This window comes from Schistocerca cancellata, chromosome 4 (assembly GCF_023864275.1).
Source record: "Schistocerca cancellata isolate TAMUIC-IGC-003103 chromosome 4, iqSchCanc2.1, whole genome shotgun sequence".
Lineage (NCBI taxonomy): Eukaryota > Metazoa > Arthropoda > Insecta > Orthoptera > Acrididae > Schistocerca > Schistocerca cancellata.
Window position 1 is genome coordinate 694840421 of NC_064629.1, and position 108358 is coordinate 694948778.

Genomic DNA, 108358 nt, shown 5'->3' on the forward strand with positions numbered 1-108358 from the left:
GATAAGGGATCTTTCTTTCTATGTATTCACAGCACATTACAGTTGTCTACATTGAGATTCAATTGCCATTCCCTGGACCATGCGTCAATTTGCTGCAGATCCTCCTGCATTTCAGTACAATTTTCCATTGTTACGACCTCTCGATATACCACAGCAGCATCCGCAAAAAGCCTCAGTGAACTTCCGGTGTTATCCACAAGGTCATTTATGTATACTGTGAATAGCAATGGTCCTACGACACTCCCCTGCGGCACACCTGAAATCACTCTTACTTCGGAAGACTTCTCTCCATTGAGAATGACATGCTGCGTTCTGTTATCTAGGAACTCTTCAATCCAATCACACAATTGGTCTGATAGTCCATATGCTCTTACTTTGTTCATTAAACGACTGTGAGGAACTGTATTGAACTCAATGCGGAAGTCAAGAAACACGGCATCTACCTGTGAACCCGTGTCTATGGCCCTCTGAGTCTCGTGGACGAATAGCGCGAGCTGGGTTTCACACGATCATCTTTTCCGAAACCCATGCTGATTCCTACAGAGTAGATTTCTAGTCTCCAGAAAAGTCATTATACTCGAACATAATACATGTTCCAAAATTCTAGAACTGATCGACGTTAGAGATATAGGTCTATAGTTCTGCACATCTGTTCGACGTCCCTTCTTGAAAACGGAGATGACCTGTGCCCTTTTCCAATCTTTTGGAATGCTATGCTCTTCTAGAGACCTACGGTACACCGCTACAAGAAGGGGGGCAAGTTCCTTCATGTACTCTGTGTAAAATCGAACTGGTATCCCATCAGGTCCAGCGGCCTCTCCTCTTTTGAGCAATTTTAATTATTCTCTATCCCTCTGTCGTCTACTTCGATATCTACCATGTCATGTCATGTGTTTCCCTCAGCCTGCACACAGGTACCTGCACCCTCCCATCCCCACCCCACACCACCCCATTGGTGGGAAGTTTCAATTTTTGAGGGAATTTCTTTGTCCCCCACCCACCACCCAGGAATTGGCGAGAAATTAAAAATGATGATATCCTTTCTGGGACTCAACTTTGATCCTTCTGTATGGAAAGCCCAAGTGCACCTCCCAACACATAGAAACTGCCCAGATGCAAGAGAAGAAGATTATGTTACCATACTTCATTTATTTATTTATTTTGGTTGGTAAGCTGAAGTTAGGGTTGGTCCCAATTACACAACTATACACATAGCACCGAAGAAAGACTGCAATACTGCTCAAAAATTGATGATGCCAAAGAACTGGTGTTACACCGCTGGGAAAGAATTTCACAATATGACTCGAAACTAATGGCAGATGCACTCAAATTCTAACCTACACCTACAAGCTGGCAGGAAAAATGATTGCATGTCAGGTACTATCTACTTTTTTCAACTGATGAGATGCTGGTGTTGGACACAGAGGAGTTTAGTAAGTGTATTACCTGTCATCATACAGCTGAGGACTGTATCTATCACTATTTGATGTCAGAGTTCACTACAGGTGCCTGCTCTACAATCACAGCTCAGGTAACTGAAGCCAGTACATGCTACCACAAATGATGGAAGATGCATCACTGTTCTAATCACACATCAGAAGTTGTTGTGAAGAAAACCGCCCTCGTAATCAATGGGTCATAATGCAACACGTACTGGGCATTGGGAAAAAATCATCGAAATACAAAACTACCACAAAACATGACCCCAGAAGATTGCAGAGTGGCAGCAGTTGCAGCTGTGTCCTCCTTGATGGGCACTCACGAACTAACCAACTTGTAAGTAGTCTAACCACCCCCCTCTTTCAGCACTCATCCATCCCACTGCTCACCATAGGTAGATATATAGGCCTGTTCTACCTTGCTGCTGGTGGGCCACAAAGAGATCCTTCTGGTGGCATTGATATACTGTCTCCAGTCAGCAGAAATCAGTCACAGACAGAGAAAAGACAAGAACAAGATGCTACATGCAATCTATCAATGTATTTCTGGGAAAGACTGGATGCTCCTGGAACAACAACTAAATTCCAGAGAACTCTCCAGATCGTTTTTTCTAACATCCGCTGCTTGGGAAACAGGAAGCCCTCTGACTAAAGTGACTGCAGACCCCGGAGCAGTCATCCATTGCCCTGGTTGCAGAGTTTTCAATACCATGTGTCCCTCGTGAGCACGTAGCTAGGTGGTCACCATTATGAACGCTGACAAAAGCTACACATACAATAGAGCATGATGCTGACATCCCTCAGAACAAAACTAAGATAAATTAGGGCTATCCTGACCACAGTTTTTTTGCCTAAAAGGACAGCCGAAATTGTCTATGGAACTCTGCCATCACGCTTCTAGCAGACCAGCCAGCAAGCACACAACGTTCTGAGGGGGAAAAACACTGCACTACAACATTTGTATTTATCATCAATGCATCTCTTATAATGAAACATCTATTAAAAGCGAAAACACAATTGTGACAACATTGAATGTCCTCTTTACACAAAAATAGGTGCAGTCCATTTTCTTTTAGTTTTATGAGAAAAATCAGTATAGTTTTTATGGTCAACTGTAGGAGGCAATTCGCATCTCATTCTTTTGCGACATCCAAATAAGTGCACCACCGCCAATTACAGATGACCAAACTGCAGAGACATGTTCATCCTGCATAAAATGGGGAAAAAAAACTTCCACTATTTTGCTTCGAAAGCTAGCAATTGCAGCAAAATGTTCTTTATTTCAAAACCACCATTGGAGTAAAAGAAAGGTGAGAATTTAAACTCTGAAGAAAAAAAATCTATGTTAAGCAATGTCTTTCAGCCCAATGGACAAATTACACAATCTGAGAGTGACTCTCGTTTTGAAATCAGTGCCTGTAAATAAATTCTGATGCAAGTGTGTATAACAATCATTTCAGACACATGAAATATCATTACAGGTTACAACCTTTCACGCCTTTGCTTACATGTTGAAAAAAAAACACAATCATTATAAATTCGACAAGAAGCTATAATTCGAGATGACATTGCTTTTTCGTACACTATGGCAGGTCTCACTTTGTTAATGCGATGCTTTATTATGCTGGCATTTATGAAACAAATCGTGATTAGTATGTCCTGTAATAGAACCCCATATAAGATTTTACCACATCTCTCCCCCTCTCCCCTCCTCCTCCCCGTCCCCCATTACATTGAAACCAATTACTGTCACAATGCTAACATTAGATATTTTTGCTACATAATTCCATTTACTGACATGTCTGTAAAGTTTCTGTCATATAGCAGATTCTTGCCTTGCAGTTTTGTAAGCAGTTTGATCATCGCAGCATGTTTCACGCAGTCTACTCGGATGTCGGGGAAAAAACACTATTATTTCTAGGTTCCACAGCGATCTATAATTCTGCTTTATAATTAGAGATTATGAAGTACAAAGTAATATAGGGCTTGCAGTGACACTTATTCCTTAAACAGAGATGATGATGATAAAAACAGTCACAAATCCATGAGAATAGATACAGCCGATTTCTATTAGTTTTATGAGCAAAATCATTGTGGTTTTGAGAGAACTATCTGCACCCAGAATTAAACCGGTGATACCTCTTCTTGTAGTAGAGCCTCCTATAACATTATACTGTGTTTCTCTCTTCTGATATATCAAAAAACAAATACTGTCTGCATGTTTACATTGAGCATTTTACATATACTTGTCTCGCTCAACTGGAGCATGTGGCTAGTGCTCGAAGTTGCCTGCACAGACCTGAGTAAAGTTTTGTTGAAAGTACTGGAGGAAGACCATATCCAATGGACTATCAATCACAAGAGTGAGTTCCTGTATTGGTCCTTCATAAGCAGTTTAATACATTGTTTTTTCAACTGTAACACATCCAAGCACTGTACGACTACAGCTTTGCACACTGCCATACTCTTTCCTTTTCTACCATGACTTCAAGGTCTGTATCAGGTGCTAAATCAACATTAACACATTTTGATCCTTTGGCTCTCACAGAAAACTGAACATCTCATGGTGTGAACTATGCAGCTCCCACGACACACACAGTTGGTAGAAATAACACAGAAGCGATGTTACTCATCAACAAAAATGTGGAAGACATTGCACGATATGGAAACTGGAAGAGTTTGCAGCATTGTAGAGCATTTCCAATAGCTGTCAGAAGATGATGACCTATATAGTTAATCTCATCTTCCACAGTGACAGGGTAGTAGATGTTTCGGTGTTCCATTACCAAGAGCATTGTTTCCTCAATTTTCAGTTGTGTACGTGATTACTGTTCAGATGCTGACCATCACCGGAATGGGCCTTTCACAACATGTTTGAGGTAGTAGAAATGAAAAGAGGTACTGTTATGTTATTGGTGAAAATAAAATTAAAAAAAAGTAAAAACATCTGGAGGGCATTGCAGCGTATGGCACTATAACATGTCTGCAGCATTGACTAATGCTTCCAAACAACTGTCTGAAGGTGATGAGATATACAGTTAATCCCATGCTTCACCGTGACAAGTAGCAGATATCAAGAGTTCTGCCGAGGCTCCTTCCAGCTCATCCAAGTCGTGTCAGTCAATCATTATGCAGTAGTCAACAGCATACCAGTGGACAGGCAGGATGTGAGACTGTTGATATGGGGCGATGTACGGTAATACACACCGCAGTTGATGGCACAATCAATTTTAGAAATTTAACCAGTTGTTCCATAATTTCAATGCCAGCCAATGACACAGCAGATTGCTTCCCAGTTTCCATATCATTGCTAAATCACCCACCCACTACTTTGCATACACCATATACTAGATTGCGAATGCAGATAAGACATCTGCAGTACATACATTCGGCCATATACATGAAAGTATTCCAGATAGTGTCTTATACCAATGCAGTTAGGTTATCTAGATATTTCCAGCACTCTGATCATGGTGTTCAGTTTCTGACAGGAATTACTCATCTTTCCCTGCATGGGTGGGCATCACAGTAATCTCACAAAGTCGGAGATTGACAGATCCCACATTGTCCTTGACCAATCCTTCCAGCAACACCCATCTTACCCAAAGCACCCATCCAAAAGTGCAAGATCTCTCCAGATGCATGTGCCTGTCAAGGAGGGTAGCACCACTTATTGGTATATTGTAGATGTGAGTGTTGCAGTGATAGAACAGATGGTTAAGAAGAAACATTGGTTTATGATGATGGAGCTCCAGACTGATGGAGTCTGAAACATTTCATATAAATCAACCATGCTATCAGGTCTAAAGCATTATTCCACTGTCTGGAGTCAGTACCAGGAAGGTACCGGCATGAGAGAAATGATCGTAGAGCATAAACACAAGCTACGATGGTTACACGGTTCTGCAATTAAAAATGGTTTATTGTTAAAGCCATATGGTTTCTGAAGTATTAATAATGTAGAATGCAATGCTCTTCATACTCTAATGTAGGATATATTTGTCCAACATTAGAGATACAATAGCCCCACAAGTTTCCTGCCCCAATCACTATGGTGACAAACTTCAAAATGATACAACTACTTTCTTCTGCACTATCCTGGTGTCCTAGGAAGGCATCGTCAGTGTATATCGTCTGTTCGAGCTTCTTAGAAACCAATGAGAATGAAGTCTGGAGACTGCTGCTCTGTCTCTTTGGAAATTAATGGATTTTGTACGTCTTTTTAAGTTGGAAATGTACATACGCTCAATCACACTTCCCGTAGTAGTAGTAGCAGCAGCAGCAGCAGCAGCAGTAGTAGTAGTAGTAGTAGGAGTATCAGTTTTGACAGATGCGGCTATGTCTCACTAGGAAACAGAACGAAGAAAAACCGACATTAATATTTTTGATAGCTGATACACTGAGGTACATTCCACACCTTGCTGTTCGAAAATGCACACAAAGAAACAGCAACTTATGAGGAAGTAAGCACCACGATCAGTAGCCGAAGGAGATGTAACAGTCTTATTGCTGTTCACAGTACCATCACAACATCTCTGGTAGCATTCCTCTTGCACAGAGATGTCCTGGTCTGTTGTTAGGTGCTTTTGCTCATGAGTAGGATGATATAACAATTTCACGTCTCTCGAGTGTACCGTCCTCACATTATTAAAGGTGATAAATGTGACATCAGTCTGCAGCTCATAGTCTTGTGGTAGCGTTCTCGCTTCCCGTGCACGGGGCACCAGGTTTGATTCCCGGCGGGGTCAGCAATTTTCCCTGCCTCAAGATGACTTGATGTTGTGTTGTCTTCATCATCATCAACATTCATCTCCTTTACGGTCGGAGGAAGGCAATGGCAAACCACCTCCGTTAGGACCTTGCCTAGTCTGCGGTATGGGTCTCCCGCATCGTCCCCTACGCTCCTTGAAATATGGGACCTCATCATCATCATCATCATCATCATCATCATCATCATGTGTCATTGGCTCTCTCTCCTACTGAATACTATAGGGAATGACTTACATCTGATAAACGCATTGATTCTTCTACTTAATACGTAAAGAATAACATTGTTTATGAGAACCAGCCATAATTTGGTAATATCTATATTCTACTGCGGTGTGTGAGAGCACAGTTATGAATTGGGATAGATATGTGTTGCCTGCTTAAATATGGTGCGTCTGTGTAATACTTGTCGCCTTTATTGAAGTATGTGTTACAAAAACCCATGCGGTTTACAGGGAGATCGAGAGGGTTAAAAATGAATGCAGCCAGAACATAATTTTTAATCTTTTCTCGCTTTTGAGTGTCCAGGTACCCCCAACCCACCTCAATTCCCCCCTTTCATGTTACTTTTTCTCCAATTTTATGTATTCTCAGTCACTTTAAGTAATTTTACAAGATTGTTCACGATTTTACATATTTCATCATATTTCCACCAATTGCACACATTTCCCATGAATTTGGCTTAATTATACTTGATTTTTACCAATTTTATGTCATTTTTTCATATTTTTTTGTATCTTTCGGTGTGTATACGGTTATATTGCATACCCATGCATTGTTTGATTTTACACGAGGATATTTGCGTTTCCCATACACCAGCCTACTAAAAAATCAAAAGAATTCCCCTCTTCCTGATGATCTACATGCATGCATTTTCAATAGGAAGATCATAAAAAATATAGTAACTCTCACCTTGTACCTAGATGAGACTCAACGAGTGGTGTAGATAGGAATCTCACAGTCTGGAGACAAATCCATGTACTGTCATGACACATCAGAGAGCTTGTCTGCAGACTTGTGTAGCAACACACTTGATGGAAACTCAAAGCATGGCACAGTTCTACACATTCATCTGACTTCCACTCTACAGTGTAGGGATCTGCAACAAGGAGTTGACATGTGTACAGAGTTGACATGTGTACAGAGTTGATTTCTGCTGTTGCTCTCTTTTTATTTTCCCCCCATAAGTATATGCTCTTATTGTTTACCAGATGAGCTTCACTTTTTTTGTTTACATCTTCCAACTCTGATATGTCCCCACAACCTTGTCAGAACATCTACAGACTATAGATATTGGATATTTTTTTTATCCTAGTAATAAGTTATTCATTAGTTGACAGTGTGCCACTGCAGTTAGCATCGTGGACCGTGAGCATTTCCCCTCCATGTACCTGCAGAGTGTGCACCCTGGCAACGTAACTTATAGATGAGCGGTTAGCAAGTTATGCGTTTGAACCACAACCGTCCATCACTGACAGCTCTACACACATACATACAGAGACTATGCAAGCATATTACCAATCGCAAAGTCTAGATTTCAACCACTTGTATATTATTTTTGACAGTACTACAGCCCAGAAAATAGTGAGAAACTCTTCACAAGACGATTCTGTAGGGGATGTAAGGACATTTAAATTCACCCTGCTAAAGATCATAACATCTTCGATGCAAATAATATTACGGATATTTTGTAACAATATTGTCTAGATTCTCCAGCAATAACAAACCATGTCATCGAACTGTGTCTATCATGCCTTCTTTTATACTCTTAAAGATGCATGATGACAGCACATACGAGGTGCGACAATAAAGTAATGAGACTGATGTGGAAAAAAAATGTTGCTTACTGTTTTAGTCAAGTTTAGTGTTGTCTCCTTCAAAGTAGTTCCCTTCTGATTGCACACACTTTTTCCAGTGCTTCTGCCATTGATGGTAACATTTCTGGAACTCATCGTCATCCTCCAAGACCTTCATCACAGCTTTTTGGACATCTTGTGTTGTTTGAAAATGGTGTCCCTTGACCGCCGTTTTGACTCTTGGAAATAGAAAAAAGTTGCATGGAGCAATATCTGGTGAATAAGGTGGCTGTAGCACTGAAATTTGTTTTGAGGTTAAAAATTGCTGTACTGACAGAGCAGTATGGGATGGCCCATTATTGTGATGCAGAATCCAATTATCACAGCAATATTGGCATGGACGAGAAGAACTCTTTTACGAAGTCTTTCTAAAATTTCTTTGTAGTAATATTGGTTAACTGTTTGTCCAGGAGGCACTCACTCTTAACGAACAATTCCCTTGGAATCAAAGAAGCACCCAAGCATGCATTTCACTTTTGACTCTGACATGCGAGTTTTTTTTTGGTGTGGGTGAGCACTTTGAGCACCATTGCGAACTTTGGCGTTTTGTCTCTGGATCTTACTGAAAAAAAAATCAACTTTCATCACAGTGATAACACAGCTCAGCAATTCTGGATTGATTTCCATTTGTTCTAACAGATCGGCTGCCACATTTTTCGTGTGTCTCGCTGTTGTGGTTGGAGATTTTTGGGGACCATTTTTGCACAAATCTTTCTCATACCAAGATCTTCAGTTATTATTAGATGAACCATTTCTCGATTGATGTCCAGTTCTTCTGCAATCATTTTCATGGATAATCTTTGATCAGATCATACGAGTTCACGCACCCTGGCCTAGTTCACATCCATCCGTGAGGTTGATGGTCATCCACTGTGGTCTTCATCTTCAATATTCATTCTGCCTTCACTAAACATTTTATGCCAATGAAAAACTTGATCTCTTGAGATAATCTCCACTCCAAAAGCCTTCTGAAGCTTACCAATAGTTGTAGTTGATTTTTCACCCAATTTAACGCAAAAAGAAACGGCATATCATTGCGCAATATCGTGCAGTTCGGTAATGAGAGACACAAATACCTGTTAGCTTATTACAGCACAACTCATGAATGAGCAGTTGCAGCGATGTGCTGCTTGGACTAGAAGCAGATTATAGACCAAGGTCAAAGATATTGTGTCTACGCAAGCCTGCAGGGTTGCCACATCTTGCAAAGAAAATCAGTCTTATTACTTTATTGTCGCACCTTGTAATCATACCAATTTCGCTATTTTGTGTGCTAGATGTCCATCAGAAGGATGGAGACAGCTCTTTGTGAGTATTATTCTTACATTTGTTACAGAACAGCACAATAGTCAGATGGTATAGAAAAGTACTCGAATGCATCAGTCACTCACAGCTCAATATTCTACAGATGCAATGCATTTGTTCTATTTGTCTGTATGTCTATGTCTATGTGTGTGTTGCAGATGAGTCCAATAAATCCGATCCAATTCTGCTGCTGGTGGATCTATCGCGCACTGTATCCAGAATGGTGTCTAGAGGATGATCAGCAATGCAGTACATCCGGGATAGGGTTTGAAGGTGGATGATTATGTGCTGTCATCTTTGAGAGTGTAGAAGAAGGCATAATAGATGCAGTAGGATGACATGGTTTGTTATTGCTCAAGAATCTAGACACTATTGCTATGAAATATCAGTAATATTACTCGCATCAAAGTCGTTATGCTCTTTAGCAGGGTGAATTTAAAGGTGCTTACATCCCCTACAGAATCGTTTTGCAAAGAATTTCTTGCTATTTTTGAGGCTGTAGCACTGTCAAAAATAACATACATGTGGTTGAAATTGAGACTTGGCAATTGTTAATATGCATACATAGACTCTGTATGTATGTGTGTAGAGCTGTCAGTGATGGATGGTTGCAGTTCGAATGCGTAACTTGCTAACTGACCATCTATAAATTACGTTGTTGGGGTGCACACTCAGCAGGCACATGAAGGGGAAGCTCTCATGGTCCAGGATACTAACTGCAGTCATACAATGTCAACTAACGAATAACTTATTACTAGGAAAAGAAAAAACCAAAATCTACAGTTTGTAGGTGTCCTGACAAGGTTGTGAGGATGTATCAGAGTTGGAAGGTGTAAACAAAAGTAGCGAAGCTCATCTGGTAAGCAGTAAGAGCATATACTTTTGGGGGATATAGGTATGAAAATTACAAAATGTTTCAAGCAAATGTTCTTTAGCCATCAGGGGGACATCAGTCAGCATGATTGCCTTTGTTGTAGCTTTGTTTTTTATAAAGATATGACCGGCAGTATGACTTTTTAAATGGCACCCTGTATTTTCATTCTGTAATTCATTTACTCTCCTAAAGACCTATTCAGAAATGTATCACAGTGTACCATTCACTGAAACACAATGTTATTAATTACATAACACAACATTGATGCTGATGCTCCCAGTGCTTAGTGCAGGTACTCGCGTTAATGGAACACATCCACGTGCTGATGTTGACAGAGGACAAATGTAAACATAAGTAGAATGCACACCCGTCATTCCATCAACCATCATCAGTTGAAGAGTTGTATGAGTAGAATGTACACCAACAACGAGAAGGTAGAAATACTACTTGTCTATGGGGAATTTAAGTTCGCAGAACAGTAATTGCAATACTGTTTCTTATGTACGGGTACATTTAGTACAGTAGTTTAGTCCTTTTAAATACTGTTGTGTAGAGCAGGCATACAGTAAAGGCTGTCCTTCCTACAAACTGCATCGACATAACATTTCTTTTATTGTTGTTGCTGAAGGTAGGCGAAATGCTACGCAAGCAGCGGAACTATACAGTGAGTGATATCCTGACAAGACCCCACCTTCCCGATGGATGTTTTCTCATCTTGTTGTGACACTTCAGGAAATGGGAAGTTTCAGCCCACGACAATGCAATCATCATAGCAATCGCCCAGACGAAGCTACCGAAGTTACTGTTCTTGCTTCCATTGCTATCAATCCACATGTGAGCACGTGACAGCTTGAAAACAAGATTGGCATTCCCAAAACCAGTGTACACCATATTCTTACACGTTACTGGTTCCATTCTTACCATGTACACCTACATCAAGAATTGCATGGGTATGCTTTCCAGAGGACATGCAGGAACATATCGTACTTGCTTGTAATTCCCTTCAGCAGGCAACATTGGAAGCAGTAAATAATTCTTTCATTCAATGAGTGCACCAGTGTATCGGTGCCCAGGGTCACCACTTTGAACACATTTGAATGTCCTACTCCTGGGCAATGGAACAGGAGAGTCAAAGTCAATTTTGTGTTATGTTTTTACTTGGTTTTCATTTGTTTTCTGAGAACTTCAGCAAGTGGATGAGTTTGTGATCCTGGGTTCAAAGTCAATGTTGTTTTATGTGATTAATAACATTGTGTTTCAGTGAATGGTACACTGTGATACATTTTTGAATAGGTCTTTAGGAGAGGAAATGAATTACTGAATAAAAAATATAGGGTGCCATTTAAAAAAGTCATACTGCTGTTCGTACCTTTGTAAAAAAACAAAGCTACAATGAAGGCAATCATGCTGATTGATGTCCCCCTGACGGCTAAACAACATTTGCTTGAAACATTTTGTAATTTGCATCTGGACAAACAGTTATTTAGGGTGATCAAGATAAATGAGACACCCTGTATATAAAAGATAACAACAGCAGAAATCAACTCTTTACATATGTCAACTCCCTGTTGCAGATCCATAAACAGTAGAGTGGAAGACAGACAAATATGTAGTACTGTGCCATGCTTTGAGTTTCCATCAAGAGTGCCACTACATGAGTCTTCAGACAAGCTCTCTAATGTGCCATAACTCCATCTGTCTGGACCTTCATCATGTATAAACCAACATTTCTTCTTAAATGTCTGTTATATCACCACAATATTCTCATGTCTACTATATACCGATAAGAGGGGCTACCCTCCTCGACATGCGTGCATCTCGAAAGATCTTGCACCTTTGGATGGGTGCCATGGGTAAGACTGGTGTTGCAGGGAGGATTGGTCAAAGACAGTGTGGGAGGGATCTGTCAATATCTGACCGACTGTATTGCTTTCGGTGTAATAGGGGGGGTGGGGGTGCGGAGGGGGGGGGGGGGGGGGGGAGCACTGATTTCAACACGAGAGCTGCTTTCATGTCGTGTAATTTTTCCATTGGGCTGAAAGACATTGCTTAACATAGATTTTTTTCTTCAGAGTTTAAATTCTCACCTTTCTTTTACTCCAATGATGGTTTTGAAATAAATAACATTTTGCTGCAATTGCTAGTTTTCGAAGCAAAATAGTGGAAGTTTTTTTTCCCCATTTTATGCAGGATGAACACGTCTCTGCAGTTTGGTCATCTGTAATCGGCGGGGGTGCACTTATTTGGATGTCGCAAAAGAATGAGATGCGATTTGCCTCCTACAGTTGACCATAAAAACTATACTGATTTTTCTCATAAAACTAAAAGAAAATGGACTGCACCTATTTTTGTGTAAAGAGGACATTCATTGTTGTCACAATTGTGTTTTCGCTTTTAATAGATGTTTCATTATAAGAGATGCATTCATGATAAATACAAATGTTATAGTGCAGTGTTTTTCCCCCTCAGAACATTTTGTGCTTGCTGGCTGGTCTACTAGAAGCGTGATGGCAGAGTTCCATAGAAGATCTCAGCTGTCCTTTTAGACAAAAAAACTGTGGTCAGGATAGCCCTAATTTATCTTAGTTTTGTTCTGAGTGATGTCAGCATCATGCTCTATTGTATGTGTAGCTTTTGTCAGCGTTCATAATGGTGACCACCTAGCTACGTGCTCACGAGGGACACATGGTATTGAAAACTCTGCAACCAGGGCAATGGATGACTGCTCCGGGGTCTGCAGTCACTTTAGTCAGAGGGCTTCCTGTTTCCCAAGCAGCGGACGTTAGAAAAAACGATCTGGAGAGTTCTCTGGAATTTAGTTGTTGTTCCAGGAGCATCCAGTCTTTCCCAGAAATACATTGATAGATTGCATGAAGCATCTTGTTCTTGTCTTTTCTCTGTCTGTGACTGATTTCTGCTGACTGGAGACAGTATATCAATGCCACCAGAAGGATCTCTTTGTGGCCCATCAGCAGCAAGGTAGAACAGGCCTATATATCTACCTATGGTGAGCAGAGGGAGGGATGAGTGCTGAAAGAGGGGGGTGGTTAGACTACCTACAAGTTGGTTAGTTCGTGAGTGCCCATCAAGGAGGACACAGCTGCAACTGCTGCCAATCTGCAATCTTCTGGGGTCATGTTTTGCGGTAGTTTTGTTATTTCGATGATTTTTTCCCAATTCCCAGTACGTGTTGCATTATGACCCATTGATTACAAGGGTGTTTTTTTCCACAACAACTTTGATGTGTAATTAGAACAGTGATGCATTTTCCATCAGTTGTTGTAATGTGTACTGGTTTCAATTACCTGAGCTGTAGGGTGATTGCAGAGCAGGCATCTTTAGTGAACTCTGACAACAAATAGTGATAGATACAGTCCTCAACTGTATGATGACATGTAATACACTTACTAAACTCCTCTGTTTCCAACACCAGCATCTCGTCAGTTGAAAAAAGTAGATAGTACCTGACATGCAACCCTTTTTCCTGCCAGCTTGTAGGTGTAGGGTAGAATTTGAGTGCATCTGCCACTAGTTTCGAGTCATATTGTGAAATTTTTTTCCCATCAGTATAACACCGGTTGTTTGGCATCATCAATTTTTGAGCAGTATTGCTATTTTAGGCAGTCCTTATTTAGTGCTATGCTTGTAGTTGTGTAATTAGGAGTGACCCTTACTTCAGCTTCCCATAGAAAATAAATAAATTATGTTAACCTAATCTCCTTCATTGGGCCAGTTGTGTGTGTGTGTGTGTGTGTGTGTGTGTGTGTGTGTGTGTGTGTGTGTGTGTGTGTGTGTGTGGAAAGGGGGTTGGGGCTGGGGTGCACTTGAGCTTTCCATCCAGAAGGATCAGATTTAAGTCTCTGAAAGGGTAGTGCCATTTTTAATTTTTCACCAATCCCCATGTGTGGGTTGAGATGGGATGTCAGTACAGCCCTGGGACAAAGAAATTTGAGCCAAAATTCCTATCAAACATAGTAACTCCTGCCAAAATTTTAAATTCCTGCCAATAGGGTAGGTGTGAGATGGTGGGGAGGGTAGAGGGTGTGGGGACCCATGTGCAGGCTGAGGAAAACACATTATGTCATCTGGGAGGTGATGGTGGTGGGGGTGGGCATGATTGGGGGGGAGGTGATTATTTGATCAATTTAACTAATTTTCATATCAGTTTCATATAAAAATTCCACCCATGCCCCCATCTCCCTATTAGTAGGAGTGTCTGATCATTAATCCACTTACTAGGCACATAATTTTCCAGACCACGATTTTCAGTGTGCTTAAACATTGCCCTTAATTCCCCTGTGTGCATCTTACTGGAACCGAGTGATGAAAATTAATGTCTTAGTGAGATGTTTATTTGCTCTTTCTTGAAAAAGTACTCTCCTAGCCTTCTTAATTTATTTTGTAATCATAGTTGCATGACATGATTGCGTTGTCTATACCAGCCTGTTTGTAGTATAAGGTCTAAGATATTTCCATTGTGTGTGAGCTGCCAAACTAGCTGCTCGAAATAGTTTTCAGAAAATTTCTTCAACAGTATTTCACATGACTGTCTGTCTGTACCTCCCACAATGAATCCATAGGCATACCAGTCTATAATGGTATATATAGTCTATCAAGATCTGAGTATTTACGCGCTGCTGACCATCCCCTACTGATGGTCCCTTCTTAGGGGCCCTGTGACTGTAATGATAGATGCCTTGTCTAATTTCCCATATGTAGCCAAAGTGTTTTCTGTTTTGGTGTAAGTTGTCGCCACTTGCTCAGTCTCGCATTCTCACCCACTACGTCAGTCAGTCTCTCAGTTGCTAGCTCAATCACTAGCTCAGCCGTTTAGTCACTGCACACTAACTTGCACTCCAAGCTGGCATCTGTCAGTACAATGTGACCAGATTAGAGTACATAGCAGGGCTAGATTAGTTGTAACATCAAGATACCAATATCATCTGCAAGAGGAATATTACAGAAGAGCTTGTACCAGAACTCATGGATGCTCTTAAAGGTAAGTAGCTTCCTGTTCATGTAAATAAAGATCCCTGTCAATATATGTGCGCTGTTGTTGTAGAAAGAGGATACCAGCCACCAAACAGCATCCTCTCCCTTCATTCCTATGGTACAGGACTCAACATTCTGCATGATGACACACGCTACAATTCAGGACTTAGCTGCCATTTACACTATCAAAGGTGCACCATGCTTTGTTGTCTTGGACTGGAATGAATGTGTGCCTTCAGGACGTCTGTTTAGTAGTAGATGGTGATACAGCTGTGTCAAATGAACCTTTCTATCTCAGTCACGCTGTAGTGATGTTTCTTTGTAATTGCAGTACTTATTTTTATTATGGAGGTTTTTGGGACTATTTTTGAAGATTCCCATGTTGGAGACATTCCAACAAGAACACATGAATATCCAAAACAAAACATGTTTTATTCATAAGTTTCAGCTCTGAATGCTTGTGTCTCAAATTGGTAAGAAAAAGTGTATCACTGCACCAAAAGCAAACAAGGTCAAAATGCAATTGACAAAAGTTCCTCTTCTCGAAATTTGTAAAAAATACAAAATAGTCTCTTCCAGTTATAGCAGTTAATTAATTCTTGGATCAATATTTTGAATACAAATCACTGTCCAATGGGCAGTCTATTAGTAAAGACATCCAATGAAAAAAATTAAGTACATTCAACAAAGAATTACCTTCCTTGGCATGTAAGGAGAAGTCAGAATTACACTGGCAAAAACTAAAGCCTGCCCTTAGTATCTTCGTAAACTTAAAGTTCACTTTGATAGCCTGAGAGACGTCTGCTGATCAGTTCTACTAAAGTCAGACACTGGTGAGATACCGCATTTCAATCCAAATGGTGCCCTGGCAGATGAGACTGACGAGGACTGAGTGGCACAGCATCTGGTGGTGATCGGCTGTATAGTCAGTGGATATCAGGAAGCTGAGTGTGATGAAGCTGCTTGCAGAGGTGCCAGCACAGCCGTAAATAGGCTGGCGGTGGATGCGTACAGGATTCTAATTGGCGGTGCAATGTATTTGTGGAAGCATTATGTAATGCGGCATTCTCAGTCAATGAAGCCAGTGGTGTGCACGTGTCCTCACCGTGTGTCCTCTGCACTGAAGGGGCCATCTGGCACTGACCGCTGAACTTGTCGAACACTCACTTGCAGCTGCCGGCCTGCCGCAGGAGTCAAGTGGTAGACCACCGTCCTTGCTGTGTCAGCAGTGTGGTGTCAGCGCATAGTCGCAACATGACAGTTGTGATGTTTGGCAATTATTATTTCAAATTTCATTTATCACATTATGTGTTTACCATTATATTTTTTAAAACCATTTTTGTCAGTTTCGTTTATTTTGCTAGTTATCAGCAGGTAAGCTTACTTTTGGCAATACACAAGTTATTAAAAATCCATTATAGAAATTGTACTTCAGCTTATTTAATCATTCATTCTTTGCAAACTATGTTTGTATTCTAAACAATATTTCCTATATAAAGGTTGTTGCAGTCTTACTTCAATATCATCTAACAAACTCTTTGTGCTGTTGAAATGTAACATCTTTGTTTACTTTATAATGGTTGGTGGCAGTTGGAGGGAGCCTGTGTGAAGTGATGGAGGGGATCAGGTAGGGGGAGCCAAGTCAGGGATTTGGTTCTATGGTAGTATGTAAAATGTACTTATTGAAATTCTGCAGTGTGTAGTGACATTTATATTCGAGAATTGTTTAGTGTGTGTTCAAGGTGAAAGATATGAAAATTGGATCTTACAAAGCATTTATTTGAAAATATTACAGGTTTATCTATTTTCATTTTTATGTAACAGAACAGTTTCATTATTGACAGAACTAATGTCATGAATTCTTTATGACAAACCACCATTACCAGGTAATGAGACTTCAAGATGAGTATTATTTTGAGTTCTGTTTACTGCAGCAAACAACATGGGTGCTGCTGATCTACAACTCTCTTTCCCAAAAGTAATACTGTACATTTCTACACCTGACCTGAGAGAAATGTCAAAAAACTAACTTTGTGCTCAGTTAATTACCTTATTGCGTAATGAATTTGGGAGCTGGGTTTGCTAAAAGACATTGGTCGTCAGTTCGTGTCAGGGGGAATTTGAAACATTCTGTCACCGAATGGAATTCAGCATCTGACCACCATGCATCGCATCCCGCATCAAACACAGTTGATGAGGATATTCAAATCACATGTAAGGAAAACAGTCTTGAGCTGATGCCTTGTCCATTTTTTTTTTTTCATTACTGTGCAATTCCAGTCTACAGGCATAGTCTGACTGAGGTGCTGCATGGCTGTCAGCCATGCGGTCTCTTTGATCTACTGCATGCAGCACCACATGCATCTGACCCCAGGACCATGTGATGCTATTGGGAAGGTTCTGCTGTCTGGGTGGGCTTTTTCATGAAGACACTAGGATGGATGCAATTCATCATGGTGGAATATAAGGGGCAACAACTTTACAGTTGCAGTAGGTCAAACTGAGCAACAGATGCTGCAAATCATACATACAGGAGACATTTGCACAGACAGGATGGACTAACCAACCCTCTCTCAAAGCATTGAGCAATACCTTCAGAAGTTCCAACTCCCTCAACTCCCTGTGTCTTCGGCTTACCATATAATTTATGCCCTCACCTGCAGAAAACCTCCACCCAGGAGAATTTTTTGTTTGGGGCAGGGGGGGGGAGATCTGATGAAGGTGGTGTACCTCCGTGCATCATTGTCACCTCAACAAACAGAAGTGCCCCCCCTCCCCCCTCCCTCCATCTTCATCAGTTTTCAACCATCAGTCTCTGATGTAGCGTCAGCCTGTCACCAACCAAAAGGTCACCCATGACTTGCTGGTGGGAGGTGCCCACCTGGAACTGCTGGTGCTGAACCTAGTCAACCCTTGTCCCATGACTCAGTGACTCTGGCAAACGCCTGGGCATTTTCAGCCCCATGTGCTTCTTAGAAGGGGAAGGGATTTGATACCCCCACCAGACTCTCATGTCAGATGAAGAGTTGTTTGAGATCCAGAGTGCTAGTGATACCTGACCCCATCGTAAGTAGCATGTGTGTTGCATACATTGGGCAGTGCCTCTTGAGTTGTAGCTTTCCTGTTTCAACCACACAGTCTCTGAAGTCTGTCGCATGCTAGGGTGAACCTGGATCTTGTTTAGTCAGCATGCACTCACTTTACTTAAGTGTTAAGTTCTTCATGCTGTCACACTCTGACATATTCCAGATTTGTCTCTGACCATCTCTTTTGACTCACTGCTCACTGGTTAGGCTGACACCTGGTTATTTGTGGGGTGCTATGCATCGCAGTATTTGCACTCATCCTGAGCATTTTTTTGTGGATACTATCAATCCACTATGCAAAATATAACACCGACTTTTCTTGTGAATAGGGAAAGTAATGCCAAGAAGAATGAGGCTGCAAAAAAGTACGGATGGAGCTACGTTACATTCTCTTGGCACACTGAAATTTCTAACTTAAAGAAAAAGTTAATGTTTCGTTGGAATAGTTCTGGTGCATATGATACATTATAAATATAATAGAGAATTTGAAGTCATTGATTATGTGAATGCTAGAAAATTTAAACTAGAAAAACTGTGCAAGGTATCATAGTTTAGGAGAATGTGTATTCAGGGGGCAGCAGTTCGAATTCTGCTCTGGCCATCCATATTTTTTTCTTCCATGATTTCCCTGAATTGTTTAAGGTCAGTGCCTTGGTTGTTCCTCTGAAAGTCCATTGCCAATTTCCTTCCCCAAACAGTACTTGTCTTTTGTACCTAATGACCTTGTTGTTGAAAGGATGTAAAATTTAATCTTCATTCCTTCTTTTCTTCCTTTTAAACAAGAAAAAAGGAATAGTGGGTTTGCAAAAATGTTTAGGTTCAGTTACTTCCACCACAATAATGACTGAGAACATTTTGTGATCTAGAAATCTGTAAGTTATTGTGTTTCACATATTGTTATTCATTGATGTGCTCTGGGATCATATAGGCTGTTTCTGTTCTGCCCCCAGAAGGTATGGGTGCCTGTGAGAGCCCACAGCTAGCCCACCAGTCAGGTAGATGATGAAGGCCACACCCATCTTCAAGCCTTGTTCTGTTGGATGCACACAGCCTTTCTCACTGGTATTATGAGACATTTAAATTAATTAAATATGATGCTTTAAGGAAAGGAACTACCAGTTACTTGTGTCTCTGGTAAAATTAATGCATTCAGAGACAAATGGGATCTGTTTGGAGGGCAACTTAGTACAAAAAAAGTAACTTTTTTGACCAGCTTTCATTTATACAGTTATCCTCAGACACATTACATGGTGTATCAACAAAACATTGTGCAACTTCATCAGATGTCTGAGACGAGTCAAGAGAAGTGTAGCCTATAAAAAGAACTGAAATTATTTTGCACTAGATTTTCAGTTACACCAGCTTTTGGAAAAGCAATCTGAAGTGATTTATTTACAACACTGAACTCTGCTCATGGGGAGGTATTACAGCAGTGTGAATTTTTGTATGATGGTACCATGACATACACATAGAGCAGTGTCCCAAGTTGCACAGAAATGTACTGAACACCATGTCTGTTTATGGGTGTGCCTTTTATTGTGAACAATTTTTTTCTGGGATGAAAAAAGAAATAAAAACTGCAGAAAGGTGCCGCCTTCACGATCCAACACTGAAGTTCAGTCTGTATCATGCTGTAATATTTTGTCAGTTGTGAATAAAAATAAATGTCATGGTCCACAAATGTAATAAAATGTTAATATTTTGTACTTAGATTAAATTTTTGTTTTGAACACATCCTGTTACAATCATATTTGCTTTGTCACTTCACTAGTGGATATTGTTGTGTGCAAAATGTTGACGGCTTTCACAACAGCCCTTTGCCCAGCCCTTGGCTCACAGGTGCCCATTTGCTCACACCCAAACACTCAAGCTGCAATAGTCTGGAATAATCATTGGTTTGGTATCTGCACCTGCCAATAATGCCATGGCAATGAGGATGTAGACCCAACTATGTTTGCAACAAGTGAACTGGTCACAGCGGCCACCAACAGGGCACCCCTATGCTGTGTCTGTTGGAAAGAGCCTCTGGTGACTGAGGCAAGAAAGAAAGGCAGCTGCAGACTCAATTCACTTGTGATCTTACCAGTTCATAAGCCAGACTTGCTAATTCTGCCACACATAGACAGTTGCTTGTTTGGGGTCTCTCTCTCTCTCTCTCTCTCTCTCTCTCTCTCTCTCTCTCTCTCTCTCTCTCTCTCATAGTAAAAATTGGTGTTACTCTTTATTAAAATGTATTGTACAAAAGAAATTTATTATTACTGTATGGTGTTCACACACAGACATTTTTCTTAATTTGTTCAGGAAAGGGAATATTAACTGCAGTGTCATGGCATATTTATCTACAAGTGAAACATGCTGATAATACTCATTTTTAATTTGGGAGTGACAGAGATATTTACAGCTGCAATAGCTAAAGAAAATTGTCTGTGGTGCTTTCAAGTGCTTCAAACTTTGACACAGAAAGAAAGGAAATATGCAGATGGAGGAGACCCGAGAGCTGATCAGTTCCAGTCATTCCACCAGGAATGAGGTACACGGCTCGTGTTGTCTGTAGTTCAAACATGCCTAGACAGTCAATACCGCAGTTCAATCACATCCGCATTGTTACTTTGCACCAGGAAGGGCCCTAAACAAGGGTAGTGTCCAGGCATCTCAGAGAGAACTAAAGTGATGTTGTTTGGACATGGAGGAGATACAGAGAGACAGCGACTGTCGATAACATGCCTCACTCAGTCCGCCCAAGGGTTACTACTGCAGTTGATGACTGCTACCTACGGATTAAGACAGCAACGCCACCATATTGAATAATGCTTTTTGTGCAGCCACAGGACGTCTTGTTATGACTCAAACTGTGCGCAATAGGCTGCACGATGCACAACTTCACTCCCGACGTCCATGGTGATGTCCATCTTTGCAACCACGACATCATGCAGTGTGGTACAGATGGACCCAACAACATGCCAAATGGACTGCTCAGGACTGGCATTATGTTCTCTTCACTGATGAGTATCGCATATGCCTTCAACCAGACAATCTTCCGAGATGTCTTTGGAGGCAACCCAGTCTGGCTGAACTCTTAGACACACTGACCAGTGAGTGCAGAAAAGTGGAGGTTCCCTGCTATTTTGGGGTGGCATCATGTGGGGCCAATGTATGCCGCTGGTGGTCATGGAAGGCATCGTAATGGCTGTACAATACGTGAAAGCCATCCTTTGATCGATAGTGCAACCATATCAGCAGCATATTGTCGAGGCATTTGTCTTCATGAACGACAATTTGTGTCCTCCATCGTGCACATTTTGTGAATGACTTCCTACAGGATAATGACAGCACTTGACTAGAGTGGCTAGCATGTTCTCCAGGCATGAACCCTATCAAACATGCCTGGGATAGAATTGAAGGGCTGTTTATAGATGACGTGACCCACCAACCACTCTGAGGGATCCATGCCAAATCGCCATTGAGGAGTGGGACAATCTGGACCAACAGTGCCTTGATGACCTTGCGGATAGTATTCCATGATGAATATAGGCATGCATCAATGCAAGAGGCCATGCTACTGGGTATTGTAGGTATTGGTGAGTACACCAATCTGGACCACAACCTCTTAAGGTTTTGCTGTGTGGTAGTACAAGAAGGAATGTGTGGTTTTCATGAGCAGTAGAAAGGTCAGAAATTATTTTTATGTTGATCTCTATTCCAATTTTCTGTATAGGTTCCGGAACTCTCAAAAACAAGGTGATGCAAAACTGTTTTTTATTTGTGTACATAATCAATTATAAAAATGTTTGTGACCATGCTCTGCGCAGTTCTGTCCCTTTCTGTGCAGTTCTGTCCCTTGTCTTCAGTCCTGAATGGCTCAATGTGGCCTGTACTGTTTTGCAGAGAAGTTATTTAATAATCTATAAAGCTAACACTACACTGTTCATTCATTTCTCACTCCCAGTTACTGCATACACAATACACACACTATTTTGTAATGTAACACTACACATACTATCAGTTGACATCAAGGCCATAGTGACAATGTTTGGTTTCCATTCTGTCTACCTCAACTTTCCATTGGCCAGCCTGAAAAACTGAGTCAGCATCTTTCTCTATAGTGAGATACTGAGATGGGGAAGAGGATAACGTGCCAGTTATTATTATTATTATTATTATTATTATTATTATTAATGTTGCTGTTGTTAAATTTTTTACTGAACTCCTCTGTGTTATTGAAGTAATCCTTGCTGTATAGAATGTATTGCTTAACAGGTACTTTTTAAATGCCTTCTAAAGAAGTTCATTTTAGTACCCTCTTTAATATCCTTGGGAAATTTATTGTATGGTTTTATTCCTTGGTAGAAAATGCTGTTTTGTGTCATATTTACTTTGTGTTGGTGAATGTACATTCCATCTAGATCTTGAGGGTGTGTCCTTGGGTGATGACGGTGACGGTGATAGCGATGGTGGGCCCAGGTCCACTGGGTTGGTGAGCGGAGACAACGGGGGCAAGGGCGCATCATCCATTGCTCCCCCTGGAGTGCCATAGTGGCACCAGCGGGTGGCTGCAAAGGCTGCACAGTCCTGTGAGGCTGCGAATTTGGGGGAAGAAAAACAACAAATCACAGGGAAAATGACATGCGCTAATTTGGCTATGCTGGTGGTGCTGCAAACCATCAGGATCTGCAAGCAAATACATAGAAGAGCCAATGCATTCCTGGATTACACCTCTTTTCCAGTGCCCATGTTTGCCATGAACCCTGAAAAGAATAAGATTGCTTTGTACAAAGCGATACTTGTGGACCACTGGTGGTGCCGGATGATGCGGTGGGTGTAGCAAGTGTAGCAGCATCCAATAGCGGCAGCCGTGCAGAAGTTCCATTGGTGATGGTCCAGCTCATGGGTGGGAGTGATAGGAGGCGAGAAAGAGCTGCAGCGCCTGTTCCCATGTATGAGTGGTGCAAAGTTTGGCGATCTGTTGCTTAAAAGTGCATATGAAGCATTCTGCTTTTCTGCTGGACTGTGAGTGAAATGGAGCACTTGTTAGACGACGAATTCTTTTGCATGCACAAAACTGTTCAAAGTCACATGAAGTGAACTGTGGTCTGCTGTTCAACACAAGTGCTTCTGGCAAACCTTCTATGCAAAATATGGAGGACAACGCTTGTATAGTTCTGTGTGATGTGGTAGAGTTCATAGGTGCTGTAAATGGAAATTTGCTAAAAGAGTCTACCACTATGATCCAACGAGTGTCCCAAAATGGTCCTCCAAAGTCAATGTGCACTCATTGCCATTGTAACCAAATCTCAGGCCAAGCTGAGAATGTCTGTGGTAGAGCTTATTGGTTTTTCACGCATGCATGACTCTGTGACATCATCTGTTCAATATGGGCATCCATGCCCTGCCAAGTACAGTGCTGCCGCACTAACTGTTTGGTGTGAACAGTTCCTCAATGTCCTTGGTGGAGCAATCACAACACATCCTTTTGTAACACTTTGAGAATAAGCACACGTGATTGCCCACTGTCATTTTGAACTAGAATCAAACCTTGTTGTACCGAAAGGTTAAGCTGATGAGCAAAGTATCGGCACACAACTGAGTTCTGGATACTGTTCAATGAACGAGGCCAAAGTGTGCAAATGTAATGCAACAAAATCTAGAGATCTGGGTCTGCATCTGTGGCCCATGCTATTTTTCTGTAGTGCAATGGAAACAATTCCAGCAATTCAGAGTTCTGCACATCTATTTGACAACAAGATGTGGCAGACGTATCAAAATCAGAGTCGGACCCAGTTGGAAAGTGAGATAGGACGTCTGCATTGCCATGCTTTGCTGTAGGTCTGTACACAGTTTCATACTGGTACTGCAAAAGCAACAAAGCTCAACATCACAATTTATTGGCAGTGTGTGTAGGAACCTCCTTTGATGTATGAAACAAGGACTGCAAAGGTTTGTGACCTGTCACTAAATAGAACTTGCAACCATGCAAATAAAGCTGGAATTTGGCCACATCACAGACAATAGTGAGAGCCTGTTTATCTATTTGAGAATAATTGCACAGAGTTTGAGTGAGCAACTTTGAGGCAAAAGCAATAGGTCCGGAAGCACAGTGCTGATTCCGTAGGAAGAAGTGTTGACATGCAAAACTACTGGCTTGGCAGGGTCAAAATGCACTAATCATCTGTCACTAAGCAAGGCATTTTTGAGTTTCTGAAATGCATCGTGACAGTCTTTAATCCCCACAAAAGGTACATTTTGTGACACAAGCGATGTAATGGAACCGCGATCTGAGCAGCACTCGGTATGATCCGAATGTAGTATGTAATATTGCCTAATACTGACTGCAATTCAAACACATTGTGAGGTACAGGCAGGTCATGGATTGCAAGCAAATGAGATTGGAGGGGGTGCACACCCTGACTGATTATCACATGACCTAAGTAGAGTAGTTCAGTTTGAAAAAAAGTCAAACTTTTCCAGACAACACTTGACTCCTGTTTCGGACATCACTTAAAAAAGAGAACACAAATTGGCAATGTGTTCCTCTGGTGTATGACCTGAGATGACAATATTGTCAAGGTAGTTTGAACAAAATCACACTTTTGCAGTAAGCTGTTCCAAGTAACGTTGACAAATGGTAGGTGTGGAAGCACTGCCGAAGGACAAACACAAATACTAAGTGTGTATTTACAACAAACACTTTCTGTGACTCTTCATCCAATGCAATTTGCAAGTAGGCAAATCTATTTTAGAAAAGTAACATCCTGCACTGGGAGCAATTACACCATTATCTTGCTATTCCTTCAATTCACTGGCTACTTTGTCTCTTAAAGCAATTGGATCAGGAAGGGCCCTGAAAAACTTAGGCTGCGCATTGTCTTTCAATGTGACATGTGCTATGAAGTTATTAGCTTTTCTATTCCTTCTGAAAATAGTTCAGAAAATTCTATAAGCAAGCTAGTGACACTGGCTTTTGGTGTGAATGTAGAGACTGGCAGTACATTGTTGTGGATGCTAAGGCCAAACAAATCAAAGGCATCTAAACCAAAAATGTTCTCACTGTCTCTTGATTTCAACACATAAAATTCTCTGTCCTGCTGTGAGATTCGTAAGTGGCAGGCAAACTGCACTGTCCAAGCTGGAATTGCCTGTACATTGCAAGCAGTGAGGTGCTTTCTAGATTTAGAAAGGTGTGGTGAGCCTAACTGTTCGTACATGGCACAATTAAGCCAAGTTACTGAGACACCTGTGTATTACTTGGAGTTCACACGATGGCCAGCAATTCTTAATGAGACATATAGTGTGTTAGAATGTCATTGCACAGCACTAGGGCAAGAAGGAGGCACAACCTTATTCTTACTTTATTCAGAACCTGCTGTGGGTTTGGAAAACACAATATTCGCTGCATGTGTATGAGTCTGTTTTTTCTGGGAAATGGGCAAAAATTGCCATTGCAAACAAACTGTTTGGACATGGCCTTTTTTTCCAAATGTGTAACATAATGTGTTATGTGATGGGCAATTCTGTCTTTAATGGCAAGCAAAACATTTAGGGCAAGACATCACTAAGTTCCCAGATCTGTTTACATGTCTACATGGCTGACCATGCAGCTTTTTCTATGCTCGTTGTAGTGGCTGCTTGGGGCAGTCGCAAACAAGGGGCAACTCAACCCAACAAATCAGGGCATGGTCAAACTTATCAGTCACTATGGCTCCCGAATGATATAGCTCTAATATTTGCAAATACTTGTGGAAGTGATGGATCAGAGTACTTTAAGATCTGTTCCTGTATTCTACTATCTGGGACATTGAATGTTATTGCATCCATAATCGTTAAATCACTGTAAAAGTTGCCACAACTACACTTAAATTTACAATTTTTAGTAGTGCTCATTAATCCTGTGTACCATAGTTGGTACGTCTGTTCTGGATTTTTCTGCAAACGAAAAAACAGATATCTGGCTGCAGCTACTTGAACTTCCTGGTCATAGTACTGAGTTAATGCAACGATTACTTTGTCATAGCTGAGTTCATTGGGAAATGCCATTGGAAATAATTTTTTTATTAACCTGAACAGTGGGGATCCCGCAATTGAAAGAAAGTATTCTAGCTTCAAAGTACCTTGAACATGATGAACTTGACAATTTGCTTGGAACTGCATCAGGTATTCGAGCCATTCCTCTTCTGTGTTGTTAAACTGCCAGCACATTGTTATGCTGGTCAGCAGCACTTGCTCTGGGCTCATTTGTTCATCTGTTGTGTGGTCGACACAGCTTGTGCAGCCAGTTGTTGTTGTACCATCATCAGTAAGGGAGCAATGTTTTGGGCTTGAAACTGAAAAGCTTGTGTTAGGTCCACCACATTGGCCACCTGTGGCTGAGGTGCGAGAGCAGTTGTGGAGGGGGCTGGGTAGCCATGGTTTACACAAATACGTTATAGCAAAAAAAGTAAGAAAATCTTCTGAAAAGAGATGTTTGATTAGTTCTGTGGCTCCCCTCCTGGAATACATGCAAGAACAAACAACAACAAATTAGCAAAATGACCACACCTGCAAGCTAAAACACAAAATAAGCAAGCAATATCTTCTTCTGCACTGAATTATCCTCGTTGCCATGTTTGTGTCATCTCATTGCCGCTGTTGAGTCTTGTGCCATGGGAAGCAAGGAGAGGATGATGTTTGGTCACTTGGTATCCTCTTTCTACAACACAACTGCACACACGTATTAACAGGGTTATTTATTTATCAGAACAGAAAGCTACTTACCTTTAAGGTAGTCCATGTGTTGTGGTACAAGTTCTTCTGTAATAGTCCATGTTAGTGTCACTTCTGGTGAAGTACAAGTCCTGCTATAAACACTACACTCTCATAGCCCGTGATGTAAACTGACAGCTGACAACTAGAATAGTGACCAACTCTGTGACGGCAACTGAGAGTGACTTGATGACTCTCTCTCTCTCCTCGGCGGTGACCTAAATACTGGCGGTTGAGAGGCTGTTGGTGGCACCTTTCTTGTAAGTCTGTCTTCGTCCTCTCTCCTCATAGGCATGCTTGATTCGGCACCTATCACCGATCTTGTTGCAACCTCTTTGCCGACCTGTGGGCTAGTGACAGCTTACACCTGCACCGTAGATAGAGCTGTTTGTACAGTAATTATCAATGTTATTTTTTGTGTGTACAACTGACTGGTAAATGCACTCACATATTGCAGTTTAAATCCCTAATGTACTGAACAGGTCTTTACACTGGCTATAATACAATTTTTTGTTATTATTCTTATGAGTCCTTCCCTGTAGTTTGAAAACTGTGTTCATATTTTAATGAATTTGCTCTCCAGAAAAGAATTCAATAGCTAAGAACTGAGTTTACGTACGAACAGTATGTAAATAAAAGACACTAGTTGGTACACACCAATGGCAGTATACTATGGCCATAACATGCTGATGACATTTTGTTTGTGTGGTCGTACCACATCAGCTGAGAATAAATATTAATTCCTAGAAATTTTGTCTTTGTTATGCAGTCTATAGAAGTCACATCCACATTCAACTTAACAGTGTCGTTTTCCTTCCTCAAACTGAAATTTATGGCATTGCTTTTCTTTATGTTTAATGTCACTTTATTGCATATTGGCTATTTGTAAACTTCTTTGAGGATTTCATTTGATTTCTCTTCAACAGGTACTCTTACTTCCTCAGTGACTATAATATTGCTGTAATTAACAGAGAATTTATGTCTATGGCTGACAATATTCATAAAGTCACTGATGTATATAAAGAACAGTACTGCTCTTAATATGCTGCCCTGAGGGACTCCCATATTAATGTATTTTGTTTCTGATAAATGTTTCACTAAAAGTTTACCCTTATTTGAGGTTTGTGTTGTCCATACACTTTCAACCCTGCCTGCTAGGTATGATCAGAACAAGTCATTAGCTATCAATTAAAGAACAAAAACTTGGCAGGTTTAGATGAAATCCCAATGTGTGTGCTGAAAAAATGTATAAACGGTTTCAAAGCTCCACTAACAGAAATCATAAATGAATCCTTCAAAACTGGTTGCTTCCCTGACTATCTGAAGCATGCCAAAATTTTACCAGTTCACAAGAAAGGTGACGTAGAAAACATTGAGAAATACAGACCAATAGCTCTATTGTCATGCTTTTCCAAAGTGATAGAAACAATAATGAAAAACAGGCTTTTGAGTTATCTAAGTAAATTCAACCTCCTCTGCAATGACCAGCATGGTTTCAGGCCTGGTAAAGGTACAGAATCTGCAATAGCACAATTTACAAAAACAGTTTTAGAGGCACTAGATGAGAACAGCTATGTAACTGGCCTTTTCCTAGACCTGTCTAAGGCATTTGATACAGTTGACCACCAGAAGCTGTCACATAAATTAGAGGCACTAGGAGTAAGGGGAGTGGTTCTCAAATGGTTTCGTTCATATCTAGAAAACAGAGTACAGTCAGTAGAGATCACACATGTCTCCAGTGGATCAAAGTACATTGAGAAACATATATCTGATCCACAATATATCAATATTGGGGCCCCTCAAGGAAGTGCACTAGGCCCTGTATTATTTCTGGTGTATATAAACGATTTCCCATAACATATCAGCCATGGAGAGAAGATATTGTTTGTGGATGACAGCAACACAGTAATCACCAGAAGACACCAGCGAAAATGTTGGTAAATTCTACTGAAGTGCTGAGGGATGTTCACAAATGGTCTGAGGAAAACAAAGTAACTCTCGACATAAAGAAAACAAATACAATATGCTTTAGAATGAACAGAAAACAGAGTCCCTTAAATTTAAAACTAGATAACATCTCCATAGATGATGTACCCACAACAAAATTCTTAGGGTTGCACATTGACAGCCAAATGAAGTGGAATGCACATGCTATGAAACTCTCGAAAAAGATATCCACAACATGTTATGCACTTAGAGTCCTTGTATCCGCATGCAGTAGTGAATGTTTGAGAACTGTATACTTTAGTTATATTCATTCAGTAATCAGTTATGGTATTATTTTCTGGGGAAACAGTGCTCAGAATTTACAAACAATATTTAAAATGCAAAAGAGAGCAGTAAGAATTATAACAAAAAGCAGTAAGCGGGCCCACTGCAGAGAACTTTTCAAAATGTTAGAAATTCTAACTGTTCCTTGGGAATTTATATTCCAAACCATAGTGTACATCAAGACAAACATAGAAAATTATAGCACAAATAGCATTTTTCATAACTATAGTACAAGAACAAGTCACTGTCTTCACCCAGACAGGAAGAATAAACATAAGACTCAAAATAGCTTCTTGTACGAAGGTGTAAAACTGTATCATAAACTGCCGCAGAAAATAAAAGAAGCAGATAACGTGTACCGCTTTAGGACAAATCTTAAACTGTCTTTGCAGGAACACTGCTTTTACACTATAAGTGAATTCTTAGTACAAAATGATTGTAAATATCCTTTGTTTCACAATATTTTGATAAGGAGCAAAAATGATTGTAAATAACTTACATGTCACAATGTTTAACTGCATGTAACAACAAACTGTATAAATATATGAATGTACGCAACTGACAACATCCATACATTTTAAAATGTCCACGGTTGGCTAAATAAATAAATTTAAAAAATCTTAATATTTTTTGATAGACTAGAGCCATTCCACTGTTTGTCGAGTGTGTAAAGGCACTGTCCTGAATAACATTTTTCTGGATGGTGGGTTAAGTGTTTGCTAAGAACTACTGTAACTATCTGTGGGTAAACGTGTATGGCGTTTTTGTGGGTCATATCAATCTACATGTAGGTCAGAGAGAAGCTTATACACTGCTGGGGCTACCACGAGTTGCGTACGGGGGCGTGAGGACGCCAGATTGCGGCATTAGGTCAATGGTGACTGGCAGGGCGTGCAATTTGCGTGATTATTCAATTGACAGGGGAGCCGGTGCCGCGAAACTAGCACACATCCCATGTCTTCACTCGTCGACGCGACCTCCCCGTGTCAACATGTTCGTCCTGCTGCTGTTCTGCGCCGATCTAGCACACAGTAAGTTTCAGCGGGCATTTCCCGCGCCTGTTCTTCTTACACATTATTCTATGTCTGCTGTAATGTTTTTAAATATTTATAAACTCAGTTTCTTATTTTCTTCAATGAATGAGACCAAAAATAAGAAAAATGTATTTGTACAAAGAATTGTGTTTGAATGGGACCAACAGTTTGTGAAATTTTTGGAATTAATTGTCTATTTTAACGATACGTAATATGGCCTTTTGTTCCCGTCCTCTTTTATTCGTTTTGTGGATTATTTGATCACATTTATCCCATCTAGATTTATGATTCCCACAGTTTTCCGAAAACAATGAATTTGGATGCCAGAAACGTTCAATTGAAATGACCACAGCCATTTTCAGAGATTTGATTTTTATCTGGTGCTGTAAAATGACAGTTTGTACAGACCGTCTGTACCATGACCAATTCGAGTTTGTGCTTAGTCTCTAATGATTTCGTCATCGACAGAACACAAACCGTAATCTTTCGATCTTTCTTGTGATTGCTGAGAGCAAAGTCTCGTGTTAAATGTGCTGAGGAAACAATAATTAAAATATTTCTACTTGGAGTCGTGGAACGTATATCGAAAAGACAGATTAGAGGCCGTAGGAGTGGGAGTGTCAATTCCAGTTGACAAAAATATTATTGAGGTCGAAGTTGAATAAGACAGTGAAATCATGTGGTCGCGTATAACTGGCGTAGGTGAAACTAAGTTAATTTTTGGATGTTTTTACCGGCCACCAGATGCCGCTGTGACAGTTCTAGAGGCATTCAAAGAAAGTCTACAGCCAATAGCGCGTAAATATCCATATCATGTAATAATAGTTGGAGGCGACTTAAACCTGCCGAGTATAGACTGGGATGTCCAGGGATTTATTGCGGGGAGTAAAGACAGACAGACATGCGAAATACATTTTCAGCATCCCATACGCAATGGACATATCTTAGACCTAGTAACTACAAATAGGTCGGACCTTCTCGACAATGTCAATATACCGGGTGATCAAAAAGTCAGCATAAATTTGAAAACTTAATAAACCACGGAATAATGTAGATAGAGAGGTAAAAATTGACACACATGGTTGGAATGACATGGGGTTTTATTAGAAAAAAAGAAAAACAAAGACGCGTGAAAGATCTCTTGCTCGCGTCGTTTGGTGATGATCGTGTGCTCAGCCGCCACTTTCGTCATGATTGGCCTCCCAGGTCCCCAGACCTCAGTCCGTGCGATTACTGGCTTTGGGGTTACCTGAAGTCGCAAGTGTATCGTGATAGACCGACATCTCTAGGGATGCTAAAAGACAACATCCGACGCCAATGCCTCACCATAACTCTGGACATGCTTTACAGTGCTGTTCACAACATTATTCCTCGACGACAGCCATTGTTGAGGAATGATGGTGGACATATTGAGAATTTCCTGTAAAGAACATCATCTTTGCTTTGTCTTTCTTTGTTATGCTAATTATTGCTATTCTGATCAGATGAAGCGCCATCTGTCGGACATTTTTTGAATTTCTGTATTTTTTTGGTTCTAATAAAACCCCATGTCATTCCAAGCATGTGTGTCAATTTGTACCTCTCTATCTACATTATTCCGTGATTTATTCATTTTTCAAATTTATACTGACTTCTTGATCACCTGGTAGATGGTTCAAATGGCTCTGAGCACTATGGGACTCAACATCTTAGGTCATAAGTCCCCTAGAACTTAGAACTACTTAAACCTAACTAACCTAAGGACACCACACACACCCATGCCCGAGGCAGGATTCGAACCTGCGACCGTAGCAGTCCCGCGGTTCCGGACTGCAGCGCCAGAACCGCTAGACCACCGCGGCCGGCTCCTGGTAGATATGAGGATTATCGATCATGATGTCATTATAGCAACTATGATGACGAAAGTTAATAAGTCAGTCAAGAGGGCTAGTGGAGCGGTTTTGCTAGATAGAGCAGATAAGCAGTTATTAGCATCTCACGCAGTGTGTGAATTGGCGTCACTGAGTTGATTATAACATTCAAATAGCATTTACGGCCAATATTCGACAAAATAGCTGTTATTTTTATGTATTCAAACCTTAAAAAATCATTAAATATCAAGGTCTTTCTTTTATTGTCTGATGCTTTGGTGATGTCACAGACTAGGAGTAAGATGAAGCTATACATGTGTTATAGGAGTGCTAGTCGAATTTAGGAGGTTTTTACGTACTTTTTCTGCAACCAGTTTTGTTATATAGTGATGGAAAACGCAGTTACAATTTTTATCTAACAGTAGAAAGCAATTTGGTGAACGCTGATAGTGGAAACATTGTGAAAGTTGATTCGATTGTGCTCTACCCATTTAGAGCGACGATATGTGCAACTAAGGACATTCTTTTCCCTGCTCCCTGCTACATCATTAAACTCGCTCAAAACTAAGGAATTGTAGAACTTTTGCACTGCGTCAGTATATTATAACTAGATTGTCGACTATCAGTGATGGGCTACAAACCAAAGCACAATAAAATTATTCTTGGCAAATCTTAGTGCTGTTTCCCTACATAGAAGACATTCAGCTGCGATATTTCTTTAGTAGTAGTAGTATTTCTTTAGTAGTAGTAGTAGTAGTAGTAGCAGCAGCAGCAGCAGTAGTAGCAGTTCTTTGACGAGATGCTCAGCGGCGCAACGGATAGCGCAGCTGACTCCGAAGTTACGTAGTTAGGAAAACGCGTTTTGTAGCTCGCGTTCAGCTTTCAGACAGGCGGTCTGGGAAGAAATCAGGACGTGACCAGACCAGAACATATGCAACAATTCTCAGAAGTAGAATGAGTTTGTTGGGTCAGAACATGAGGAGATGGATGAAAAAAATGTATAAGAGCCTTTTTTATCTTCAGTATAGTTTCGAATCCATGAAAGGTTATTCATTTTCAAAGGTTTTGCACGAAATACGAAAGTAGAGTTAGCATATTCCAGTTGCATCGATGGTGGGGTGTACTATATATAGCGTCACATTAATCTTAATCTGATGAATGGATAACAGAGGTTAAATGCATTTACTTTGCGAACAAACATTCCACTCTTTTAGAAAGCATTGCTAGTAGTGAAGATATCACTATACGACCACAGTACAACGAGGTGTATGACGATGGTGTTCTCTATGCGGAGTAGAAAAAATCATGTACAACATGAGGGTAATACAAACGTGAGGTTTGTGATGTACGTGAGTGTAAACTAACGCCAGTCTCTGAAGCAGACTTACGTAATCTTTATGTAAGATGATGAAACTTCAGAAGTTTAAACAAATAGCATCGTAGCTCGACAGTACAGAGATAAAATAACTTGTTTCTAATAAAGTAAAAAGGGTTTGGTCACATTAACTAGAAAATATCTTTCTGAACGTGACGTGTGTGAACAGTGATTGCAAATAATGTCAGCGCATGTAAACAGCAAGGAAAGCACAATAATATTCTGTTTCTGATAGGTGAGGTGACGTTTTGCAATTTTGATGTGGTTTTCATATGAGAATACTATCGAGTTGTTTTATAAATAAGTTAAAATATTTTTCTGGTTGGATTCGAAGGGCATCATCTTACAAAATTCGACGTACCACGCTAATTACTGAGCTACCGAATAATGCAGATAAAGTTCAGTGAAACGACGATGTTCACTAAAAATTTAATTTTGTCGAATGACACTATCCTTCATTGTAATAGAGGGAAAGCATACCTCGGAGGCAAATTTATATTAACTTCACAGTGCAATATATTTGTAATTAACTTGTTAATGAACTTGTGCGTCAACGTGGTGGCACTTTGCCGGTTCAGTGCAACCACATTTTATGCATCTGCTCATCTTTGGAGCACTCAAACTTTTCAGGAGTTATTATAGATGTATTTGTACAGTATGGTACTAGACACCATTTATAACCCATTTTCCGAAACGTGAATTCCAAAGCAAGACACCACTGTGAATTAGCATTATGACGGTAGTAGTAGTAGTAGTAGTAGTAGTGGGCTAGCCAGTGACGTCACAGTCATGATATGACTGGAATGGAGCGATTTAGCAGGCTTTCTAATTATCTGAATTTCATTTCCGTTTTTTATAAAATAATACTGAAATTCAAGAGGAAAAAAAGCATGTCAGGAGCAAAAATGGCATAATCAATCATTAAGACAGTTTCCAGAAAACAATCAAATACCCTATTATGGGCAAAATTTAAGTAGATTGTAAGTCGTGGCATGGAGAGTTATGTGCTTAGTAAATGGATAAAGGATGGAAAAGACCCACCATGATTTAATAACGAAATTCGGCAGATGCTGAGAAAGCAGAGACTGTTGCACTCTCGGTTCAAAGGAGAACTCACAAGCGAAGGTTATTGGAGATTGGGGCGTCTGTGAAAAGATCTATGCGCGAAGCATGTAACTATCACCGTCACATCTTAGCAAAACATCTGACAGAGAAACCGAGAAAACTCTGGTATTATGTAAAATCGCCATTCATTCCCTTGTTCACCAGTCTGGTGTGGCAGATGAAGATAGCAAAACGAAAGTCAAAGTTTTAAATTTCACTTTCATGAAATAGTTCACTCTGGAGAATCCTACAAACATACCGTCATTTGACTATCGAACAGACTCTCGTATGGACGACACAGAAATAAGCATCCCTAGCATAGAGAGACAACTGAAAAATTGGAAAACAAATAGATGACTAGGTCTGGATGGAATCCCAGTTCGATTTTACAAAGAATACTCTAAGGCACTTACCCCTTACCTGGCCTGCATTTATCGTGAATCTCTCGCCCAGCACAAAGTCCCAAGCTGTTTGAAAAAAGCGCAGGTGACTCCAGTGTATAAGACGGGTAAAAGAACGGACTCGCAAAATTACGGACCAATATCCTTAAGTTCGCTTTGTTGCAGAATGCTTGAACAAATTCTCTGTTCGAATATAACACATTTTCTTGAGACTGAGAAGCTTATGTCCACTAATCAACTTGGTTTTAGAAAGCTTCGCTTTTGAAAAAGTCAGCTTGCCCTTTTCTCACACGATATACTGCGAACAATGTGTGAAGGGCAACAGGCCGATGGCATATTTCTAGATTTCCGGAAAGCATTTGGAACGGTGACCCACTGTAGGCTGTTAACGAAGGTACGACCGTATGGAATAAGTTCACAGATATGAGAGTGGCTCGAAGACTTCCTAAATAATAAATCCCAGTATGTTGTACTAGAAGGCGAGTGTTCATCAGAGACAAGGGAATAGTCGAGAGTGGCCCAGAAAAGTGTGATAGGACCGCTTTTGTTTCTATATACATAAATGATTTTTCGGACAGGGTGGGCAGCAACCTGCAGTTGTTTGCTGATGATGTCGTGGTGCACGGTAAAGTGTCGAAGTTGAGTGACTGTAGGAAGAGACAAGAAGACTTAGACAAAATTTCCAGTGTGATGAATGGCATCTAGCCCTACATGTGGAAAAATGTAATTTAATGCGGATGAGTAGGAAGACCAAACCTGTAATGTTCGGATATAGTAGTACTACTGTCCTGCTTGACACAGTCAGGTCGTTTAAATATCTGGGCGTAAAATTGCAAAGCAAAGCGAGATGAAGTGGAACGCCGACCGGGGTGGCCGAGCGGTTCTAGGCGCTTCAGTATGGAACGCGCGACCGCTACGGTTGCAGGTTCGAATCCTGCCTCGGACATGGATGTGTGTGATGTCCTTAGGTTAGTTAGGTTTAAGTAGTTCTAAGTTCTAGGGGACTGATGACCTCAGATGCTCAGTCCCATAGTGCTCAGAGCAATTTTTTTTTAAGTGGAATGTGCTTATGTGAACTGTGGTAGGAAAAGCGAATGGTCGACTTTGGTTTATTGGGACAATTTTACGAAAGAGTGGTTCACTTGCAGAGGAGATCGCATATAGGACGCTGGTGCTACCCATTCTTGAGTACTTCTCGAGTATTTCGGATCCATACTAGGTCGGATTGAAGGAAGACATCGAAGCAATTCAGAGGCGGGCTGTTAGATTTGTTATTGGTACGTTCCAACAACACGTAAGTGTAACTGAGATGCATCGGGAACACAAATGGGAATCCCTGGAGGGAAGGCAACGTTCTTTTCGAGAAACACTAGTGAGAAAATTTAAAGAACCTGAGTTTTTAAGTTGACTGCCGAACAATTCTTCTGTCGCCAACATAAATTGCGCGTAAGGACCACGAAGATAACATTCGAGAAATTAGGGCTGTACGGAGGCATATAGATAGTCGTTCCCTTTGCTAGTGGAACAAAAGGAAATGGCAAGTAGTGGTACAGTGTACCTCCCTCCACGCACCGTAAGGTGGTTGGCGGAGTATCGATGTAGATGTAGTTAAGTGTCCACATATTTTGCGTAGACCTTGTAGTTGGGGGGGGGGGGGAGTATTTTTAATGTTTTGGAAGACGAATGGCGACTTGTAAGCGGCCATAAAAGGTTTCATTCCGACCCTATTAAAAACCTGCATAACACCAACTTTTAACTCATTTTCTTGAAAGAGAATTACTTTATTACATCATATTTGTGTCCTTCGTGCAGAAATAAATGACTAAGTGTAATTGTGCACAAGTAATAACTTGCTTGGAGCTCTTTTTATATGTAAAATCCTGTATATTTGTAATAAATACACAGTTTATAATCATCGCATTAATTGATGTTGTCATATCTCATCTTCTCACAATACTGCCTAGTCCTGAATCAATAAAACAATAAATTACAATTTGCCTGAAAGCTGGGTTGGAGGGCGGGGGGCGCCGAGTTATGGGCTCCCTTCGGCAGATGTTCACCGAAACGCGCGTGGTTACTGGTAACGCAATGCGGGAAGCATTTGATAAATAATTGCCGTAACACAGGACCTTTCCCAAATCCCAAGAAAGTTTCGTCATATGTTTAGGACTGCATGTAGCTTACAAAAGCAACATCTATAGAAATATGAACGAGACAGGAAACGAAGTACAATATGGCAAAACAAAAGCCGAAATTGTGAATTCTGTCTTCAGAGGTCATTTTATAAAGGAATGTTACCATCATTGAAAAACTGTACCGTCGGTAAGGCGAACGAGACAATAGTTGCTAGGGTATACTAATGTTCAAATGCAGCTTAAATAGCTGAAAGTCAATAAGATCCCAGAGTCTAAGGGGGACAGTGACAAGATATGCACAGAATTTGCTAGTAAGTTGTTTCCATTCATGATTATAATTTCCCACTGATCCCTTGCCCAGAGAGACTGGAGAGGAATTCAGGTCTTTCCCCATCCTCGTGAAAGGAAATCGAATTGATCTAGAGAACTACCGTTCTATACCACTCATGTCTATTTGTAGCAGAACACTGGAACATTTTCTGAATTCAAGCATTACGATCTACTTAGCACAAAATAACCTCCATGAAAATCAGCGTGGGTTACGAAAACATTGATCATGCGAAACTCAATCAGAGGTTTTCATACATAAGTATCAACAATGCGATTTATGAAGGAAACCTAGTTGAATATTTAATCCTAGACTTTTCTACACGTTGATTCTGTGCCATATCGACGTCTTCTAGTGAAAGGTGGCTATGGGCAGGGCCGCTTCGAGAACATTTTTTCCTCACAAGTGAAATATTATTTAATGCCCCCCATCACACTCTCTTGGACATCGTCTCGTTTGCGAACTCACGTTTACTGGAACTTTTTTTACCTCTATTATCGTATACTTTCATCCGATTCTGCTTTCGCTACTAATATGATAAATCCTGTATATAAAGCTTGCACTTCGGCGCACCTGCCCTCCTCGCTTGGCAGAGGGTTCATAGAACTATCTGCACAATAATTCTCTATTACTGCACTCTCGAATAGCGAGCGGAAAAAACGAACACCTTTATCTTTCCGTGCGAGCTCAGATTTCTTTATTATATTATGTTGATCGTTTCTCCCTATGTAGATCGGCGTCAACAAAATATTTTCTCTTTCCGAGGAGAGAGTTGGTGATTGAAATTTTGTGAGAAGATCCCGCTGCAACGAAAAACACATTTGTTTTAATGACGTCCACCTCAAATCCTGTATCATGTTCGTGACACACTCTTCGCTATTCCTCGCTAATACAAAACGTGCTTCCCTTCTTTGAACTTTCTCGATGTACTCCTTTAACCGAATCTGGTAAGGATTCCACACCGCGCAGCAGTACACCAAAAGAGGACGGCCAAGCGTAGTGTAGGCGGTCTCTGTAGTAGATCTGTTGCATCTTGTTAAGTATTCTGCCAATAAAACGCCTCCTTTGGTTCGCCCTCCCCACAACATTTTCTATGTGTTCTTTCCAATTTAAGTTGTTCGTAGCTGTAATTACTAGGCATTTAGTTGAATTTACGGGCTTTAGATTTGATTGATTTATCATGTAACCGAAGTTTAATGGATGCCTTTTAGCCATCATGTGGATGACCTCACACTTTTCATTATTTAGGGTCAACTGCCAATTTTCGCACCATGCAGATATCTTTTATAAATAGTTTTGTGATTTATTTTGATTTTCTGATGACTTTACTAGACGATAAACGACAGCATCATCTCCAAACAACCTAAGACTGCAGCTCAAATTGTCTCCTAAATCGTTTATACAGATAAGGTACAGCAGAGAGCCTACAACACTACCTTGGGGAATGCCAGAAATCACTTCTGTTTTGCTCGAGGACTTTGTCAATTGCTTCAAACTGCGACCTCTCTGACAGATGTCAACATGAGTAACTTAAGAAGTAGATATCCTCAGCATTCCATTCGCATAACTGAGACGATATTCCATAAGCACGCAATTTGATTACAAGCTGCTTGTGAGATACAGTGTCAAAAGCCTTTCGGATGTTTAGAAATACGGAATCAATTTGAAATTCTTGTCGATAGCAGGCAACTCTTCGTGTGAGTAAAGAGTGTGTTTTACAAGAATGACGTTTTCTAAATCCGTGTTGACTATGCGTCGATAGAACGTTCTCTTTGAGGTACCGGCAATTCATAATGTTCGAACACAATATATGTTCCAAAATCACGCTGCATATCGACGTTAATGATATGGGACTGTAATACAGTGGATTCCTCCTGTCGCCTTCTTGAACACTTGGTGTGACCTGTGCAACTTTCCGGTCTTTGGTTACGGATCTTTCGTCGAGCGAGCGGTTGTATATGATTGTTAAGTATCGAACTGTCGCATCAGCATACTCTGAAAGGAATCTAATTGGTATACAGTCTGGAGAGGAAGACTTGATTTTATTAAGTTAAGTTGCTTCACTACTCTGAGGATATCTACTTCTAAGTTACTCATGTTGACATCTGTTCCTGATTCGAAGGCTGTGTGACGTGTGTAGTAACTCTGTTTTAGCAGCACTGTCATCGATAGCATTTCCATTGCTATCACGCAGAGAAGGCATTGATTGTGTCTTGCCTCTAGCATACTTTACATATGACCAGAATCTCTTCGGATATCCTGCCAGGTTTCGAGACAAAGTTTCGTTTTGGAAACTATTATAACCATCTCACATTGAAGTCCACGGTAAATTTCGAGCTTCTGTAAAAGATCGACAATCTTGGGGATTTTGCGTTCGTTTAAATTTGGTATGCTTTTTTCGTTGTTTCTGGAATAGTGTTCTGACACGTTTTGTGTACCAAGGAGCATCAGCTCCGTTGTTTGTTAATTTATTTTGTATAAATCTCTCAATTGCTGTCGATACTATTTCTATGAATACAAGCCACATCTGGTCTACACTTACATTGTTAATTTGGAAGGAGTGGAAATTGTCTCTCAGGAAAGCATCAAGTGAATTTTTATCTGCTTTTTTTGAATAGATATATTTTTCGTTTATTTTTCGTGGGTCTGAGAGTTAACGGTATTCACTCTCGCTACGACAACGTATGTTCACTAATCCTTGTACCCGTTTTGATGTTCGTTATTATTTCAGGATGATTTGCTGCTAAGAGGTAAAGCATGTTTCCACAATCATTTACTTTCTAGTGGGCTCATAAACTAATTGCTTGAAATAATTTTCAGAGAATGCATTAGCAGAACTTCGGATGATGCTTTATGCATACTTCCGGATTTAAACGTATATTTTCGCCAACATATCGAGGGTAAATTGAAGTCACCACCACCTATAATTGTATTAGTAGGGTACTTCTTTGAAATTAGACTCAAGTTTTCTTTGAACCTTTCTGCAATTATGTGATCTAAGTTGCGAGGTCAGTAAAATGACCCAGTTATTTTTTTATTCCTGTTTACAAGAATGGCCTCTACCCATATTAATTCACAGGAACTATCTATGTCAATTTCGCTACAAGATAAACTATTTCCAATAGCAACAAACATGCCACCGCCAACTATATTTAGCCTATCCTTTCCGAACCCTGTTACGTCCTTCGTAAAAATTTCGGCTGAACTTATCTCCAGCTTTAACAAGCTTTCAGTGCTTATAAAGAATTGAGCATCAGTGCTTTCTTTTAGCGCTTGGAGCTCTGGTACTTTCGCAACACAGCTACGACAATTTACAACTGTTACAACAATGGTTCCTCAATCTACGTTCGTCCTATGCTCAACTTGCACCCTTTGACACTGAAGCCCTCTTTGTGTTTCTCTGAGACCCTCAAACCTAAAAAACAGCCCAGTCGACACAGACCTTGCTATCCGTGTGTGGAATGGTCCTATTTAGCGGAACTCGAACCCCCACTACCCTATGACGGAAGTCTAGAAATCTGCAGCCTACACATCGCAGAATCTCTGCGCCTCTGATGCAGACCCTCCACTTGGCTCTGTTGCAGAGGTCTGCAATAGGTCCTGTCGACTATGCTGCAAATGCTGAGCACTACTGTCATCTTGCAAGCAAGACTGGCAGCTTTTACCACCTCTGACAGCTGCCCAAAACCAGAATGTCTTCCAATCCAAAGCCACACACATTGTTGTTACCGACGTGAACTACCACCTGCAGCTGGCTGCACCATGTGCTCCTCATGGCATATAGAAGGACCTCTTCCACATCTGGAATGACTCCATTCGGCATGCACTCGAAGTGCACACTGACTTTCTTCTGCTCCTTGGCAGCCATGTCGCTAAGGAACCCAATAACGCTACTAACATTGGCGCTCCTAATTACCAATAATACCACCCTCTGTGACTGGCCATACCTTGCAGACTGAGAGGTTTCCTTTGAAACTGGACTAGCGACTGAATCTGGCTGAGAGACACTGATAGCCACAGACAGCACCTGGAACGTGATTGTCAGACTAACAAGGAATACCTTACGTTCAGCTCCCCATGTAGTCTTTCACAGTCTGCCACACCTCGAGGCAACCTCCCACTTGACCACGTGTGAGGGGTCAACATCTATGTGACCAGTAACTGCACTAGGCACTGTTGTGGACCAATTGGAAGACTCACTGGTTGTGCTGGACATATATTGGATCACCACGGCCAGTCCACAACAGTGATTCCCATCCACTGCAGCCTCAAGCTGTGTAACCGAAGCCAGCACGGCCTGGAGCTGACAGCGAAGTGTCGCAAACTTTGCACACATTGACACACAGCAGTCACAAACCCTATCCATACTAGAGGCTGTGGAAAACTATACTATGACTATCGACGCGCACTGTGGAACTCTACTGCAGTCACTGATGAAAACACAAGAGCTGTGTCTGGTAAATTAGATTAACATGCAGAGAACCAAAAACTAAACTACCAAAGCACACAGGTGAGACTAAATAATTTGCTCCTGGTTAGGAACTTATAACATGTCACAAAATCGGTTACTTTCCGACACAAACGAAAACTGGAAAACACTATTATTTATGATGCAGTTATGTATGAGGAAATTCTGTCTAGTAAGATCTCGCAAATATATCAGTTAAGACTTGCACTAGCTCTTAATGCAGTGGAATGTAAAACTGCACCCTCCAAAAAACGTAAAAACATGTTAGCTTTGGAGTACAGGATTAGTGAGTCACAAGTCACCAGTAATGCGATAAAAATAGTTATGAGTATTAATGTACGTAGATATCGAGTGGAACGAAAACATGCCCCATGAGTCTGAGATTGGGTAACTAAAAAAAATTAAAACTAGAGAAAAGTTCAGATGGTTGTTTTAATGTTTCAGGTGCTGTACATAGTCTCCCCCACTTGAGTACAAGGCACAGAACGTTCATAAAACCATCTGAAACTGTCAGAAAAGTACTTCTTTGGGATGATGTTCAACTCGTGCATCACATTTGCACTTGCTGTGTCTTGACGGAAATGCAAAATGTGGACAATTCTTGTCTTGAAACAATCAAAAACAGGCGACGAGACTTGAAGTTACCAGTATGAAACTACTACCAAAAAGACTCATTTCTCTGCAAACCACTGTGAAGTGCGTGGGACAGGGTAATTCTCGTTATACGGTAGTGCATATTAGTGTTTCTTCCCCTTTCATTCTCCTACGGTGCGTGAGAAGAATGACTGCTTAAATGAATAAGTTTACACTGTAATTAGTCCAAACCTGTCTTTGTGGTCCTACCGAGCGGGGTAGCGCAGTGGCTAGCACACTGGCCTCGCATTCGGGAGGATGACGGATCAAACTCGCGTTCGGTCATCCTGATCTGTGTTTTCCATAATTTCCCTAAATTGCTTAAGGTAAATGCTGGATGGTTCCATCAAAATGGCACTTCGATTTCCTCCTCCAACCCTCCCTTATCCGAATTTGTGCTCGGTCTCTAATGACCTCGCTGTCGACAGGACATTAAACAATAATCTCCTCCACCACCACCACCTACTCCTTCTCCTCCTTCTTCTTCGCGGTCTCCATGAGCGCCATACGTAGGAGCTCTAGTATATTCCCATATATCTCACTTAATACTGGTTTTTGAAACTTTGCAAGTAGCATTTTCGACCATTTTAAGCGTCTACCAGTCTGAGGTCAGTCTGGTCAATGGGACCCTCGGGTAAGGACCTAAAGTGCCCCTCCCCCCATACTTGCCTGCTCTCCTTTTCCCAAATCATCAAAAAGTCGCCCACACCTTGTGTCTCACAGCCAGAATAAACGACAGACCGACGCTTTGGATTTAGTGGCTTTTGTATTAGTCAGGAAATACTCACGGAACATTAACATTTGTGGTCCTGTCGTCATCAGTTGCGTATAATGTTAGTGTATGCTGATAATTTTTACTTTTGGAGCGGCTAATTATAACTGAGTGAAACACAGGTTTTCTTGCCATACGCGTTTCGCCATTATTCTTTGCAAGGCATCTTCAGTGGCAGGTTTCGTGGATGTTGTTCTACATGCTGTGTTTTGGTTGCATTTTTGGCGTTCTTCTTCTTCTTACAATTGCCGTTTGAAATTTTATTTTCCAGACTTCGCAGCACTCGCAACTGAAAACGATATCAAAACAAGTGGTTAGTTCCTTGTTGCTTGTGAGCATTTTGGTGTGTCCCCTTGTTTTATTCGGCTTCCCCCGTCGAAGGTTCCCGTCCTCCCTTGGGCATTGGTGTGCGTGTTGTTCTTAGCATAAGTTAGTTTAAGTAGTGTGCAAGACTAGGGACCGATGACCTCAGCAGTTTGGTCCCTTAAGAATTCAGACACATTTTTGAACACCTTGTTTTACTATTTGCCGTGCTGCCTTGCATTTATTTGGGGCCCTTTCTATATAGTTTTCCACTGCCAGGTTATTAATATACAGCAATAGCGAGTCCAACAATGCTTTGCTCAATTGCTAAATATGTATGGGAATTGGATATTCCTCTTAATCTCCTCATCCCGCTCTCTCTGTCCATCTCCCCGTTTCTGTGTCCGTCACCACCGCATCCCCCTCTCTCTATGTCCATTTCATTCCCCCCCTCCCTCTTTCTCTGGCCTTGAGCTTTTTTTGTTGTTATTCCAAACGAAACCTTGATTGGGAATTGAAGTCGCTTAAAATGAATAGTAAGTCGCTTGGGATCCTCGGCATCTGAGAGACGTTTCCAGCTGCTGGATTTGTGAGGATAGTAGCTTCAGTGACAGCATTTCACATAGTTTTAACCTGCATAGCACGATAAACTCAGACGATTCAGATTCTGTAGTAGTATTCTAAATGTTATGTGATGAGTCATGAATACAGTTTTCCTGTGACCCATTAAAACCGACTGCGAGGAAGAAAACGAAACAGCACATTGTTGTGTATACAATTTTTGTTTAATATTAGATATAAGGATAAAGGACATATATGGCTTAAACAGTTTGTATAATGGGTGCGCTCTGATAATTAAAACTGACTGCGAGAAAGAAAACGAAACCTCACATTAGTACAGCACAGTGTTTTGGTTCTCGCAATTCGTTATAACAGGAAACCTGTACATTGTTGCTTAAAAAATAATTATATCCTAATGCGTCTGAAATTTTATTAACGTATCGTGTAATAATTTGAAGTAAAGCGTTTAAAGACTATTAGGGATTTTTGCTATGAACGCTTTCATATTACATATTATGTACACGTTTATGTATTAAAACATATAGGCTATGTCCTTCCGAAAGTTTATTAGAGTAGCATGCAAAAATTTGCAGTAAGTCGGTCGAGAACCTTTCGAGATTTTTGGTAACTTTAAACGTCTAGTGTGTTCAAATGTGTGTGAAATCTTATGGGACTTAACTGCTAAGGTCATCAGTCCCTAAGCTTACACACTACTTAACCTAAATTATCCTAAGGACAAACACACACACACACACCCATGCCCGAGGGAGGACTCGAACCTCCGCCGGGACCAGCAGCACAGTCCATGACTGCAGCGTCTTAGACGACTTTTTTTTAAATCTCATTTTGCTCTATATTGGTCTATGAATTTATTCGTGGCGGACGTCCGATGACAGCCGTTCAGGTTCTTTGTTGATCCGTTCACTCAGTTTTTTTTATTACAGAAGGTAGCTAACCCTCTGACCGAGCATGCTGAGCTACCGTGCCGGCGACCGCTCGGTTAATCCCGCGCGGCGTCTTGTCTGTATACAGCAGTATAGATGAAGAGGAAAGGTCCCCACATGCTACCCTGGGGCACGCCTGAAGTCACTTCTACACTGGTAGACGACTTTCCAACCAAAATAACGCGCTGTGTGTCCTTGTTACGAAATTTCTAACCCAGTCACAAATTTTATTTGATACCCTATATGATTGTGCTTTCGTAAATAAGCATTGTGTGATACTGATTCAATTTCTTTCTTTTGTTTTAGAAGTCAACAAATACTCCATCCACCTAATTGCTTTGATCCATGTCTTTCAGGATGCGTTGTGAAAAAAAGCACGAAACTGGTTTCACATGACTGATGTTTTCGGAGTCCATGCTGGGTGGCATGGATTTCGTTCTATTCTAGGGACTTCATAATGTTTTAGCTCAGAGTATGTTATAAGATTGTACAACAGATGGCTGTCAGTGATACTGCACAGCAGTTTTGAAATTCAGTCCTGCTTCCCTTCTTGTGTACAGATGTGACCTGTGCTTCTATCCAGCCACTGGGCACAATCCTTTGCTCAAGGGATGCACTGTATATTATGATTAAAATAGAAAAATTGTTTGTAATGAATAGTCAAGAGTTGTCAAAGTGGATGCATCACTGATGATAATCCAGACAACTGTAACAAAGTCAAGTGCTTTGGAAGTGCAATGTTACATAGTTGCTCACAACAGTTCTATTAATATAAAATGTGTTGTGTGGGGGCTGTGCAGGCAGTAAAAAAAATCCCATGAAAAGAGTGGCTGGTGTGGTGCAGATTCAAGTGCAGCTTCTGTATAGAAATTGCCAGAAATTCCACCGGTCCCTGGGGCAATCTCAGTTTTTTTCTCAAAGCCCTGACAGTAATATACACCATGGGACCAAAAGTATCCGGACACCCCTATGTAATGAGGAACTGAGCACCAGATTTGACAATAGGTAAACCAGCCAGTGAGTACTGAGTTGTCAATAGAAATACAGTAACAGCAGAGTAGGTCGGTCTGTAGAGACCAGTGACTTCAAATGTGGATTAGTCACTGGATGTCACCTGAGTAACAGATCCGTCAGGGACATTTCAACCCTTCTACAGGTACCCAATTCGACTGCTGGTGGTTTGATAGTAAAGTCGAAATGCGAAGGAACAACCATAGCTAAACCAAGACCAGGTAGATCTCATGTAGTGACGACCATAAACCAACAAGCAAAGCAGAGGGTGACTGTAAAAAAATAGTATGAAATCGGAGGAAGGAATCATTCGTGAGTTACAAAGTGCTGTCAGCAGTTGAGCTAGCACAATGACCGTGCGTCGGGAGCTGGGTTTGGCAAATGCCTGCAGAATGTTACCTGTCATCATGGTACAGTGAAGCATGGATGAGGTGGTGTTATATGGGGGAGATTTTCGTGGTTATGGTATCGTCACCTTACTGCACTTAATATAACGTTAAATGCAGAAGAATATCAAAATATTTTGCAGCACTGTGTAGTGCATACAGCAGAGGAACAGTTTGGGTATGATAACTTTTTGTGTGAGGATGGCATTGCACCCTGTCAATGATCAGCATCTGTGAGACAATGGTTTGTGGACAACGACATTTCTAAAATGAACTGGCCTGGCCAGACTTCCGATCTGAATCAAGCAGAACACATTTGGGATGAGTTATAACGTCGACTACGCTCCAGACCCCAGCGCTCAACATCACTACCTTCTTTGATTTCGACTCTTGAGAAGAAATGTGTTACGGCATAAAGTCGAGCACCAGCACGCCAATCAGGAACGAGAGAGCAGAGAGGGATGTGATGAAGTCAGCCAATTGCATGCTGACAGACTCCTCTCCAGGACAACGCGGCAGCAGCGGCCTCTATGCGAAGAGGCTGGCTGCGGCCCAGTTCTACAGCAGCTAGAAGACTAGTAACTAGATAGAAGCGTCAAAGTTCATTGCTTTGGTCGTACATTCTATATAGCTCAAACTTGGAATTGTTATACTGAAGAAATCGTTTATTTTGTCTGTCGCCCTTTGCTTGCGACACGTCTGTTTAACACAAAGTTAAGTATTGTCAGTCACTTTTCGTAATAAAACTCATTAATACGGTTTGTTTGAATTGTTGACTAGCGATCCGAGAAAGCAGGTTTTCTAGACATCGAATATTCCACGACTAGGCAGGATTCAACAAAATAAACTGCCATTCCTCCACAGACATCCACACATCACTGAAAGTGTACGCAGCAGAGATCAAGCCGTCATAAATGCGAAGAGTGGACACATTCCATATTAATGTCCACTAATAAGTCGCTGGGTACTTTTGATCATGTAATGTGGAGGTGTGAGAATTAAACTGGGGCAATAATCTTGGATCTTGGTTTTTAAAATAACGTCTGAGACTGGGTTCAACGTTTGTTTTACCATCTCCAGTTTCTTTTCGGCGTCATCTGTGAGTTTGTGGACAGTAACTTTGGTGCCACTGGCAGCCTTTACATGTGAGCAGAATTTCTTTATTAGAAGGCTTTCGATAAGATCTTGTTAGCTGTTGAAAGAGTCACACATTGCAACATGTAAATGTGTTTCATTGAGCAGCCTTCTGTCTACAGCCATGTGCTCTGTTTTACATTGATTGTACAATACCGGTAGTCGTTATTTCCTTAGAAATTTCGTTATAGAAATTTTATGCCGTGGGCACTCCATCCCTCCCCCTCTTCCACTGCCTCGTCAAGAACTATTCTACCAGGCACATATCTATCCATTGCGTGGTCAACTTTTCTTGTACACATGAGCCATAACTTATCTACAAGGCCATAGTTGAGAAATGACAATACTGCATTTTATCTAGTTTACTGAAATTGTAAAAATTTCTACTTTTTTTTGCCCTTTGCATTCGTTAAAGAGGGCAGGTCCATTTATTGGTATTATATCTAACATATTTCTTCATGACTGGGCTTCAGGAAAACCTGTTCTAAGCGGTTCACAGAGAAAGAAAGCATTTACCATTGTTTTACATGATGTCTTGTCATACAGATTACTCATAGTAACTGTCTGAATGGATTGCTGGCTGATTAAAATCTTCTAGCAATATCATTAAGGAACATAACTCTTAGTGAGCCGAGGTTTCCTGGATTTTTTGGTTACATCTGGTGGTTGATAGAGTGAGTGTTTGCTCATCCTCGATCCTGAGACTCGTCTGAACAATCTTGCATACATCTTCAGGTCCTGTGGGCTTAACTTTCTTTTTTACTACTGCAACGATTGCACCACCTACATTCCTCATTAATAACGTGTCCTTTGTTATGTTGCGGTTAATAGTGGAGCTCAGACCTACCAGAAATTTCCAGTTTCAGTCGTCATGGAGAAAGCGAGGATAGTACAACTTTTGTTACTATTCTCTGTACAAGTAACCTGATTTATAGAGGTTACTGTTCTGGCTCAGTAATCTCCACGGATTACAGGACTGACGTTTGCTTCGGAAATAGCTGGCACTAGTCACTGGCCACAGGTTATCGGACACTTAAGAGCGGCAACAAAAGTGTATTCTTACTCGAATGACTTTTCCAGCTACGGTACTTTACTGAGTGTGACGAGTTTTCAATGTGCAAAAGGAAGTTTTCTGATGACTTGTTCACAAATACGGGGACGCTGACTGAACGTGAATGCTTTTGTCAGGTCACTAAGTTCATCGACGTGCCAACTTTCGTAGTTTCTTCCGAAATAATCTTAAATGAGTCTTATGCTCAAAGCTTAACGTTTTACCTATCTTTACAATACCATTGGCAACATAAAAGAAAGCTTTATGGTGCTACCGAGCGAGGTGGCGCAGTGGTTAGACACTGGACTCGCATTCGGGAGGACGACGGTTCAATCCCGCGTCCGGCCATCCTGATTTAGGTTTTCCGTGATTTCCCTAAATCACTCCAGGCAAATGCCGGGATGGTTCCTCTGAAAGGGCACGGCCGACTTCCTTCCCCATCCTTCCTTAATCCGATGAGACCGATGACCACGCTGTCTGGTCTCCTTCCCCAAAACAACCAACAACAAATTTATGGTGCTAAACATTAGGGCGTTTTTGTCTATGTGTTCATCCAGGATCTTCCAACAGATAAGTAATCAGAGCCAGGGCCTATCCATTGTGCTCAAAAGGAAGGGTGTTAAATTATTCACACGCAGTCGAAGGTGCCCATGACTGAGTTTTTTGCGCAAATTGAACTACATGGGCCTTTAGTACCTCGAGATCGCACTTGTATGATTGTTTTCAGATTTGTACACATCAGGCCGGCTCTTAATGCCAATAAAGATATATGTGAGTTGGGTCTCACCATTCTCCATCATACTTTGTGGAGGCCCCAATGAACCAAATTTCGTTCTGGATCTTGCATTAAAAATTTTGATACCCATGTAGATGCACTTCATAGTGCAAGTGGTTTTAAAAAGTCTTCAAATAATTGTGGTAATGGGAAGTCTTTGGTGGAAAATTTTTTAGAAGGGGTAAAGGTAATTTCTTACTACATAAGTGGAGGCACATAAACAAGTAAGCTTGTTAACAGCCTCAAAGGTGAATCCTTCTTCAGGCCTAACTGAAAAACACACACACACACACAATACTGTAACAGCACTGCATCTCATCTTGTGTGTGTGGGTTTGTATTGAGAGGAGTGGGTGAGAGAAAAGGGTGGTGGAAGCAGGTGGAAGGGTTGGAGGAAGTAAGACTGACGACAGTGTGTGGGGAAAAGTAGCAAATGTATAGGATATGGATGGGGAACCAACAAGCTAGCACTGGAACATGTGGGGTGAGTTGTGTGTAGCATATAGTGCTGTGAAGGAGTGGATATACACTCCTGGAAATTGAAATAAGAACACCGTGAATTCATTGTCCCAGGAAGGGGAAACTTTATTGACACATTCCTGGGGTCAGATACATCACATGATCACACTGACAGAACCACAGGCACATAGACACAGGCAACAGAGCATGCACAATGTCGGCACTAGTACAGTGTATATCCACATTTCGCAGCAATGCAGGCTGCTATTCTCCCATCGAGACGATCGTAGAGATGCTGGATGTAGTCCTGTGGAACGGCTTGCCATGCCACTTCCACCTGGCGCCTCAGTTGGACCAGCGTTCGTGCTGGACGTGCAGACCGCGTGAGACGACGCTTCATCCAGTCCCAAACATGCTCAATGGGGGACAGATCCGGAGATCTTGCTGGCCAGGGTAGTTGACTTACACCTTCTAGAGCACGTTGGGTGGCACGGGATACATGCGGACGTGCATTGTCCTGTTGGAACAGCAAGTTCCCATGCCGGTCTAGGAATGGTAGAACGATGGGTTCGATGACGGTTTGGATGTACCGTGCACTATTCAGTGTCCCCTCGACGATCACCAGTGGTGTACGGCCAGTGTAGGAGATGGCTCCCCACACCATGATGCCGGGTGTTGGCCCTGTGTGCCTCGGTCGTATGCAGTCCTGATTGTGGCGCTCACCTGCACGGCGCCAAACACGCATACGACCATCATTGGCACCAAGGCAGAAGCGACTCTCATCGCTGAAGACGACACGTCTCCATTCGTCCCTCCATTCACGCCTGTCGCGACACCACTGGAGGCGGGCTGCACGATGTTGGGGCGTGAGCGGAAGACGGCCTAACGGTGTGCGGGACCGTAGCCCAGCTTCATGGAGACGGTTGCGAATGGTCCTCGCCGATACCCCAGGAGCAACAGTGTCCCTAATTTGCTGGGAAGTGGCGGTGCGGTCCCCTACGGCACTGCGTAGGATCCTACGGTCTTGGCGTGCATCCGTGCGTCGCTGCGGTCCGGTCCCAGGTCGACGGGCACGTGCACCTTCCGCCGACCACTGGCGACAACATTGATGTACTGTGGAGACCTCACGCCCCACGTGTTGAGCAATTCGGCGGTACGTCCACCCGGCCTCCCGCATGCCCACTATACGCCCTCGCTCAAAGTCCGTCAACTGCACATACGGTTCACGTCCACGCTGTCGCGGCATGCTACCAGTGTTAAAGACTGCGATGGAGCTCCGTATGCCATGGCAAACTGGCTGACACTGACGGCGGCGGTGCACAAATGCTGCGCAGCTAGCGCCATTCGACGGCCAACACCGCGGTTCCTGGTGTGTCCGCTGTGCCGTGCGTGTGATCAATGCTTGTACAGCCCTCTCGCAGTGTCCGGAGCAAGTATGGTGGGTCTGACACACCGGTGTCAATGTGTTCTTTTTTCCATTTCCAGGAGTGTAGAACAGAAAAAGGAGGAACTGCAGGATGAGAGTGTGAGTGTAGAATGAGTGAAGCTCTGGGCGGGGGGGAGGGGAGGGGGGCGGGAGGAGGAGATGAGTGCAGGACAGGGGCTAGCAGAGATGGAGGCTAGGAGGATTGTTTGATCAATGGATGTGCTGTAAGGGCAAATCCTGTCTACATAGGTAATTCGGAGAAGCTGATATTCAGTGGAAGATCCACATGGCATGGCTTGTGAAGCAAGGATTGAAGTGGAGCATGTTGTACTCAGCTGCTTGTTCTACCACTGGGTGGTCAACTCTTTTCTTGGTCACAACTTGACAGTGGGAATTTCTTTGGATAGATGGCTGATTGGTGGATCATGACCAAATAAAAGGCTGTGCAGAAGTTACGGCAGAGCTGGTGTATGATATGACTGACTTTGTAGATGACCTTGCTTCTCATAGTATAGTATATGCCTGTGATGGGACTAGAATAGGATGTGCAGCGTGGATGCATCAGCCAAGTCTTGCAGCTGTATCTTCCGCAGGCGTATGACCCATGTGGCAAGAAGTGGAAGCAGGTGTCGTCCGAAGATGGACTACGATGTTTTGTAGATTGTGTGGTTGGTGGAATGCCACTTTGGGAGGGATGGTAAGGACTGTGGGTAAGATGTTCCTAATTTTTTGGTGTGATGATAAGTAGTTGAACCCTGGTTCCAGTCCACACTGATGTTAGGTCATGAAGATGGTTCTCTTTGCAGCTGGTTCATGGGGGTAATTGGAGGACTAGGGACATGTATTAGTATGGCACACGTGGATCAGATTTGGTGGGTAATTCCTGTCTATGAAGGCCTTAGTCAGAGCTTCAGTATTCTGGAAAGGGATTGCTCATCACTGCAGATGTACAATCCAGGGGAGAGACTTTCTAGGGTAGTAGGTTTGGCAGTTATCAAAATGGAAGTACTATTAGTGGTTAATGGACTTGATATGAACAAATGTTTATTGATCTATCTGATATGTGGAGATCAATGCACAGGAACGTCATTTACTGGGTTGAGGAGGACTATGTAAGGAGGGTGGGAGGATAAGTTTGAGGTTATAGAGGAATGAGGACAGGCTGCATTGCTCCTGGAGAGATAGAGGTGGAGCCTCTCCACGCCCACACCGGCATGATGGCCAACACAAAAGGTCTACTGCCATCTCTGCATAAGGGTTAGTATTCACTAAAGTGAGGTGTCGCAGGATGTGAGTACTGCGATGTTTGCGTACGTCTGGTTAGGATTAACCATTAATACGTGCTCATCTGGAGATAGATTGGTCGAAATCAGATGAAGGACAGCGGTTTGAAGGGCAGAGGAAAAAAAGTGCCAAGGCAAGAGCCAAGGGAAAAGAACCTCTGTGAAAGTTAGGTCGGTTGGTAAGAGCAGTAGCGGTTGTCTCGCTGCCTGTGATAAGCTGTGCAAGGATAGGCTTTGTTAGTAGTGGGTATCATGCATGATACCTTGACGTTGTGCGTTTGTGCTGCTCGGCGGCTGGCGCTGGGTGCTGGTACAGAGTCCTCGTTCAGCGTCAGCAACCTGCAACAGTTAGGTTTGTTATCAATCTTGTGTCTGATAGGTCATATACCGGAAGCACAGTGTGAGGGAATGTTGGCAGATTGTTTGTGCATCTATGGGCGAGCTCGTCGGTGTCCCTGCTGTGGCCTGTTGGTCAGCTCTAATAGCAGCTGGTAGTTGCCAGTCAGTGTTGCTGATATGCTGGGGCTTACCGATGTTTGTCGCTGTTTGCGTATATTAGTTTACCATAGGTGACTATGCCCTAGACAATGGTTTTGGGATCTTGGGTCGAAAATTGGGTATGAATGTTAGGGCATACCCCACAAGTGATATGCTTTCCCATCTCCCAGGAAACATGAGAAATGAACAAAGGCTACCCACCACCGGACAAGGCAGGCTAAAGAAGTTATTCCATCTATGAATTGCTACTGTCAACATTTAACCATGTCCGAAAGAAGCTAGGAATTAGCTGAAACATTGAGAAACAGGCACGTACACATTACATATATCCAATAAACCAAATGGAAAGAACCAAAGGCCCGGGATATTGGTGATGGATAGAAACTGTACTACAACAGCACAAGCAGCACTCATAATGGCATAGACATTGTGACTAGTGATAGGCATCAGGACAGTGTCACAAATGTATACTGAATATGTGACTGACTCATGAATGTAAAAATTGAGTCTGGCACGTCTAAACTTTGAATTGAGTCCTGTTACAGACCCCAGGTTGTATGACCTGATGAAGAAAAGGATGAATTTTGGACAGAATTAGATACCCATCTGTGCACTATTGATCTCGAAGAATATCTGGTAATAGGAGGCAACCTCAATGGTCTTGTAGGATCAGCAAGAAATGAGTATGACCAATGTCATGGTGGAAATGGGCATAGCACTGTCAATGAGGATGGCGTATGATTGCCCAAGCACATGAGCTTGTGGTGACTAACACATTCTTCAGGAAGGAGCATATACACCTGATAACATGTACAAATTGACTATCTGCTTACAAGAAGACATAACCTGAAGCTACTAACTGACATAAAAGTCATCCGCTCAGAATCGGTTACTCCCCAGCATTGGCCTCATGGCATGGACCTCGAGCTGAATATCCACAACTGAAATCATCCCCAAATCATTGAAGTGCAGAGAATCAAGTGGTGCTATATGTCAGAATGCAAAGCCAGTATCAGGCATATGGGGCAGCATTACCAGCCAAGCCCACTGTGAAGTGAATAACATTCTTGGTGGGACAAAACCAGGCAAATGAGCAATCAATAAAGAAATGTAATAGTGGAATGAAGATGTGCAAACAGCTGTGAGGGAGGAGAAGGCTTTCAAAGTATGGTTCTAGTCCTGCACTGATGAAGATCTGCAACGCTACAAGATGCAAAAATTGGCTGCCAAGCGAGCCGTTGCAGCAGCCAGATCTTCTTACTATGTGTGTACTATTAACTAGACACACCTGAAGGAGCAAATAAAATTTATCTTCTTGCAAAAGCATGCCACCGAGGACATTGGTCATGTCAAACACATAAAGGACAAAGACCATCAACCCCTTCGAATCCCTCTCAGCACTCTCCACAGATGGAGTGTGTACTTCCCCAAAATCAGCAATGAGGAATTTGACCATTCTCCAACACTGAGTGCTGATACAGTTGCTTGACCTGTACTACCAATTACCTCCCAGGAGATCAAGGAAGCAGTCAAAAAGATGAAGAATGAGAAGGCTGCTAGCACTGATGGCATCCCACCTGAGGTGTGGAAGATCCTTGGCCACAAAGATGTCACAATTCTTACTATCCTCTTTAACAGAATCATTGATGAGGATATAGTTCCAGCACTCTGGATGATTAGTTTCACACTGCCAATCTGGAAGAGAAAAGGTGACAGAATGTTCGCTTTATTGACCAATTTGACAGCTGTGTCACACCATGAAGATCTCTGACCAGGTTATAGACATGAGGCTCTGCACAATTGTTTCTATCACCCCAAATCAATGCAGAATTATCAAAGGAAGCAAAACCACAGATGCCATTCTTGCTGTTCAGTTGCTTATTCAGAAACACTGTTAAATGAACAAGGGTATTCATGTGTCATTTGGAAAAGGCCTTTGACCATATCCCACATCAGCTTATTTGGTACATATTGCGATCTCACAGTGTCTGTGAAGCCTACATCGAACTGCTGTTCTGGAATTTCTCCAGCAATGTCCGGTGTGCAGTGGGAACATCACCCCTTTTTACTATCAGTGTCAGAGTACATCAAGGTTCAGCACTGTCACCGCTGCTGTTTATCCTCTGTATGGACACTGTGTCATACAACCTACAGTCACCCCACCCTTGGTCACTCCTATATGCTGATGATGTTTTACTGGCAAATGAATACCATGAAGACCTCCAGGAACAGATGCAGCAATGGACTCAGTGAGTTGGTAACACTGACCTCTGACCGAATATCAAAAAGACAGAATACATGGAGTGTGGTACTCAAACTGATAGGAGCATCAAAGTCAATGGAGAGGGCCTGAAGAAAGTAGAGCAATTCAAATATCTTGGCTCACTCATATGCAATGATGGTGAAAGTCTACTGGGTGTCCGTGCCCATGTTAACAAAGCCTGGATGAAATGGCACAAGGTGAATGATGTACTGCATGATTTCAGTATGCCTTTACACATTAAGTCAAATGTTTATAAGACTGTAGTATGCCTACTCACACTTTATGGGTTGGAGTGTTGGCCAACAACAATGAAGCATGAGCAGACTCTCCACATGATGGAAATGTGCATGCTCCGATGCGCCGTTGCGCTTACCCAATTTGAACATGCAACAAACATCAACGTTCAACAGCAACTTGGAGTTGCACCCATCTCAGACATACTAAGCAAAAGCAGGTTAAGATGGTATGGACATGTCACATGCAGTAAAGCAGACTTGGTTACAAGAACAGGTATTCAACTGGACATAAATGGTTGACGAACTTGTGGCAGACCCAATACACAATGGATGGACCATATCAAGAAGGAAATGTAATTCATCAATGGTACCTATGAAGATGCTCTTGACAGACCAAAATGGAGGTAGATGCGTCAACAAGCATACCCTGTTAGTGCAGGATAAACACTAAGAAGAATAAGAAGAAGAAGAAGAAGAAGAAGAAGGCCCATAAAGAGGTTGTCATAGAACAGTGCTATGTGCATGCTCATGGCTGTGATGTGGATTTGTTTATATACATTCCACTCAAAGGAGAGACAGTTGTGGTTAAGGATATAATTTGTCAGCTGTATAAGGAATGATGTGATGAGCTTGGAGTTGGTAAGACACTGGGACAAGTAGTGTTTTAAAGTGGCAAGGCCATGGGCATGGAGGATTCTGGTGTATAGGAAGATGGCTTCAGTAGTTATGGGTAGGGATGCAAGTGATAATGAGATAGAGATGTTTGAAAGACAGAGAAGGAAGCGGTTTGTGTCTTTGATATAGACAAGCTGTAGGCAATGAGTTGGAGATGATAGTTAATATGAGGTAAGATTCTTCCATCGATAGCTCAATGTATCTTCTCCAAATTCTTTTATGTGGCCATTAGCACCAACAAGCTATCCACTCGAATTAGTGGTCAGTACAAAAAGAAAAGAGTTGATCACCTAGTGGCAGAAATTGCTACTGAGCAAAATATGCTCCACCTCAGTGGCTGCTTTGCAACCCATTGCATCTGGATCCTTTCTGTCTAATACCAGCTTCTCTGAAGTATGTGAATGGAAATTCTTTGATATTCCTTGATCAAGCAGTCCTACTGACACCAATCTCAAGAAGACACTCTCCCTCACCTACCTGCATTGCTGTCCCTATAGCCTTCACCAACTTCAATCATTTTACACTCTCACGTTCCCCTTCACAGTCTGCCTCTTACTCTGTTCTTGTTTGGACTCTCAGTCCAATCATGCGTATAATTGTGAATCATCTACAAATCCCAGTGCCTGTGCCAGAGTTAGCTCACTGGTGCCACATTTGTATCCAGCCATGCCTTAAAAAATGCAGCCAGGCCTTCTGATTTTCTAACATCTCAGAGATAATCCTGGGCAGCTTAGCTATTTACAAGGACTTGGTTTTCTTCTGGCCACACCCCAGCCATTAGTACACATATCTATAGTAACCAACCATCCTGTCAGACTTGTATCTCACATTTCAGATGTTGCTACATGCCATAGTCAATGTTTGATATCATTCTGGGACTGATATTTAATTAAGAGCTTAGACATTCTACTGGAACTACAGTAAGAATTAATGTTTGGGAACACAGTTGGGACTGATAAATTGTTTTTCCCAGTTGTGATGTCCATCAATGCTAAAGCTGTGATTAAAAATAAATTTTTCTGTTGTAAGATACAACGTAGACCTACAGAGAACCATTCACCACATCCTTTTTAAATATGATATCATCACGATTGCAATGTCAATTGTTGCAAGCTAACTGAAATCAGTAATTTAGCAATAAAATTGCTTTGTTGGAGATAATTTTACACGACTTCTGTAAGCACTGTATCACAGAATGAGAGATAACTAATACTGCTTTCTACATGTGACAGTGCAGACAAAGAGGCCTTAAATCACTAATTGTGCAAATCTTTTAAGTGGTTGACATGAATGATCAGTTTAATGTTAACTAGAAGTAATGTCACATCAACAGCGAGATCATTAAAGACAGAGCTCAAGCTGAAATTTGACATGGGGGAGGGAGAAAACACATGCGACTTTTTTAAAGGAAAGCTATTGGCATTTGCCTTAAAAGCCTTAAAGAAGCTGTGGAAAACCTGTATCTGTATGGTGATTTGAACCTCATACCTTTCAAATAAATTCCAGTGCCTTAATCAGTGTACCATCCTTTGTGACCTGTCTTTTCTATGAAGAGCCTCTTTGATGATGTTGTGTGCTCTCATAAAGACACGGAAGTCTCAAAGTAAGCTGTGATGTGTTTTGGTTGTAATATTGTGATGTAAAATGGAAAGTCCAGGATTTTGTTTCATACTGTTTTTTCAAGTCACTAATACATATATGTTTTTCTCAATGCTGTGGCCTTAAAGTTTTTTATGAGGGATACAGATATGAGAAGAGCTTTGATTGTGAGACATTATGATACATATAATCAGTTCACATCATAATACTCACACTCTTCAGTGACTAAGACATTATTTGTTTTCCAAAGCTTATAAACTGAAGTCTTCAAAACTAAATCTTGTTTCCAAGGTTTCGAATGATTTCATGTTTCTGCACTGCTGGCAAAGTTCTTTCAAACATCTTTATATTCAGAGCCTGCAGCTTCCACCAAGTCTTTTATGGCCTTCTGAATGTACACAAGATCATCCAGAAGGCTTCAGATAGAAAGAATGGTTCAAGTGAGATGGCAGAGTGTTTAACATGCTGAACTTAGATTTGGAAGGTATGGGACTCAAATCCTTATCTTGCCAGTGTAACACTAAATTGAAACAAAAAGTTTTCAGTTCTAAGTTGCAGTTTTCTATAGTAATTAAATGAGATCATTGTAATATCTTAAAAGTTTTGAAGCCAAATATGTGATATGATTTTTTGTATTCTTAGTGTGAAAATATGATGTTCCCAACAATTGTTGATTGTGACAATTCTTCATTCTGTTTCCTGGTGAAAACCAGTTCACCAAAATGTTTCAAAAAGCTGAAATCTTCTAACCTGAATAATTAACAAACTAACAAGTTATTTTAGTGAAGGAATACATTTTTGGAAACAGAAAAATCTAGGCTACAAAACTATGATGCTGGATTTTGGAAAGAATTACATTCTGAGATATGAACATTCTTGAACATGACAATTTTAAAAATGAATAACTTTTAAATTATTGTGAATTTGAAGAAAGTAAAATGTTTGTTGAAAAATGAAGAAATTGTACTTTTTAAATGAACAATGTTAATCTTCAAAGAAACATTTTTTAGTAGTATGGCAATTTGAAATGCATTTGGTCTTCAAGTCTTATTAATTATGAATATTAATTCTAATAAAATGTACCCATAACAACTAATTATACCATTATCAGCAGTAGTCTGAAAACTATCTTGTGAATAATAAAGTTCCGAGAACCACAGCATGAACAAAAAAATTAGTTATTTCATGTAACCATCATATATGTATTACTAATAAAAAGAATCAGAAAAAATAATATTGGTAACAGGAGTGGCATAAGATCAAGCAGAACAGTCCCACCTCACTCTGTTACAAAATGTTTACTGAATAGCTTATTGTCTCTTCTATTTAAAATTGTTTCCCAGCTCTGCCTCTCTATAGCATGAAGCAGAGTACTGTTTGTGACACTCACCAACGTACTATCTATTTGTGTTCTTCCCTCATCTTTTAAACTCCCAGTGTAACATTCCACTTCAATTGCCTTTTGGAAGCACACAAAGAAAGTGGATATATAGAATGACACCAGACACCTGAGACTGGTAGTTATGTGTTTAGAACTGAATATGTATCCTCATTTGCCCTAGACTACTGCTAGTTGAATGCATATTAAAAACCTTTCTGCCAACTGAGGAGCTATTCCTAACACTAATGATAAACTTCCACATGCAACAAATTAAATTCCAGTATATGAAGTTTGGTGAATGTGAAAAAAAAAAGTTTCTGTTTTCAGCTGGAAATGGTTTCCCAGATGTGTCACTCACAGTGTCTCCTGCAGAGGGGCATGAATCCAACACACTTCAGTATGATCTGGAACTGAACTGGCAGCCTAGTCTGGATGCAGACTGGATTTGCCTTTTCAATGTATCTTCACTGCAAGAAGTAACACAAGGTATGGCCTCCAGCAACATTGGCTTTGATACTTGATTTACTAGCATTTTCAGTTATTAGTATTTCCTCATGGTAACCTTTCCAGGTACTCTTTAAGTTAATTAAGTGTGAACAAGGACATTCTCCATTCTTCACTAAATGTGCTGACAAAGTGGTTGTCATAGTTCTTGCTTACTTTGATACTTAACACTACTCATTTCCTACACACAAATGAAAATAAAACAGAAAAGTTCTTGTGATGCTTGAATGTTTCAATGTGTCCTAAAAATGCAAGCAATTTACAATTCTGCTACAAGCTTGAAATTTTAATTGTGTATGGACTGCAGCCACCAGTGGAGTTAAAAAGCAGAAGCTGTATTTTTGTCTTTGTTTTCATAATTTTATAGTAAATATAACACATCCCAAAAGTTTGCCAGTCATGGTAAGAATGGTTTTCCTGAAGGAGCTATAAAGAAGTGAAAAATGAGGGAAGTAATAATAGTTCATATATCTATGGATGGTGCACATGTTCGTATTTCACCTATTTGACTGTGTGAGTTGGTACAGTGGTTACAACACCAGACTGATATTTAGAAGGTGTGGGATTTAAATCCCTGTCCAATTATCCAAATTTATGTTTCAGTGGTTTCGCTACATAATTTCAGGAGAATACTAGTATGTTGAATACCTTATTGAACAGAACATGGTCAGTTATATTTCCATCTTAGACCTATTGAGCCAATGCTCCATCTCTAGCAATTTTAGTGTCGATGATGGCCCTTACTTTTGCAATTTTTTTTATTTTACTTAATTCAGTTTTTAAAAAGGAAAATGTTTACACATTTTGACAAAGTTTAAAATGCTGTTTAGAATATCAGTATTGAAGGAAATAAAAAGAGCAGCTTATATAACTGTCAAATACTGTGACTCTTTTCAATATTTGAAAAAATAATTTTCATACTACAATATCAGAATATTAACAATAAACAACACACTTCTTTTTGTTGTTACACCATTCTCAGTTTGGCTGTAGATGCCATTTACCTGATTTCTAGTCAGATTAATAGAAGGATTTGCTGAAATGTTGTGTAGACAGTCTCTGAAACCCATTCATTTATTTGAACTAAGAACTACAGCACTGCAGTATGTTGTTTGGCATTGACATTTGTGCTGGACATGAATGACACAGGCAACTCAGCTCGGGTGCAATGAACCCACTCATGGTATACTTTCAGGATAGAGACATACAAACAGTTTGCTAACACTGGTATTTCCAGAATATTCTTACTCTTGGAATGAGAGACAGAGGGTGTTCTGTTATGCAGTTTCCACTTTTACTTGAGAGTACAGCAAGTAAAATGCGTATAGGCGAACTGTCAGTTTTACACACACCTCGTTAGTTAGTTTGTTAGTAACATGTTCCATGGATCCTTAAACAGATGTCTTCAAGATGATTGTGGGTGAGCACCATATATTGTTCTCACAGTATGTTTTTGCACAATGAATACTTACTTTCTTTAAGATGAATTTCCCCAGAACAGTATTCCATATCACATTCAATGACAATAAGCAAAATGTGTCAACTTATTGTTTTGTCCCTTCCCCAATATTTGCAATGATTCTAAGCACAAATGTGGCAGAACTGAGTTGTAGAGGTTTCAAAATGTGTGTGTGTGTGTGTTTTTTTTCCAATTTAAATTCTCATCAACATGGCCCTAAGAATTTTGAAGTTTCCACCCATTTTTTTACTTCCTTGCCATATGTTATGCTTATCATTGGTGTTGTACCCCTAGTGTGCAGAAATGAATACGTTAGTTTTTTTAGAAATTGAGGGTGGGACCATTCACAGAAAACCAGTCGATGATACTTTTAACAACTTTATTTACCATTTCTTCTGTTTCTGTATGTATGCACAGATTGTTTACAATACTAGTGTCACCTACAAAAAGAAGTAATTCTGCTTGTCATATACTAGATGGAAGATTGTTTACATATATGGGGAACAGTAGTGAACCCAAGACTGAACCTTGGGGAATCCCATATGTGATTTCTCCCCAGTCAGAATTATGTCCCTGGACTATTTTGCTTGAACTGCAAAGCACAAATTTCTGCATCTTTTGGTTATATATGATGCTATCCATTGGTTGGTTATACCATCAATCCCATAAAATGTAAATTTATCTAGGAGAATACTGTGATTCACACATCCAAATGCCTTACAGAGGTTGCAGAAAATACCAACTGGTGCTATTTTATTATTTAGTGCTTGCAAAATCTGGTTATTGAACATGTAAACGGCATTCTTAAGACCAACCCTTCTGAAACCCAAACTGTGATTTTCTAAGGATACTACTGTTGCTAAGGTGAGATACTATTGTAGAAGACATCACCTTCTCAAAATTTTTGGAGAATGATGTCAATAATTACTGACCTGCTTCACTACTGACATCTCTCTTATTGCCTTTCTTAAGGAGGGGCTTAAGAATGGCATTAATCCACATTATGTGACATGTATCCGAATTTACACACTAGAGACTTCACATCTAGAACATTGTCAGAGAACTGTAACCTGACTTGACTGCACAGTGTCCCTAGCCCACAGTTTATAAAACGTCACAGAGAGGTTTTTACTGTGACTCAGGTCACTGGCAAACAATAATGGGTTTAAACCAACTGCCTCTATGTAGATAAAATCATGAATTAGTGTCCTTAGCCAAAAATATTAGTTGATATATTCAATAAAAAATTCTAGTAATAGTGTTTACTTGTTTCTGACACTAATAGTACATGTTTTTGTTGGTTCTACATACACTTTCATGACCTAAAATCAGATACCAGATGCTGGTATAGGAAAAGAACCTTTCTTCTTCTTCTTCTTCTTCTATGAGTGAGTGTCTCAAGGATGCATGCTTTAATGTATGAATCCTATAACCAATGAATTTTCCTATTACTTTAAAGTGACTGATAATATATTTTTTATTATTTGTGGTGGTACAACACAGTAATTTCATGCACACAAAGAAACATAAGACTAATTGGCAAAAGGAAGTGAAATTTAAAGCAAAAGTATAAATTTTAAAGAATGCATCAATTTAAAATGTAAAAACAAAGAAAAAGGTGCTAAATATTTCAGTATAAAAATCACAAAGGAAAGGGGTGTATTTAGGTAATAGTTACTTTAGTAACACCATGAAATTTATTAATGGAAGATACAAACATATCAATATGTGTAACATCACTTTCATCCAGCAAGGATGCCTGCAGCAGGAATGCAACTGATATTGCAGGCTGGTCATGTGAACTTCTGTAGCTGACAAATATAAGGTCACCTAGCAGTGGTCTTTTCATATGTTCCTGTTATTGGACTCACCTCTATCTGGGAACTCTTAACTGCCATGACTGTTTACTGTGTGCAAGGTGGTATGAAATATTAACTTATAGTTTCCACCACTGCTAGGTTTAATGGAATTATGATTAATAAACCTTTGTTTATTAGCTAAAAGGTGTTTGGATTTGAATAATCAACAACTATTTCATATTAATTTCTATTGTGGCTTGGACAGATATTCCACCAAGAACTATTACTGTTCAGTTCATGAACTAATAGACTATTTTAATTGTTTTTTTACAGACGTTCCCTGTGTTCAACAAATAAGTGAGGGTTGTAACAGTTATAAAGATGCATCACAAATTTTTGCCATATTAATGCCATTGATATTAGTCTATACTGACTCAAGCCTTATACAGCTAGATGGAGATAGAGGGCATTTCATCAAGTGCATTGTTGTCACAGTTTTGCTACATAAACTGTTGGTCTCTCCCATTCCAGTATCCCCGTATTATTCAGGTAACATTTACTTTAATTGAAGCCCATTTGTAGCCAAATACACCCCATATTTTTTCATAACAAGATCAGGATTTCCTGAATGGTTGGCAAACTTATGCCTCCATAGTTTCATTTTTTATTAATCTGCATTTGGTGGTATGATAGAGTGCAGGAAACCATTCATAGACCTCAGTTGAGGACAAAAAAAGATTATTTTCATGATAAGAGTGAGCTAGTCAAGTGGGAATTCTTAATTGTTCCATAGTTTCATTAATTTTATGACAGATGAGACATGGAAGTATGCTTGCAAATGCAGACTGTTTATCAATGTTGCTTTTAGGCACCCTGTGGATAACTTGCATATTTGATTTATGGTGCCAAGCATATTGGAACAGCAGTTAAGGCATTATACTCATATTCAGGAGGACAAGTATACTGGAAAAAAAGCTCTTTCCTTTCCAGCAAATTAAAAATAAAACACAATGTACCTCAGGGCTCAGTACTAGGACAGGTTGATTTATGTGGACACCTCGTGAACATAAGAGTTGCCAAATAACTATCCTATTTGCTGATGACTCCAATATATTGCTCATTGGATCCAGCTCAGAAAGTTTTATGAAAATACATTCAGAATTTCCATAAAAAATTCATTGTAAATACAAAAAAAAGTTTGTGTCAACATTCACTTATCTCCCCTTTCTACACAAATGTCTGTTGAAACAAGATTAAAAAATGATCCTCTAGAAAATGTAAGTGAGACAACATTTTTGGGTCTGTGTGCTCAGCAACACTTGAAATGGGACACACATGTAAATAATTAGTCAACAACTGTCGTTCATGTGCTATGATTTAAGAGTACTATTAAATTATACAGCAGGCAAAACAACAGTACTGAAGGTATAATATGCATAGTTCCACTGGCTGCTGTGCTGTAGGACCATTTTCTGGGGACACTCAGCTCGTAGCATACATGTTTTCAGAATACAAAAAAGAGCTCTAAGAATAATTTGCGGCCTTAAAGAAATGGAGTCCTGTAACTTTCACTTTACTGAGCTTGGTGTTCTGGAAGGTCAATGCTTATTCATCTGTGGAACTATCTTATTCAATAGCAACTGGTTTGTCAAACCAGACAAATTATGCAGGACAAAAATCTACATAACTACTGTACCAGAGGGCAATAAAATGTCCATCAAACATATTCCAGAACAGCATCCTACCAGAAGAGCATAATTAATATTGGTATCATACTTCATAATAAGATACTAGATGCAATACATAACCAATGTTTAAAAGTAAACTAAAGGTGATCCTAACAATTTACTGTTTCCATTCTGTAAAAGAATTTCTGAATATGTAAAAATAAATTTTAGTTAAACAATTCTGGTAAACTTAGACTTTAGGAATATGTGCCTAATTGTGTGTACTTATTATGCTGATGATATATATTTCTCTATTCTCGGTTGGCCCCATCGTTGAACAGTTATAAACAAACTTAGGTTACAAGTACTGTATATTTACCTATGTACCTTACTTTCACTTTTTTCTGATACTAAATGTAACTGGAACTTCATTTTCAAGTGTCCAGTACCATTTGTACAATTTGTGGTGTATGTTGAAACTGAACCAATAAAAAATATATATATATATATATCAGTCAATCAATCAATACCCATCTGGATATCTAAATGTAGGTTTTCCTTGTCCTTAAGGGCCTCAGGGAACTTCTTTTTCTTTCTACCCAATCTGAGGTACTGCTTTGTTTCCAATTTAGGACAAAGTCAACTTTTCTAATACGCTTTCACCCTTTATATACATGGTAGATGAATTCTCTTCATGAGTAGCCAAATGTTGGAGCTATTGTCTTTATTGTTGGACAATGTGAATCTCCCTACTGTCATAATTTGTAAACCACTAATGCATAAACAGTTATAAATAACACTGCTGTACCAACCTAGGTATAAAACCTACAACCTCATCATCCTCATAACTGCTTGATTACCCTTGTTTTTTGGCACTTAAAGTATCATCTGCTCATTCATATTTATGTTTTCCATGATTTCTCTATATCAATCAAGGCACATACTGGGATGATACCTATGAAAAGTCACAGCTGATTTTCTTGCCCATCTTTCTATAAAATATTACAGGATGAATTTAACAAATTTTTAATGTTTAAAAACGCAATTTTATAAATAATATATACCATTTTTTATCCAGATATTCCTCAAAATTAATAATATAATATATTTTTTATTAAAGTTCATAACTTACCTCTTCATAGTCAGTAATAATAAATATCAGCAACTAAAAGAAATGCATCCATACTATACAGACTGCCCAAGACTTGACTTCTGAAGTGGTTCAAGAAATTCTCACAATGCTGTTTCATTTCCTATTCTTTTAATGTAAAGCACTGCAAATCTGTAATGTATGGAAAATATGGGAAAATGCTTCTCACTATAATGATACAGAAATTCATTGAAAGCATTAAAAATTTCTTGAACTCATCCATAGAAGGATGTGAAGCAAACTTTTCAGATTCTTATAGAAAAAGATGCAGTGCTGTGATAATTTATTGAACCACATCAGTTGTTGAATCTTGGGGGAGTTATGTACATCATGAATGCATGTTTCAGCTGTTGATATTCTTGAATGAACATGATGTTTGCTACTGGCCTTTATCTTTAAGTACACATATGATTTGTTTGTGAGTGGTACATATAATTCACAAATTATACCAATTGTATTTTATATCATTCATTAGGCAATGCAGCAATTACACTGATAGATAACAGAATTAAAGATATGTCCCAGAACCTTTTGGTTACCAGGCATGCACTTTACTGCTGGACCAACAGACTCAACAGTTTGTATATTAGTTAGTTAGTTTGTAATATGGACTTCTAAACTATAAAACCAAAATATTTTCTATAAGAATATATAATTTTATGTTAGAAACATAATAACAGTTTGCTTTATTTGGGCAAATACACTTATTATGGAGATCTATTAATTATACATGCTGTTCTTTCATCCATGTATGCTTCGGTTTGTTAAATTACAAGAAGACAGAATTGCAGGTCTGTAGGCAAAATCCCATATACTGCCAATAGAAACACTTAAAAGTAGAAAAACTAAGATGTTTCCTTTCGTCTTCATAACAGGGAAGTCCCTCCAAATCTGTGATTTGTGTGAGCTGCCTCTCCTTACAACCTTCCTCAACCAATTCCTCTTTCCTTCCTGAGGAAGGAATATAAAATTTCTGAAAGCTACACATAGGTTTCTTTCTATTTTTTTTAAGTAGTTCTATAAGCAGATTTGAAATTTTGCCTTGTGGGTGGAAATGGTAATTTAAGAGTTTCATGAGCTGAGTATGCTTAGGCACTTCACTATTTTTGCAAGTTACCGACTTAATAAACACAGGTTTTTTTATTTTATTTTTTTTAATTTATTTATTTTTTTTTTTTTTACGAAACTCCAGTTTGATGCCATGTGCAAAAAACACCACAGAACTGATGTGTTTTATCTCTCACACGGATATTTGGATTACAGACACAGAGCCTCTCATTCGCATCAGTCCTCGTGATTACCCTGATGGATACTACAGTACTAATATCAGCTTTGCTGAACAACAGTACCCTAATGGATGGAGTAAAGGGTCTGGAGAAAACCCCGTGCCTGGAGATGCTTGCCTGTCCTATTGGATTGCTGCCTACAAATACAATGAATTGCATCAGGCTGTCTGTCTTAAAATCCACCCTACTTGGATGTGGGATCATAGGTAAGGTGCTGATTGCATCTTTCTGAATGATGGCAAACAAGAACACAATGCATTTTAATATAATTGTCATAACTTTCATGATTTAGCCAGATAGTATATTGAATATTGTATGTAAATTTGCATTTTTTGTCAAATACTGCCAAATGCAACAATACCATTGTATGCATACACCAAGAAATTAATTTTTTGTTGAGTACTGTCAGTCATATGAAGTGTAGTGAATTCAGCTGCATAATTCACACCAATTGTTGTGTATATGTTAGCTATCATTTACAAACATACCAGTATTTTCCAGTAACATACAAGTTAAATGTGAAGTAAAAGTAATTGACTTTAGATTTAATATGTGTAATGAGCAACAGAATGAGAACTTACAATTACATAGTACTCATATATCAGAATGTAAATTCTGTTTTTATATGGCAGAGGATTTTCACCATCATTAATAATGGCAATTTTTTAAAATAAATATGCAGTAGCTGGAATATGTGATGAAGGAATTTCTGATGTTCTACAAAGCTATGCAGAAACAATTGTATAGTCTCCTTTCATTAACATTTACAGTGTTGAGCTCTTACTCAGTGTGTGGTATTTTACTCCTTTGACTGTGCTTCCACACCTAATAGTGTGTGAAGTTACTGAAGAACTCAGTAATATTTAAGAAAAATGGAGGAGTCATGCAGTGGAATGTCTGGGATGATTCAGGGAAAGAACTGAAATATTGGACTTTTATGTGGATGGATTAGGCATCAAAAATGAGGGTAAAAATTAAATATATGGTAGAGGATCGTAAACTGAGTATTTTGTGATAAGGATCCAGTGACTGGAAATTAACATTTAAGTCAGTATGAGGTCATGAATGCAGAATATATGTGAGGCTAAAGGTGCTCACCCCCCTCCCATTCCCATCCCCCCCTCCCTGTAACCCCCCCCCCCCCCCAAACACACAGCTCTCAGGAAAGGAAAAAATATAGTGTATTCAGATGTCTTTTCTTTCAGCAACATATATTCTTTTTTATAGAGTATGAAAGGGCACAGCTGCTTTCCTTCTCCATCCTTCCCTAATCCGAGCTTGTGCTCTGTCTCTAATGACCACATTGTCATGGGGTGTTAAACACTAATCTCCTCCCCCTCCTGCCAATAGTACATAAACAACTGTTGAGCCCACAATAGATAGATCATGTCTGTATGCGTTTAGCACACAGTATTTGTTTTGCCTGTGACGTCATCACACTAGTGTAGACACATGCACATGATTGTTATGAATTAGACTTGTGTAAAGTTATAAACTGGTGTAGCGTGGAAACATGTTATGCTAGGACATTGACTCAAATGTCATTGCAAAGAATGTGTGGAGAAATACTAGGACCCAAAGTGAGACAATAAAAATATTGAACAGAATATAAGTGAAGATCTGTACTAAGCTGAGAACTGCAAAATAATCAAAGATGTGATCTCATATGACTCTTAAATTTGCACAGAATTATATAAAACACAAGACAGAGGAAAACTCACATTGAAAGAAATCGAAAAAGCCTAATAAGTCCTGCATTTAGTGAATGCTAGGCCTACAGGTGCATCAAAAATGAAATGAAAAAAAACAACACAAGGTGATTATGTGGATGGTCTATCGGGCATACAGGAGCCAGCGGCAGTCCAAATATCTACAGATCATGCTCAAGCATTATTGGAAGGCAATACATAAAACTGTGATAAGATAGACATAGATGGCAACATGACATCACCAGATGAGTATGTATTGTAACCACCAAATATAATCAAGTTGTCATCCAACACTGACATGTCAGGCATCATTGCACATACATTGATGGAAGGTACTATGGGAGACTGATGTCACTGGTGTAGCCACTGTATTAAAGAGAGTGATTAGTTAGTTAGTTAGTTTAGTGATCCATGCATCATTTTGCATGATAAATTGTAATGATGTGGAACGGGTCATTTTACATTCACATCACAAACTAATTTGTAAATGATTAAATTACATTTAACGTGAAACACTTCTTATGATTTTATCTCAACATGTTAAAAAAATCCAAGGTGTGGAATGAAAATGCACACACAGAAATTTTATTTCTTGTTTATGGTTATTAACATGCAAAATTAGTATTGGCACTGTTTTAGAAGTTCTTTTTCTGGATATGTACAAACTTTAATGCCATTTTCTTCTGAATTTATATTATTTTTAGTACTCATGAAAATAATTTTTTATCATTGTAAAGCATTTCATTTGTAGGCCTGCTTTTTTTTTGTTTTTTTAGTGCCTTGCTTTAGGTCTACTTTGTGAGAAACAACCACTCTATGAAGTCGCAGAGATTAATTCTCTGTTCCTACCAAATGAGATTTACCCTTCACTGATCCTTTTCCCTGAAGACCAGGCAGTTTGGAATTTTTATATTAGCACAGCAAAATCTTGTCAAGTGAGGGGTCAGGACTCATATTTGTTTTTGCTGTGGTGTAACGACTAGCATCTTGCAGATTTACAATGTTATAATAGAATGAACAGTTTTTTCTAAAAAAAAAAAAAGAGGGTGAATAACACTTGAGTTATTGTATCAATAGTTTTCTATATTTATTTATTGTAACTTGCAGAATAAATTAATTACTGAATTTGAATACATTTTTTCTTTTCTTTTCTTTTCAACAGAGCTGAGCTGGAGAACATGCCTCTTATTGGTTTGTTCTTTCCTGGTACATACAATTCAAATCACTTTAACAGAGGGAGTATACCCTTGCCAAGGCAAACGGTCAGCCATTTTCTTCTCACACAAGATTCTGATGTCTGGGGGGAATTAATTCGTGGTATTCGGTACCTTGATGTTGATATAGAGTATTGTCCTAACCAGGGGAAGTCTTCTTCCACCCCTGCAACTACAGATGATGACAGGTACTTACAATAAAATAATTGTGTAATTTAGCTACTTAATTGTAGTAATTATTGTGCTTCAATGCAGCATGTAAAAAACTGAAATGTAAAGTATGGGAGTATAATTATATTTTCTCTGGTAGTTTCATATAATAAATCATACAATAAATCATTCAGTTATAAAGAGCACAGCTTTGTGAAATGAGTCCAAGCCAACAATAGTTTAATGAAATGAAAGAAAATCAGTACTCCAGCTGTATTCATTTCATGAAATGCATAGTTACAGAGAAAGTCAGAAAATTATGAGGAAAAACAATTACATTTGACTACGGATGCTGTTACTTATTCTTGTGCTCTGTGGTGACTGCTGTGACTTATTTAGATACTGCTAATTCCTTCTGCATGCCTTCCATTGATCTACAAAGTATGCTATATATATTTTAAAATAAGACATAATGGTTCCACTGAGACTTTCTGTTGTCTGAATAAAATATTTTATTTATGGTTGAAATTGGCCAATAGTGAAGAATATATTTTAGTACAAAATTTACATGATTAGTGTAAGGCAGTTTATCTAGCTATTGTGGATGTGTAGACTTCCTTTGCCATGTATTTTCAGTATACAAATTTTTATGAATTGAAGTGTGACACTTGTCTTACAGTGAAGTTTAGTTTCATACTTAAAACTCCTTAACCAAATGAAACATATTAAATTTCTTTTCATTTTATTTGTATCATAATGCAGCAAAATGACTATCATGAGAAGTAATGGTCTTTATCTTAAACAAGATTTCATTTATTTACTTATAATTATTGGCATAATAGTACCAGTATAGTATATGTCACATACAACATAGAGTATCATTGTTTTTACTAAGATTGTACAGGTCTCATGAAAGTAACACCATTTTTAATAAGGTGACTCCCACTATAAAATAATCCATTGTAAACCTAGAAATTCAAAAATAAATTTATAATATTCTTCACTAAAAATATTTTTATTCAAATAACTAATTTTATAGATTCATTAGTGTGAGTAACTATGAGCAAGCAAAACTCACATCAGCAAACAAGTGAGTAACACAGTAAATATTTACTGATGAACTTTGGAGCTCTCCTCCTTGGAGATGGTTTTGTATTCAGTTAGCATTTATTAGCTGTGGATTCATTCTCCTGATATTCCTGATACAAACAACAAAAAAGTTCAGTTGATACTCATGTTTCGTACACTATGAAGTATAGCCATAAATATGCTTACAAACAACTCTCGTATTGATTTTATTGTTATATGTGTGGCATCTGTTCTGTTGGACATGTCTGATAGAACAGAGACTGCACATACAGTAATTTATATGCACCTCGACAGCAATGATAACTTCAGTGCAGATGCATACTATTTTCCGAACTCTTGTAGAAACTGAGAAAAGCTGTATGAAGGAAGTGTGTTATTTTTCACATTTGATTGGTTTTTATAGTTAGAGGATTGATATACAGTAGCTTGGAAGTCGAAATGCTGGTAGATGAAGGTATTTTATTGCTTTTTGAATGACTCAGTTGTCTACAGCAACATTTTGCTTTCACAACCAGTTCAGCATAGCCTGTTACCCATATTAATTTTAGAAGTCAACTTGCAAATCAAGTAATCAGCCACTTCTGCAACAGAAAAAAAAACAGAGCACTTTATAGAGAAATCAACTGAAGATATAAAATCTGAGTAAGTCTCCATGATCTTTTGTTACTAATGCAATTAAAATTGGAATCTCACTGGAAAATTATAACAAAAAATCATACAGAAATGGAGACACACAAAGTAATGAAAAAAAAAAAAAAGTTGACAGGCCACCAAAAGTCCTAGTCTCTATGGGTACTGTTGGTAAACATTTACCTATTCTAGGGATAATGCACAAATAGGGTTAATAAAACACTGCAGAAGAGCAAAATTGGAGCAACATTGTATGGAAAAAGAAAGAAAATGAAGTTGCTCTCTGTAAAGCAGTGTTTCACTTCTTATGATATAAGGAAGTAATATAAAATATGAAATAGATGTGCTGATTTGTGAAATGTTTTACTGTAACTGTTGTAGACTTGTTTGATCCATATACTGTTAAATAAATTGACATTAAGAATATTTAGCCTACCAGTGAAACTACTGGGCATAATTTTAAGTTCTTGAGATGTTGGTTTGAATATTCACTACCCTACCGCTTGTGGAACACACAGAAATACATAATGAAGTGATCATTTCATTTATCTTTCCATAGAGTAGCTATAACTTTGAATTTCATTATTATTTTGTCACTTTGGGGTTGCTAGGATGAAATGAGTGACAGTCGTGCTGCAAATAATGAGAATGATTGCATTATGGTCCACTGCCACATTTTCAATCAATTTTAACACTTACTGCCAATTGTGGGGTTGAAATGGAAATATTTTTGTGATGATTATTTACGGATTCATTATGGATCTGAATGTAAACCAATACCTTCAGTGTTTGCACTTGGCATTTGAAATTACTTTTCCTTCTGTGGTTATGCTCATCTAGTAAACAACATTCAGTGAAACACTTTATGCAAGGGGTCGTGGATTTGCTACATAGTAATACTCTGCATTTTTTTTATTTATTGTTTTTTTGATTTATTAGCACTTGGTTTAGGATTATAAAGGTCATATCAATTATAACTGAGATGACTAAACATGGACCACTTAACACCACTCTTGATAATGATATGATTTATGCCTGAGGAATTGTTTTCACACGTATGTGAGCTAAATAATCTATCACTAACACACAGCTTATCATTCCGAACAGCGTGAATAACAGAGGAATTCAAATAAAGCCACATATATCTTAGGTAACTGGAGGGTTCTGTAAATACCTTCTAACCCTTATCATCCGCTTATACAATAAGGGTAATAACCAGACACAGATAAATTTTGAGTGTCAGTGTAATGAACAATGACGTGGTACACTGGCCTGCCTGTGTATGGTTTGTGAACTATTCTATGCCTATTTAGAGGTGAGGTGAGATAGTTTTTTATATTAACAGTAAAAAGCACAAACTACAAAGCTTAAATGATTTACAATCAAACATTACGTACAGTGATTCCCATTACAGTTGTGACAACATTAGCAAAGACTGCAGCATACAAGGACCTTCACAGGAATCTCAGTAGTACAGTAACTAGGGAAGCATGCAATTATGATTTAGTAATTTGTGATTTAGCAAAGGAAACAAAATGTAAAAGCATTTCATTAAATGAGCACTGTAAATCATGATTTTTTTTTAATTTCTTATTTTGTAATGAATGGAATTTACTCATCAGTGTTAAGGAAATTGTCCAAAGCAGAGAGAGAGAGAGAGAGAGAGAGAGAGAGAGAGAGAGAGAGAGAGAGAGAGAGAGAAATCTTTATAACATTCTTTGAAGTAACAATTTTGATATACACATCTTCATTAACCTACATAGTGGATGGTGGGAACGCAGCCAGATACAGTGATAACAATAAATTAAATAGCCTCAGAGTGCAGTAATGGCAATACGAGTTTTACTGCATGATCAATCTGAAGACTTCACATCTCATCTTCAGATATACATTTGAAGATAGAAAATATTATTGAACTAGTACAGGTATTTGCTATGACTAAGTATAATTTCTATGTATTGGGATTCAGCACAGACCTCCAACCCAACCTTAAGAATGGTTAACTGATTAGCTTACAGCATATACTTTACAAGAAACGTATGTTGTGTTGTATATGAACTAATTTACGTAATCTTAATTCTTTTTTTACCATGTGCACAGGTATATATAAAGATGAGACATGAAATCTTGAAATCAATCATGCAGTAAAACTTGCACCAAACCTGCAGCCTGAGGATATTTTATGTACTGCTACAACTTTGATATTTTTCATTTCTTTTGAGAGAAAATTCAAGCATAGTGATGGAAGAAATGAAACATATTACAATAATGGGTATAAAGTATGAACTATGTTGTATTTGGAATTGTGGAAATAAGAAGTTTCTGTAAGACCTTCTTGCCAAAAGCACCAGCATGAGTATTGTACTCAATTAAATACAAATGTGTGAATAGTGATAAGTGTACTTGTGCTTGATGTCAGGTAAATGATTTACTTAGCCTAGAAGTGGCTTCTATAAAGCCTCTCCTACACTTTGTGTTTGTTGTGACTCGCCGATTATTCAAAGTGCCGCCGCGCAACTACGCACGTCCTCTACGTGCGGCGCTGTCTGCCAGCCAGGCAGCAGCTGCGCCACCTAAGCAGCCAGCGGAGCAGCGGCCGCTAGACTGAGACTCAGTGTTTAATCAAATGCCGACTTGTACACAGGTCAACTTACTCAGTGACTTATATGTGTTGTTGTGTTGTCCAAAAAACGTGTTAAATTTGAAGATATAAAAGTGTTAGTATTATCAGAGCCTGTCATTTGTTGAACTATATTTAACAGGTTCAGATATTTACATTTATTGTGGGCTATGCTGTTTGGAAATGAAACCTGACCCTAACTAGAGATTTTCCTCTGAAGACTATTTCTTATATTAATATAATTAGTGATTCTTTTTATGTCCATTACAAAACATGCAGTTGACACTGAAGCATTTTGTCTCTGAAGAATGTCCATTTTATCTGGCAAATTATCAGTAAAAATACAAAAATGGTACGTGGTACGAGTAAAGACAATACATCACTGTAGATAATTTCGTTGAAATATTGAACCAGCAGGAAAGTAAGCGACTTTTTGGGTGGAGGGAGGAGGGTGGGTCAAGATATGGGATAGAAATAGGGGTAGTGGTACATGGAGAACAGGGTATAGCAGAAACCGATACAACAAGGATTACAGACTTGAAAGATATGTTAAGAGTGAAAGTTTAGACCTGCAAAATTCAGTGAACCTGGTACATGTAAGGAAGGGGAAGCCACAAGACACATACTGTGCAACAGCAGTGGAACTTAATCATGTTGTGCTAAAAAGTGCAAAATCTGACCTTATGGTCAATCTTGCCCTTGGTAATGATTTGAGATTGAGCTATTAATGTAGGAAGATTGGAGATTATGGACAGCACATGGCTATATGGTTTCTTATTAGAATATCTCTTAAAGAACACACTGAATGACTTTAGCCTCTAAAATTTAACTGAAGTTTAATTTGTTGCTGGGAGTAATTGGGAGTCAAATCTGTTGAGACAGCTCCTCACCGTCATTTCTGATATTTGTTCAGTATGAAATTTCAGGAAACAGTTGAAACATAATATTTACTATAGCATCTTTTAATACACAAATATTATCAATGTCCCCCAGATTGGTGAAGAACTTTTAAGAAATATGAGGCAGTTGTCTGCTTTCATAATTCCATTTGTAGCCCAAAGCAGTAACAGTACTGGGTGAGACAAATTTGGTGAATGAAGGCTGTAATATTTTTTAAAAGCTGCTCTTAGTTACGTCACTAGTTTCAGCTTGAAAAGCCAATTTCAAGTGTTTACCTAGAGCAAGTTGCCATAAATATGGAAATGGCAGCAAAATTTTGTAATACACTACCATTTGTGATAATGTTTAACAAACAGTAAGCGCAGTTAAGGTGGGAAATAAATTCTGTAACAATGCTTGGATGCAGTGTTCTATGAGGCAGCTACAGCTGAAACATAGAGCAAACACTGTCAAATATTGAGAAGTGCTACCTTGTTATGCAAACACTCATGATGTAGCCACATCAGCTGACATGGCCATAAGCATAAGAGATTCATCATTTTATTTTTCTACTTATTGTCAGACGGTTAATGCATCGGCCTTTATGTCAGTCAATATGTCAGTCAGTATGTCACAGGTTTAGTAAGCACTACCATGTTGTGACAGTCTTCCCCCATGCAGACTAATCATTCACCTCATTGTAACAGTGCTCTGCTTGTATTACACTGTTAAATGTTATTTCACAGTCCTTTGGGGCAATTTACAGCTCACTGAGAATATAGAAAAGTTGTCAGATATCACAACCAGAATCTGTTTATTGTTTCATAATACCACAGTGAATGTCAACTGTTACATTCTTGTTGTAGACATTTGCCTGTGTCAACAGTTTTTCACACTAAAGATACAATTTCCTCAGTTTACCCATTTACATTATAATCTTTAATCAGAAATTAAATACATGCTGAACCTTTCTGTGTCAGTAATCAGGGTAGTTTTGAAGTGTATATACACAAATTACCATTGCACTTTAATAAATAACTGTGACCTGGATGTCCCAAAGTGGTTTAACCATCTAAATTGCAGAGTTATTTTATTTTATTTGCATCACCTTGCAGCATTCCTTCATGAAGTGTGTGTGCTATCTATTCAATGTAATAGTTTTGTGTAAGAAATACATGTAGGTTGTAGTGTTGTGTTAGTGTTAACGATGCCAGTGACAGAGCAAGGAAGAGGATACAACCTACTATCACAACATATCCTGTTTCTTTTGGATGTCACTAGGTGGGGTATCACACTTAACACACTCATTTTATGAGGAGATTGCTTACTTTTGTAATTTTACTAATACATTTTTATTAACATTTTACAATAGAAGCTCCAGAATAGTGGATACAGACATGTAAATGGGATGGACAAAAATGTGTGAACACCAAAACCACAACAAATTACAATGCCTAATAAGTGTAGGAAACCCACTGGTATTTAAAACAGCTTCCAGTCATCTCAGAATGGATAAATCCAGGTAATTTATGGTTTTCAGTGGAATCTTGTACCATTCCTTCTGCAAAATGTTGGCAAGTTCAGGTAATGATGATGGAGATGGATAGCTATCAAGCACCCTCCCCTCCAAAGTAAACCACAAAGACTCAATAATATTGAGAACTGGTGACTGTGATGAGCAGGAGTGATATTACATTTCATCCCTGTACTCTCAAAATCAGTCCTGGTTGATGTAAGCTGTTGTCATGTTCCAACACGGCATCACATTTGGGAATGAATGTTGTAACATGGGATGGACCTAATCAGCCAGAATGCTCACATAACCTTGGTAGCAGTACGACCTTGCAGAATACCTATTCAGCCCCTGGTGTACCATGTTTCACATTTGGGACACGAACTTAGCCAGAAGTTCGAAACAGTGTGAAACAAGACTCGTCCAACCAAATGACTTTCTTCCATGGCACCATAGTCCACATTTTATGGCTTTGGCACCACAATTTTCTGTTACCAACACTTTCATCACTGATGAGTTGTTTTGGAATTCCAGCTCACCCTGCACTAATTCCAGCTTGCCCTGCAATTGCCTGCTTATTGAGCTCCCTGAAATTTTTTTTTTTTAATGCTGACAATTTTCATGAGTGTGACATTCAGTTGTGCAGTGACTTTTGTAGCTGTAATTCTTTTATTTTTCCTCAGAATCCTCTTCAATTATCATCTGTTATGATCACTCAACACACACTTCATCTGTGTTGTCACTTAGCAGATAATGTTTTCCTGCTTTCCCTGTATGTGGTATACATCTTTGATATGGTGCCTTTCGAAACATGAAACACTTCAGCTCCCTTGGCTACAGAAGCATCCATCTGCATTTATGTCCAAGCATGCATTTCTTGCATTGTTTCCATATTTTTGTTCAAACCCTGCACAATGGAAAGCATATTTCTGCAGAGTCACTGTAGGCTCAAGAGAAATTCTGTGAAGGAACAGTCCAAGCTCGACCAATCCATAGCACAAGTTTCAATACTAAAGTTTGAAATAAACAGCTGAAAATCAGCTCAAGCAAGCATAAACATGTCCATTGTGATAATGCAAATGCTGCTCAAGCAGTTATCTAAAAATAACTGGCAGAGGTGCTACCCAAGAGATGTGATGAAGTTGGCACACAACAGTGCTTGGGGGGTCCCACTGGTGGCGCTCTCAGCAGTATGATAACAATTGTGAGCTCCTCTGTATTACTGTCTCAGGGGGGATAGCAAACCCTTCCCCCCCATGTTATCAGCCTGTGGGGATGCTGATGTATCAGAATGGAATCTGATACAGCAATGACGGGAAGGAGCCACCAAGATCCTTGCCAGACTCCTGCCAAATGATGTTCTACTGGCTAGTTAGGCCCCCACAGAAAACAACATGGCTAGTGGAGAGGCAGAAGGAGTAGAGGCATAGAGGTAGGTGTAGAGGTAGAGGTGTAGAAGGTCTAAACTGGCACTGAGTGGAGTTAGACCTCTCCTCTGATGGTTGTTATCTCAAGCTAGTTCTACTAGCATACCAAGGCCAGAGGTACAGGTAGAAAAATCAAAGAATGTGACATGTCAGTTTCTCCTGAGATGAAAAATGGCTTTTCTTTTTGAATAGGAGAGAAACGAATTCTATTTAAGCTGAGGGAACACGTGAAATACGTCAGTTTGATAAAATAGGGGATTTGATTTTTTTGTAGGAAATGTGGTTGTTGTGGCTTTTACCAATGGGAGAACCAGAAAAGAATATAAATTATTATGTTTATGAGGATAGGTAACTATGTGGGATTTGATGACATTCCTATTAACACTGATAGATGACGTGGACTTTTATGTAGATGTACAGGTCTGGAAATGGTCTGTTTCCATGTTAAAAAAGGAAACAAAATTTTATTTGTTTTTTCACTATTGTGTCAATTTTGATATTCCTAAACAGACTGATATAATACCCACCACATTTGTTGCACAAATAGTATATATGCAATATGTTCTGACACATCAGTAAAAACTTCTGCTGCACCCATAATCTGCGCAAACAAGTCGTTCTCCAAGTGTACTGGGGTCTCATAAACAAGACTCATCATTGAGACCCACAAGCAGAAGAAATGGATGGGAATTGCAAAATTTGTTGTGTGAGCCATTATGTTGAAACCATATTTTTTCATCAAATCTACCAGTACATTTGGCAGAAAAATCAGGAATCTCTGACAAATCAGGAGGAAAGGAGAGATGTATGACTGAAAAAAAAAAAATCACTGCCAGTGATACCTATCCATACATAGTTGCTGACAGCAAGCTGAAATCCATGGGAATGTGGCTGTTTTGATTATTGAAAATGGTTTCCTGGTAATGTGTATTGTCAGTATAAATACTTTACCGTGAAAATAAGGTAATGCCCACATAATACTTTAGTAACCAAGCACCAAAGTTGACACAAGCACCAAAATCTGACAGGTTTATAGTGTGTACCTTCTGGTACGGATAAGGGTACAGAAACTGCTTATGTAGAGCGCAGTAGTGTTGTGAAGCAAATCCTTGTCACATGCAATGGCTGCAGTACTCGACACACAGTTTCTCTTCAACTCTAAGCATATCTGCTTCAAAGTCAACACTGTTTTGACTCCTTGGAGTACCACAGTTTTCCTTATTGACTGTGAGCATCCACAGAACCACTCTTATACTCTAACAAAACTTGTACGTGATAGAATTGTGATGTGGAAAAAACTGTCAGTAACATCAGCTGACTGTATCACATAAGCACTCATTGTGGCCAACGACAAATGTGAACACTATATAAGAAACATCAATATTAATGCAAAAGTTAAAAATATGAGTTAGTGTTATTTTATTATAGGTTAACTGGCTGAGTAAGTCAGTTCAAACATTAGAGGAAGACAGTGACCTCCAATAGTATCATGCATAGTAAAGTAGTGTAGTGTTGAAACCAACATTTGAGTGGGTGACAGTTTTACATTTATGCTACATGGAAACATATCATTTCTACACAAATGTTGTACACAAAACTTCACCTGCTAGTCATGTCTATAATGTTTAGAAATACAGGGTGTTTCAAAAATGACCGGTATATTTGAAACGGCAATAAAAACTAAACGAGCAGCGATAGAAATACACCGTTTGTTGCAATATGCTTGGGACAACAGTACATTTTCAGGCGGACAAACTTTCGAAATTACAGTAGTTACAATTTTCAACAACAGATGGCGCTGCAAGTGATGTAAACGATATAGAAGACAACGCAGTCTGTGGGTGCGCCATTCTGTATGTTGTCTTTCTGCTGTAAGCGTGTGCTGTTCACAACGTGCAAGTGTGCTATAGACAACATGGTTTATTCCTTAGAACAGAGGATTTTTCTGGTGTTGGAATTCCACCGCCTAGAACACAGTGTTGTTGCAACAAGACGAAGTTTTCAACGGAGGTTTAATGTAACCAAAGGACCGAAAAGCGATACAATAAAGGATCTGTTTGAAAAATTTCAACGGACTGGGAACGTGACGAATGAACGTGCTGGAAAGGTAGGGCGACCGCGTACGGCAACCACAGAGGGCAACGTGCAGCTAGTGCAGCAGGTGATCCAACAGCAGCCTCGGGTTTCCGTTCGCCGTGTTGCAGCTGCGGTCCAAATGACGCCAACGTCCACGTATCGTCTCATGCGCCAGAGTTTACACCTCTATCCATACAAAATTCAAACGCGGCAACCCCTCAGCGCTGCTACCATTGCTGCACAAGAGACATTCGCTAACGATATTGTGCACAGGACTGATGACGGCGATATGCATGTGGGCAGCATTTGGTTTACTGACGAAGCTTATTTTTACCTGGACGGCTTCGTCAATAAACAGAACTGGCGCATATGGGGAACCGAAAAGCCCCATGTTGCAGTCCCATCGTCCCTGCATCCTCAAGAAGTACTGATCTGGGCCGCCATTTCTTCCAAAGGAATCATTGGCCCATTTTTCAGATCCGAAACGATTACTGCATCACGCTATCTGGACATTCTTCGTGAATTTGTGGCGGTACAAACTGCCTTAGACGACACTGCGAACACCTCGTGGTTTATGCAAGATGGTGCCCGGCCACATTGCACGGCCGACGTCTTTAATTTCCTGAATGAATATTTCGATGATCGTGTGATTGCTTTGGGCTATCCGAAACATACAGGAGGCGGCGTGGATTGGCCTCCCTATTCGCCAGACATGAACCCCTGTGACTTCTTTCTGTGGGGACACTTGAAAGACCAGGTGTACCGCCAGAATCCAGAAACAATTGAACAGCTGAAGCAGTACATCTCATCTGCATGTGAAGCCATTCCGCCAGACACATTGTCAAAGGTTTCGGGTAATTTCATTCAGAGACTACGCCATATTATTGCTACGCATAGTGGATATGTGGAAAATATCGTACTATAGAGGTTCCCAGACTGCAGCGCCATCTGTTGTTGAAAATTGTAACTACTGTAATTTCGAAAGTTTGTCCGCCTGAAAATGTACTGTTGTCCCAAGCATATTGCAACAAACAGTGTATTTCTATCGCTGCTCATTTAGTTTTTATTGCCATTTCAAATATACTGGTCATTTTTGAAACACCCTGTACATAGCTGAAATATTGTAACACTTTGTATCATCATCATCATTGTCAGACAGCAACTGACAGATAAAAGTTTACTCTAGACTTTTCCATTCTGCAGTCTGCACATATACACATTCATGTTGTTCTTGCACATTTTTTAATCTCATCTGCCCACCTTACATTAAATCTTGATCCAGATAAGAACTCCCTTGGTCTGGCTACCATCAATTTGATTGGCTAAATGTTCCACTCACTCCCTTTCATTTTCACTGTGGTTGTAATTACCGAGTCATCCTTTTGTTTTCTTGTCCTTCCTAGTAATTCCTAAAATATAATTATCCTCTGCTAACAAAGTGATCACTAGGTTTTGGACGTTTTTTGTCTTAGAATTTCATGTCTCACTACCCTAAGTCATAACTGAGAACACACAATAATTGTAAACTTCCATTTCTGATGTGTCAGAAGCTCAGGTTTGAAAACCACATTTAGTCTCTAAAACATCCTTATTTCTCTTTCCATCCAGACATTGTTATTAACTGCCTGAAATACAGGAACTAATCCACTGTTTTCTGTTTGATATCTTTATGAAACATTATTTTAGTCTCATTGTGATTGATTTTTAAGCCAAATTTTAAACTTGTTCAATGAAGTTCATGTTTTTGAAGAGAGTGTGTGCTAGAGGCAAATAGTACAATGTTATCAGCAAAATCAAGGTATTTCAGACACATTCCACTAACATGTATTCATTCTTCCTTTTTTTCCTGTTTGAGCATTTGAAAAGTTGCCCTAAGGTTGCTGTAAATAGTTTGTTGCTCATTTCTGGGACATCCTGTATATTCTGTAGCATACTAGAGTGTCATGCAAGTTAGAGGGCAGCTATGCTATGCAGTCTGCAAAGAAAGAGATGTTGAATACTATACAGACTCACCATTGTGCTCTGTTTTTCTATCCCACACTATCAGCACCAGCTGTTACCTGGCAATCCTTTGGTATGCTCCATGGGGTGCTCTCTTGAAAAATTTAGATACTTGCAAGACTATAGCTATTGCATGTTAGTGTAATACTATTTGTGTTCACTTTAGGTCAGTCATAAATAAAAACTACACCACCATTTGTGAAAATTTCAACTCTTAGGAGGAGATGTGATTACAATGAAATTTATTCCACAGTTAAGGGACAAGACAACACACATGATTAGAATTACAGAACTGTTCACGATTTTGACAGAGGGAATTCAGTATGATGTGAAGCTACATGCTAGAATCGGAGTCTCTGGACCCTGCAGTAGGGAATCAGAGAGGTCCTGTGTATGCTGCTGGGGGTATAAACTGCCGTGTAGTTTGTATTCACATCCACAAAGCACCAACAATGTTTGGAGATGGACCAAAATGATCAAGTTGCTGACCGAACATATACTGGACATGTCTGATAGGCGACATGTCAGGCAAATATGCAAGCCAGAGTAGCAGTGGTACACATTGTTCTTCAAAGAAGGATTGCACTTCCCTGGCCACATGTGGGCGGGCAATGTTCTGGTGAAAAAAGCCATGTCGAGGGGCATTACTTCAGACTCTAAAGCCTGCCTGGCATAGCAGATGCTGTTCAGATTGCCCTCAATATGTAGGAGATGAGATTGCACATTATAGGCATTGTCACCCCAAACTGTCACATTTGTCATTTGCCCTCTATGCTGCTCAACTTTGCAATCTGCCTGATTGTGTTCAACACAGTAGCACCTAACACGTATGCAGCTATCACTCACTGCAGGACAAGTCGAAATGGGACTCATCAAAAAACACTTCATTCTGCCACACAGTACACAGTGATGGCATTCAGGTGCTCATTGCAGTCTGAGGTGTCGGTGGTTTCTGGTCAGTGGAAGCCGACACAATAACGTGTGCCGTTAGTCCAGCCCCAGCAGAGGGTGTTGAACCATCTACACAGACATGTCCACACCCCCTACACTACACCAACATTGAGCCAACACTGTGGACACAGCTGTTCTGTTGGTTGTGGCCATATGGATAAGATAGTGATCATCCCATTCTGTGGCAATATGCTGTGTCCAGTACCCACTTGTAACTGTGCACGACCCTCTTCTATCTGCTCATTCCTCATACCCTTTTTCCAGAAGCCAATCATTCTGCCCCATTCAGACTCTCTGAGATACTTATACTGCTCTCTTGGACATTGAAGAGTCATACCAGCACTTGCTTGCAACTCATCTGATGGTTCTGTTCTGTCTGAGGGTGGCATGACACTGACCTGTCCATGCCATACGAAAGAGAGTGCTGCTGGATCTACAAGCATGTCAGCTTTCCCCAGTCTTAATCACCTATTATTGTTCCACTGTTCTATACATCCTCCAGTTTGGAGTGATCCAGACCATTATTTCTGAGTGTTGCAATTTTCACTAACAGTAGAGTACAAATGCTAAGAAAAATCTTATCGTTCCTATACTGACACAGAAAACAATTTAATTGTTCTATGTACACCCTGAAGTGCACACTATGGACAAGCACGGCAGAATGATGTTACTGGGTGATGAGTCATGGTACACTGCTCCTTCCCTACCTCTTGCCATCTTAGGTGCACATCATTCTAATATAGTTTAAATTAATGCATTGTTTCTCAAAAGCTTTGAGTACAAATTGTGTTGAAACTGAGTCAAAAAGCTTTCTCACAACCTATGAATCACAAAAAGGGGCATTTCATATTCATTTTTTCATTCTACAATTTTTGGTCATTATTTGTAAATTGTCTATTCTGCTAAGACCACTTCACTTCAAAAGCCAGCATATTTCTTTTCCTGATTGAACTCTATTGTTTTTCTTGTATATTGTTGAATGAATTAGAACACTGTGGAATAAAGGATGAGTTATTTGGTAGGGTTCAGTCTTATTTAAGCAATGGAAAGAAGAAGGATGCTTACATTCTCATATAACAGAAAATGAGCTGGTATCCAAATGGGTACTGTAATATGAAGTGCACCACAGGTTAACATATTAGGTAATTACTTTATTGATATACATTGCTGGCCAGTAAAATTGCTACACTAGGAAGGACAGCAAATAGTTAAGTGTTACTTGCTGTATGAATATAGTACAGCAGGAATAATACATGATTATATCTGTAGGTGATTTGGGTTGTATTTTAACACATTTTATCCTAATGACATAAATAAATTTACATTTTATCATCATGTCATAAGTAAAAGTACCACATTTTTCTTTTAAGAGTTTTCCTCTATTCTTACACCAAAGACTGCCTTTTAACAATAAGAATACATTCATTTTGTAAAAAATTTTTGATATATGAGGAATGCTTTTAATTTCCTTTTGAATACTTTTACATTATTAATTTCCTTTTTTTATGTTAATGGGAAACTTATTGTATACTTTTATACCCCACTCAGTAACTCCTTAGTTTACTTTCAGGAGAGTTGCCAAGCCTCGGTGGAAATTATACACTGGATATATGTAAAATATGACAACAGCATAATTGTTCTGTCAACAGAGTGAAAAATTCTTCTCAGTGCAAAGCACGCTGAGCAGCCGATCGGCACAATCAAAGTGCATAATAATATAAATTGACATACAACATAGCTTCTACATTTGATAGCAGTGGTTATTAAGTGAGATGACTTGATAAACACAAAGTAAATTATAGTGCGAAGTGGCATAATACATAATTAACAATATTTGGGAAATGAGGTGTATCTGATATTATGATTTAGAAATTCAGAGACAGAGTAGAAGCAGTGTTCAAACAATAACTGTTTCAGCCTTAGCTTAAATATATGTAATTTTGGTAGGCATTTTAGGCAAGAAGGCATACAGTAATGAAATATATCTCCGATACGATACACTCCTCTTCGGCATAAGTTGGTACTTACTGTGTTTATTTGTAGATTTAGCTTCTGCCTAGTTTCATATATGTGTATATATTAGTTATGTTTGAAGAGGTTTTCTTTAAGATTTTCTCTGTTGTGATGACATAAAACTACTTTTGTCCAGCCATAAATGTGGGTTCCTTGATTGCTCTGGGACAAGGCTCATCAAACTACACTCATGCTCATAAATTAAGGATAATGCTGATACATGGTGAAACAATGCTGTGGTGGGCAGTTTGCATGTTTAAATCACCTCGGGGTATGACCATGCGGTGCATTTGACCTGCGGTCATCGCACGGTGGCGCTGGTAGGAGTCCACATATGCAAAGATGTGTTGGTGCATGTCAGAGTACAGGGCAGTGAGGAAGTGTGCAGACGTTTTCAGATGTCCTAATGGAGACTGTGTGTTGAAAATGGCTCAAAGAACACATATTGATGACGTTATGAGGGGTAGAATACTAGGGCGACTGGAAGCTGGTCAAACAAAGCAGGTCGTAGCATGGGCCCTTTGTGTGCTACAAAGTGTGATCTCAAGATTATGGCAACAATTCCAGCAGACAGGAAACATGTCCAGGTGCTACAGTAAGGGATGTCCACAGTGTACAACACCACAAGAAGACCAGTATCTCACCATCAGTGCTCGCAGACTGCCGTGGAGTACTGCAGGTAGCCTTTCTCGGGACCTTACCGCAGCAACTGGAACAGTTGTCTCCAGACACACAGTCTAACAGACGAATGGACAGACATGGTTTATTCTCCCAGAGACCTGCAAGGTGCATTCCACTGACCCCTTGTCACTGGAGAGCCCATAAAACCTGGTGTCAAGAACACAGTAAATGGTCATTGGAACAGTTTTCCCAGGTTATGTTCACAGACAAGTCCAGGTATAGTCTGAACAGTTATTCTCGCCGGGTTTTCATCTGGCGTGAACCAGGAACCAGATACCAACCCCTTAATGTCCTTGAAAGGGAGCAGTATGGAGGTCATGGTTTGATGCTGTGGAGTGGGATTATGATTGGTGCACATGCAGCCCTGCATGTCTTGGACAGAGGAACTGTAACAGGTCAGGTGTATCAGGACGTCATTTTGCACCATTATGTCCAGCTTTTCAGGGGTGCAGTGGGTCCCACCTTCCTCCCAATGGATGATAACACACAGCCCCACCGAGCTGCCATCGTGGAGGAGTACCTTGAAACAGAATATATCAGGCAAATGGAGTGGCCTGCCTGTTCTCCAGACCTAAACCCCATCGAGCCCATCTGGGATGCTCTCGCTCGACTTATCGTTGCACGTCTTCAAACCCTTGCGACACTTCAGGAGCTCCGACAGGCACTGCTGCAGAAATGGCAGGCTATACTCCAACAGCTGCTCGACCATCTGATCCAGAGTATTCCAACCCGCTGTGCGGCCCATGTATGTGTGCATAGTTATCATATCCCATATTGATGTTGGGGTACATGCTCAGGAATCTGTAGCGTTTTGTAACACATGTGTTTTGGGACGGTTTTCTCAACTTATCACCAATACCATGCACTTACAGATCTGTGTTGTGTGTGTTCCCTATGTGCGTATGCTATTAGCACCACTTTTTTGTAGTGTCACGTTGTATGGCGCCACATTCTGCAATTATCCTTAATTTATGAGCATGAGTATAGAACACATGAAATAATAGTTCACTTTATGACACAAATGAATAAAAGTTTTAGTTAACTTTGACACATTTCTTTGCCACAGGAGTCTTGTATAATTTACAACTGTCATTGACTATGGAAGCATTACTTAATGCACTAAGCAACAAACTAACAAACTGTTCTCTCGAGGCACAATGTGCAGCATGTACTGAAGTACAGCTTCATCAGAAACTTTAACAACTTGTTGGTCCTACACTGTGATGGTGACTCCTTCAGATGAGGTCACAAACTGGGCCAGAGCTCTTACAATCTTGGTCCTATATTAGCCTCAATGCGAGGGCGCTGCAGTGCTTGGGGAGAGGCGCAATCTTCAGAAGCATCTCGCATATGCTGTTGCAGATTGCAGCACGCCCTCACTAATTTTTGTGGTATCGATATGCATTGTTGACTTTAGTGTGGCACCACAATCTGGATGATACCACTTCCCCCCCCCCCCCCCCCCCCTCTTCCCCCATTCACCAACCTCTGCACTGTCATGTAGGGTGGATGCACGTTACAACAGGGGATGGGGGGAAAGGAGGACTGGATGTGGATGCAGATGAGGATGCAGGGAGGGTAACTGTGGCCAATGGCACACCCCTGCCCACACCCTGGTATCCAATGCAAGGGTGACCGGAAACACCAGCCAAAAAAGCAGCCGCAGGGTGAATGTGCACATCCAGACATACAGACACTGTAGTCAGTTGGATGGCATGAGGATCTTATGGAGATGCATGATGACCTTTTGCAGACACCTTGTCCATGGGCATCAGTTGGGCAGATGTCAGTGCTAGTGGCTGGGCGTCAATCTCCATGGGCATCACAGTGTATGGTGCCAGCCATGACTGGTGAAGAGATGGCTGCGACAGTGGGTGAGGACCCCAGCAGTGTGCTGGGTCTCTGGACAAGCATTCTCTGGTCAAGCAGTCACTTACATACTCACAGGTGCAGTGCAGCTGGTTTTGGTGGCGCTTCAGTAGCCCAGCAGAATTATAGATGACGTAAGATGAATGTAGGTGTGCCTTGGTAATGAGTCCATGCACCCAACACTATTTCTTTCCCAAGACTTTGTAAAAGGCTTAATCCTGATGCTGAGACTTTGTTGCAGTGGAAAAAATTGTTTCCACAATGTGCCTTTAACCAAGTCATAATACTGCCGGTGATTTCCCATCATGTGGCAAGGAACAGTAGGAGGACAGAAAAATGTTCAGTGCCTGGTCCTGTGTATGGGAGGTATGGAGTTTCTCTCTGTGACTTTTGAATGTTTGAACAAGCTGTTTACCTTCAGCATTAGACTGTGGATGAAAAGATGCAGTGGTAACATGGTGTATGCCACTGGTGGCACAAAACTCTTGGAAACCAGCTGATGTGAATTGTGGACGACTGTCCGAGACAATGATCTCGGGAAGACCTTCAAGACACAAAACAGAAGACAAAGCTGATATCATACTTGCAGTAGTGATGGATATCATGGGGACAACAAAACAAAACTTACTGTAAGCACCTACCAACTACAACAATCACGTGTTCTATAATGGACCCACACCACAGTTGAGACAGATGTGGCCACTCAAAAAAGTGTTGCAGCAGAGCTGACTGATTTTCCACATGAACTTTGCAATGAGCAGTCATTTGCTCAATCTCAGTATCCATGCGAGTTGCTTTGTGCGAACTATGCACCAATGACCTTGATGCAATAAAGACAGAACTTCTTGCTTTAGAGTTTGAGGAATTATAACATGTGCATGGTCATTCTCTGTATGCAATATAAGAACATTGCATGTGGAAAGTGCATAATGATGAGAAAAATAGCATCGTGCCACTGGCTGGAGAGTTTCTTTCAAACTACATAGCCACCCATGGCACACATACTGCAAAACAACATGCTGAAAGTTGAGAGGAAAATTTTGAAGACATATTATATCCTGACAAATGACGTGAGAACATGGTTCTTCAGACAAAGCAAATGCTGTATTGGTACCAACCAGTAAACATGACAGCATTTGAATTTTGGACAATGAACCTGTACAATAACTCATACTAATAAGTAGACAATATCAGTCCCCAATGTTCACTGTTTGAGGTGGGACAGGCATGGCAGGATTGAACAAGGCCATTGTGGTGTCACCGCCAGATACCACACTTGCTAGGTGGTAGCCTTTAAATCGGCCGCAGTCCGTTAGTATACGACGGACTCGCGTGTCGCCACTGTCAGTGATTGCAGACCGAGCGCCGCTACACGGCAGGTCTAGAGACACTTCCTAGCACTCGCCCCAGTTGTACAGCCGACTTTGCTAGCGATGGTTCACTGACAAATTACGCTCTCATTTGCTGAGACGATAGTTAGCATAGCCTTCAGCTACGTCATTTGCTACGACCTAGCAAGGCGCCATTATCATTTGCTATTTATCTTGTGATGCGTGTACCGTCAGACCGATGTTCACCAATTATGGATTAAAGTTAAGTATTCCAACAGCTATGACCTTTTTTTGCTAAAGCCTTGCTTCCTTAAATGTTCCAGAACTCACGCCAGCCTGCGTGAGCTTAACGCGTGCCTTTCGGCTACCAATCATAGTGGCTTGGCTGTCTTGCCAAGTCACAACAGCCATCAAGTGCCAATGATTTGTCAGCAAATGGAACTTTTGACCATACAAATACTGTTGGAATTTTGTAACTCTTTTTCAAGCTGACTGTAGTTACACTGCACTTTGTTAAGAGTTTTTGAGGCAAAATCAATGGGCTTGTCAGAAGAACCAACCTTATGGGAGAGCACCCCTCCAGTCCCATAAGAATGCAAACTGAATAAAACATCTCAGTTGTTGAAATGCATTCTGGCAATGTTTGGACCACACAAATGGAACATTTTTCTGGTGCAGCCAGTTAAGCAGAGCAGCAAGGTGCACAACGTTACCAATAAATTTTATAAAATAGGTGAGCTTCCCCTTCACTGACTGAAGCTCCTTGACAATATGAGCATCAACAGATCTCTAATCACAGAGAAGTCTGATGGAGTCAGATGTATACCCTGTGCATTTATTATATGACCTAGATAGTTCAATTCTTCCTGGAAGAAGGAGCACTTTTCCTTATTACACTTTAAGCCAGATGCATAAAGAACTTGAAACAAACAGTCTACATTTGCTTAATGTCCTACAGGCATATGACCTGTGATCACAATATCATCCAGATAGTTAGTACAAGAAGGGACTTTTGCTGTTAACTGTTCCAGAAATCACTGGAAAATTGCAGTAGCTTGAAGCACTTCTCAACAGTAGCCTTTGAAACTGGACACACCTAAGTGAGTGTTTATCATGAACTATTGCTTGGACTGTTCATCCAGAGGTAACTTACAAATGCTTTTTGCAAATCTACCTTTGCAAAGTATCTGCCCTAGCCCAGTGTGTCCATCAATTCCTCAGGATGTGGAAGAAGATAAGAATAGTCTGTGGGTTTACTGTTCCCTTAAAGTCAGCACACAAATGTAAACTACCTAAAGGCATCTTCAGAATGACCGAGGGCGATGGTCATTGGCTTCCAGAAACAAGTTTGATAACTCCATTGTCTTGCCATCATTGCAATTCTGAACAACTTGTTCACATATTGTAAGGGGGATAAGAAGCACATAAAAAAATTGATTCTGTGCATTGTCCTTCACAGTGATGTGCGCTTCGAAGTCTTTAGCCCTTCCTCTACTTGGTCCCTGTAGTTCCTTGTACTTACTACACAAGTCAGAAATATTAGTGAGAGGCACAGAAACACTGATCTATAACACATTGTTCTGAATGTACAAGTCGAACAAATCAAATCCAACCCAAATATGTTTGCACTATTTTTAGAATTGAGTTCATGAAAAGAAACACACTTTGTCACTCCCTGGAAAGTTGCTGACAAACTACACATGCCAAGGACTGGAATTTCTTGTCCACTGTAGGCAGACTTAATAGAAGTAGGCAGCTGTAGCAGTGGGCTACCACTTCAGGCGCAAATGTCTATTGATCAGGAAAACAGAAGTACTGGTGTCAAACTATAGCTTGATTGTATTATGCTTCACTTTTCAATGAAATAAAAGTTTGTTCACCTGCCTGCATATTGCAATTGAATCCTTCCATAGTGTGGAAATACTTGGTTTGACTTGCACTGTGCTGGCCGGAGTGGCCGAGCAGTTCTAGGCGCTTCAATCCGGAACCGCGCGACCGTTACGGTCGCAGATTTGAATCCAGCCTCGGGCATGGATGTGTGTGATGTCCTTAGGTTAGTTAGGTTTACGTAGTTCTAAGTTCTAGGGGACTGATGACCTCAGAAGTTAAGTCCCATATTGCTCAAAGCCATTTGAACCATTTTGACTTGCACTGTGAACACTTGTTGACAGCAAAGTTGTGGTTGTCACATGCTAGCACGGCAGCAACTGTCTCACTCTCCCTGTCTGCAGAATGCACACACAGATTGAATGTAACCTTCACATCGACATTAAAAGCAACTAGCATTACAACAAGGGCAGCCTTTCTGATGATGCCTAGAGAAACACGAAGGACACAATTTTCTACCAGTGTTGTAATACACACTGTATACTAGAAAACTTAGATTGTTACTTCTACTGTTCTTAATGTTTGTCTGAGCTCCTTTCTGAACTCCTGGAACACTATTCTGCACTTGAGACTGAGTGTCTCATGCCCTACAAAAGAGGTACATGGAGCCTCAAAATCAACCTCTGTTGAGTCCACAATTGTTTGAGATTCCACTATAGACAGTACTATTTTCAAATAAGGGTCATACAGTTTTAGAATCACTGCAGGAAAGTGTGCATCAGACACATTCTGTGTAATATCATCATGCCACATGGCTTCACTATAATGAATGCCACACAATCACTTAAACTTACAGTGTCTGGTGAGACCTTTGAGTTCCTCTACCCATTGCGTGACTGTCTGAGCAGGCTTCTACTTCAGATGAAAAAATTTAAACTGTGCAGCTGCTACATTAAATTTGCTATCGCAATATTCAACTAGCGATTTCACAAGATCATTGTACATGACCATCTCAGGAACAGTTTCAGCACACAGTTCAACACTGATGTTTTAGACATCAGGACAAACAGTGGACAAAAAGTAAGCATTGTTCTCCATACCTGTTATTTGGTAGGCAGAAAAGTATGCTTCTAATTGCACCCAGTAGTCTGACCATTCTTTGTTCTGGCTGTGGCATGGGAAAATTTTTGGAGCATCTAACGGTGCAGCATTACTGCATGCTTGTTCAGTAAGGACATCAATTGACTGACAGCGAGCAGCAGGCATTCAATCTGCTGTACCTGAAACTGTGCAATTTTTGTTATAGATATTTCCTGTGACAGCTCAGACATGGTAAAAATTGGTAGGACACACAAATACAAAAGAACACAACAGAAACAGCAAGAAAAATGTGCACTACTCATATGCAGGCAGCTGCCAAGGAATATGAGCCAATTAAGCACCAATCATTGTCACTTTTGTTGTGACCACATTAAACTACTTTTGTATAGTGTATTCAGTTTTTTTTATTTTGAGTGGTAAGGTGCATTTCCCACTTACAATCCTCCTGAACATGTATGCATAAATATTTGTATGACAGTAATATCAGTGGTGAAAACAGGGTTTGCAGGATGGAGGTTTAACTGCCACATCTGTTTCAGCCTATTGGTCCTGAATCACTGTGCTAAGCTATGCATAATAGATGTGGCAGTTTCCTGCAGATTTTCCTCTCTATGTGATTTAATTAGAATATCAGAGTTATTGTCAAGGATTACTGTTGTTCCATCATGTAGTTTACCAGTCAAGTCATTTGCATACAGCAGGAATAGGACTGTTCCCAGAACTGAGTCTTGTGGGACTCCATACTTGATGTTTTGCTCATTACTGCAAACACTAGAAATTTTGTTTGTTTCACTGTCTTTGTATTTTACTCCCGTAATTTTTTGACAATTATTGAGATATGATTGGATCCACCTTTCAGAATTTCATAATTATTTAATTTATGCAAGGGACTATCTCGATCAATAACATCAGAGATTTTACTTAGGTCAAGAAATATCCCAGATACAGGTTGCCTATCACATTACATTTAAAAAGAAAAAATTGCTAACCGGGTTGACTTTATAACTCTGAATCCATGTGAGTCTTATCAGCCTTCCTTTATTTAAGAAGCCAGTTAATCTTCTAAGGAACATTTTGATGAAGCCTGACAAAACAAACTGGTAGGCAATCCTTTAATGATTTTTGGCCATTCTCCAGGTGTTGCTGGATACATGAATAATGCCTTTCCATGAATTTTTTTGATTTGAATGTTCTCTCTTACTGTACGGCTGTTTGTCATGATTTGTGTTTATCAACTGCTGTGCCCTGTTTGAGAAATAATGATTGAATGCACTAGTCACTTGTCTGGGATCAGTTAGTTTACTGTTGTCCATAATCAGCTCATTTCTCTTCTTATAATTTGCCATATGGCTTTGGTTTTATTCTTTAAATTACACATTTTGTCATTTTCTATTTTTTTCTGTATAAAATAATTTGTTTTAGTATTCATTGGTATCCTTTGAAATGGATATTAAGACTACACAGAACTAGTATTTTGCTTGGGGTACTCATACAATCTCTCCTCTTATTTTGACATGATATCCAACTACATGTTGGTTTGGTTTAAATCTGTCTTTGGGAGAAGCAGATTTCAAAACATTCAAGAAATAATTTCAAGACTGAATTTAATTTCACATGTGCTGTGTTGGTTGGCACTTCCTCCCACAGTTCCTGATGTAAATGGTTTCTAAACAAATTAATAGATTCAGTATTTATTATTGTAATATGTTTAACTTGAATGTGACCATTTAGTGTTTTTCTGCTAGTGAGTTTTAAGGTTGTCATTTGACTGTTGTGATCAGGCAGATCATATATTCAACCCATTGTCATCAAGCAAGGTCAAGGAACAGATTAACAGTCAAGGTCCAGGTCCAGCCGTGCCCATATACACTTGATGAGTATGACATCATAAGGTACAGGTTGAAAGTGAACAATAATGAGTCCAATTGTTTATGATTATTATTGTTTAAAAGCAAATACAGTTTTAAAAGAATTGATACTAGCAGAGAAAGGAACTTTCTAATTTTTCCCTGTATGTGCCATGTAAACTGTTTATTAATTACTACTACTACTACTACTACTACTACTACTACTACTACTACTACAAAGGACAGTTTCCAGTTCTAATCTGGCAACACAGCATCATTCAGAGTACTGTTCAGTACAGTACCTAGTTACATCTACGACTTCCTCTCTCTGGGTAGCAAGCGCATCCCCCTCCCCCTTCCCCCAATGAAAATAGAAATATTTAGTTGTTTTTTCCTTTTTGTTTTGTTTTCCTTTATGGCTCCAAAAAGAGTCACAGTAAGTAGAATGTAGAATTTACAAGAAAAACAGAGCATAAAATAAACAAATTACAACCAGAGAATGAGTTCAATGTTCACTGTGACTAAAAGAGCACTATTTATACATACATATATTTCTGTGTGATTAGATAAAAATAGGATTGCCTGATTATGCAAATAGTAAATAATAATTTCAATATTTGAAAAAATTGTGTTATAATGATACAACAATTAAATTATAGCAAATATATTCCAACTAAAATTTACTAATAAACTGTTTAGATGTTCGGTGAATCATAGCCTGCCTCATGCAAATCATCTGCTGCCTGTGCTTAAGGATATTAAAGAATTCTTGAAGAGGGCGAAGTATGAAATAGTCATACTTGACATTCACCACTTCCCCATGGGATTTGAAAAGAACACAGACCTACACCGTGAATTTGTTTCATTGCTGTATTCTGAGCTTGGTGATTACATACTGTCATTCGACAACATTACCTACAATTCTACATTGGCTGACGTGTGGCACACTGGACGTACTCTTATTGTGGCATACAATGATTCTGAAACAACGACAGGTAAGGGTAATTTATTGGTAATATTGTGTAAAAATTTATACGAAAAGCTGGAGGTCTTCTGTTACAACTTCTCTAAAAGTCTGCAATTAAATGAATTTTTTCAAATTTTCTGTAGAGAGAGAAACAAACAACTGAAAGTTGTGGCACATGATCTCCAGTTTTCAAAGTGACACCAACTGTACTCCAGACTTACAGAGGAAACATATGAGAGAAATTGGTTTCTGTTATTTCAGTAGACAGATTGTGTTTAACTGCTGGATCATAGATTACTACCAAGTAACATAAACTAATTTAATAACAACAGCAATGATATGCTTTCATATTATTCACTTGCATGATTAATGTTTGCTGCGTCTGCTTCATGGTATACAAGATGTGAGGGGTGTCTCACTTCTCAAAGACAGTCCCTTGTCCTTCAGTCCTTACTTAGTTCTAGATCTTGTACATTCTTTTCCTCTGGCTTTAAATTTAAGTTTTTTCAAATGCCTCCTGTGTTTCACATCTTATCCCTACTGGTTTGCTACCTGTTACCCTGAAGTTCCATATCTCTACTGGGTTTTGGTCGCTCGCCCGTTGTCCAAGGTTCACAGCCATATGTCAACACCCAGAATATATGTGAATCAGCCTTGTGCCTTGTTTAAAGAGTTCTGTCAGACTGCATTAAGCAGATGGTATTTCCAGAACACAATTCCACCCCTTTCTCTCTTCAAGTCTGTTATCCAGACAATGATGTGCAGTAAGTTTCACTCAGTAGAAGATTCTGTCATTGTGACATCTGAAACATGACAAGCTGGTTAGTTGAACTTACCACATTACAAAGATTCTAATGGCCAGCTTTTTAACTTTTCTGCTACATGCTTTATCATTTGGTAAAGCTACACTATGCCAAACAGACTTATCATCATCTTGCATCCTCCTCTGATTAGCTGATGCACGCAATTGACCTTATTGCACTAATAGGTACATATTTTTGTCCAAAGTTCTGCCAATGAGATCTGTGTTGAAGAATTTCTTAAATCCAGTGTGTTTACAGTCACTGCTGCAAAAGGTGCTGCAAGGACTATCAGTTTAATAGAATCATAGGCTTTTTTATACTTTGGCATAAGGGGCCTGTTTTGTGACCTTGAGTCTCTCAATTTTTTTTCCCCCCTCAGTGAAAGTTGAGCACTTGTGACTACATACTGTGTGCTTCCCAGTACATTTCATGCAAAATATATAGAAAATGAACACATTGTTCAAGGTCCATATACAACCTTTCCACATTTGCCGTAAGTTGCCACACACTTACAATTTATGGCCATGTATCCACAATGTTGGTATTTAAAGCACCTCATTGTGTTGGGAAAAAGAGAGTCACACCCTGAAGTGAATAGAGCTGGCCTTGACATAATCTGGCAACACTAGTGCACTGAGAGTGAGTATAAATGTATTTTCTCAAGTGTACTATTTACTCCTGTTGTTACATTTCTTACACTAATAAGATCTCCTCCTTCCAATTTGTCATTTAACCTTCAAATATACATCCCTGTTAAGTCTCTACAAGATACGAAATCCTCACTGAAATTCAGATGTTTTGAAGCTTTGTAGATATAGGGTATTATCTTAGCAATTTTGCCTTTTTTTTTTTTTTTTGCAGTGTCATTGATGTTTGTTTGAGAAATGTTCCATTTCTAAGTAATATTATTCACTTAAGTGTTCTATTTTGCACATCTAAAGTATACCATCTCTCAGTATACTAAATATTATCACAAACAGAAATGTCTTCAGATTAGAAATGCTATCGTACTTCCAGTGGCAAAACTGACTTTTCTTGTTTCTTTAAATTCATTACTTTTTCTTCATATTTTTGGCACATCAGTCTTAAGGTATGTAAAATTCATGATTGATATTGGGTTCATCTAATGTTGGACATTAATACAAATAATAAAAAACACAGGTTTTTAATATTCACTGTCAACTCATTTAGTCCATATTTGCCAAATGTTTATCCTGCAAATAAACAATATGAAGCATGATGCATCACATGCACAACATAAAAACTAGTTTCACATCTCACTTCCTGTCAACTTATGACTTCAAACTAGTAGCCAGGAAGTACAATGACAACATATTTATCAGATACGTCTTTGACATAACAAATGAGTTTCTTATTGATAATCTTTCCTGAAGTTATATTGAAAGTTTATAATTAATGGATGTAATGTCAGTCACTTTAAATTAAATTAAAACAGGGACAACCAAATTTTGAAATAAATCCAATACATGACAAATAATAAAATTAATACTATTTATGTTAGATTCATGTTTGAATGCACATTTTGTGCATAAATGTACAAAACCATTTTATTTATGTGATTAAAACTATGCAAAATCTGAAATTACAGTTTTGAACTTATCTGTATCATATAGCGCCGCCCCTCCCCACTGAAGAATTTTGCAAGCATGAAATGCTAGCAACATTCTGTACTAATATAATGGAACTGCCCAATGTTTAATTCTGACAAACCAACATAATGATAACTATCTTTTGTAGTTATTGTTAAATGAAAGTATGTTTCTGATTAATTCATTTCAAGGCATTGCACGTTAAATTTAATATAATTCCAACATCCTGACTGAATGATTACTTGATATACAGTTGGAAAATAAAATTTGAGGAACACATAAAAAAAGAGTTATATTTTCATTATTATTCAAACAACAATCAAGCTAGTACATATTTAATGGAATACAAAAATGGCATGCGTATTACTGCTGTCAACATGTGAGAAGCAGTGAAGTGTAGTTTTATATTTGTAGGCAAACAGGCGTAAACTGAGTAAAGTTCACAGGAAAATTTGAGGCATGTATGGGGATGACTATACATACCCTAGTGATGTGTCTAGGTGGTGAGCATTGTACGAAGAAGGCTGTGTGAACCTTAATGATTCGCCATGCTCCAGGCAGCTGGTAACAGCTGCAGCCCCACAGAATGTTGGAGCCATTGAAGCAGCAATTTTGAGTGGCCAGTGTGTGCAACTGTGGACCTTATTATAGCAGTTCAATATTTCCTATGGTGTGGTGTATGATAATGTTCATGACACATTAAAATTTCATGAAGTTAGTGTTCACTGGGTGCCTAAGAACCTGATAGACAACCACAATGGCCAGCCTGGATCACTTAACACACATTAGGCCACAGGAGGGCATGACTTCCTGAAAGGAATTGTTGTGTGTGCGCAACTAAATTCCTATAAAACAAAGCAGACCTCTATGGAGTGGAAACATGCAGGTTCCCCAGTACAAAGAAATGTCAAAGTGGCTCAATCTGCTAGACAAGTGCTTGTGGCAGTGTTCTAGGATATGCGTGGTGTGCTATTCGTGGACTTTGCTGAACATGGAACCACTGTGAATACTGCAGCCTACATTGAAACCTCAGTTAAGTCACGTCATTCCCTTCATGACAAGTGCCACAACATTGCCACTGACAATATCAAACTACTTCATGACAATGCTCATCCCCTGTTGCTGCTCCTGTTCATGAGAAAATTGCCAAATTTGGGTGAGAGTTGCTCCAGCATCCACCATACAGTCTGGACTTTGCACAATTGGACTTTCATCTGTTTGGTCCCATGAAGAACTTCCTGGACAGCCAACACTTTGTGACAGATGCGGAAGTGAAACCAGCAGTCAGCAGATGGTTATACATCCACCACATGGATTTCTATGAACAGGGCATATTGAAACTGGCACTAAACTAAACTAAATTAAACTAAACTAAACTCAGTCCAAACAGGCCTTGGAAGACCCAACAGTACCGACTGGCTGCCTTGTCATCCTCAGCCCACAGGCATCACTGGATGCGGATACGGAGGGGCATGTGGTCAGCACACTGCTCTCCCAGCCATATGCCAGTTTACGAGACCAGAGCCACTACTTCTCAATCAAGTAGCTGCTCAGTTAGCCTCACAGGGGCTGAGTGCACCCTGCTTGTCAACAGCGCTCGGCAGACCAGATGGTCACCCATCCAAGTGCTAGCCCAGCCAGACAGCTCTTCACTTCGGTAATCTGATGGGAACCGGTGTTACCACTGTGGCAAGGCCATTGGCAAAACTGGCACTACGATGGGAAAAATAATTTGAGAACATTGATGACTATGTAGAAAAGTAGAGAAAAGATGTGAATTAATTTGTCATTTTTGTTTTATTGCTTATTAAATATTTGGTAATAAAATTATTGTGGATGATGATGATGATGATGATGATGATGATGATGATAATAATAATAATAATAATAATGGAAATGTCATGAATTGAGCAACAAGAATCACAAACATTGATTACAAACTCTGTAAATTTTCCAAAATAAACAATGATAAAAATTGATGAAATTGATCAACACTATGCTTCAACAGATTAAAGGAACAGCCATATATGAAAAACTTGACATCAGAAGAGAGAAAACTCAGTATACTGTAACATATGTGATTTGTGTTGGTAAATGACCATGACAAATTATCAAAACTGAAATCTGAAACCAGTAAATTTGTTCCATATGTCAAGGACCTGACAAAGCAATCAGAATGCACCTTAATGTGGTGGAGATGGTAACCCCAAAATAAGGAAGAAAGTGAGTGGCAGCTGCTGGGTAGCAATTTAAGCAAAATAAAGGGTAAGGGCTAAGTGCAGGATTGTTGCAGGATTCTCAAACATATTCTCAGTTAGAATATAATGAATTTCCTTGAGACAAAGAAGTTGCTGTCCATGCATCAGCACGGCTTTAGAAAGCATCGCTCCTGTGGAACGCAACTCGCCCTTTTTTCACATGATATCTTGCAAACCATGGATGAAGGGTATCAGACAGATGCCATATTCCTTGACCTCCGGAAAGCGTTTGACTCGGTGCCCCATTGCAGACTCCTAACTAAGGTACGAGCATATGAGATTGGTTCCCAAGTATGTGAGTGGCTTGAAGACTTCTTAAGTAATAGAACCCAGTACGTTGTCCTTGATAGTGAGTGTTCATTGGAGGTGAGGGTATCATCTGGAGTGCCCCAGAGAAGTGTGGTAGGTCCGCTGTTGTTTTCTATCTACATAAATGATCTTTTGGATAGGATGGATAGCAATGTGTGGCTGTTTGCTGATGATGCTGTGGTGTATGGGAAGGTGTTGTCAATGAGTGACTGTAGGAGGATACAAGATGACTTGGACAGGATTTGTGATTGGTGTAAAGAATGGCAGCTAACTCTAAATATAGATAAATGTAAATTAATACAGATGAATAGGAAAAAGAATCCTGTAATGTTTGAATACTCCATTAGTAGTATAGCACTTGACACAGTCACATCGATTAAATATTTGGGCGTAACATTGCAGAGCGATATGAAGTGGGGAAGTGGGACAAGCATGTAATGGCAGTTGTGGGGAAGGTGGATAGTTGTCTTCAGTTCATTGGTAGAATTTTGGGACGATGTGGTTCATCTGTAAAGGAGATCACTTATAAAACACTAATACGACCTACTCTTGAGTACTGCTCGAGTGTTTGGGATCCCTATCAGGTCGGATTGAGGGAGGACATAGAAGTTATTCAGAGGCGGGCTGCTAGATTTGTTACTGGTAGGTTTGATCATCACGCGAGTGTTACGGAAATGCTTCAGGAACTCAGGTGGTAGTCTCTAGAGGAAAGGAGGCATTCTTTTCGTGAATCACTACTGAGGAAATTTAGAGAACCAGCATTTGCGGCTGACTACAGTATAATTTTACTGCCGCCAACTTACATTTTGCAGAAAGACCACAAAGATAAGATAAGAGAGATTAGCGCTTGTATAGAGGCATATAGGCAGTCATTTTTCCCTTGTTCTGTTTGGGAGTGGAACAGGGAGAGAAGATGCTAGTTGTGGTAGGAGGTACCCTCCGCCACACACCATATGGTGGATTGCGGAGTATGTATGTAGATGTAGATGAACAGTTGAAAGATAACACATACACATATGTATTACAAGCAAATACTAAGGATTATTTCTAGGTCATTTGTGTATTTCATACCTGTGTCTGATATAATTTGTATCTTGAATTAATGTATATAACAAAAAGCATTAGCAGACACACAAGAATGGAACAAAACATAAGCAGCAGACTAGTGATACAACAAAGGTGTTGCTGAAACACAAGAAAGCTGATGAGCACTGGTATATGAGCCGATCAGCTCCGTAGTAAGAGGAACAATATACATTTATTAGTGGGAATTAGATACGAACTGTGACTTTTAAGGAACACTGATAAACAGTTACATGCTAACAAATATGTACTGTAATTAATGCTGCTGATGGTCAACACCTGAGACTAAATTACTGCAACACCAAAAACCTGAAATGAGCAATAAACTCAACGGACTCCACAATGGCATGACAAAGATCAAAGAGCCAAGTAGGAATGACTAGTTACTAGAGGTGCTTTGGCACCAGCAAACAACAATTAGTAATCAGTGCTAATGGTGTGTAAGATTAGTGGTGGAAATGTTCCAGTTGATGAATATTCCAGTGTATAAAATTAGTGATGGAAATATGCCAATTCAGGGAATATTTTCAGAGTGTCAAATTAGTGAGATCAATGTATAGTGATTCCATTGTTCTCTTATTGCATTGAGCTAATGGTAGGAAAACATAGAATGGAAGAGGGTTACAGGGAAAAAATGGTATTGCAATGTTGTTGAAAAAACATGTCATAAATGACATTCCAGAAACAGTTTTTCATTTTATCATGTGTTTTGATTCTTGTTTGTGTTAACATTTCAAAGTTTTCTTTACCATCAATTGCCTTTCTTATGTTTTTAAATGTATGTCTCTAGTGATATGTGATAATTATATAGATATTTTGATGAGAAGTTATGTAAGGCTTAGCTTTTGATAATAAATATTTTAATTGTAGAACCTCCAAAAGCAACCAATAAGTATGTTAGTATTTCAATTGTGATTTATTAATTTTTTAAAAACTTGCAATTTCTGTTAAAAAAAATGTCCCCTTCAGATGGGGAGTATGTGAAAAGCACTGTCATAATTTTTTTACTTATGTAATGAGTAAGCAGCATTTCCATTTATGCATCAAAATTAAATTAAGTCACACTTTCCATGTTGTAGATAGATAGTGAGATAATTCAGTGGTAGTTTCAGGCAACTTTGAGGTAGTGGTGTATACTCAATTCAAGGTACGTTAGTGTAGTGCTGCTTACACATGTGAAATAGGAAGGTGACTACCATGGTAATTTTCTCTCATCTTTCTCTTCATCCTATTACTTTAATTCTCACTCTTATCTCACTAGAAATACTGTCATACTGCTCTGAACACTTCAGCAGAGTGTATGTTACGCAAGACATTTTTAAATTGCAGTGTACTGACAGCAGTTAGGCAATTGCTACAATCTGTCAGTCTCTGTGTGTTTGAGTTATCTAAGAGCACATCCATTGTGGATAATGTGAAAGCAGCTAGCTACTTGCTGCTTTGCCTGTCACTGCAAGTTTTCTATCCTACTTGTTGTAAGTGGAACACAGTTTATGATGACCCTCTTTGGCAGTGATGCAGTAACTGGTGGAACAGACAGACAATTCCTGCAGTTGATGAAACTGAAGTACATGATGTGAACAGTCTGCAATCAGCAAAATCGAGAGCATAGTGAAAGCCATTGTAAGTGAGTGTAGACAGTACAGGGAGCAATATGAACTGAAAAATGTAAACACTGGCAAGGTCAATCACTCTACTGTCAATGGAACAAATCAAATACTTTAGAAAATAGCGAGACCTGCCTGAGAAGTGCAGGCCCATGGTATTTATGGACACTGTCTTGTCAGTGGACAGGCTCATACGACATGCCCATGGTGGCAGCAGCGCTGCCCTCCAAGGGAGCAAGTTGTATCCATCGTATGAAGCCTGACTGTATCTGACCTTTCCTCCACATCGATACTTGGGCTGGATGGAGAATCTTAACCACCATATGATACTAAAGCAAGTCCACATATTGTCCTTTGTTGTCATTTAAACTGTTTGGTAAGAGAGGAATATTAAATCTGGGGGAACAGTGTGATTTAATCTGGTCAGCAATTTAGGCATTTCATGATGTTGAGCACATTCCAGTTGCTAAATGAAAAATTTCTTGTTTCTGCCTTTGTTTTTGTCTCCAGTGCCATGAGGCAGCTTCTTCATCGCAGAACAGTGACACCACTACCATACTAAGAAAGACAGCTGCTACATGATAATATTTAGCTTGCATTTACTTGGTTAAGTTGCTACAGCAATTTTTTCAGTCTCTTAGTACAGGTGTTAGTCTCCTTTCCTAACCATAGAATTATATTACACATAAAAAGATTTCCTTATGATAATATTACTGAATTCTGGATTTCAAAGACACTGAGTAAAAAAAACTTGCATTAGGTTGTAACTCACATGGAAAGTAAAACATGAACTGTTAACTGATAACACCCTTCTATAGATATGTCATTTGACTTGACATATGAAGTAAATAAATCAGTTAAAATATAGAGCGTTTCAAAAATGTTTGTCAGTTTCACAAGACTACATCTCCTACATGAGTTAAGATAGAAACTTGGGTGTAAATTTTAACTTACACAGTGGAGTACAAAGTGTGTGCTTTCAAAAGAACCATCTGATTTTGCCAGAGTATATCTTTTATATATAGGAGTATACAACCCTAAGGTGCTTTTAACTATTATGTTTAAAATTACACCCATTACAACTGATACACTGATGATGCAACACATTGTTGAAAAATGCTCTTCCATTAAGGTGTCAGTGTAGAGGTGGCCCACCATCCTAAAAATGACATTTTTGGCATGTTCTCACAATTTCAGGGGAAAAAACCAACAGATCTCTGACATATCCAAGTAAGTGATTCCTGTAACCATCTTTCTGGAGGGAAACAAAAGTCATACGTCTTTTCTTGGGAAACAGTGTGAAACACATGAAGCTTTGGAGAACCTCTCTCATGCTTGACCATGGTATGAGGCTACCGTGTTCCATTTAAATGGAATGTAGCCTAAACATAAAAATAAATTGTTAACTTCCATCTCCCTGCCTAGAATGGATTCATGGAACTCTACAGTGTTGCTTACTACCATTATGAATGGCTTGGCAACTGAATAGGTATGGTTTGAAACACAAACAATGGCACAAAACACACAAGTCAGACACATGACAAATTGCCAACTCTTTGCTAGCATTATGAATTAAATTCTGTGAAACACATGCAAAACGGTTTATAATGTGCTCTGGTTCATATGACTCTAAGCACTATGGGACTTAACATCTGAGGTCATCAGTCCCCTAGACTTAGAACTAATTAAAGCTAACTAACCTAAGGACATCATACACATCCATGCCCGAGGCAGGATTCGAACCTGCAACCATAGCAGCAGCGCGATTCCGAAATTAAGCACCTAGAACCGCTCGGTTGCAGCGGCCAGCTATAATGTGCTCCATCTTGTGAATGAGCACCCAGGGGTGAACTATGGATTCCTCCTTAGATGATTCATCAGTGTCTTGAAATTACAGATATCAGTGAAAGCATTACACTGCACCTTTTACAGCTCAAAACAATCAGTGTAAATCACACTACACAGTTGTAAGTAAATTATTGTTGTTGAAACAGAGAATGCAAAACATCTTTTGTTGCTGTTATTGCCATCTTGATTTGGCACACATTGGGTAGTGGGTGAGTTGCACAAAGGAGAGACAAACTAGCGACTTGCAACTGACATCAAGGTCACCTTTTAGTTTTGATGTGCAAGTTAAAACTTATCCTTTAGTTCTGTCTTTACTCATGTAGATGATATAGTCTTAAAGCTATGAATCTTATATGCACCACATTTGACTATATAATCCATTTAAAATTCTGTCATATTGTATGTCAAACATGTCACCATTTGATCACAGGTCCCTTCATTTCCCTGCTTACTCCTGACATCAGATTGGTACGCCATTTAAATTTCACAGTTTACTCATTTCATTGAAATTTCTAACCTTCCACATGGTTCTTACTTAAACAGTAACTTCGTATATTTTCCTTTTGGCAGGCATCGCTAAGATGATTTGAAATAGGATGAATAAGCCTGACCCACTTTTTTTTTTTAATATCTCTTGTTTAGAAACAGTTGATAGTTTATTAACTAAACAAACATTGTTTTTGCCTTATTTCACCAAGAACGCACAGTTGATTCAATTAGAATGCGCTAATAGTTCTGTCTTATGATGCTGATACCTTTTAAGAAACCCTCACCATAATTATCAAATATCATTTTAGGCACTAGTTCCCTTGTAGGGGCCAGAGAATGCCCAACTATTCTATCCAGTCTTTGTTGTGGAAGATATGTAGTTTCCATGGCCATGACAGAATTTGACAAAAACTGTAAGTCTTGCCAACTGCGAAGTGCAAGGTGTGATTGAAATACACATGTGTAAAATACTGTACCCTCTGGCATTCATCAGAGTCATTCTTGTCAAAGATAAACACCTTCTGAACATGATTAGTATCCTGAAATTCCAATTAATGTTCAACAATGAGTGAATAAATATCCACAACCCTCACAAAAGTGTGACCCTCTCCTCACATGCACTGAGGAAAATCGGCATAGATTGCAGTTTCAGATATTACAATTTTTCCTGAAGATGAAAGAACAGCTTGCTCGTATATAGCTTGTGGACAATGTTAGCACCTAAGCAGATTAATAGGTGGTCACATAATATGTTAAGTCAAGAAGACCATGCAACGAATCAAGAGGACAGTATGTGTGAACTGGTATGTATTCCTCTTATTGGACGTTTTTAAAAATATTTCTGAATAGCAAAAGGCTCTGTACTTTCCAAATGATTCTCCTCTTTATGAGTTCACTATATATTGTTAAAATGCCTTCTTTTTTTAAAATTAACAGTGCTCTCTTTTTTAAAGAATTTGCTTGGCTGTGGGGCCCAATACCACGGCTTTATGGAGATCACCAAACAACAGAAGGGCTCAAGACATTCCTTTGGCAGTGCATGGACGATGCACGTGCCACCAGTGGGACAACTTTGGAAATGTCTACAACTAGTAATCTACCAACACCAGCAGTTTCCACATCGGACAACTCAGATAGTCTTCATGATCTAATTGACATGGCCAGTCGTAATATCACTAAATGGTTTCATAATTATTGGTGGAGATATTCAAACCTTGTTGCCACTGACTTTTTCCTTGGAAATAACATAACTGATGTTAATGTTAGAGCTTGCCTGGATAAAGCGAATAATGTAATATTTCAAATAGCATCAGAAGACTAGTGATGGTTATCATGATGATAGTTTACTGCATGACATACAAAGTGTAAATTCAAAACTGCACACACTTGCAACCAATAATACTACTACTACTAATAATATTAATATTAATAATAAGAACTATGTAAAACAATAGAAAGAAGAGAGATACATTGTAAACTTAAGTTGTAAACAGGATTCAAGTGCTTTCTAGTCATATTTGGTTTGATTCTCTCGGGTACATCACCATCAGTGAACCAAGTCTTTCCAAGTCCATCCTTATACAGACGGTTGTGGGGCCTTGGCTGTTCAATACAGAATTTTGATTTGAGCAACCAGTTTTGGTGCTACACCTTCAGACCACCTGACCGACAGTAGGAAGATTCCCATAGGGGATATCATTCACTGACCGGTATCTGTAGATTTCTACTTGACACAGTGATCCTTTCAATCATCACTTGCCAAATGTTACCTGACAGGCAGCAAATGATGACCAAGGGATCACTGTGTCAAGTAGAAATCTATGGACACCATTCATTCAATGCTGGCCCCTATTTTGACTACACCCGAGGTGAGAATCTTCCTACATGTTGGTCAGGTGCCTGAAGATGGCATAATGTAGTGCTAAAATTGATTGCTCATATAAAATAACAATTGACAATTTGGACGGTTGAAAGGTGTTTTGATTCAACATTGTATACCAGTAAACTAAAGTCAAATGAACTTATGTGACATATTTACTGAACATGGCAGCAAAGAAAGGTATTTAAATTTGTTTGCATTGACTGTAGTATTTCATATAATGTAGAAGCAATAACTTCTTGGCAGGCATTGGCAATGCATTGTAAAGCATGATCCAAGGCTCAAAACAGACATGTAATGAGAAGGATGCTCCATGATTGCTGCCAAATAAAGGCTACAATTTCAATACACAAAACTCTCATTAGCTTACCTTGACACACATGTGAAGCTTACAGCCATAAAACTCCATCAAAGTTATATTTGCTCACAAATACACAAAGATGTGTAATATATAGATTTATGATTACACACATGCATTGCTGTTATTTGGTTTTGATACCCTTCATGTGGCTTTCCTCATTTCGTACAAGTTCATTTCCGCACATGCTGTACTAAAGACAGTGAAGCATTGCTTGGTATGCCATGCTTGTTCATTGTGCTTAGACTTTTGGATGGTTTCACACTCTTGTTCAGAAAGTTGCCAAGATGTTCAAAATTTTGCAGTGAAGTGAACAGAAGCAGTACTACACCTAGCAATCCTATGCTTCTACAACTAGATACATGTACATGATAAATAACACCATTTTAGAAGAGTAAGTAAAGTGGCTTTGTGTATACATTTGTCTCCTATATGCAAGCAATGTTTTGTCAAATTTTGAAATGTATAACTATTACCATTCAAAGAAGTGGTAATTACATTTTGTTTTTAGCATAATTAATTTTTTAAATTATAATAATCAGTGATTTCTGGTTCATCCATCAGAAAACTTCTGTCCTTTTTAAAATATATAACAACTATGTGTCATTGTGTGTTTTAATGTTTTAACATATTGATTTTTTCAATTTATGTTCCAAAACTAATTTTTTATTAAGAAAGCATCCTATAATGAATGACAGTACATATGAAGATAGTCTTTAAAGCTCAAAATGATGAGTTACAAAATTTTGAAGATCACTAATAATAAAATCCCAGGTATATTTGTGCACTGGACATTCACTAAAATATCCTAAAACTCAAAGTTATTTTTTAGTTTCTGGGTAGCTATAAAGTCTTACCATGTATTTCACAGTTGTTTCCTGTGAACATAAATCTTAAAGGAGCTGGGTGGAGCACAATGGATGTATTTATCTCATACCACTGGT

General features: G+C 39.6%; 1 protein-coding gene across 1 annotated transcript; it reads left to right on the forward strand.

Moving 5' to 3' along the window:
• Nucleotides 1-30054: 30054 nt before the first annotated feature.
• LOC126183768 (PI-PLC X domain-containing protein 1-like) lies at nt 30055-108020 on the forward strand. The gene is made up of 6 exons (XM_049926001.1): nt 30055-30357; nt 59738-59896; nt 67253-67481; nt 70147-70386; nt 94903-95198; nt 106131-108020. The coding sequence occupies exons 1-6, from the start codon at nt 30201-30203 to the stop codon at nt 106496-106498; spliced, it is 1449 nt and encodes a 482-aa protein (XP_049781958.1). The 5' UTR covers nt 30055-30200; the 3' UTR covers nt 106499-108020.
• Nucleotides 108021-108358: the final 338 nt, after the last annotated feature.

Coding starts and splice junctions, on each gene's coding strand:
- LOC126183768 (XM_049926001.1), top strand. CDS start 30,201: ATGGTGACTGGCAGGGCGTGCAATTTGCGTGATTATTCAATTGACAGG. Junction 30,358..59,737: donor CTGCGCCGATCTAGCACACA/GTAAGTTTCAGC, acceptor TTCTGTTTTCAG/CTGGAAATGGTTTCCCAGAT. Junction 95,199..106,130: donor TGATTCTGAAACAACGACAG/GTAAGGGTAATT, acceptor TCTTTTTTAAAG/AATTTGCTTGGCTGTGGGGC.